The sequence below is a fragment of the Strix aluco genome, chromosome 12, assembly GCF_031877795.1.
Source record: "Strix aluco isolate bStrAlu1 chromosome 12, bStrAlu1.hap1, whole genome shotgun sequence".
NCBI lineage: Eukaryota > Metazoa > Chordata > Aves > Strigiformes > Strigidae > Strix > Strix aluco.
The window spans coordinates 5925625-6061450 of NC_133942.1; the positions used below are offsets into that span (position 1 = coordinate 5925625).

The window sequence follows — 135826 nt, forward strand, 5'->3', positions numbered from 1 at the left end:
CGGCCCCCAGCCCAGCACCTCCGCTCTGCAGGGGGCTCGCCCGGACCCGCAGCAGCCCCCGCTGCCCGAAGCTCCCGGCGTGCTGGGAGAGGAGAGCGTCTCTCTGCCCGGGCCGTTTGAGGTCCCCGGCCCGCAGACCTCCGCCGGCCAGTATTTCACCACCCTGCACTCCTGGCTCTGCGATGTTATTTCCTGCTCGGTGTCCAGGTCCTCCCCAGAGCTCCTGCAGGAGTGGTTGAAGAAGGCAGAGCCGGCGGAGGAGCTCGGAGAGATGCCCAAATCCCCGCCCAAGCCCAAGAATGGCTCCAGGATCCCCGAACCTCAGAAGCCCACCAAAGGCAAGGAGATCTGGCTGGCTTTCCAGGACGTGGCCGCTCTCCTCACCAACCTGCTCTCTCAGCTGGAGACCTTCATGTTCGCTCGAAAGTGTCCTTTCCCCCACGTTGTCCGGGCAGGGGCCGTCTTCATCCCCATCCACGTGGTGAAGGAGAAGCTCTTTCCCAAGCTCCCTGGGGTCTCCGTTGACCAAGTGCTGCAGGAGCACAAGGTGGAGCTGCGCCCCACCACGCTCTCAGAGGAGAGGCACTTGAGGGACCTGGAGCTGAAGAGCTGCAGCTCACGCATGCTGAAGCTCCTGGCGCTCAAGCAGCTCCCTGACATCTACCCAGACCTGCTGAACCTCCACTGGCACAACTCCATCAAGCAGCAGCTCGGTAGGTAGCCCGGCATCTCCCATGGAAGGACTGGTGACACCAGTGGGTCCCTGGGACACTTCCAGGGAAGCTCCAGCTGCATCTGCTTCCCAGATCCTGCTCTTTGGTGGCAGCATCCATCGCTGGCATGGTCCCTCAGCATCCTTGTCCTACCAAGAGTTCTGCACAGCAGAATATTTGGCTTTTCTCCGTCAGTTGTGGTGGGAGAAAACTTGAGCTGGAGGGTGGTGGTGGAGCCAGGGGGTTGTCCCTGCCTGCCTGGGTGAGAAGAGTCGTCCCGGGGATATGGAGACTGTCACCTCCAGGCCACCTCTCCCCCTCCAAGGGCGGCGGGGCCGGGTGGCTCAGGAATACGCTGGCAGTGGGGCAACGTTCATGCCACATGCCAGACCTGCCACCCACGGCTGTCCCATCCCACCGGTGACAGTCCCACCGCCCCTCCCTGTCCGGACACCCTTTTGCTGCTGCTTGAGGCCATTGCCAACAACTTTATTTCTTACAGGTTCAAGCTCGCAGGCTGACCAGCATCCCTCCAAGTAGGTGACTCTTCTTGTATGTGGTTTATATGTATTTATAGGATTTGTATGTATTTTTGTGAAGGTGTATTTGTGTGTATTTGCCATGATGACGGGGAGCTTGGGCTGGCTGGGGAGGAGCACACAAGTGGATCTGTTGCCAGGGCTGGGCTGGAGGGGATATCTGTGGCTGGGGGGGATTATTCAGGGTGGGGAGGTGAAGACCCTGCTGTCCCTAACCACTCTTTCCTCTCCCAGGTAGCCCTGGCGTGGAGACACTGAAAGCTGATGGCAAAGCGATAGCCATGGATAGCACGAAGAAAAAGGAGGCACTGAGGAATGTGTCAAGGGCAACAGCCGAACCACCCACCTGCAAGGATGGGAAAGGGAAGGTCCCCCTCATCCCCCGAGCGGGGTCCCCTCCCAGCAGCAGCGCAGTCACCAGCAGACCTGCAGGGAGATGCTGGGCTCCCACCGGCGGGACAGCTGCACCCGAGGATGGGGATGGGTCCTCCTGGGATGCCTGGAGGCCACCGGCACCGCAGGGATCCTCCGAGGATGATGCTCAGGGTGGGGGGAGAACAGCAGCAGGGACACACGGATGCTCCAGGGCTACGAGCAGGGACGGCTGGTGTACCCACAGGCATGGCTCGAGCCCCCCGCGGCAGCTGGAGCTGCATCTCTCTTAATTCATCATCTTTTAGTGCATCTCCTACCTCCATCCGTGACTGGCCAGGCTGCAGCCAGCAAACTGGGAGGGAATGGCTGGAGTTCCAGTGGAGCTGGAGGGCTGGAGCAGTGTCTGTACCTGCAAGAGGAGCATGGAAACGGCCACACCACCGTCCCCAGCCTTGGAGAAAGGCCAGCTACTGCAGGGATGATTTACCACGTCCCCTCCTCTCTCCTCTAACTCGCCTCTCCTGCTTTATACACACTGTTCCCATCGGTGTACCTTCCTCCTAGTTTTTAATCTTTAAAGTGCTACAGAGACTTAACACAACATTAAGAGTCAAGGGAATCGCAACTTGTGCAGTTACAGGACTGATTTTTTTTGTTGTTGTTTGAAATGAAGACATTTTAAAAATGTTACGAATTTACCTTTATAAGGAGCTGCTGCCTTCAGATTATTTTTTTTTTTTAAATACAGTAATTTATACCTGTTTTTTTTATTTAAACTGACGGCTTCACCTGTTTACTGTGCCGGACCAAGGCAGTGGGAGCGATGCTGTTCGGGCTGAGAGTTTCATCCCGATCATAGCTGAAAAAGCCTGCAAGAAAGATTTAAAGAGCGTTAAAGCAAACCAAACCACTTTACAACACAGATCCCAGCCATCCCAAAGGAGAACGTGGGAGATGCACATTTAGGGACAACCTTGACAGAGGTGTGGTGACCCTGGTGTGACCAGAGGGGCAGGAGAGGGGAGTGATGCTGCGAGACCTTGGAAGGAGAGATCCTTTCCATTCTGCAGGTGCTGAGGGGTTGGTGGGCATCCCAGGGGGGATCTCAGCAGCCAAGGACAGACGGACTCCCCCTCGCCCGGTTCGCAGCGGCGGTGCACAGCAGAGGCCTTACAAACTCGACACTCAGGTGTTTTTCCAGCTGATGCAGGGCATGGAGGAACAAAATGAGGATTATTATTATTATTTTTTATTTCACTACAGGAAATATTTATTTTAAACTAAGAAAACAGAGAAAAAAAAAAAAAAAACAACCCTACCCAAACCGTACCACAGACTTTTTTTTAGCTGAAAGGTGTGTTTCCCAGCGTGGGGAGGCAGCACTGCTGCTGCCATGTTTTCTGTGGGTGCCTTTCTGGTTTTCCACTGGGATGTACTGGCCGTGTGGGGAACGGGGAAGGGGGGATGCTGCTGTTCTCGCTCTTCCTTGCCATACCAGTGCATAGCATTGTAAAGCGATTCAGAAAGCAGTGTTTGTTAATATTGTAATTTTTATATATATATATATATATATATATAAGGTTGCAGGGAAGAAAGTTCCTTCACTTTTATTTAAGATTTTGTAAGAATATGAATTTTAAGAAGTGCCTCGCCTGATTAAAAGGGTTTGGCTCGTTTCCAAACACGCCGTGCTTTAGTCTCTACTTGCCAATGTGGGCACGATGGGACCTTTCTGGGGACAGGGGGGGTCCCACATCAGCACCCAGCATCGCCTGGCTGGCTGAGCAGACCAAACCACAGGTCTGGGCCCCCCCATCCAACGCACTTGCCTGCTTCTCCCTGCAACAAGCCATGAGTGATGTGCCCAGTCCCTCTGTCCCAGCATCGGAGGGCTGAATGCAGCGTCCGACCTGCTGTGGGTGCCCCGGAGTGCAGGGAGCCCCATGGGTCACCCCGTTGGTAAGGGAGCACATCCCAACAGCCGTGAGGAGTATGTCCTGAACCCCCACAGATGACAGCCTGGGAGGAGGGTGCTGTGCATCAGAACTGGGTGGGACAGCTGTGGGGTGCAGCAGGGAGGGGTGGCACCGGTCCCCCAGTGCTCTTCTGCCTGCTGCTGGGGTGATGCACCCCAGGTTGATTCAACAGGGACCCCCAAGACACCCTACACCTCAGAAACACAAAATCTGCCAGGTCCCAAGAGCCCCAAACCACGTTTTCCAGCCTAAATTACTTGAGCCCAGCAGAGGAACAGCACTGCCACGACCCCCTCCCCGCAAAGAGGGCATTCTGAGGAGCATCTGTGGTGTTTGAGGAACAACCTGCCTGGAGGATTAATGAGGAGCAGAGGAAAGCTAGGCCCCCTCCAGCAGGGAAAGAGCTTCACCTGGGGGAGTGCAAATGAGTATGGGTGTTAATTGGGAGCAGCTGGAATGGAGCCACTCCCCCCTCCCTGGGAAATGAGATAAAAGTGCAGGGCTGGGGTAGGGGCTTGGTGTTTTCTTCTTCTTGGGTGCTGCCAGGTAAGGGGTGCTGGTGGGTTGGGAGGTTTTGTTGTCACTGGTGAGGCTTTCTGGGATAGGGTGGCTGTTTTGGGCAGGTCATGTCTGAGCCTAAGGCTGGTTATGACCCTGCTCTGCACCAGGACCCTCCCTGGCTCCTCCTGGGAGATGCTGAGGCTTGGCACAAACTTTACTGAGCTGGAGAAGCTCCTCAGTGCTGCTGGAGATGTTTTGACAAAGGGCCCCTTGGCCCTAGCTCTGGTGTGTGGGATGCTCTGGGGATGGGCTGGCAGGGGGAGCTTGGAGGGACCCAGCCTAAAGCTCCTGCTCTATCTCTCTCCAGCTGGGCTCTCCCCATGGCCTCTCCTGAGCAGAGTCAGGGTGCAGGACCACCGGACCCCATGGACACTGCTGTACTACAGCCAAAAATGATGCTCCATGGTGAGAGGGAAGGGGCTGTGGCCACGGCCCTGCGTCCTGCTGCCTGTGTGGCTGCTGGCAGGCTGCGGTGCAAAGCTGTGCTGGTGCTGGCTATCTGCCTGTCTGCCACCACCCTCCTGTACAGCCTGGGGTCTCCGGCTGCTCTGCCCCAGCCTGCCCTGGGCTCCCAGGCTTGGCCAGGCTTGCCAGCCTCCCAGCGAGGGACAGGTGATGATCTAGGGGCAACAGATGGAGACCTGCTTGAGGAACCAGTAACGCAGCAGCGTGGGACGGTGCTGATGGAACCTGTGGACACCCTAGGCTGCTTCCCAGGGGTCGAAGGAGATGTGACCTGTGGTACAGATGTTGAGGGATGGAGCCTGGGGACACCAGCTGCAGCCACTGCCTCTCCCTTGGCAGCTCAGACCTCACCCCAGTGGCAGCCTGGATCTGGGCACAGGGAAGGGCTCAGGTTGGGCACAGCAGTGGCTGTGACACTGTCCCCTGCACCGTGGCTTGACACAGGGGTGCCTGCTCCCTCAGCTCAGCTCCCCCAGACCATGGGTGACCACAGTCCTGGGTCCTGGCATCACCTGGCTCTGGGAAGCCTCCACAGCACAGGACCAGGCTTGCATGATGCAGTGCGGACGCCTGCAGTGACCTCAGCCCGTGGCCTTGGGCAGCCAGAGGGCACGACAGAGCCCCACAGCCCCATGGGGATGTCTGAGGGCACACCCCGTGCTCAGGGTAAGCCAGCTGCCTGGGTCCCTGCTGCCTCCCCAGCACGGCTGCAGCCTCCCTCCCTGCCCAGGGCTGCCTCCAGCCCCTCCGCAGCCACTGTGTTGCTGGAGGTGGCGCCCACCCAGCTGGTCTCACCTGAAGGGGCTGCTGGGGGGGCTCACGTCCCATCTGATGCCCCAGCACGTGCAGGGTCAGCATGGACACCGATGGGTACTCCCTCCCAGAGCCACAGTGCAGCAGACCAGTCTGGAGGTGACCAGATGCTGGCCCTTGGGGCATCCCCTGACCATCGGACCGTGCCCTGCAGAGCAGATCTCAGCCTGGCTGCGAGCTCTAAGCCTCCTGCTCTGGTCACAGCCGGTGATTTGTCTTCTCAGGCCAGAGCTGTGACAGCAGTGCAGGCTCCCAACAGCATGCCTGCATCTGGTCAGTCCACACTGAGTAGCTTCTCTGATGTCCAGCATGGAGCTTCTATTGATGGAGCCACAATGAAGAGCTGCAATGGGCAGAAGGAAGAGGCAAGACCAAGCCCTGGTCTGCCTGACCTTGGTATGGGTGAAGACCACACCACTGCTCCTCCCCTGGTGCCCCTTCCAGGGGTGCCCTCAGCTCTGCCAACAGAAACGACAGCCAGCTTGACCAAAATGCATCCTGGCGCTGTGTGGGTACGTTCTGCTGTCACACCCGAGGTGCTCTGGGACACGGAGTCTGCTGGCACCTTACTGCATGGTGAAGCTGCTCTGCTGGTGGACACCGACTTGGACAACATCGCAGGAAATGGGTCTGGACTCCCAGCCACTGTCTTGGCATCACTTCCCAGTGCTGCATTGGCTCATGATGTCAACCACCTGCAAGTGCTGGCTCCCTTCCTTCCTACTGCGGAGTCTGGGGGACCTGCTGTCACCTCGGGAAAACAAAGTGATCCGTCTTCCTCCCCTGCACAGCAGACTCTGACACCCACCAAAGCCCACCCTTCCCCTGCCCAGACCAGGGCCCCCAGCGCTGCAGGTCCAGCTGTGCCTGGGGTGCACTCCGCAGCCCCCGATGCCATCCCAGAGCCTGGAGTGACCAAAGTCCCCTGCAAAGATGGAGATGCTATGGTGGATTCCCCCTCTCCAGGAGCTGCTGGTGTGACACGTGGCTCCCAGCTGGGCTCACCTACCCAGAGGCCATCTCTGTATCCAGATCTCTTCCTCACAACAGCATCTGTGGATGGACCCACAGGAGGGCACCGCCAGGCCATGAAGGTGGCAGAGATGAGTATGCTGCCTGGACGAGTGGTTGTGGCAGAAGAAGCTGGGCACAGTGAGCCCAGGACAGCATCGGTAGGACCCACTGCTGCTCCAGCAGGACCTTCAGGGCCCACCCGTGCCAGCCCAGGCTCTGCACCTTCTCCCTGCTCCAAGAGCCCTGCTCCACAGCACTGCTCTGAGGCTGTGCACCACACCGGCGCCACAAGCTTGCCATCTCCATCCTACCTGCTGACTTCCACTGGAGCTGGGCATGCAGTCAGCTCCCCACCCAGCTCCTGGATGCCAGCAGGCGTGACCCTTGATGCTCAGTCCATGTCCAGTCACTCTGTCACCTCCCAGCACCCCTCCACAGCCACAGAGCATCTCCCTGCAGCTGCAGGAGAGGCCTTCACCCCGACTGAGCTGATGACGATGGGCAAACCTGGCTCCCCAGGGGTGAAGCCCCCTGCATCCCACCCCCCTGGGCTCCCCTCTCCTGCACAGCCTCTGCCTGTGCATGTGCTGCCCTTGCAGTTTCGGCTGTCGGGTATCACTTACACCGAGATGCTGAGCAGCAGGACTTCAGAGAGCTACAGGGAGCTGGAGGAAGAAGTGAGGCTGATGGTGAGTGCAGGAGCTGGTCGGTGGAGATATGGGTGCTTTGGGGTGCATCTGAGGAGCTACTGCAGCAAACTGTGCTGGGGTGAGGAGCCTGCAGGCTGCATCAGCCCTGGTTTGGTGTATCACCCACCTGGGCATGGTGGAGACACTGCTCCACCAGAGCTGGACTGGGATGCGTGATTTGAGGTGAGGCTGAACTCCCCTCACCTCTGGCAGCTGACAGGGTTATTGTACACTGTGTTGGTGCTGGGGTATTCCCTCCTGGGTGCTCTTTCTAGGCTGATGGGAGCCCTGGTTATGTCAGCTTCTCAGTTGACAGGTGCTTCTTTCTTCCAGCTCAACCAAATGCTGTCCACCTATGAGACCTTCCTGCAGGCAAATGTCCTTGAGTTTATGTGAGTATGCAGCTCTGCCCTGGGGCAACAGATGGAGAGGTGGGTTTGGCTTGGAGGGAAGGGTTTGCCCAGCAAAATGCTCCAGGCAGGTCTTGAGGGGCTGTGCTCCTTCACCAGGGTCATCATCCCAAGGGATCCCTGGTTGAAAATTCCAGATAAAGCCACCTGAGACTGCTCTTTAGGTGGGGTGTTAATGTGATGATGATGGGGCTCTAAAGCTGCTCCCAGAGGGGAGGTGGGCTGCCCATCATCTCATCTCCCTCCCAGGAATGGCTCGGTGGTTGTGCGAGGAGAGGCTCTGTTCTGGGGGGAAGCTCCTGCTCCCACCAACTCCCACCTCATCCGGACGGTTGTCACAGAGGCAAGCAGGGGAAGGAGCATCTTTGGCTGGCAACTGGAGCCACAGTCTGTCCAGTCCAGTGGTAAGCTGTAGAGATCTTCCCATAGCAGAGCTGTGGCTATCAAGTGTCCTCCCTATACCTTTAGCAAAGCCAAAACCTGCCCAGTTTAGACTTCAGGCTTCACCTTCACTTAACATCCCTTCTGACCCGTGCAAAACCCTTAGTGTTAAGGATGCTTGAGACCCTATCTGCAGCAGCTGGACCTGTGTGGTCTAGTGCTTCTGCTAAACTCTGGCTTCCCCTCCTTGACCTGATTCTCCTGTCCTTGGAGGTGGCACATCCCAAGCCCTTCCCCACCACAGAAGGTCTTCATCTTCACTCAGCTGCCCTGCGGGCTTCTGCTTTCAGTGTGTGGCAGAGGATGAGCTCAAGGCTGGCTGTTATCTCCCAAGGAAGGTGATGGAATACATATGGGCATAACTGTCTTCTGAACTCTTTTAGGCTTCAGCCTGGAGAACCTGGACCCAGAGCAGCTGTCCATCTCTCTCACTGTCTTCCAACATGGGAGGAGCAGGACAGACTCCCTGAAGAGGCTGACCAGCAAGGTATAGCAAGTCTTGGTGGCCCTTCCAAAGGATGATGCTGGGAAAACAGGTGCAGGCTGGCTGCTAGTGGGGTAATATGTGCCAAAGCAGGGGTGGGGTGTGAGCGGTTGTCTTCTCTTTGTCTAGGTGACTTCATCTCTCAGTGCTCTCTACAATGTGAGGAACTTCACTATCACCCAGCTCAGGTATGGGACACAACTACCCCTCTTCAAAGCTCTTCACTAAATTACCCTTACTACCACTTGTGTGCTCTGCAGCTAATTAGCCATGCTGCAAAGATGGAGAGGATGAGTTTTGCTGCACTAGGAAACCAGGGAGGGTGATGTGCAGCTGGTGGCAAATGCTGCAACTGAGCACCTTCCCTGGGCTGAGCAGTCATGAGCTGCTGACAAAAGACCAGCAAGGGTGTGCTTGGCGAGCCTGGTCCCAGCTCTCCTGCCTTAGAGCCCTTCTCTCCCCTTAGAAACCCCAGTGGGGTCCTGGAGATCACTGGAGACCTCTACCTTGACACGATTGTCCACGCTGATGTTGGAAAGATTCTGCAAGCCTTGACAGCTCTCGCAACCTCCTCCGTGGACCTGACCTCCCTCTCAGTGGAGGGTAAGGACAGTCCCTGTGTGTGGTAGGGCTCGCTACCAGCTCTGCTCACCTAGCACTCATGTCTTGCCTCTTCAGGAGCCAGGCTTCACCTGCAGGTTTACCCAGTCTCCTTCCTCATCACTAACAGACACTTCAGTGAGGACCTTCTGGATCCACTTGCTATAGAGCCCCAGGAGCTCACCAGAGACCTTGGTGATGTGGTAGGCATGGCTGGTGGGAGGGGGCCAGCATCCTCCCAGGAGGCTGAGGACCACTGGGGGAAGAGGGACTGCTTTGGGGTTGTCCAAACCAGACCCTCAACTCCAGTGCTGTGGCTGATACCCACTGAAGGCAGGCACCGAGGCTTTAGTGGCAGGATGTTTTCTCTCTGGTGCTTCAGTGGTTCAGGCCACCACAACGTAGCCAGGGACCTAGAGGTGCTGCGGGACTGCAGCTGCCCTGTGTCCCTGCTGTAGTGACTGTCCCAGCTCCATCATGGCTGTGGAAGTGGTGGTCTGGCTGGGTGGAACACCCCAAAGGCTGGTGGGGAGCTGAACAAAACCTCTCTTCCAGGTGGCGAGAGCCCTGAGGGACCACAGGAGCTTCCTGCAAGTGGTGATAAGAGGATTCCTGTGAGTGGGAGCAGAGGGTCTGCTGGGGCGGCAGGGAGGGGCAGGGGTGTACAGAGCTGGGGAGGTCTCCCTACAGACATCAGCCAACAGGTCATGGCTATCAGGTGTATAGTCCCAACCACAGAAGGGTTTGCGGCAGGCAGCTGAGGTCAAGCATTTACCTGCTGTCTCAAGAGTGGGTGGACCCCCAGGGATGCCCCTTCCATCCCAAAGAGCAGATGCAAAACCAATGCCTCCCTGAGTGCAGAGACATCCTCCTGGGGCCCCTCTGAGCAAAACCAGCCAGGAGTCTGGCTATGCCTGCAGCCACAGCCCAGCATGTGGCTGTGGGGTCACAGCGGGACTGGCAGTTGCCGGAGCTCTTCCCAACCCCATCTGCAGGCCCGGTTCCTTGATCTGCCATGGGGATGTGGTCTTCCGGCACCCTGCTCCGACCAGCCTGGAAGTTTTGGAGACACTTGTGCTCTCGCTTGGGCCAAACAAGGCTTTGGCTGGTTCAGACTTCCAGGTGGACCCATACTCTCTTGCTGTGGGAGGTAAGCTTCCCTTTGGGGTGCGGGTACCTAAGCTTCACCAGCTTGTGGCTCCATGTGTGAGCAGAGTAGATCTACAACAAACAAGATCCAGATTGCCTAAGCAAAGGGAGGCTGAGATGTCTTGGCTGGTGAGATGATCAGCTTGCAGTGGTTGATCTGCAAGTACAATTCTAGCAACCACCACGCCCTATCCCTCTGCACAGTGTGGAGACATAATCTGCTCTGCTGCAGGCTGGCATAGGCCAGGAGGGAAGGGTTATCTGGAAAGGGTGGAGAGGGTGTCAAATAGATGTTATTGGCATCCTATATTTGCCTCCTGGGTCCTGAGGGAGAGTGGGTGGCTGCCACCTCACAGGGTAGAGCCCCTGTGTCATGCAGGCTGTGCTAACTGCTGTGCTCTGCCACAGAGGACACCCTGGAGCCCCCCCCGCCCATACCGGGCCTTCCCGACTACGCTGTGGCCATCATGGTTGTGTGCGGCCTCTGCATCATTACTGCTCCCATCGTCTTGCTGGTGGTGAGTGTCTGTCACCTGCTGGGGCAGGCATAGACAAGCAGGGGCAAAGCAGCCCTGGTCCGTGTGTGAGGTGAGCACGGAGCAGAGGGACTGGTGTGGGCCCAGGCGTGGCTGCAGCTGATGTGCTCTCCTCCCTAGTGTCTGAGGACCCAGAGGCTTGGCTGGTGGGATGTGGCAGTCCTCTGGGACAGAAGAGACCTTGAAGCAGGGACCCAGACCTTTGAAATGGATAACCGAGGGTTCTGGTCACCCTCTGAACAGGCAAGTGGCCTTTATGGTCCCTTGAATTAGCTTCTGTGCTTTGGAGCTGGAGCCTCGAAGCACAGCTGGTGTTTCTGCAGGTCACAGGACCCTGTTGTACCTGGTGATAGTCCTGGCCAATGCCAGGAGTTGGAGAAACCCCTGGGGGGCTGGAGGGAAGGAAACCTCACCCCCTGCCCTTGCTGGAGGTGGGCACAGTGACTTTCCCCTTCTCACCCACAGGGCACTGAGGATGCTCCTACACGCTGGCAAACTGACTCTGCCTGATGAGAGAAGATGCAGCTGATGGGGCAGAGCTGCTCAGAAGATGCTTATCAGGCTGCAGCTGCCAAATCCTCCAGGAGAAAGATGCAGGCTCAGGTGTATAAAGGAATAATTTTGTATGTTGAACTTGATTAAACTATTTATAGAATGTCAAACCCAGCTGTGGATGGTATCTCCTTCTGCTGTATGTTGAACCCCCCTGCCCAGGAGGGCAGCTGTGGCCTGAGCTTCCATCCACCAGAGTACAGCTCCTGGGGCTGGCAGCTGGAATGGGCAGCTGCTAGCCCATCTGTGGCTTATGCTTTAACCCGGGCTTGCTTAAGAGCCACAAGCTCTTCCTGGCCAGACCTGGCTTTGAGCACCTCAAGCTCTGTGCTGCTGGTCTAACTGACGTGAATAAGCTGAGCTTGGTCTTGTCCAGCTCTTGACTAACTACTCAGTAGTGCTAAGGAAATGCATCCTTCTTTAGGCTGGCTTGGGGGAATCAAGTGCTGGGCTGCTCCCTGGGTAAAGCAGCCCTTCTCCCTCTTCACTGGGTGCTCTTAGGCGAAAGCACGCTATGAGGGGGGCTCTTATTGCTGCCTACTTAACTACCAGGCAAAGTTTTTTTTTTTTCCTTCTTGCTGTGTGTTTTTCTACATGGAGGCAGAAAGCAGGCTCCACATACTCTCACTTCAAAAAGAACTTCCAGTTGCTTTTTGATTCTATAATCAAAGGTCATCCAGTCCCATGGTTTTCCAAAGCAGGTGTGCTGGGTTTGTGTGCTGGGGGGGTTTTGGTTAGTGGGGGAGGGGGCTTGTCATGACCTGGACTGGAAACCCAGAGAATTTCAACGGTTCTGTGACGCCCTCAGGTTAAATTAAGGTGAAACGACACCAAAGGGCAGCTTAAAATGTTTTACTTTTGGTAGAGAACAATTTAAACTTGGGAAAGGATAATGAGCAATGTGGGCCCCTATAAATCCATAAGAAGGAAAGGAAAGGAGAGTCAAATCTGGATCACCACCCCTGGATCCAGTGTTGTCTCAGGTCTGGTAATCTTGGGTGGTGGGTGCACACACAGTGAAGTTTTTGGTTGGCTTTTAAGTTCATTGTATTAACTGATTAGCATACTAGATGAGGAGGGACCAGGCATTCCACAAATTCATTTCCATGAGAAATGAGGAAAAAGGTGGAGCATAGGTTCTGATGGAGTCAGTTGTACTGTCCCTGCCCAGCTTTGGTTTTTCCTCTGTTAGCAAAAATCTCTGGGGACTTCATGCTTCATACTGGTCATCCCAGAAATGATCACCTCTTATCAGTTCTTGTTACCACTTCAGTGGCGAAGGTGTGAAGTCATTAGCAAGGCAAGCAAGGTGTCTGGCTTGCACAATAGAGCCGCAAAATACCAGGTTTAGTGGTATTTGTGCTCGAGGGGAAGTACCTGGTGTCGCTCAGTCCATGTCTCCCCCTCTGAGGCTTATCTAAGGTGTTTGTCAATGCAACTGCAAGGGAGTGGGGTGTGCATCATTTGTTACACTCCTGCTTCCTTGGGTGACATTCCTTAGACCAATCCAAAGGTTGTCCTTGAGGCGTTCTGTGAGAATGAATATTTGAGGCATTTCTTCCTTCAGTTCCTTACAGGGCTACAGCAGGGGCCACTTGAGAAGCTTCTTAAAGCTCCCTCAGCTCCGAGCTGGACCCACCTCTGGGCAAGACCAAGCCAATTAGTGATGGTGGCCATGCCACTGCAATAATGTATTTAAGAAGGGGAACTGGGGTGGGGCAGTGGGAGTTGAGAGAGACACCTCTGCAAACACTGAGGCCAGAGCAGAGACCCTCTCAGCCTGTGGGGAGAGGGCTGGCTGTGCCCTGTGCCCATGGAGGTCACTGGGGGAGCAGATGCCCTCCTGCAGCCCGTGGAGGACCCCACGCTGGAGCAGGTTGGGAAGAGCTGCAGTCCGTGGGAAGGACTCATGTCTGAGAAGTTTGTGGAGGACTGTCTCCTGTGAGAGGGACCCCGCGCTGGAGAAAGGGAAGAGTGTGAGGACTCCTCCCCCTGAGAAGTGAAAGGGCTCAAACAAATGAATTTCTAACAATCCTTGATTATGAAAGCTTTCCTGGGGTTTTTTGTTTCCTGAGGACTCCTTAACTGTTTCCCTAGACCTCTTTGTCTGTTTAGATCTCCCTGTGTAAATCACTGATAGCCGCCTCAAAGCCTTCAATGGACACTTGGGCAACTCCTAGAATGGGCAAACTAAGATAAGGGGGACCTGAACAAAAGGATGCAGAGATCCTATCTAGGGAGGATGATTTTGCTAATTTAGGCAGAAGGTACCTAGACTTCACTTCACAGCCATGCTCTGGAAAGAAGGTCAACTAGCGAACACAGTGAGGAAGACTACTTCTTCCCTTGACCACTGAAGACGCTCGCTCTATTTTTACTACGCAAGCTTGGACTATGTAAATGAATTCTGGGAACTCATTATCATAAGACACTTCTTTCCAGGGAATCTAATGAATATGTATGATTTGTGTGTATGTAAACTGATGTCCCTCACTAGTTCCTGGGAACCCTTATGGTGGCGAATCCTCAGAGCAACGCCAGCACTGCTAATAAAGAACACCTGCTTAGCAGCTATATTGGACTCTGACTGTTGAATTAATTTCTTTGTTTCAGAAGGTAGGAGCAGCAGATATAACAGGTGATGGACTGACCACAACCCCCATCCCCTGCCCCACTGGAGGGGAGAAGGGAGAGAAATCGGGAGCAAAGCTGAGCCTGGGAAGAAGGAGGCGGGGGGGGGAGGTGGTTTTGAGATGTAGTTATACTTCTCACTGTCCTACTGTCTAAGTGGTGGTGGCATTTGAATTAAATTGATGTTCTTTTCCTTCCCCTAACGAGTTTGTCTTTTGCCTGTGACCATAATGGGTGAATCATCCCTCCCTGTTCTTATCTCGATTCCTGAGCCTTTTTCTTTATTTTCTGCTTCCTGTTCCTGAGGGTGAGGGAATGAGCACGCAGCTCTGTGGTGCTCAGTTGCCCTCTGGGCTCAAACCACGACAGCAGGCAGGAAGATCCTCTCTGCAGTGAGTGGCAGAGATGACCCCATCCTGCTCTTGGTGTGCTTGTCCCTGCTTTCACCCCTTGAGGGCTGGTCCTGTGGGAGCAGGGAGCCTGGATGCTGCCAGTAGGGATGGCTGAGATTCCTCTGTTCCTTTCCAGGGAGGAGAGGGGCTAAAACCAGCCCTTCCCTGTGCTCCTTCTGCAAGACAAGGGACCACTTAGTGCTCCTCAACTCCCATTCTCCCCTGCCAGCTCCTGCCCGGAAATGATCTACAAGCAACGAGCTCCTCAGGGGGAAAAACCTGCTGCACCCCCAAACCTTGAGAAAATCAGAGCTCAGGCAGCTGAAGGCATGAAGCAGATGTCACTGCTGTTTGTCAACTCAAATCTGTAGGCTTTGCAAATCAACGGCCACAAACTTCCTCAGAACTGACTCACCTCCTCTCTTGGCTGTCATCCACCCCCAGCACGAGAGCAAAGAGTAGTAAAGTAACTCACAGCATGACCAGGCCAGTTCTGCTACACTTAGGAGGAAAAAAAGGAAGTGATTCTATAGAAATCTCTTTAAATGCTGGTTTTCTAGAAGTGACACTTACTTGAAGGCACAGGCAGGAAACACCCGACCTGCAGCGATGAAAACAAGCATGTCAAAAAAAGGGGGAACCCCAACAAATGGGCTGAGTGAGCATGAGAGTCAGCCTGGAAAAGAAAAAAAACTGTAATGAAGAAAAACAAGGCAGGGAAAAAAAATACCCTGGGCCATCTAGAAATGACATAACGGGGCTGTTTAGCAGTGGGAGGTTGCTGTGGTGAACGATGGGGACCTGGCAGCTGCCTTGCTCTGTGGTGGCTGCTGGGTCCCAGCTTGATGCCCTTGAACCCCACAATGTCCCCGAGGTGCCACCAGCAGCGTCCTGATTGCCAGGTCTCTGACACGGCCCCATGCTGGGCACCAAGGGCTGAGGGTCAGTACCTCGGATGCCACCGCTGTGTCACCGTGCTCCTGGGTGAGCCAGCTGGCACCAGGCCCCTGCTCAGGGCCAGTCCCTGCAAAGCCCTGGCGATGCCACAGGCTCTTTGCTCCTTCCTGTGCCTCCCTCCTTCTCCTCCTCTGTCCCCCCAGCCCCAAAAGCTGGCACAGACTTTAACACGGTGTGGGGATACAACATAAGATGGATGAGGAGGACTGCAAACTTGCGGCTGGGGTGGCAAAAACCACATATACCATGCTGATTGTTGTTTAGCTTTGTGTGCTTGACAGGTAGAATGTCTGTGTTTAGATAACATAAGCCTGTGAGAGACTCGGAGAGGCTCCAGCCTCACGGTCGTCGTTTCCTCTCCAGCCCTATGGTCAGTTTTTCAGTCCCAGCCCCTACCCCAGGGTCTTTATTTCCCCTCCAGCCCCACGGTCTTATTTCAAGGCCAACTCTGGATCATGTCAGCTCCAGCTCCACACTATGTATTTCAGATCTAGCCCTACGTTTTTATTTCAACCCCAGCCCTATGGGTTTTTATTTCAGCTCCTGTCCCACAGACTTTATTTCAGCTCCACCATCTCAGTTGGTATTTCAGCTCCAGCTCTGCACCATGTCAGCTCCAGCCCCATGGTTGCTATTTCAGCCCCAGCTCTACAGTATTAACAAGCAATAGGACAAGAGGAAATGGCCTCAAGTTGCAGCAGGGGAGGTTTAGATTGGATATTAGGAAAAATTTCCTCACCAAAAGGGTTGTCAAGCCCTGGAACAGGCTGCCCAGGGAGGCAGCAGAGTCACCATCCCTGGGGGTGTTTAAAAGACGTGTAGAGGTGGCACTTAGGGACATGGTTAATGGAGGACTTGGCAGAGTTCAGTCAACAGTTGGACTCGATCTCAAAGGTTTTCTCCAGCCTAAATGATTAGGTGAGGCTGTGCTGCTGGGGGCCGGGGCTGGCTCCCCAAGGGGGCTGTGGTGGGGGTTGGGTGGGGTGCTGGGACTTAAATAATAAGATATTTAAGGATATTAAAACAAATATTTTTACTATTATTATTATTTTATTATAATAACTTTATTATTATAATAAACATAATATATAATAGTAACTTTAAAATAATAAATTGTAACAAAGTGCAGCAGAGCTTTCCCAGACAGGCAGGGGCTGCCCCCAGCACCCCAGGATTCCTCCCCACCAGAGGTGCCCCCTTGGCCGAGTGCTCCCTGCCTGGTGCCAAGGGCTTCCCCTTCCCCTTCCCCTTCCCCTTCCCCTTCCCCTTCCCCTTCCCCTTCCCCTTCCCCACCAGAGCCTGGGAGTTCCAGCCCCTAAAACGAAGCCAAGTGCTGCATTTGGGGCTGAAAACAAGCCGGGGATGGGCTGGGCTCAGGCTGGTGTTTGTGGGGCTCAGACCCAGCCCAAGTGCCGCCTTTGGGGATGGGGAACCAGAGGCTGAGCAGCTGTTCCCAGCCCCCAAACACCATCTTGGGGGGCTGTGGGCAGGTGGGGGGGTGTTGGGCAGGGCCATGGGACCCTCCCCTGAGGTTGCATTTGCCCCCAAAGCACGGGAGGCCAGCAGGTACCAGGCTGAACTCGGTGGGTGAGCTACAGGCTGGGGGCTGATGTGATAATTAAGCCACTACTGGGACAGTTAGGACAGCTCATACTGGTATTTGAGTGGTGATGGTGACTGATTTATGACCTTGTCAACAGCCCCAGTGCTGCCCTGAGAACCTGAAGCAGCTCTCAGGGGGAAGGGTACTGTGGTGGTGCAATTCTTACCCCTCCCCGCCCCTCCTTTTGGGCTGCTTGGTGCTAGGTGTGATTCCACCCACATCCCCCCGAGCTATACACCAATCTGTGGAGATAAGGACTGATAACGTTAAGGAGCCTGGCTCCTGCCCCTCCTGATTGCTCGGAAATGGTTAAAATGGCCCATCATCTCCTAAGGGCCTGGCACACCTATGCCTGGGATGTGGTCAAATGGGAACAATAACAGAGTTGCACATTCATCAAATTCTTGTGCAACTGCTGGAAGGCACCAGATGGTATCTGACCAAAGTCAATTATCTTGGGCTGTATAAAGAGTGACCCTAAGTGAGACCCTTTGAGCTCTCCTGGATTGCAGCGGGGCTGTGACCAGCATCTCCCCTGAGCTGGGATGTCTCTCAGGTACCAAACCCTTAAGGTGTCGTCTGCTGCCAGAGCTGACGGAAGGCCAGGGCGAAGTCCACCCGCTCGAGTCTCAATTATCACCCGTCGAGGAATGCCAATGCATTGGGAGTATTTACTCTAAACTTGAGAGGGAAATTTGCTTCTCTTTCACCCGTTCTTTCTCTGCTTATTGGTGTGTGGGTACGTACTTCATTCTACTGGATGCAGATACTTTTGTTTCTGTGCGTGTGTTTGTACGCTTTGTGTTCATTCTACTGGATCCAAATACTTTTGTCTCTCTGTGTGTGTTTGTACGTTTTGTGTATGCGCATGTACATATGTATAAATTAAGGTACCGTTAAGTAAGTTAGTGTGAATCTTGTCATTTTAGAATCTGTGAATAAGTCGCTTTCCTTTCTTTCAGCATTTCTGAATTATTTTGTAATAATAATAAATTGCTGTTAGCTATTAATAAATCTAGATTTCTTACTAAATCATTACCGTGTCAATACTTTCATCCGCGACAGGTACAGGGCTGGAGCTGAAATAAAATCTGTTAAGGGTGGAGCTAGACCTGAAATAACGACTATGGGGCTGGGGCTGAAATAAAGGTTGTAGGGCTAGAGACAAAAGAAACACAGCAGGGCTGGAGCTGAAATACCAACTGTGGGGCTGGAGCTGAAATGATGCAGAGCTGGGGCTGAACTAAAAAACATGGGGCTGGAATTGGAATAAATACTGCAGGCTGAGATCTGAAATAAAAACTGTAGGGCTGGGGCTGGGCTGAAATACAGACCACAGGGCTGGAGTTGGGATAGAAATACTGCCTGTGGGGCTGGAGCTGAAATAAAGACTGTAGGGCCAGGGTTAGAGCTGAAATAAACACTGCCTGGAGCTGAAATAAATAATGTAGGGCTAGATCTGAAACACATAGTGTGGGGCTGGAGCTGACGTGATCCAGAGCTGGAGCAGAAATAAAAAAGCCCTGGAGCTGGAGGGGAAATAAAGACCCTGGGGCAGAGGCTGGGGCTGAAATAAATAATCATACAATCATTTAGGCTGGAAAAGACCTTTAAGATCATTGAGTCCAACCGTTAGCTGAACTCTGCCAAGTCCTCCACTGACCATGTCCCTAAGTGCCACCTCTACACGTCTTTTAAACACCCCCAGGGATGGTGACTCCACCACTTCCCTGGGCAGCCTGTTCCAGGGCTTGTCAACACTTTTGGCGAAGAAATTTTTCCTAATATCCAGTCTAAACGTCCCCTGCTGCAACTTGAGGCCCTTTCCTCTCATCCTGTTGCTTGTTAGTAATGTTGGGCTGGGGCTGAAACGCTGAAGGAATTAATGCCTCAAACATTCATCGACACAAACACCTCAAGGACAAGCTGTGGCCTTTGTGATGAGTCTAAGGAATGTCACCCAAGGAAGCGGAGTGTATGGAAGGATGCACCCCCACTCCCTTGTGGTTGTGTTGACAAACTCCTTAGATAAGCCTCAAAGGGGGGAAACGTGGACTGAGTGAAACCAAATGTTTCTGTGCAGGCCGTGCTAACGGCTTCGCCATTGGAGAGGTGATAAGGATTGATAAGAGGGGAGCATTTCTGCCCCAGAAGCCGGATGACTGCTCAAGGAGCAGGAAGTCAGCAAAAATCTGTGGGAACCTGGGGGAGAAGTGAAGGCGGCTGGGGGAGATCATGCCCCAGGTGGATGAAGGGATTGGTGCGCCCCACTCCCCCTCAATGCATACTCTTGGCAGTGAGTTCGTGGGATACCTGCCTCTCTTGGACTAGTGTGCTCAGCACCTGGTAAAATGAAATTAAAGGTGACAGAAAACTTTGCTGGGTGTACACCCAGCACCCAAGATTACCAGACCTGAGACAACGCTGGAACCTAGGGGTGGTGAACCGGATTTGGCTCTTTTCTTTTCTCCTTTCCTTCTCCTTTCCTTCTCCTTTCCTTCTCCTCTCCTCTCCTCTCCTCTCCTCTCCTCTCCTCTCCTCTCCTCTCCTCTCCTCTCTTTCTTTTCTTTTCTTTTCTTTTCTTTTCTTTTCTTTTCTTTTCTTTTCTTTTCTTTTCTTTTCTTTTCTTTTCTTTTCTTTTCTTTTCTTTTCTTTTCTTTTCTTTTCTTTTCTTTTCTTTTCCCCACATTGCTTATTATCCTTTTCCAAGTTCAAGCTGTTTCTCCCGCAAAGTAAAACATTTTAACTGGTCGTCAGGTGTCGTTTCACGTTACTTTAACGCGAGGGGATCACAGACCCTTCGCGACTCCCTGGGCTCCCAGTGTGGCGCTGGGGCTGGGGCTGAGCCACGGCGCCCGTCAGCGGAGCCGGGACAGCCGGGGCTGCGGCCACGGAGCCGGGAGCTGTAAGGAGCGTCCCGCCGCGGGGGGGTCCCGGGCCGGGACCGCAGCTCCCCGCGGTGCTGGGCCCGGGGAGCCCCCGGGGAGCCCCCGCGGAGCCCGCAGCCGCCCCCCGCCCAGCCCCGCTGCAGCCGGGCCCGGCCCGGGACCCCCCCCCGCGGCCCCGCCGGGCTCCCCGGGGCGGGGAGGGGCGGGACGGGCGGGGCGGCCGCCGTTCCTCCCGCCCGCCCAGGGCTCCCCGCCCGGGAGCGGTTCCGGGTCGCGGAGGCGGGATCTGCGGCGGCACCGGGCACCGGCGGCGACATGGTGGGGCGGGGGACGGCGGCGGGGGGCGCGGGGGGGGGCGCGGTGGGTCCGCGGCGGGCTCTGACCGCGCCTTCCCCCGGCAGCGGTTCCGCTTCTGCGGGGACCTGGACTGCCCCGACTGGGTCCTGGCCGAGATCAGCACCCTGGCCAAAATCGTTAAGTGCCCGCGCCCCCCGCCCCGGCCCCCTGCCCGGCCCCCTGCCCGGCCCTGCCCGCCCCGGCGCGGTGGTCACCCTCCTTGTCCCCCCCCGCAGTCCTCGGTGAAGCTGAAGCTGATCTGCGCCCAGGTGCTGCGGGACCTGCTGGGGGAGGCCATCGAGGTGAGCGGGACCCCCCTCCCCGGGGTCACCGTGGTGGAGGAGAAGTGTTACAACGCTGGAATTGCCTAATTACAAAAAATTGTTGGGCGTTGGAATGGGCTGCCCAGGGCAGGGGGGGAGTCCCCATCCCTGGAGGGGTTGAAGAGTTGGGTTGACCCAGCGCTGAGGGATCTGGTGGAGTTGGGAACGGTCAGGGTGAGGTTCATGGTTGGACTGGAGGAGCTTCAAGGGCTTTTCCAACCCAGATGATTCTGTGATTCTGTGTGGTTCTGTAATAGCACAGACTTTCATATTCTTAATGCAAGCCTCAGGGTAAAGAACGCTACCAGGGTAGCGCTAATATAGATGTTAAGTAGTTTTAATACAAAGGTAAGAATTGTGAGCGTGAATGTTGGTAGCGGATGCATTACGCGGCTGTGCAGTACCTGGTGCTTACCCTGACGGCCCGTGCTCTGCTCTCCGCAGTATGAGAAGATCCTGAAGCTGACCTCCGACGCCAAGTTAGGTGAGCGCTGATGCCCCAGCCCCGCGCAGGGTCCCCCCCAGGGAGCCGTGCTGCGGGGACGGGCAGTGATCTGGCAGGGGACACCTTCCCGAGGCGGCGGAGCTAACGATCCATCCCGCCCGCAGAGTCGGGGGACGTGAAGGCGACCATCGCCGTCCTGGGCTTCATCCTCTCCAGCGCCGCCAAGCACAACGTGGACAGCGAGTCCCTGTCGAGCGAGCTGCAGCAGCTGGGGCTGCCCAAAGGTAGAGGGGACCCTCGGGGTGTCACCACGGGCTGGGCCTGGTGAGGTGTGCCAGGGCTGAGCTGGCAGCCCCCGGCACTGCCCCCTTCACGCCCAGATCCGGTGAGGGATGGCGGCCACGTTGTCCCCATCACCCCCATCCCCAAGAGCCCCTCCAGGTACTTTACCAGGTTTTGGCCACAGCGGGGCTGGCACGAGGGGGTGGTTTTCTTCTCTTGTCTCTCCCCACCGGGGCAGAGCACGCCAGCGGGTTGTGCCGATCCTACGAGGAGAAGCAGAGCTCCCTCCAGGACAGCCTGAGGGCCTGCAGCCTGAGACGTGAGTGCGCGTTGGGAGGTTTGGGGCTCAGGGGTGGGCACCCTGCCCAAACACACCGGGGTGCTGACGCTGCCTGCCCGCTGCAGTGAGCCAGCTGGGCTCGGTGTGCTGGCGGGTGGATTACACCCTCAGCTCCAGCGAGCTGCGGGAGGTCAACGAGCCCCTCGTGCACCTGACCTTCAACGTGCGGGATGGGGAGCACGGAAGGATGGCGGCCGTCCCCATGGCCCTCTCAGCTGACAAGTTCCGGGTGCTGCTGGCAGGTGAGGCCAGAGGAGGGGTGACAGCAGGGACCCCTGGCCCTGGGGGGATGCTGCAGGGGAGGATGCTGGGGGGGGACGCTGGGGATGCTGGAGGGGGGGATGCTGGAGGGAGGATGCTGGGGGGGGGGCGATGCTGGAGGGAGGATCCTGGAGGGAGGATGCTGTGGCACCAGTGTCTTCCCCAGCATCTCCTCCCTCTCTCCTCAGAGCTGAAGCAGGCCCAGGCCCTGATGAACACCCTCCTCTGAGGAGCCGGGAGAAGAGGCGATGGCTGGAGCCAGGACAGGACCCAGTGCTGCCCCAGGGAGCGGGAAAGCCGGGGGCAGCTTTCCCTGCCCTCCTCCCCGTGCCTGCCGGGCCCCCGGCAGCGATCGAGGCTGCCGAGGGCCCGCCCGTGGTGCGGCTGTGCCCCGGGGGAAGCTCCAATAAAGGTCACGGTGGCAAAGCCCAGCCGGGTCCGTCTGTCCCCGCGGTGGAGGCCTGGGCGGGCCCAGGCGCCTTTTGGCGGCGTGGCGGGACTACAACTCCCGGCATGCCCCGCTCGCGGCGCAGCCAATGGGAGGGGCGGGGCGGGGCCTGGGCGGGCCCAGGGGCCTATTGGCAGCGGGGCGGTACTACAACTCCCGGCATGCCCCGCTGGCCGAGCAGCCAATGGGCGGGCCGGGGCGGGGCGTGTGTCCCCGGCAAGGGGCGGCCCGGCAGGGTGGCGGCGGGGCGGCCCGGGATCTCCGGTGCCCCCGGTGTCCCCGGTCCCGTCGCGGCGATGCCCGAGTGCCCGGAGCTGCACCTGGCCGGGCGCTACATCAACGAGGCATGCGGCGGCGTGGTGTTCTCGGGCGGCGTGGAGCGCTCGGCGGTGGGCAGGGGCCCGGAGGTGCCCTTCCGCAGCGAGGCCTACCGCATCTCAGCCGCCTCCCGGGGCAAGGAGCTGCGGCTGACGCTGGCCCCGCTGGGCCCCGGCGCGCCCCAGGACCTCGTCTTTCTCTTCGGCATGTCGGGGTCGTTCCGGCTGTGCCCCGCCGCCCAGCTGCCCCGCCACGCCCACCTCCGCTTCCTCACACGCGAGAGTCCCCCGCGCGCCCTCTGCTTCGTCGACGTCCGCCGCTTCGGCTCGTGGCGGCTGGGGGACGCCTGGCAGCCGGGCCGCGGGCCCTGCGTCCTCACCGAGTACCAGGCCTTCAGGTGAGCGTCCCGCCGCCCCGCCGGCCGCGGCCCGGCCCGAGGGAAGGCCCCTGCTTTGTCTTGGCTGCTTTTACTGCACGGCAGTCCAGCAGCCGTGCCCGGGTGACCCTTGCCTCATGTGCTGTTGCAGGGAGAACGTGCTGAAGAACCTGGATGACAAGGCTTTTGACAAGCCCATCTGCGAGGCCCTCTTAAACCAGAAGTTTTTCAATGGAATTGGGAATTACCTCCGTGCTGAGATCCTGTACAGGTAAGGTGGGTTGAGCACCCATTCACCTGCCATGGAGGTTTGGTCTCCAGGAGTTTGCCAGAGCTTGGCAGCTCCTAGGCTAAACGGCTTGGGCCTCCTCGCCTTGTAGACACGGGCAAGTGCCAGAACAAAGAGTTCAGGCTTGTGTGTAACAGATGGACTCTCTCAGGTTGAAGATCCCTCCCTTTGAAAAGGCTCGGACTGTGCTGGAGGCCCTGAAGGATCAGGAGCAGCAGAGGAGGAAGAAGGTGGGGAATACCTGGTGCTTTTGCAGGCTCAAAAAGGGGCAGGTTTCCAGACAGACACCATAGGGGGTTTATTTGTCCGTGGCCCTGCGGGACATCTCAGCAGCTCCCTGGCGTCCCATGAGCCTCTTGCCTTCCGTGCAGGGAGCTGGACTGAGCTGAGAGGTGTTCCTGAGTCAAGTTTGGGCTCAGCAGCAGTGGAGGTGGTTCAGTTTGCTTCCAGCCCCCCATCTGGGCTCAGCAAGCTGCCCTGCCCTAGCTCTGCTCTGGGCTTAGCTGGGCACGAAGCTCTGGTTCAAGTCTGCTGTTTCGGGCTTGTTCCAGCCCAGGGTTCGGGGCCAGTTTCAGTTCATGTTTGGTTCCTCGCTCTGATGGGGCAGAACATCGTCACAAGGCTTTTGCAGAGCTCGCACAGCCTCTGCCCGCACTGCTGTTGGGAGGTATTTGCGTCTCTTGAGTCTTTCCCAACCCAACAGCAGGCATTTTCCCTTCACAACTATAACGCTTGCTGCGTGGGATCCTTCTCCTCAAGCATTTTACTGTCCTTTGCCATAAACACCTGTGCCCGAGCACATCTGCCCCTCCAGTGGAGCGGCAGTCGGGGTGCAGCGGTTCTGTAACCTCACACGTGCGGTGCTCGTTCATGCGTGGCCGCGCTGATGGGCTGTGACAGCTCCACGGGCACATGCCTGCGTGCTGCACCCACCTTCTGCCCTCAGGGAGTCTCTGGGTGTATTTGGGGAGGGTGAAGAGGAAGGGGCGAGGGAAACGAACACCTTGCAAGCTTAAAATCTTTGGGGAAGGTTGCAGTAGAGCCCACGGTGGATCTCATGGCCCTGGGGGAGAGGAGGTGGCTATTTTAAAGGAGGCTGAAAACAAAACATGCAGCTTGAGGGCTGTTTTTTACAAACTGCTGGTGTTCCTGTGTGCTAGCTCTCTCTCGTCTTTGCGCAGTTCGACAGCGGGGTGAGCTCAGGGCTGGGATGTGGTGGGGAGTGTGGCAGCTCATCCTCAGGAGGGCAAGAGGAGATGGGGAGTCTGGCTGCTGTTGAGGTGGTGCTTTGCCAATTGACAGGGTCAACAGGAAGGACACAGACACCAAGTTAGACTAGCTTATTTTACTTTAGTTTAAAGTGGCAGAAAGAACAAGCAAGGTAACGCACCTGATCATTACCACATAAAGTTAGCTGTAGTGATTAAGACAGACACATCACAGCGAAGGGTCAGAGAACCTCTCCTGGCACTTGGGAAGTCCTGCGCAGTGCGTCCACTCGTAGGTGAGGTCTCCATCTTCGCTGTGAGAGGGTCCTGCTTTTATACAGTTTTAACAAATAAATCATATAAAAAAAGGTGTACGGAACCATCTGGTAGATTGGCTTCACTTCACTCAGGTGCATCCCGGAGCTGGCCAGGATCCCGGGCGTGTCCCAGGAGTTCCTGTCTTCTAGGAAAGAGCTGGCTTAGGGTCCAAAAATATATTTTCTTTATCTGTAGCTTTCAGAGGATATTACCATGGTCATATTTCATGCTGATACGATGCTGGTTGGGAGGTTCACTCAGAAGTCAACTCTGGTTCAAGGCCTATGGTTCAGACTTTGGCTCGAGGCCTGTGGTTCAGGCTTTTCTATGTCAGGAGGAGGGACCCCAGCGACACTGGGGTGGCTGGTAGGTGACTTTGCTCCCCCTCTCCACCCCTGCAGAATCCAGCCCTGACGCTGAGCAAGAAGCTGAAGCTGATGCGGGAGAACCCAGATCTCCTGGAGCTGTGCCACACCGTGCCCATGGAGGTCATCACGGCGGGTGAGGCAACAGGACAGGGACGGGGACAGCTGGGGGTGGCGGGGAGGCCTGGGCTTTGCGTTCCCAGGAGCAGGAGGCTTGGGAGGGCACCCTGACACCACGGTCGCTGCTTCCTCTCTACTTCTGTCCTTTCCCTCTCTCCCTTCCCAGAGAAAAAGCTCTTTGAGCCAGATCATTCAGATAACTACACTGCTTTCAAGAACTGGCTGCAGTGTTACCTGGTGCCTGGCATGAGCACCCTGCGCGACCGCAGCGGCAGGACCGTGTGGTTCCAGGTAGGAGCCTGGGGTCACTGTCTGGGGCTGGGTGGCCACCAGCCACTCCTCCAAGGTGACACCAACCCCTTGTCTGCTTCCCGAGACCCCCCAGCGTTACGCTGCGTCGCTGGGGGTTTCCCTCTCTGACAGACCGCTGTGACTGCTGGACGTGGAGGTGACAGGGACCCTCCGTGCGGTGGCCAGCTGGCCAGGGGATGGCTGGCAGTCTGGAGCAGAGGGGCTGATAGCAGGAACAGGGGACTCGGGTAGTCTGGCAGCCCTGTTTGTCCCTCCTGTGCCCTGTGTCTGGGTGAGGCACCATGGTGGGGTCTTGCAGAAGGACAGGGGCTGACAGGAGAGTCCCTGAGGCACAGGGCAGGCAGAGCAAGCCTGACTCCCCCAGATTCCTGTCACTGTCTTGCTGCGGGGTGAAGAAGGGACACATTCTGCTGGCGCTACCTGCACAATGACTGTGCCCCAGTCAACGCTCTGTCACCTTCCTTGCAGGGAGAGCCTGGCCCCATGGCTCCCAAAGGTGAGTGTCCGCTCCTCCCGGCACGGCCCGCTCTTGCTCCGGGAGGGCAGGAGCCTGGGAAGCCTCGTGCTTGCAAAAGCAGGAGCAAAGCCCCAGTCCCTGGGTGCTGAGGGGCCTGGGACGGTCACTGGAGCTGGGGGATGGAGCCCGCTGTGCCCAAGGCTTCCTACCAGCACAGCCTGCCTGGGCAGAGGTGTTGTGCCTCGCAGGGTGCTTTTTCAGGCCAGCACCCACACCCCCTCCCTCGCCTGCCAGGCTGGGAGCGGAGGCTGTGCTCTCCCCGGGGCTGCGAGCCTGAATCCAGTGATGTTTTGGCAAGGGAGGGAATCTGGTGGGGGAGGAGAGGATCCCCCTCAAGCCACTCCTCCCCCCCAGTGCCAATTTCTCAGTGCTCAGCTCACGCATCGCCTGGATGGCGTCACTGAAAGGTCACTGTGCCGTAGCCCGAGGTGCGGGCACTCTGCCCCATCTCACAGAATCATCAAAGTTGGAAAAGCCCTTGAAGCTTCTCCAGTCCAACCATGAACCTCACCCTGACCGTTCCCAACTCCACCAGATCCCTCAGCGCTGGGTCAACCCGACTCTTCAACCCCTCCAGGGATGGGGACTCCCCCCCTGCCCTGGGCAGCCCATTCCAACGCACAACAGCCCCTTCTGCAAAGAAATCCTTCCTAAGTATAAGGTCTAAACCTTCCCTGGAGCAGCTTGAGGACATTCCTTCTTGTCCTATCACTTGTTACTTGGCTCAAGAGACTCATCCCCCCTCTCTGCACCCTCCTTTCAGGTAGCTGTAGAGGGCCATGAGGTCTCCCCTCAGCCTCCTCCAGACTAAACCCCCCCAGTTCCCTCAGCCGCTCCCCATCAGACCTGTGCTCCAGACCCTGCACCGGCTCCGTTGCCCTTCTCTGGACACGCTCGAGTCATTCAATGGCCTTTTTGGACTGAGGGGCCCAAAGCTGAACCCAGTCATCGAGGTGTGGCCTCCTCACCCCGCCTAACCTGGCACGTCTTTCTCACGCAGGGCAGACGCCCCGCAAGAAGCGCGCTCGGCTGAAGGCAGATCCCGAGGCTTCGACCTCCAAGGTAAGAAGCTTTGGGGCTGTGGCTCCTGCGGGGTCTGGAGGCTGTGTCCTGTTCCCTGTGCCTTGCTCAGGCTGCTCCCGAAGTTACAGTGACGCTCCTGCCTGGAGTTTCTCGGCATCTGCTGGTCCAAGCACGCTTGGTGCTGTTAAGCTCTGACTGATGTCCACCCAGGTCAGCATGCGTGCCTCAAAACGGCGCCCCAGGGCTGCAGCAAAACCCCCGAAGGCTGAGGAGGAGGAGGCTGACAGGCCGAGGAAGGGACGTGCTCGCAGGAGGAGGAACGCGACCGCTGCTCCGGCCTTGTCCGAGCCGGAGGCACCGCTCAAAGCCCAAGGAAGCCGCCGGACGTCTGCGCGCAGGGGCAGAGGTGAGGCTGGTAGTCCCTGCGGCTATCAAAAGCCCAGGCGGGGGCTCCCTCGTGCCAAGGGGACTGAGGGGGTGCCAAAAGGCAGGAGAGGAGCCAGCGGGGCTTCAACGGGGCTGAACCAGGCACCCCCCCACCCTCTGACTTCTCTCCATCTGTCAGGTGCAGCCCCTGCCGTGTGAGTGTCGCCCCCTGCCCTCCTCCCAACAGGCTGCAGGGCTGGGAACCCCGTGGCCTGGGTTGGTGCTGGGGAGAAGGGGGGCTGCTCTCTACCTGTGCTCACACCCGCTCGCTACCGCTGCATCCTGCCCGCCCTGCTGTCCCCAGGCATTTGAGGGGGATAAGGGCCACGGACCACACATTGTGTTGGACTCTGACCTTTCCTCTGCCTAAAAGTGGATTCCCTCTTCCTTCCCCTCTTCCCTTTCTGGATCACTGCTGCCTGGATCACTGTTTTTAGCTGACTAATAAAGTATTTTGTGTAGAAATCACCGTGCACACCTTTTTGTGCTAAGGATAACCCCTCTGTGCCCAGCCTCTTCCCCAGGTGGGCTGGAGCAGGCTTCCCCTCCCTCACCGCCCCCAAATAAAGGTAAGTTCTGCCTCCCCAGGCCCATGAGTGAGATCCTGCTGAGGGAGCAGCAGCTACACCAAAGCCCCTGGTGGGAGGCAGATCAGTGGTGTTATCTGGCAATAAGAAAACAGGTTGGAGCTTGTTTTCACGTAATTCTCGTTTACTTGTGTTCCCCTTCTGCAAGAGCAGTGCAAGAGGCAGGCGAAGGGAGAGGGGAGTGACTGTAGTGTGTCTACACTCGTTGCTAGGGTCTGGATGAGACACAGGAGCCACGGTGGAAAGCTGCTGCTCCCCAAACCCCCCGGCGCTGGAGCAGAGCTCACGTGGGGCCAGCCAGCCTGTCCCACAACCTTCCCCACGCTTCAGCTAGCTAGGAACTCACCGGGCCCTCCTGCCCTGGCCAGGCAGGGGGAACTCTGCTCCTTTCCTGAAGAATGTGGTTTTTTTCAAGTGCCGCTCTGATGGCTGGGTGGGGGGAAAAGGGGGAGACTGCCCTTCCCTGGAACCGCCGTGTCCTTGCACAGCTCTGGGGACGGGGGAAGCCTCAGGCTGCGATTTGAGCTCACGGTATTGGGTCCAGGTTGCTGCGGCATCAGCAACGGCAGCGGACGGTGTCACTGCCTCAAGACCAAGAGGACGGAGAGCACGCGGAAGGGCGTGAAGGAAAGCCTCAGGCCCCGCTGCTCCAGCGGCAGGCGGCCCTGGGCAGCCGGCCGCTCCAGGAGGTCGCAGCTGGGGAAGAAAGCAGCAGCTGAGGCCGAAGCGGCCGATCTCCGGCCCCACGGATGCCCACAGCCCTCCAGCGTGGACTTACAGCATCGCCTCCTGAACGGGGAGGGAGGTCTGGAGCCAGGCGACAAGCGTGCTGCCGTGCGCCTCGTACAGCCGAACCACCACGGCTTCAGGTCTGTCCTCGGCCTTTGGGGAATGGGATTTCAGGCAAGAGACAGGCACATCCTATCCTACACCTCGGGGTACGGCCTGACCCGAGCGACCGCAGCCGAGCGGCTCTGTCGGGGTGCACACGAGTTCCCGCCCTGCCGCGGTGCAGCGCTGACGACCAGGGCCGCAGCACCCACGTAGGGATGCGGATACGACCACGATCCCTTGTCCTCGCCTAGCAGGATGTGCACACCAGAGGGATGGCGGTTGCGCTGAGCTGAGCCTACCCTCCCTACTTCTGCCCCGGGGACTTGCCTGCTTGACAGTCTCCAGCACGACCGCAGGGGAGCTGACGGAGAACGCGCTCCAGGCCGGGCACTGCGCAGAGCTGGCTGGGACCGCATGGAGGGGGAAATTCAAGTTGTAGGCATGCTGGATCACACTGGCATCCTGGAAAGAACCTGCAACACGAGAACCTCTAGCCAGCCTCTACCCATGCACAGCCAGAGGCGTGCTCACCCCAAGGCTCACTGGAGCGTCCTCCGCCCTCTGTGTCCCCACAGGGCCCAGCTCTGCCCCCCACTCACCCAGGTGAGGCATCACGGCGTAGGTGAACTGGTGGTGCGTGATGTCTGCCGTGGCATCAGGGGACTTGGGTGCTCTCAGCCTAAGGCAACACAAGGTAGGTGAGACTGGCAGCACCCTCTGTCACCCAGTGCAGGACTGGAGGAGCACTGTGACAAGACAGCTGCCACCTCCTGCTACCTTGAGGCTGGGACCTGAGGTGGAAGCCAACATGCTGCTGGTTTCTGGCAACAGCAGAGCCCCAGAAGCAAAAAAAAATTTGAAGGTGTTTTCCTGTGAAACTTGTGGCTGATGGAGTCAAACTGAAATGGCTGAGTTTCTCTTAGCTTTAAAGGTATGCATCCATAACATTGCTGTTCCTTCTCTCTCCTACCCTCCTGGGGTATGTTTTGGCCAGCAACAGAAAAATTACTTAGTGCAAATGTAGATCTGATCTCTCCTGAATTATCTATGAGCATAACTCATAGGAATTACACTATTTTAGTCAACTGTAATTAAGTCAGCCAAAAATTCTCAGACGACAGTCAGCCACTGAGACTAATACCAGACTATTTCCTTATTAACTAGGATCATTTAGGACCAGGCATTGCCTTGACTTCCAAGAGACACCTCAGAAGGCGAAGTGACTGCTGCAGCTCCACGCTCGCCCCTGCCCTAACTCACAGCGAGAGGCTGAGGACGTTCCCGTGGGCTGACGCCCCGTATTTGCAGTCGTTCAGCAGTGCCACCCCAAAGCCGTGCTCGGAGAGATCCAGCCACTTGTGAGCCCACACCTGCAGGAGGTACCGAGGGACGTATTCACCACACAGAGCTACTGCCTGGCAGCAAAAGCAGCCCCTGCACAGGAGGAGCAGCTGGGCCCCGGGACCAGGCTGCCTTTCCTCTCACCTCAAATCGAGCCCAGTCCCAGGACGTGTTCCAGTGCGTTGGCCGCTGCAGGTGTCCAAACTGGATCTCGTAGGTGGCGTTTGTGCTCCGGACCTGCACAGGGAACTCCACCTTCAGGAACTTGTGAGCCTCCTTCCACTCAACCTAAATGCAGAAGGACATCACCATGGGGGGCTGCACTTATCCTTCCCCGGTGCGCAGCAGCCAGCTCGCGCCCAGGCCAGAGCAGGTACAATAAAACTGCACTAGAGTCTGAACACAGATGAACTGGGTGGGTTTCTCTTCCACCCTTGTCCCTCAGGATGCCCACCCTCAGGCTGCCTTCCCCTAAGGCAGAGGACAGGCAGCGGGGGGCTCCAGGGAAGGAAGCAGGAGGGGGCACATAATTCAGAAACGAGGTTCAGCTCCCCAGGGCCCTGCCTGCACAGCACAGATGTTCGCATTGCGTGGCAGCCGCTGGCCAAACCTGGGTCAGGAAGCGGAGGTACGGGCACGTGGCATCCAGGATGATCTCCTGGGTTAAGGTGCTGCTTTCCCCGATCTGCAGAGAGAAGCTTGCGCTTCCCCGCAGGCCCCCAGCCAGGGTGATTTCCAGAGGCTTCAGCAGCGTTGTTACTGGCTTCCTAGAGAAAGGGATCAAGGCAGAACTGGTCTCAGCCTAGTAGATCCTGGTTCCCAAATCCCAACCCAGCCTCCCACACAGCAGGCACTCATTTCTCCAAAGCAAACGCTCTGTTGCAGCTTTTTGTTACAGCTGGGACTGGCAGGGAGGCACAAACCTCAGAGCAAAGTCAAAATCCAAGTGCTGCATGCACTGCTCCTCTACCTGGTTTCCAGGTGATAATCCATCACATCCCAGGCATCCCAGTACAGGGGAACATCATCAAAGAGCGCAAACTGGTTGGCACAGCAGGCATCTGGGACTGACTCTCTGGAACAGAGTGGAACAGAGAAACAGCAGCATAAGAAGAACCAGCAGTGGAGAAGGGCGTACAGTGAGAGGTTTGAGGAGCCCGGTTCCAGTGACTGGGTGACAGCCATACCTCTCGGAGTCCACCAGCTGAAGCGAGGTCAGGCGCCCCATCATGTCCAGGCAGACTGCAATCACCCCGTTCTCCATGGCAATGGAGCCGTCCTCCTTGGGGAAAAGACAGAAACAGATTTCACAGACCCACACCTGTGGGAGTGGAGTGCTCCGGTTGCAGATCTAGTGTGCAGCCTTGCTGCGTGCTGGATTCTGTAGATTTTTTCCCAATCAACCTTTGATGCAGGGTACACCGATCCGAGGACAACTGCCGTTGTGCTTACCTGCCTCCTCACTGTTACAGGCTGAGGGGGCAGCAATGGCTCCCTCACTACAGCGTAGCCCATGCTGGGGACTGTCACCAGAGCTGGAAAGCAAAGAGGTTCTGTTCCAACATCTGCCCCAGACCTAACCCTGAGTCACACTGTGTTGCTCTCACGTCAGACCTACCATCTCTTTCAAACTCTCCTCTTCCTCAGCCATAATTCAGGGACAACTTGAAGTGGGATAAAGTCCCAAGGAGTGATTTGACAAGTCAGTAAACCCTCCCCAGGGCAGAGAGAGGCAGAGTATTTCTTTGTTAGTTGTCTCTGCCCCTGTAAGAAATTCTGATACGTGAGTTACCCCCAAGTTAGACATACCTAAAGTCTCTGTTCCGGCTGGCCCAGTCCTGGAGATCACCTCGGTCCGTTCCCAAGGCAAAGTGTTCAACACGAGGGTGCTGTCGGTGCTCCCTGCCTTGGGCTGCAGCAGTTCCCTGCATAAGGACTGCACAGCTTCCTCCTGCAGCCGAGCGCCAGCCCTGCGGATCTCTGAGCAACAAAAAGGCCTCAGCTGGATCCAGCCAGGCTGTTTCTCACATCTGAGAGAGTTTCTGGCACTCCCATGCGATGTACACACACTTTAGCTACTTCCAAGCTACAATTACTCATTAATATTAATTATTATTATCTATTAGTAAGTAATTAAAGTTTTATAATTATTGTTAACTTTGTTATTACAAGATTACAATGAGCTATGCCAGCTCAACTGAAAAACTGCGGTGCTATAGTAAAGCTACTGCAAGTGCCTGTGGGCAGGCAGGAGCAAACCTTTGCTGGGGTCTATGCTGGCATGCCAGCTGCAAGCAGAGAAGTCAGTAACTTGGGATGGTTTTTAATCCCTTGGCTCCTCTGCTAATTCCCTGTTGAGTGAGCACTGTTACAGACACATGCCTGCACAGGTTCGACCCACAGCACCTGGCAGCCCAGGACTGAAACCTCTGCAGCCCCACCAAGCAGGTCCCAGAGTGCTCCAAAGGGTGAGTGCCCTCCCAGCCAAACGTCCTGCTCACCTGCGTAGTATTGCAGGGCGTCCTCAACCACCAGCTGGATACAGCTGCCTGGCAAAACATCATGGAATTGGTTGAGCAGCAATAACCTGAAACAGAACAGAAACCAGGTGAGAGCACTGGACTTGTTCTGGCTTACCGAGCCCTGTCTGCAAGATGGACAAACTTAGTAACTGTTCCTTATCCTCCCGTTGGCAAACACTGAGAGAAAAGGCTTTTTTCTTCCATAGCATCCTTTAAATCCCTTTATGTTAGGACTTGTCAACTGTCATCTTAGTAAACCATAACCGTGGGGAGTAAGAGCTGGGTTTTTTTGTCCCTTGGGGCTACCAGATAAATTGTTGCACAAGTTCAGACAAGGCAAAACTGGCGAGGAATAAGCTTAGGTCAGAAACAAAGCTTCCAGCCAGCAGAGCAGTGAGGCTTTGGAGCTGTCTTCTAACAGGAGAATCAGGCAAAGCACTGAAACGCTTTCCAGGTGGAGGCCTGATCAGTTTATGGAAGGGGTTGTGCACACACACCCCTGCAGTACTACATCTGCAAAGGTCCCTACACCCTAACCACGCACCGCTCTCCCGCTCACTCGAGGCAGTTCAGATGCAGACAGGCTGTGGCCAGTCACCCTTCTGGCTCCAGCTGAACGGGGCTGAGAGATCAGTGACCATCTCCCACCATCAGCCCACTGAGCCGCCCAGTAACTGCCCACACCAGCGTGGTCCAACTGGTCCAGGCTAATTTTGGTGCACTGACAGCAAGGATTTCTACCCAGAGTCAGGCAGGGACAAAGAGCTGTAGGGGATGGGCAGTGGTACCCCAAGAGCAGCCAGCTCTCACGTTGAAGTCCCCAGCCTCACCACATCCTCCCCTGATACCATCAGTGCTGCTGTACCTCACCTCCAGAGCCGTTGCAGCTGGCTGGCAGGATACTGGAACGTGCCGCCCCGCGCCACAGCCAAGGTGCTGAGTACTTCGACGTCATGGAGTATTCGCTCGCACTCCCGATTCCCTTTCTTTATCTGGTGTCAAAACAGGGAGAGAACGAAGATGCTTAGGAAATTGGTAGCTAAGAGTGGATCTCTCACACGAGCAGCAAAAGCCCAGCTCCAGTGCAGGAAGCTTGTTATTTGTAGGTGTCATAATTTTGCCATTACCAGTGAGTTATTATTTGCCACATTTCAAACTGAATCTCCTAGCACAGGACAGAACTTCCCCTGTCTCTGTTCTCACCTTCCTCCCCTTCTTCTGATTCCTCACCCAAGCTCTGCAACTATCTGCTAAACTGAAGGACGTGGCAGCCGTTGACTAAGGGGGCCCTGCTGTGTCAGGCTTCCTTCTCACCCCCTGAAGAAAGTCTGACAATAAATCTGCCTTTTGGAGTCCTGGCTACAAGGTGGCTCCCACTGTTGGGACCTAAAGGGCCCTGCCCGAAGCCTGGAGCCACCTGGGCAGTAGTGAAGAGAACTGAGAATGGCCACCTTTGCTGGGGGGAAGGGAGACCGTGGCCCCAGCCCGTGTGCAGTCACCTGGGCCTGGGTGGTGTATGTGCCGTTGTGCAGCTCGAGGAAGAGCTCTCCCACCCAGGTGCACAGCTGCGATGACTCCTTCTCCAGGGCAGAAAAGAGTCGGTCGGGAGTGGAGATCTGAACCCTGTGGGAGAGACACATAAACAGGGGAGAAACCTGTGTCACGGCTAACAGGGCATCCCAGCCAGGAAGGTGACAGCCTCGGAGCCAAGGCTTCAGAAACCCCAACTCAACCACACACTGTTCCCCTCAACCTCCTCCTACCCCTCTGCCACTCCACGCTGCTCTTGCTGCCTGCCACAGAGACCTGCACAGTCCCCAGGCAGGGACTGATTGCCCGGCACCACTGCTGGGCTGGTCACTCACCCCACGGCTCAGCTGAGGGCTCGCAAGCAGTCCAGGGCCGTCCCATGTACCTGTTCTTACAGCCCTTGATGATGGGGAGACTCTGTCTCCCTAACAATCCTTCCTAGCCCTCTGCTTGCCCTGCTTGCTCCCTGCCCTCCTCTGCACACCGTTTCTTTTCAGAGAATCACAGGATGGTTTAGGTTGGAAGGGACCTTGAAAATCTTCCAGTTCCACCCCCCTGCCATGGGCAGGGACACCTTCCACTAGCCCAGGTTGCCCAAAGCCCCGTCCATGCCCCAGGGGGCACCCACAGCTCCTCTGGGCATCCTGTGCCAGTGTCTCACCACCCTCACAGTAAAGAATTTCTTCCTTATATCTAATCTAAATCAACCCTCTGTCAGTTTAAAACCATTACCCCTCGTCCTATCCCTACACTCCCCGATCAAGAGTCCCTCCCCAGCTTTCCTGTAGCCCCTTTAAGTACTGGAAGGCCACTAGAAGGTCTCCCTGGAGCCTTCTCTTCTCCAGCTGAACACCCCCAACTCTCTCAGCCTGTCCCCATAAGGGAGGTGCTCCAGCCCCCTGAGCATCTTCGTGGCCTCCTCTGGACCCACAAGCAGGTCCATGTTCTTATTTGGTGCCCCCAGAGCTGGACCCAGCACTCCAGGGGGGTCTCATGAGGGCGGAGTAGAGGGGGAGAATCCCCTCCCTGTACCTGCTGGCCACACTTCTCTGGATGCAGCCCAGGGTACTGTTGGCTTTCTGGGCTGTGAGCGCACGTTGCTGGCTCATGGTCAGTTTTCCACCGACTAACCCCCCCAAGTCCTTCTCCTTGGGGCTGCTCTCAATCTACTCATGGCCCAGCCTGGATTTGTGCTTGGGGTTGCCCCGACCCATGGGCAGGACCTTGCCCTTGGCCTTGCTGAACTCCATGAGGTTTGCACGTCCCACCTCTCCAGCCTGTCCAGGTCCCTCTGGATGGATCCCTTCCCTCCAGCGTGTGACCGCACCACACAGCTCGGTGTCGTTGTTGAACTTGCTGAGGGTGCACTCGATCCCACTGTCCATGTCACCACAAAGGTGTTAAAGAGCACCCGCCCCGGTACTAATCCCTGAGGACGTCACTTGGCACTGCTGAAAGCTAGGCCTGGCTCAAAACAAGTGCTCCTGCAAGGAAAGAGGAAAGGAGCTCTCCTCTCACCTTGGCAGCCCGTCTGTGTCAGTCATTCTCTTCATCCTGTCCAGCATTTTCTGTGTGGGGCCCCCTCCTCCATCTCCAAAGCCAAAGAGGAAAGCGCTGTGGTTCACACGTCCTTTGTCCTTGTTGTTCTTCACTGTTTTCAGCATCTAGAGGGATTTTTGGACAGCTTCAATCCCCTGGCGTCCAGCCCCAGCTCCCACAGCTCCACAGAAGAAAGCCAGGTCAGTCTTTAGGGTGCAAAGCCCAGTCCTGCCCCTCTTCCACAGCCCAAACTACCAAAATCAGGCACGGACACATCTCAGAGGCAGGCAGTTGACTGCCAGGCACCCAAACAGCCTTCGTCCAGCAATGCTGCCAGCTCCCTTCCCAGGCAGGGCCCTCTCCTAGGAGCCTCAGGTCTGGCCCCAAGGGGCTGGCACTGCACTTCACGTGTGGGACTGGCAACCTCACTCACCTCTTCCACTCGCCCGTGCATCCCATAGGAGTCACCAGGGGGGAAATGGGTCAGCACTCGGGAACCATCAATGCCTTCCCAGAAAAAGGTGTGATGCTGGAAGGGAGCCAAAGGAAATCGTGGTGTCTCGTACAGCCCCCCTACCACACAGTGCCAAAATGCTAAAACACAGCCCCATTGTTTCCAGGAATTCCCAAAAGGAAATCTCTGGTCATGCCCTTAGCTCAGTGTTTCAAGGCTCCCAAACTCATGTCCCACACAAATGTGTGCATGGAGGGCACACTTCAACCACATCAGCACAAAACTCATGCAGTAAAAGCCCAAGCTTCCTCACAAGCCCTGTCAAACACACAAAGCCCAGCACCTCTGTCACCAGGGAAGTGCACAGGGGACAGGCACTTCAGAGCCCCTTGAGGATTCAAACTGGGCCTTCACTTTCTCTCCACAGGGTTGCAGGATGCCCTGACGGATCAGTGCAAGGAGAAGTTGCACAAGGATGGGGAATGCCACAAGGGCAGGAGGCAGCAGAGGAGAGGCTGGGTTTGATGTCTGTTAGACCTGCACGCAAGTCACAGCTTCTCATCTGGAAGCAGAAGGAATCTGTAGGCCAGGGGCCCAGCTGGGATCTCTAACCATGTCCTTCCTCTCCCCCAAAGCCTGACAGGACATCGCTACCACCACAAACTGGCGGATTCTGGAAGAAAAGCCTGTGTCAGCTGAACTGAAGGACTGGCTCGACCTGTGGAACCAACAGGTCCAGCCCTGCAGACAGACTCCAGCAACCACAAGTCCATCCCCTGGGAAGAAGGGAAGCACAGCTCACCGGGAAGGTGTTCACCAGGTTCCAGCTGAGCTTCTGCGTGAGGAACCGCCCGATCCCACAGCCACGCATCAGCTGGGGCAGCTGGGCTGAGTATCCAAATGTATCCGGCAGCCAGAACTGGGAGCAGAGGTGACAGCAGCAGAGGGAGAGAGACACATGTGAGTCACACCAGCCACAAGTCACAGCCTGAGCTCGTGGAGGGTTTCTTGGTAGTCAGGCTCTCAGTCTTTCTTGCAGAGAGGACAGAAGATGTGCTAGACAAGGAGCAATTCTAGAGACCTGCCAGGAACCTACAAAGCAATATTACCAAGGCCCGGGGCTGTGCTACGATACATGGGGGAGTAGATATTTACTCATCGTGGCTTTAGCTACAAAAAGGCCAACATGAGGCACCTGAACACTGTATCTGGAGAACCTGAGGGAAACCCTCACGCGTAGCAAGAGGTGGAAGGAGTTGGTGTGCAAGGAAGGTGTGCTGGAAAAGAGAAAGTACCTCCGAGCAGATCCGTCCAAACTGCTCCTGGAAGAACCGCTGTCCCTGGAGGAACTGCCGCACCATGGACTCCCCGCTGGGCAGGTTCCCGTCCTGGGGGGAAAGGGAACAACAGGAAGTCTTGTGAGCACCCCATTCCCACCCGCTGTCATCCTGACCTGGCAGACCACGGGGAAGATCTAAGCAGAGCTTGGCAGAGGGTGAAAGGCAGAACAGGGCTCAGGCAGTCCAGAGCAAGGCTCCTTTCTCAGGGAATGAAATGATTTAGGAGAGGGATGGTAGTTTTGCCAGGCTAGACACTGCAGGCAGCTGCTGTTTTCCGGGCCCTGCGACCATCACCAACCAGACAGGCTCAGCAAAGGCTCTGCTCTCCCCCTCCAGTACCAGGACTGGTCCCAGAAGGATGGTGCAGGGAGGGTGTGGCGAGCCAGGCTCACCACGCTTCTCACCATTTCCACCCAGGTGCCTCCAACAGGAAGGAACTGCCCCTTCGCCACGAAGTCCTGAATCTGTGCGTAGAGCCCGGGGTACCAGCTCCGCACCCACTCGAACTGCTGCGCCTGCCAGAGCACAGAGACCAGCCTCAGCTCCCACCCTATCGCACCACACTGATGTCCCTCCTCTCTGCAACTGTCCAGGACACTCCTGGTCACCCCCCGCCCCATCTCGTTTTGAGTCATGCTGGAGAAGCAACATGCCACGAGCAGAAAGAGAGGTCCCCAGAGGGAGCTCACTCACCTGGGAGCAGGCAAAGGTGAGCTCTGGATTGCACTCCATCAGACGGACCACCGTGACCCAGCTCCGAGCGCACTTACGGATGGTCTCCTCGTAGGGCCACAGCCAGGCTGCGGGGACAGGCACGGCCCCACCGCGGTTATTACTCAGCACAAGCTCTTTTGGGAATGGGGCTGTGCTGCCTTTCACAGATCAGTCGGGGAAAATGCTAGTGCAAAATGCTGTCTTTTGGCTAAGTACCCGACAGCAACATAGCCTGGAGCCTCCAGCTCCTGCTTCTCCCACTGCCTTTCTGTTGAGACTGACAGTCTTCCAGGGACTGGAAATTGAGGGGTGAAGTCCAACAGGTGGAAGACAGTGGTCTGTAATTCATCCCTCATTGCCAGCCCCATCAGTGCTCCAAACGGCACAGTCAGCCACACGTTCCCCTGCCTCGGTGACAGACCAGCTGTATGGCAGCACAGAGGTCCCTTTCCCTTCCCTTGGGGGACAGTACCCAGTGCCTGGAGCCCCAGGGCAGCCAGCTCTCCCCTTGGGCAGCACACCCTGGCCTCCAGGTCAGCAAAGAGGGAGTGCTGTGCTGCTCTCACCAGAGTCAATGTGGCAGTGACCCACGGCATGGATGGTGTGCTGGCTCTCGCCGTTCCTCTGGCTGAAGATGGCTGCAGCCAGGTCACGGGCAGCAGGGAAGGTGGAGGGGTCCGTAACGTCACACATGTTGACCATCTGGTTGGCAGTGTACAGTGCCTGGAAACTCCTCTGGTTTTCCTCCCCAAGGAGCTGGGATTGGGAGTGATAACAGCTTGGCTCTGAGCTCAGCACATCCTCTGGCACACAGCAGTTCTCTGCACCAGCTTGATGCCACCTGCCTCAGGGAGAACCTGCTACCTCCTTCCAACATCTGACTCTGCCAGCAGTGCCAAGTAAACACCGTGTCCCTGCTTCACAGACACAACCTTAAGTCTTTGCTCATGTGCTTTCTAAATCCAGGTTACATACACACCCATTCTGGGGGGCTCTGGTCTAACGGATCCTGCCTTGGATCAGAAAGTGGATGAAAAAAAACACCTGTGGCTCCTCTCTGTTCAGTTTTCTCCTACTCTAGGAGAAATTGTGCTAAAGCAGCAGCAGCAAACATTTGCTCCTCCAGGGCCTCCTGGTGTGAGGAGACAAATTGTGGAATGGCAGGAGAAGGAGATAAAATGAAGTTGTGGAAGGAGGTGGAAAGGGTGAGAGAAGGGAAGAGCAGGAGCTCACAGACCTGGGCCATGTCCAGCAGTATTTCCAGATCCATCAGCAGTTCGTAGACGTCTCTGTTGAAGACGACCAGCTCAGCCTTGCTCAGGGTGAACCTCCTGTCAGGGTCTGGAGGGGCGATCATACTGCCCTTGCCAGCCCCAAAGAGACCGTTGCAGGCCAGCTCCACGTACAGCGTCAGACTGTGAAGACCAAAAGGAAACCATCGGGGAGCAGATCACAAGCAGTCAGCCAGGAAAGTGCTTGATTCAGGCAGGACTGGCCCCACCTGAACGACAGACAGAGCCCCTGCACGCCGGATACTTCTCAGAGCACCAGGACTCACAAGGATCTCACCTTGCCCGGCCTAGGCTGACTACCCACCTGTGGGGCTCCAGCTCTTTCATGCTGCACGTCAGGATGTAGCTGGTCTTCTCACCTTCCTTAGTCAAACCCTGCAGGGGAAGATGGCACATTTAACACGCGTTTTCTTCGCAGGTCCCTGACAGAGGGCTGGACGGGGAGGACAAGACACATCCAGCTGGATGGCGGGGCCTGGTCCCACGTCTGGTGGGACAATGCTTCCCACAAGAACAACCGGCATGGAAACTGCTGCTGTCCCAGCAGTAACACAAATGCTGCAGACACCACCACAGAGCAGGGCAGGGCTGCAAAAGGCCACCTGAGCCATTCCAGCACCCTAAAGCAGGATTGAAGTTGACATATGTGACCAGAGTCTGTCCCACTGTTCTCGATGGCAGTGGAGATTCACATCTCAGGCCCAATGCTTGTCTACCTTTCCTCCAAGACAGATTTGCTAAAGTCTAAGCAAGGGATTTTTAGCTGTTACTGGTTTGCAGACCAGAATTTTAATTCCTGGCGGGGGCAACCCCTAGAAAACACTCAAAACCTACCACCAGCAGACCTGCCTTTCTGGGCCTAACTTTGGAAATAGCCCACAGACCCTCTGCGGTCTGACAGCACAGCATGCAAACCACGAGAGTAGTCCTCTCTCCCACCCCACGCATCAGACTCTGCACAAACACTGCCCTTCCCTGCACGGCAGCTCTTCCCGTATTTAAAGACAGCTCTCCTATTGCCTCAGAGATTGCCACTTGAGGCTAAACAACTCTACAACTACATATCCTCCTTCTGTTTTTCTGCGTGACCACTCTGTCTAGACCTCCAATTGTTCTTGGTTCTTTCCTGTTGGTCTACGTGTTATTTTACACCCCCCAACACAGGTAGGCATTTCTCTGAAGAGCAAATAACAGATGGGAGGGAGGGTTCTTCTACCGCCCCAGTGCAGAGGGCTAAGGCAGATAACCACTCTGTATGTAGCAGAGCACCTGGCAGAGCTGGCACACCCCTGATCCATGCCTCCTTACCTGGACAGGCTGGGCGTCTCGCCACACCATGCCCTCCCCATCGCTCTCCCAGACGAAGTGCACTTCCCGCCCTGCCCATGCTGGGGGGATGCTCAGCTCCACCTTAAACCAGCACGTCTCCCACCTGGAAGAGAGCAGGTAGCACCTCAGCCCACGGGGAGACCTTCTCCCAAGGGAAACCACACTTCCCCAGAGCCTCCATGGAAAAAGCAGAATGGGGACAGCACTCAAGTTTGATGGGATTCAATTGTAACGATGCTACCTGTCCGTACAGACCTGCTTTACCCTGTGCCCCCAGACACGGCGTAGTCGGGAGGTGGCTCCCTGTGCGGCTGGCTGTGACACACCTTCAGTTTAAGCAGCACACAGTGCCTGCACGTGCCAGCCTTGTTCTGGGCCTTTTAAATGCACTGGGCTTTCCCTTCGCCGGGAGCTGCTGACCTGACCTGTCGGTCTTTCACCAAGCGAAACTTGTAACTCATGGCACCCACTATTGTCAGTTGTTGTTGAGGATTAGGGATTTGACAGTGAGTTAAAAGCCAAGCTGAGCGGGGTGATGCGCTCTTTCAAGCTGATGGGGACTGGAAAACTGTTCCTCTAGCACCCACAGCCACCCCAAAGACAGTGAAACCAGGGGGTACTAGGAATTGAATTATGCCTGGGACAGGGCCCGACCTGTGACCCTTCTAATCGTGCCCTTAACTCCCAGGGCAGGCTAGTGCCCAGGCTGCAAGGAGGCACGGCAGCCCCAGCGGGCGAGGAAGCTCAGAAGGCAGCACACAAACCCTGTGGTGCTGGCCCAGTCCAGTCTCTTCTGGGACCCCAGAGAAACAGAAAGTAGCATCGTGTCTCTGACCACTGCTGGGAAAAAAGGCCAATCTTCTCCCAGCCCTGACAAAGCGCACAGGCAGAAGCATCAGGGTCATAACCATGAACACAAACTCTCAGCACAAGGGATCAATGAATCCAGCTCTACATTCTCCTTGGAAACGAGACACATCTCGGTCTGTTTCTTCATGAAATCTCCCTAAGGGCTTCTAGGCAGACACCTTCTACCTAAAGCACACAACAGGGAAGAGGATTATCATCTCATTTCTTCACCACTGAGAGCTTGTGAGGCTTCACACACACACACGTAACTTTGAGACGCAAGCTCCAGCCCCGCTGCAGTCACGGCACCACAGGAATCTGGTACTCACGTGGGCCCAAAGGAGTCTCCCACTTTAGCTGGTCTGAATTCCTGCCCGACGGCCTCATCGTAGGGGATGCGCCGCGGAGTCTGGAAGCAGGAGAGCGATACCGGTGGACAGCGATCCCCAAAAAGCCTGCGGTCAGAGGTGGCCAGGACACGATTAATAAGGCCAGCCCTGCGGAGAGCAGCCCGGGGAATGGGGATAGGGAGCACCCTGCTTCCCCAGCATGGCTGTACCATCCAGCTATCACTTAATACCCTCAGAGTATTAACTGAACAACAGAGTAATAATTTGGCACGTTGAAGGGGCCTGTCGGAGCTGGGCCACCAGTAGCATTGCCCAGCAGGCAGCCCCACTGAGGAGGGCTGGGGGGCAAAGATCAGGGTGCCAGCGGCACCTAGAGCTCCAGGCTGGCCAGGGGGTGTGTGTGTGTGGCTTTGTTCACTGAGCCCCACCGAGCCCCTGCAGCACTGTCTGGCAGCAGTCCGAGGGGAGCAGAGTCCCCTAAGGGACTGGAGACGGAGTTGAGGGACACACAGACAGACAGACACGCGCACAGACAGACAGAGACACACAGAATCAGAAAATCATCAAAGTTGGAAAAGCCCTTGAAGATCCTCCAGTCCAACCATGAACCTCACACCGACTGTTCTCAACTCCACCAGATCCCTCAGCGCTGGGTCAACCCGACTCTTCAACCCCTCCAGGGATGGGGACTCCCCCCCTGCCCTGGGCAGCCCATTCCAACGCCCAACAACCCCTTCTGCAAAGAAATACTTCCTAAGAGCCAGTCTGACCCTGCCCTGCCGCAGCTTGAGGCCATTCCCTCTTGTCCTGGTGCTTGTTCCTTGGCTCAAGAGACTCATCCCCCCTCTCTGCACCCTCCTTTCAGGGAGTTGGAGAGGGCCATGAGGTCTCCCCTCAGCCTCCTCTTCTCCAGACTAAACCCCCCCAGTTCCCTCAGCCGCTCCCCATCAGACCTGTGCTCCAGACCCTGCACCAGCTCCGTTGCCCTTCTCTGGACACGCTCGAGTCATTCAATGGCCTTTTTGGAGTGAGGGGCCCAAAACTGAACCCACTCATCGAGGTGTGGCCTCACCAGTGCTGAGCACAGGGGTAAGATCCCTTCCCTGTCCCTGCTGGCCACACTAGTTCTGACTTGCTGAAAACCTGGCAAATACCCAATCTGCTCGTTGTGAACCTGGGCGGGCATCTTCAGAACTATGTCAGGTTTCCTCTTTACAAGGGATGGTCCAGCACATCTGGCTTAGTTTTACTGCTTAGGCTTGTTCCTGAGGCACCTGCCCTCCCAGCAATGCGTCCCTTTTCCCAACACACACACAGACACGCCTGCTGCCAGCACCCCGGGAAGAGCGCCAAGAGAGCGGCGCCGCCGCCCACCTGCCCCGCAGGTTGCAGTCGGTGAAGTAGGTCTCGGAGAGGAACTTCTCGACCCGCTCCAGCGCCGTGCGCCGGTGCTTCAGGGCGGCCATGATGGCTGGGCCCTTGTGCTCTGCGCATGCGCCAAACCACCAGCGCGCACCCGCCCCCCTCTCCCGCGCATGCGCAGGGGGCGGCGCGGCCCTGAGGCGGCGCGGGGCGGGCGGGCGCGGCCTGCGGATCCCGGCAGCTCCGCGTCCAGCGGCCACCCGCGGTAGGGCCTTCCCGCCCGGCCCGGGGGGGTGCCCCGGTGGTTTGGGACGCTGCGCTGGGCCTGGGAGAGAGCCGGGCCTGCCTGGCTGCACCGCAGTTTCCCCGGTGAGAGGCCCTGGCCCGGCCCCGCTCACTCCGTCCTCCCGTGGGTCTGGAAACGCGCTCCCGAGGGCGGCGTTCCTCGCTCTGCTGACTCCCCTCCCTCCCAGCTTCGGGAAAAAAACTGCTAATTATTGCCTCCAGCCAGTGCAAAACACTGCGTGTTTTAGTTCATTAATGGGAAACCAGAGGCAGAACCCAAGCAAGAGTCTCGTCTCTCCATCCCTCGGCCTAAGCAGTTCTGCACCCACCTCTCCTCCTTCCTTCTCCCTTTTCCCCGCAGAAGCGCCCCAGAATTTCATTGTGTATGATCAGGAAGGAAGAATCTGTACACAATGATTAGCCCTGATATTTTAATGGAAATACTGCACTACAGTCAAGTTTACAACAGTTGTATAGAAATCACATGGATTGTGGGCTGAGGATCACATTACAGAATACAAAAAGCAAGTTGAAATAAAAAGAAGGAAAAACCAAACCTCTGCTATTGTACAGGCTGGGAGCAGAGCTGGGATGTCAGACGGAGGGAGGGCGGCCGGCCGCTGAAGGCAGAGGTCTCCCCGCGGCGTGTCCCGGGGATCCGTGCCAGCCCCCCTTGCGCTCAATGACATGCAGGCACCGACTCCTGGGACAAGACACCCACCGAGCAGCAGCAGCAGCAGCTGTTAGCTTCCAAGCTGGTCAAAAGTCTAAATCACCCAAGATTTTCACTTCCAGATCACCTTGAGTATATAACAGGAAAAAAAAGGGGGAAATAGAGAGCGGGGGAGTGCGCGTGAAACCTCTGAAATGGAAGAGGACACGCAAGAGCCCGTTCCTGCCCGGTTACAGCAAAGGAGGAGAAACGAGACGGGTAAGTTATTGCTGGCAAACTGTGAATATTCCCCGCTGGGCTCTTCCCTCTCTTTCCCTCTCTCCATAGGAGGCTCCCGTTCAAGATCTGCCTGCTGCACATTGGCTGCCAATGAATAGTGGCCTCTCAGGGCCGCGCGCTTCCACCCCGGCTCTCCTGGCGCAGCTGGCGAGGCACGTGTCCCTCTCGGGACCCACTCCCCAGCTTCTCCCCGTGGAAGGGAGGGCAGTTCCAGTGCCGGGAGGAGACTACCTGCTGTCTTGGAAAAAAAATAAATCCCTGGGAGAGGTTTAAGCAGCGGCAAAGCCTTGCTCACGGCTCCCTAGCCAGGGATGACGGAAGCCGTTTTGGGTGCTTAAGACTGGCAGCATGGGTTTGTGCAAGGAAAGCTGCCTCCTTTGAGGAGGAGAGACAGTGCAGTTGTGTCTGTCGTGGCTTACGAAGTCCATGCCGACTTCTTTTTTTAAAATCAGAATCTTCCCCCGTGTTTTAAATATCTGCCAGCGCTAAACTTCTATACTTAAAAAAATATATATCCCATATGCAGATTTCACTAGTGAAATGCACCGAGACCCGCCCCAGCCCCTTGCCCTTCTCTTGCACGCACGCACACACACAAACACACACGCAGAGCAGCTCTATCAAATACTGGTTTGGTACTTCAGATGATGTTCTCTCCAATACTGAGAGGGAAAAATACATCAGCACAATCAACCCCAGCTAAGTAGCTCAGCAACACTTCCCAAAAGCGAAGGTCCTTGGAGCTGGAAGACTAGGTGGATAAAAATTACCCACCAGGAAAAACAAAAATTAAAAAAAAATTAAAATTATATACTATATATTTATATATCTTAACAGGCTGCTTATACCTCGGTTGTGTTAACCACAAAACACACACACTGCCTCTGCTTTTTCCTCTCAGATTGTGAAGCCAAATCATTTAAAATGGTCGGATGTGCCCCCCCCTCCCCTTCCCCACCCAAAAACTGCATGCTGCACGGTGCCTTTCAGACCAGGAACAGGGCTGTGGGTGAGCGAGTGTCTTCCTCCAGTTAAGAACAAAGACATTGTTTTTATTTACAAAAAAAGGAGAAAAAAGTTTCCACACAAAAGCACTACAATGATAACTCCCTTTGGTAAAAAGTGTAATAAATGTCTCCGTCGGTCTGTCTGTCGGTACTAATTCTCAAGCCACCTGGTACTATGGTACACAAGAAGCTAGTACAGTTATGCTAGCACATCAAGCATACTTCCTTTAATTAAAAAAAAAAAAAAAAACCAACCAAAAAAAACCAAAAAAAATTGACAATTTGTACATTTATTTACAAAAAAGGAGGGGAACATGTTAAAATCGTGTTGTTCTCTGTTGTGTGTGTGTACGTACATGTGTGTGAAAAGCTGGTGCATGGCACTAGGAGAGACTAGTAAACAAGCAGGTACAAAAAAAAAAAAAAAAAAACAAAACAAAACAGTTCCACTGGCACTAGAAAGGACAGACCGATCTGCACGGGGTGAGTCCAGCCTGGGAGGGAGGAGAGGGAGGCGAGAGGAACCCAGGGTCCGCTCCATGAGGTGGCTGGCGTGGGGCTGCCCCATGGCCCCGCGCAGGAGCCCGGCCGGCCGGCGGCAGCGTAAAGAGAGGAGAATCCGGTCGCGACAGGCACCTGGGGATTTCGGGACACATCCAAGCGGTCTGGTCGTGGAGAGCCTCCGGTTCTCTTCCCTCGCCGCTCAGGGCCTCTGGGGAGTCAAAGCCTCAACACTGCTGGTGTGTACGAGCTCGTTGTGTTTCTCTGGGATGGCTCAGTTCAGAGCAGGGTCCTTCCCGCCCTCCGGGGACGCGTGCCGAAGTCAAAGGGCCGGTGGCCCACGGTCCCAGCGGGCGCCAGCGGAGACCCACGTCCCTACAGGGAATCCCGCTGGTGACAGGTTGTACCAGCCACGCACTAGTCAAGTGGCCATGTTACGGAGATACACAGTGAGGGGAGAAAGGCATCTTCCTCCTTTCCTTGATGCGCGCACACACACACACATCTCCGGGGCTCTTCCCTTGCCCCGGGGGAGTTTTATGGTGTCTTGAATATCGTGCCGTATTTGACGCGGTACTTGTTAATGCTCACAAAGTGCAGGGTCTCTGTGTCACAGGTGGTGGTGCAGGGCACCAAGCCCTCCAACCCTTCGCCCATTAGCCACTTGTTTGTCTCGGCTGCCATTTCGCGGGGCACGTGCTCCTTGGTCCATTTGTCCACCCAGGCCTGGAACCGCTGGTGCAGGCGCTTGCTCACTCTTTCGTGGGACTACAGAAATAGGAAGAGGGGTTAGAAAAAGGTGGTTTTAGCCCCCAGACCGCAGCGTTACACAAAGCTCGGCTGCAGGTTGACACAACCAAGGGGATCAACAGCCAGAGGGAATTTGTAACGCAGACACCGGCCCTTGCTAACAACTTAGGAAAAGCTCTGATAAAGACCCCCACGTCTCCTCTCCAAAGCAATTACAGTAGCAAAATGAAGTCAGAAATACCAAAAGGTTTATGCTCTTTGTTTAATACAGCAGCTCTCAGGTTGGGGACACAGCACACATCCCGCGGGAGCCCAAGAGCTGCATGCCCAGCAGGGAATCCCTTCTGCACTGCCCAAAAGACGCTGCCACCGCCTCCTTAAGCAGCCAGGAGCCAAGGTAGACCCCGGAGCAGGTAAGCCCTGCTCTCCCCAGCCCTCGGGGTCTGCCTCCAGCCCCCCACGGAGGGGCACGGTCCCAGCAGAGAGCAAGCTCAACATGCATGTCATGTCACGGGACCCAACTGCTATGGAAAATTAAGAACTGGGTCAGGTCTAAAAGGTTTGAGAACCACTGGCTTAACAGAAGCATCAGGAGAGGAAAAACTGTGCACATTTTTGAGTAGGAGCATCTGCTTAAGGAATGTAAAATCCAGGACAGATGGTTTAAAGCCATGGCTTGAAAGCCATGAGTACAGGCATAATTGAAAACAGCAAATATAATTAAACCTCAAGATTAAAACAATGTCTTTTATTATTTGTTTTGTTCTTCTCCTGAAGACTGACTGCTTCTCAGTGTTAACTGTTAAATCCAATAGATTTGTAGTTCCATGTAGCTTCTGCAGCTCATTCAGTGTACTTTGGTAACCAAGGGGCTATGCTGTATGCTATATATTTAACAGTTCAATAATTTGACTTATGTTCGGGTTCTCTGTGAAAAGCAGCAGCACATAGTATGTGTATGAGCTTACTTTTCCTTGAGGTTTGTGCCGGTTGAATGGGATAGATGGAATCCAATCAAAATCCTTAGTATGAATGCAAGTTTAACTAAATTACTTTACAACTAATGAAATAAAAACTATTATTTGTATTTCATCAGCAAGAAACAGATGGTAAGTAGTTGTTTTGAAAGTCTAATATATGACTAAACCAGAGCTGTGAAGGATGAGCCTCTTGGGTACCTCTGCTTTTAGTTGCTTAAGTCAGTAACTTTCGCCTGAATCTGGCAGGCTTCACTTTCTTTTACATTCTAAGCAATGGCATTCTGCTTAACATTGTGTTTTAAACAGATGATAATAAAATTATAGTGAAGTATTTCAAACCTCGAGTCTTAAGTAGCCAGACTAGAACTGGAGTTTGCTGTTAAACTCCCTCCTTTTCTCTGTTGGCTGGAAATACTCCCATGGGAGGAGGAAAGTAACCGAGTGTCAAAGTGTTCAGAAGACCAGATCAGCTTTCTCCAACTGAATTCTCCTGAATTTGGCCAATCTGGAGTCACAGGCTGTTTTCAGCTTGAATAAACCTCAACCTTTACAGCTCAAGAACAGCCGGAGAGCCAACACTTCCTTCCCCTCCTTCATCTCCGCTCCCCTGCCTCCCCACCCATCCCACTCACCTCCTCCTTCCCTTGTCCCAACAGTTGCTTTTTGGCACAGAGAACCAAAAGCAAATTTGAGTAACTTCAAAAAAGTCGAATTCCAATTTAAATCAGCAATCATAAGCATTGACTGCTAGATGTGAGATGTCACTGACCCTTGGGTCCAGGACTTCCAAGTCCCAGAAAAATACCCACGGGGACTTTTCTGTACGGGTGACCTCACCGCTCCCATCCTTGTCACAAAACCAGCTTTTCTGGAGCTGCTGCCACATGCTGGCTGTGCTCTGCCATGTGGGAGCGACCGAAGGACTCCCGCTCTCTTGTGACTCTGGGGATGGGAAACGATGAGGGGATGGTACCCAGAGGGATCCATGGGGACAGAGGGCATTTGATGCTCTGCATTCTGATTCCTCTTTGGGGAAGCACTGGAAGAACAGGCACTCTCAGACATCACCACAAGAACATGCAGAAGACAGGTCTTCCCTAAAACAGGGGGACCACCACCCATGGGAAGCACCTCTTGGAAGAGATTTGAGCGCTTACGCTTGACACCACTGTCCTACCATAATAAAACACTCTGGAAAGAAGGGAGGAGAGGTGGGAGGACGATGAAAGTCAGAGGTGGAAGACAAAAGATTACGCCTTAGGAACATCCAGATGTTTAGTGCCTTGGGAGGACAAAATAGAGTACCATCCTCCTGGCAACACAAAGACAGCTAAATGTTACTGATCAGGATCCCCAAGGACGTTTCATCTCGAGACTCCCCACCTGACCTTTGGGAGCAGGGGATCCCAGGAAACACCAGCTGCCCACTCGCTCCTACCTGCTGAGCTCGCAGCAGAGCGGTCCTCCTGTACATGTAATCCTCCGATTTGATCACGTACACCATCTTATAGGAGTTCAGTTTGAATTTACACTCCAGCTTGTCCAAGCTCTCCACGTTCTCCATGGACTTCTTACTGTTTCCCTCCTTCCCTTCCTTCTCCTGCTGCTCCCGACCACGCTGACACTTACGGATCCTCCTCAGATTCCTGCAAACCAGAGAACCCCTCTTGGAATTAGTGCTCACCCTCCAGCAGGACCAGGCTGGAGGGAGCTGGTGGATCTGTGCTGGCCACTCAAGAGCCCGGCAAACAGCTTGGAGCACAACAGTCTGTTGCAGTCATTCAGGCTCAGACCCCTGTAACAAGTCAGCCCACTGGGCTTATCTCATTTCTGAGATATTCTGAGGCTACTGTGCAACCAACTCCCTGCTCATGAAGAGCTCTGATGTGACACCCACTGTTTTCAGGTAGAGGGTTACCATAAGCCAAAGCAGGACTGCCAAAAAAAACCCCAACATGGCGAGTGGCCAGCCCCAGCCCTCTCTGCTAGCCATGGACCATGCTGTCTCTCAGTCAAGGGAGAGCAGGAGCCTGGGGTGGACCCACAGGCTTTCAGGATGGACAGCAGCACGGCACCTCTACACCGCACCGGCAGCTTCTGCCGTGGCGTTCAAATACAGCACTGCGGTGGAGCGCAGTCGCTGCACCCGCCACGGCCCAGATACAGCCCGTCGGGTAGGGCTCACAGCACAGCCGGGACACTCACCTCGGCAGGAAGACCGGTTTCTGGGCCAGGTGCTCCCGGAGCTCAGGGGAGGTAGAATCGGAGTTGACGTACCGCTCCACGTAGTCTGACCAGCGCTGGAAGCGAGCACAGAGCACAGATCAGCCACTGCCTTCCCACCCAGCGACACGGGGTGGTTGAACACAAGGTTGCTTTTGAACGCTCCGTGCATCTTATCCCCAAAAAGGCAGGTTCAACATTTCTCTATATGGTTTTGAGGGTTTTCTAATACAAAATAAGCCAAGAAGGATTTGCCTACTCACATCACGGAAAGTTTTATGGCATGTTCTTGATGTTTCTTTATCTTGCGCTAACAGACCACAACAACAGTCGACTGGACGCCCTCGTCCAGCGCACCCCTGACCATCACAGTCAGCTCCCTGGACAAGCTGCTCTTACCTCTGCTTCTACAGGGTCATCGGAGTTCTCCTCTTCCGTGTCCAGCAATTCAATGGTTAACTGAACTTGACCTCTGCTCTGAATGAACATCAGCTATAAAGAAAAGGCAGAAAGGACTTCAGTAAGAGATTTCAAATAGAAAAAACAATCTCACTGGGGTAAAGGGAGAATGAAGCAAGTTGGCATAGTTTTAAGGGGAAAAAAAAAACGGCTTCCCACATGCCTGACAGCAAAGGGAAAACACTAGCCAGATTGCACAACTTTGAGGAACAGAAAAATTGTAAAGGTTTTTGAAAACCTCTCTTGTTGTTTTTGGAGCAGTGTGGGTCCTTCTTGAGCCCCCAAAATAAGTTTGAGGGTAAGGGAAGAGACTATACACGCAGGCTTTTATCCAAAGTACTTTACTTGCTCAGAAAGGGCCTGACCACTTCCTGCATCTTAGGCGAAGGAAGTATGGATTTGATTAGCACAGTGCACCAGGTTTATTTAGCAATGTATGCGGTCAGCAATGATTTAATGCCCAGTCAGTATTAGCAGATGTCCCCACAGTTAACAAAGATTGAGACACAAGAGAAATGGGAGAGTTTGAGCTGACAAATTAAAACGGGTGACAGCAAAGCAGTCAGTATGATACAACCCAAAGATGTTGTGAAGCACAAGGGATATTCCTTGCTATTCCAGGAAATCCATTTCTCCCTGAAATCCTGTTTCTGAGGGGCCTTTACAGAAGCATAACCTATCCCCCAGCTATGTGCCAAAAGCTGGGGGACATGCCACCAAAACTTTCCTTTCAACTTTCAGAGCTATGGAAAGTCCTCAGCGCTCTTGGGTGCCTAAACAAGGCTCATTTTTTAAAGGACTGGTACTTCTCCCTTCCTAAAAGGCATCTCCCTCACTGCTTGCTGCTTTTACACCACAGTTCTCAGCCTGGCTTTACCTTGAAACAGTTCTCCTCTGACATGAGCTGCTCAGCTTTGCGCTGGTACGCGGCCTCCAGAAGAGTACGAGAAGACTGGGAAGCGAGAAGACCTCCTGTGGCTCCGTTGTTGTTCTCTGACAGGTAGAGGTCTGTTACCTGCACGCAGATCTCATCGCTCACTATGTGCTGGAGCTGCAAAAAGGAAGATCACAGGGAAGGTGTTTGTCAGGGAGTGTGCTACATGCCCATCAGCACAGAAAGAAAAAAAAGATGTAACCATGGGTTTAAGCCCAAGGAAAAAAAAAAAAAAAAAGACTGAAAAAGCACGAGTTTAAGGCTACATTTTTAGTAACAACTTCTAGTTGCAGATGATCTCTGCTGCTATGTAAAAAAAGACAGTATCTTTAAAAAAATTAGCAGGTGGCAAAGTACAGCTACTCAGAAAAACTACAGGCAGGGAACATCCTGATCAGCAGCAGGGGAGGAAGGGCTAGAGCACTGTGACATAGTGTATCCCCTCCACAGCAAGGAGCTGCTCCTGTGTCTGAGGAGAAGGGTGGGAGATTTAGTATCAAATCCTTACTTTGTACAAGTTTAAGAATCAAAAGTCTCTCAACTGTCTTTTGAATTCAGTTAATCTCTGGACTGAAGTGAAGGAGTTCTGAAAAGCAGCTCTACCCTTCTGAAAGACGAAAGGCCTTTCAAGCCATTTCACTTCCAGCCCCTTGTGTCTGTTTTTGTTCTTTATGCTACAAAAAGGCACATGAAGAATTTTTCCCTTGGTCACACATTCTTCCTACCAGCCCAATAAAAGGACTAAACAGCCAAAATGAGCTACTTAAACAGCCAGATAAAGGAGACAAAGGTTTTTAGAAAAGGCATGCACTGTTCCTACAGCACTGGTGAAAAGGAAAGAAATTATTTAAATGTCATTTAATTATTTTTCAAAGCTAAAGCAAGATTAATTAGCTCTGGAGACACTTTGAAGTTGAATACTTGTATCCTGAGACTTCTGGAAAACAAAGGGAGAACCCTATATGCACAGAGGGGATATTCTCAATAGTTTAAATACATCAGAAATTACCTTTTATCACGTCTCTTTACATGAGTGTTTGAGCTGGGTTAAAAAACACCCAGAATTTACCTGCTTAGCCTTGAAATTAGGCATACAACACTCCCCCTACAATGTGGGCCTGGGCTCTCACCGCAGCAAACAACCTGGCTGCTTTCTCTAGCCCGAACCATCCACCCTCCATCAGCCTCTGCTGGCAGTCACCTGTCGAACAATGCTCTGGATCAGCTTGTCCATGGTAAAGGCAATGTAGGCGTGAATGGTGAACATTTCGCGCAAGGAGTCCTCGTACTGCGACGAGTCCATGTTCCCATCCAGGAGGTTGCGCACCATGTCCAGGAAGGCCGGGTAATAATCCTCAACGTCGATGTCCACTGCAACAAGAGAGAATGGGAGATGAACACATTGCCCCAGAAAGGGTTGCTCTGAGTTTTGGTCCTCCGACCACCCATTCAAGCTGAAGTGTTACTGGAATAGGCTTCAATTTGCCTTTTATAGACATTTGAATGTGTCCTCTTAAGACCAAGAGTACTTTTATAATCTCGTGCTTCCTAGCTCTGGCCTCCTATATGAGGTTTTTATTTCTGAAAGACTACTTAAAAAGTTTTAGTTAGGGAACTCAAAGATAAGTGTAAAATGAAATCTCTTAAGAAGAAACTGCTCCATATTACCGTTCTGCACTTTGAGTCCCACATACCCCACACCTTCCCATCTCCTCCCTCAATTCAGTGCTGCCCAGTGATAACGAAAGCGAGATCCCCCCATCTTAAAGGGTCATCGCTCTAACATGCCTGAAGACACCAAACAAGCTCTGTCAACGTGCTACGAACAGAAGCATCTTTCTTCCCCAGCCTCCCACCAGAAGTCACTCACTAGGCTCCTTCAGTCGCAGCTGGATGGCAGGACTGTCGCTCTTGTCTCGCTTTATGCCCAGCACTTCCCTTTCCCACTCCCTTTCCCGTGTCTCCTCTTCGATCTGCCGCTCGGCCTGGGTGCAGATCCTCAGCAGCCGCAAGCACAGGATCTGATGCAGCCGCATGAATATGTACCAGTTGCTGTTCACGTAGAAGAGATTGTAGACCTCATCCATGCCCCGCAGCTTCTGGGCCGTCGTGTTGTTGAACATCAGCTTGGTTTTGGGAGGACTGCCCCCAACACCATTGTGCTTTTTTGCAGCCCCAGTAGCTTCGTCCACATCCATTTCCTCTTCTTCCTCCTCTTCCACATCTGAGAGTTCGCCTCGCTGAGCAAACAGCAGGTCTGGAATGAAGTGATACATGATCTGCTTGATTTTGTACTTGTCCTCTTTCTGGATTCCCGTCTGCCGCTTCACATGGTGGATGATGAGAGAGGCGGCATCTTCCAGGATCTGCTTGTCTTCATAGGCTAGTGATAGGTGTGGGCCTGTGGGGACCCCTGCATTGTCTTCTGAAGCCTGCTCTTGCCTCTACAAATGAGAAACAGCACAAAAATTAGTCCCAAGCACCTCTCTCCACCCAAGACCTTTCAGAAACCTCTGCCGGTGGCGCAGACTTCCCCTCTCATTGAGTGGTGAGGAACAGGAACTGAAACTGCACTTGCAAAGTACATAAGCTTGAGGGACAAAAACTATTGGTGACCATCTTACCTCATCATAGATGCTTTCAATCTCATTGAGGAGACTCTTTGACCTCAGGACCTTGGTATCATTCTGCTTGAAGTTGATGCCCTGGTGGTCCAAGGATTTCAGGTAATACTTCTCATTCTGCTCTCGCCAGACTTTATTAAACCCTCTCTGGGCTTCTCGCCACTCTTCCTCTTTCATCTTTAACCTTGGATCAAGAAAACAAGGGTGAGCCAAGAGGTGTACTCTGAGCATGTAAGGAGAACCTAGGCCTGTGGTTCCTGGCCAGTGTTGAGAAGAGCTGAACTCCTTAAGAAATAGGCATAAAGGAAAGCCGTCCCACAGAACGGAGCTTCACAGGAGGAGCACCCTGCACATGCTCTTCTGAGGAAACCCTCCTGGGTTTCTTTCATGTCTAAGTAACACCACTCAGGAACAAAGTAGCTTCAAGGCTTGTGCTTCCCCTCGCACATGCCAGAATAGCTAGAGGGCTTAGTGTCTCTCTAGCCCCACTGTCCGCAGCAGCGACAGGGGCTGAAGGGATGGGAGAGCCACAGGAGCTGGCCCAGGTCTCTCAGAAATCCCAAGGTTGTGTAGCTCCAGCTGCTGAAAAGGGGCAGCTTAGTTTGGATGATTAACAAAGTTATCACCTTGCAGTATGGACACCTGAGCTTCCTGGGAACAGACTCCTGAACCTCGACTCAGTATCTCAAGCAAAGCACCCCTGATGCAGCTCAAGACCCAGCTCACAGGAAGAGTGTCCTCGCAGCAGGGTGGGGAAACTGTGGCCTTGCAGCAAGGTGTCCTGGGCAAGGCTGTTACCCCCAGCCCTGAGAGCCCTGAGACACAGGACCAACAGTCCCACAGAGATGAGAAGTAGCTGGGGAAGAGTATCTCCTGCTTACACATCTCCTCGAGCTTCCCCAAGGAGTTGCAGCATCCACTCCCTTTTCTTGACCAAGGAAGGGGAGGTTGACAACAGAAACCAGACTGGGAATCTGCAGGTAGCACAGCCACCGCAATCTGAGCCCACAGTCACGTACAGCCGCGGGATTTGGAAAGTGATCAAATTGAGTCCATGAACAATCCACACAGTACAGCCAGTTTCCTCATCTTACACACAATGCTGACACTGGAGGAGAAACAAGGATTAAGAGGAGACAACAAAAGCTCTACTTCCCTCCAGCTGAGCTGTAAGGTTTTTGTTTCAGAAGAGTAATTCCCTCTTTCTAGGTGATCATTATGTAACACAGCAACTGACCAGAACATAAAATGTACTTCTTAATTTACAGCCTTGTGGTGGTCACACCCTTTAGGGGCAGAAATTAGCTACTTTTACATAAACCTGGATCAGTGCGTTACCCTTTGGTAGAGTCCCCGGGGCAGGGTGCTAGAGCAGTCAGTACCTTTTCAGTACAATGGGAACAGCCACGGATGGGTTCTTCCGAAGTCCATCAATGATGTCAGCTGCTTTGTCAGCATATATCCTCTGGAGAGCCTTGCGGTGGATCACCTCCGAAGTGCCACCCAGAGTGTTGTCCAGCCGGAATTTGGCCTGTTCCTCCGCAGACAAGCGCGAGAGTTTCTTTTGGATTGCCTCAAGGACGCGGATCGTTGCCAGGTTGGTCTCCAAGACAACATCCAGCTGAAGCAAACAGTGCGTTACCATCGTTGAATAGACAAAACACGATACTTAACAGAGGCTACATTTAAGTGACATGAAACAAGAAGCCCTGCATGTTTAACAAGGTGTACTCGAGCATCAGTTTCCATGTTCGGCTGCTCTAAAATAACCCAATTATATTTTATCTGCTACCTAGATAATACTGCATAAGAATTTAAAGGCTACCAGAATGATACTGTTCAGAAATTACATCTTCCACCTGGGAATAGAACACAATTGACAGTTACTCTACAAAAGGACATGCTGAATCTGAGCGTATTCAGGTAATTGCCAAGCTAACTTCCATTTCAAGTCAAGACGTCAATCATTTAACATCCTGAACGTATTGCTTTTCAGATTATTACAGGGGAATGCATGTTCTCGTGCACTACGTGGGCAGTAAGAACAGAAAAGATGCATCGATTATATGCTGGCCATTGAACGGTTTCATCTGGACCTCTGCACAAAAAGTGAGGGGCAGGCAGGGGCGTAGTTTGGAGCAGGAGGTGGTTATACAGCTGCTGCTTCTTGCATTAAGAGAACACAAGCTTTTATGCAAAAAACAGGTGACAGGCACACAATAAAAACAGATTCTAAGCAGTAGTATTAAAGGTATAATTATATCAAGATTGTTAACTATTCACAGAAGCCCAAGCTTTCCAAGACATGAATCAAGGAAAAACTATTTACCTCAAAACGTTCATCCTCACACCTGTAGATGTGCTCTTCGTATTGCGTCTTCTTGGAGCTCACAAACGTCGAGTCTTCGGACCACGACGGGAAGGAGACCCAGGTGTCATTCAAAACCTTGAGGGAGACGGGGGGAGACAAGAGTCACAGTCAGTCTTTGAGGGGGTCACACTCATCTGACTCTGAGCCCAGTCTTCTGACAGAAGGATATAATTCCCCAGCTGGAAAAAACTCTGTGCCCCTTCCAAAGCCCAGCATTCAGGGCACAACCCCAAACAGCCAGAACCAAATTGTTCAGGCAGTCTGCAAAATTCATTAGCTGGACTTGTCAGAAAAAACTTGCAAGGGAAGAGAAAAAGAAAGGTGAAAGAAGCTTTTCCGTTACTTCGGATTAGTCGACTGCAACCAGCTGGTTCCTCGTGATTCACCTTCAACAACACTGGGTGGTCATCACATCAGACATGACTGTTAGACAGTACGTGGTTTCTACCTCCAAATAAGGCTAATTGGGAATATAAATCCATACCCCAGCAACACCTTTCCTGACAAAGCAGCTGAGCACCTGCAGCTTTCACCACCTCCAAAACAGGAACAGAACATTCAAAAAAACCTCAAAGAGGCCAAAGGCAAAGAAACAAGGATTTTGGCAGGCAGCCTTGGAAGTCAGGCTCAATCTTCATAAACGTGAAGCCTGAACAACTGAGTCATTAGATTCTCACAGCAAGAAAAGTTCATAACTGCATCACACAAGACACTTTTGAGAGACATGTCAGGATTTAAGATTAAAAACTTGCAATTGCCTTTTGCCCAGGTGGTTTTCACTATTTTGCCACCACTGCTAACTGCATGACTTGATCGCCTACATTCGTCCTCCTCATCTCTCAAGGAGCAGAAGTACATAAAACCCATGATGTTCCCAAATGGCAATCTCCTTGCTATTTGTTGCGTGTGCCACTGCTGACTGGAGTCACCCAGGGAAGGGATTTCTGGGGCTCTCTCCTCCTCCAGTGAGTGCTCTTAAGTGGCGTGCTTATTAACTGGCCTTCAGCAAGAGTCCTGCTCACTCATCTCCAAAACATTACCTTCAACACCAGTGAAGGAACAGGATCAGCCAGTACCATTCCCACTTTGATCAAAAGGTCATTACAACACATTAAAGGACTCCATGAGTACATCTGAACCCGCAGGACTTCGTTGAGAGACCAACTCTGACTCTTAACCAAGGAGGCCGGTTCCCTGTAGGGACCCGATTTCCCAAAGCAACGCACCATTTCTCAAGACAAGAGGTCGTCTTAGCGTTTCAGGTAGAAAGAAAGAAGTGTGTGAGGGATATGTAGGAGAATCTGTCTACAGAAGATGTGATTTTCTTTTAAAGTTGGAGAGATAACTCTGAAAGCAGACTAAGCAGGAATTTGGGTAAAAAGGTAGTAATAATCTTGAATTACATAATACCTTGTAAAAGATGCCAGAGATCACATTAAGACCATACAGAAAACTAGTTCTGTCATTTCCTACTTGGGAGTGTTTAAGTTTGTAATCTTAATGTTCTTTTCACAGGTTATACTATGTAAAACATGTAACTAATGCCCTTACATTTTATTTAAGTAGTTAAACGTCACAACTATTTGGTGGTTTGTTTCTTTTTCCAGCTGCTCCCCAACACGTCATGCAACCCCTTCACGAGCACCACTGGAGAAGAGCTGATGTCAGCCATCAAAGCCACGTGGGTATCGTAACTCCCAGCCAGCTTCCAGCATAACCCATTCCTAGACTGATGCCTCACCCCATGCAATAGTTTCTGGACACCATCCAGGTGTTTGCAGGAGTGCCAAGCGCTCACTCGCCACTAGAACACCTCGGGGTGTGCTCACCTCGGGCTGCGACACGTCCCGTGATGGTCCCGAGCCAGGATGGCATGCCCGCGCACGCCTGGGTGCCGGAGCAGCACGGCTCAGTGCTGGATCAGTGCTAACCAGGCAGCTGCCCAGCCCCAGCTCCATGCCCAGCGCCAGTTCTGGGGTGCAGGCAGCAGCACAACTCTGCTGCGTGAGAGCAGACGTGCCCTGACATCCCTGGGAACCTTTTCAGCATAGCGCAGGGATGCAAAATAAATTCTGTCCTGTTCTTTCATTCTGCTTGTCTTTGCTCCATCCCTCCGAGAAGGCTGAGAATAGCCTTCCCCTGTCACACAACTCCCATCTGACAGCACCTTACCTCTTTACACAGCGGAGTCCGCCCCGTGCACTTGGGTTGCTGGTAGCTCTTGGGCAAGGCTCGGTAGCTGGAGCCCAGTCTTTTACAGGAGGCATAATCTATCTCCATGGCAATCCCCTCGGTAGCACGTTCCTTCGGATACGTCTCCATGTGAACAGACTCTTTATACCCCAGAAAGTTTTTAAACCAAGTGAACAATTCTGGGAATTTCCTAAAAATAAAATTAATGAAGTGAAAAACCAGCTAAGGAGAAATCAAACAGTGCTCAGCTGTGATGCTGAGGCTAGAACTGATTGCTACAGACTGTGTCCAAGAAGACCCTCTGAATTATCTGTCTGGTGAGAGAGGACCTTTCCGCTCAGTCCCACTTCCACAGAGCCTGATCACCACGAGTACCTGTTTGTTGGTCAGGTGGTGGATTGGTCTTTCGGTGCAACTAAGGTGCTTTCAGATTACCCCCTCATATTGCCAGGGATACACAGACAAGCACTGGTACATCCTCCACACGCCTTGTGGGTCCAGTCCCCACAAGACAAGGGGCAAGCAAGGAAGAGCAGCCAAAGCCTTCCCTGCAGGGAAGCAGTCGTTTCAGGGTCTCCCAAACTACCCCAGTAGTGAACCCGGGCCAGATTCCTAGTTGTTTGTCAACGTTCTTAACTTTAAAACAGACCTTTCCTTTCCAAAAGCAGCAAGAAGAAACGGAAAAGTGATTCTGTAACTACATGGCAAAAGGTTTCAGTGCTGAGCAATTGTTTCAACCCATGCTGCCTCCCCAGACTACACAGACCAGCACAAATTGTGAAGAAGCCTTTGCCAGCAAGGCCCAAGTTTGCCTGCTTGTAAAGTTTTCTGAAGAATTTATTAGTCTAAAGCACTGCATCTGTTCATCTCCTCTTATCTCATGAAAAGCTCCAACAATACAAGGAATTGAACCTGTTCCTGAAGCTAACTGAATCAGTTCTCATTTATTGCTTTTTCATTACATGACAGAAGATAATGCCTAACTCCAGAGTAAGAACACTGTATTATACCTTTCCCAATACAGACATTCACTCTTATAGCTAGGAGCACAGACAGTAGATGGGAGAAATCCAGAATTTTTTGTCGAATATTTCACCTTTCCTAGCTAAAGGTAGCATCCTGCTGATGCCTGAGTAATTCCAGTGGAGCCACAGAGAGAGTGGAAGCTCCTTGGGGCAGTTTCTTTGCACAGTAGCTAGTGTAATGGGGTCCTGAACCCAATTTACGTTGCTATTGCCTTCTCCCTTGGAACCAGGAACTCAATTCGCAGAAAGAAGGAACATTAATCTTGCTGCCCACAGTCGATGAGAAGATATTGGTTGGTTTTAGCTGATTAATACAGAGTTGTTCTGTACACTACTGGCAATTATGGAAGTCATAACTCCTATTTAAACTATAGTATTCCTTATCATTTTTGGCTTCACAACAGAATTCAGCTGCTTTCTGAGTTTTAGAAATTTTAGTGAGTTTTTATCAGCACTCTTTTTTTTAGGGGACATTTCCTATGTAATTAGACAGTCAGTCTTTTCTCAAACGAAATAATCTGTGATTCCAGAACAAGAGACTGCAATAACAGGCTAAATAATTCTGTTTGCTCTTCTGAAAAAGGAAGAAACACAACAAGCAGCACTGCTCTTGAATGCTGCCTGCCTGCCAATACACAGCTAGGAATCCCTCTCACCTCCTCTTGGATAAGGAATAGAAGAGGGCAGCGCAGAGGAGCATGAAGTTGGAAAGAAAACTGAAGCAGGGCCCTTATTGTCCTGCTCCAATAATGGAAAAGTCTGAAAGCCTGAAGCACATGGTACTTGCACAGTACCAGCCACTGAAGGACTTCCAAGAACTGCCAGTATCTTCCTGCCCATAGAGCAGCACGTGGCACCTCACCACGTACATTCCCGACACTCGGGCTGAGCGGGAGGGAACAGGAGATCAGAGAACGCACTGCTACAGAAGCAACTCGTGCAATCATTTAATGGACAGACAATTAAGCAGTGGCAGGCTACCCAGATAAAAGCTGAGCCAACCAACAGCAGAGGAAGCGGGCAGCGCAGGGGCACTCCATCTCAGATGTACTTTGTGGCCCAAGAAACCACCGCCCTGCTCCCAGAGCAGCATTCCTCCTCCCCTGTGCCACGCAGCCACCCGAGAGGCACTCCCCTGAACAACCAAAGAGGTTAGCGTTTCTCTCCTGGCTTCCCAACAGAAACAGACCAAGCGGATTAAACTTCTCACCTCGTGTAAGGAAACTGGCTCCACTTACCCCAGGAATGGAGAAACTAGCTGCACGAGCTCAGCCCGGGAGATCACCTCCTGGTTGAAAATAACCAGGCAGCGAAGGAAGTTTTCATACGCTTCTGTGCTACGCAGAGCTTTGCGGACCTTACAGAGAGAAGAAAAGAGGAAAACAGCTGCTGTCAGGGTGAGATCAAGCTGTGTATGCTATCGCTGTCCAGGAGACCTCGATTCAGCACTGTGCTTCCCACCGATGCACAGAGATTACACGTGGAATGAGAATGCAGATCCTCGAGTTGAACAGAGGGTCACCTGCCCCATACACAGGGCCAAGCAGATACCGACGTGAGCCACCTCGGCGCTGGGTATGCCCTGCAACACCAGCACCTGGTGCATTACTCAGAACAAAGGAGTTGCAAGTGAAGAATGAAATCCCTCAAAGAACCCCCTAACAGCCGGATTACAAGATGCTGGAATTGCAGACAACGTCAGTCATAACTCCAGCACCACAAACCCACTCAAGCTGCCTTTAAACACCAGAGAATATTGCAAGTAGGGAGCAGGGGTAAGAGACCTTGTGCCGTGGGTGATACCACTCCAGCCTCTGCTTGCATTACAGCTTGGGTTATCACAGATAAACCAGCTTATGTAACCCTTATCTTCACAGTACGAGGAAACCAAACGATTCATGCCAACACCATTACCTTTCCCACGAGAACAGTTAGCATCTACGCATCAGACGAAGATCTATCATCATTAAGATATTCGTCATTACGGTTATAATTCTACAGCAGGGATTTCTAGGTTTATTCATGTTAACACCTACACGTCCTCCGAGCAATAGATTGGTTCCCAGTTACCGTTAGCTGGTCTACAGCATGCTGAAAAATGCACTGCATCATCAGGGAGCAACCAAGACTTTCATCGACACATGAATATTACTTAAAAGGCTTGTTTACGTTCACTATATACTCCCCTCTGAGCCATAAGGAAATGTATGGACATCTTAGGGAAGACACCAAGGTACCACTTGGAAACATCTCGCATATCCTTCATTTGTTCTGTGTGGTAAACCAGCAACAGGTAACAACTGTACAATTAATTAGATTCATCTCTCAGGGAAAAAAAAAAAAAAAACCCAACGTCGACATGAATCAGCTGCTTTGTAAACTGAGCTCCCACACTGCAGGCAGCTGGTTGTGGATGGGTACAGCAAGCTGTGCCAACACAGCAAGACACGCCACGCACATCATCGGCTGTACAGGGATTTCAGAAAGGTGAAAAAAAATTTGGAGTGTGCGTTACAGGAAAAAATTCCCATTCCCGCAAATAAGCTGCATTAGCAGCGGGTAAAAAGCTGAAGCACGGGGAAAAGACACAAATATCCACGTAAAAAAGATCACCAGTCTTTTAAAAAAATTCAGTGGACCTGACTGAGAGGTCGCATGATACAGCTGAGGTCAAGCTGACAAATGTTATCAGGGTGGTGTATATATATATATCACATACTTCACTGTGATAAAAATCCAGATGTACACACGCCAAGAACACAAATCAATGACACCAGACGGCTTTCTTCGAATTTCACTTCTCACCTTCTCAAAGAAGAGAGATTCTGTCCCCACACCATGTTTGCTGGCTTCCGCCAAAGACTGGTCTTTTAAGCCAAGCAGCTTCGGTTTCTTCTGTTAACAAAAAAAAGAGAAAGGCAAGAGAAAAAAGGGCTGTTCAGTGGAGCAAGTTGCCATATTTTGATTAGCTATCACATGTGGATTTCAGCTTCCTGACCCCACTGTTTGCTTTCAAATAAAAGAAAGGTGGCTTTTTTGGAAGGAAACTTTCATGAAAGCGTGTGTCATAAGTTAAGCTATTAAAGGTTAATCAGCAGCACAGAACTCCAAATATTTTTAATAGACTGTTGCAATCTTTTCTGTAACTCGTTGACTGAAACAGTCACACTATAGCATATCTCATTTTTCTAACTAGTTTGCAAAATTACCAGAATAAATCTGTTTTTTCCCCTATCACTCACCCAGTTCTTTAAGTCTTACACCTCCCTAGAATTATCCTATTTCCTTCTCTCTTGCATTGCACTGCAAGATCCATTATTTTCCCCGTACCAGCACTGCACTCTACATCCTCAGAAAGGCCAAAAGCTGCCTCCAAAACATGTTTTATTTTGCTGCCCTTTATTTGAAGAGGAGGAGAAAGGGCAGAAGCGGAAGTAAATCACTGGATTTAAATGATACAATGATGTCTGCTAATGTTTTTCATCACAAAGCAAGATTCACCACCTTCAAATAAAGCAGGCAAACTTATCCTTAATGCACAAACTCTAAGCCACCTGGCCACAGGACAGTTTTTATTACACTACAAAGCCTTGCTCTCTCAAAACATGCGTCATTTGGAAAGGGCAAACTCTGCTAAGAGAATAATCATCCACCATTGTATCATAAGGTTTATCGTAGGAAAGAGGAGCAAACATGGATTCCACTGCATCTGCTCCAAGTTCTACCACAACAAAGCTTTCAGGCACACCTTCGTCCTTCCCTCAGCTTATCTTCCCACGTGCCTTAGAAACATCGCTATAAATTTTGGACAAATATATTTACCGAGACTTTTGCCTCCACACCCCACATCTCCCCCTCATCACCAAACACTGTTTTATTCACCAATAAAACTACGCCCACGCATTGTGCAGCCTCCTAATAAAGTGGGGAAAGCCCTCTTTTTCCCAAGCCAGTGAAGTAGCTATTACTGCTCTCAGGTACAGATAACACCACCAGTTTGTGAAAACTGGAGACAAAGCCTCGCGCTTAGAAACAAGGATTTCAAAAAGTTTCCTTTAAAGGCAAGTGTTAGTTTCCATGTTCTCAAGCTGCAGCCTGTGCTGCAAAAATTGCACAGACTCCTAAAATGCATCCCGCTCTGCCACAGCCTCCTGGGAAAAACAGGGCTGCTGAACGAGCAGCACACGCTATCTTACCTTCACCGGAGGGGTTGCTCCAGTTCCCGAGTGCCGTCGGATCTGACAGCCATTCTGGTTGGGTCTTTGCTGTTTGTTGTTGAGCTGTGGCTTCTTCACCGTGCCACCGTGATCATTTCTTACCGATTCCACTTTCTCTGCAGTTGTCTTACTTAACAGCTTTTTTAGAGACAAACCCATAAGACCATTAGAGCCGAGTTCCACATATCCAGGCAAAAAAATATGCCTGCTCCTCCTAGCTCTAGATGACCAATGTATTCTACTGCAGTTATTCCAGTCTTAGAACAACCCTTTTAGGCAAAGGGATTGTATTTAGAAGACAAGTTATGGCCAGAAAACACAGTCTATCACCCTGACCCCATTCCCACATTCAGTAAAAGATCACTCCAAAAAAAACCCAAGAAACAAACAGCAAAAGCACATTTTTCTGAACTCTGGCTACATACAGAACAGTTTTCTGCTAGGTATTTCAGTTCCAGCCTATCTCCAAGGCGACTCACCACAGAGCTGTTGGCATCAGGCAGGAACTGCCCGAACTCCGAGAGCAGATCCTCCTGGTTCTTGAAGAGACGAGCCACCTGCGCGTACACCTCCTGCTCCGTCAAAGCCGGCGTGTAGTTACCTCCTGCCTCCTTGGCATTACGCTGCTCTTTCTGTCATAGGAAAGAGGAGAAGCGTCAGAAGAAAGGATGCACAAACTATTTAAGTGTCAAAAAACCCCAAACAAAACCCCTCAGTGATATAAAGAATGAAACAGCAAAGGCCTCAGCATCTTATGTAAAGAAGTATGATTCTTATATATACTAAAAATATATACTTCCATATACTATAAATATATACTAAATGCTCAACTGGCCCTGCACTGGGACACTGATCAAGGAAGTGCTTTCTTTACTTTTAGCACAGTGCTACGGCCATGTTGTCTCTTCCTGACTCACGCTCATGAAAAAAGGGCAAATATGATTTTTAAAAAGGCATTTCAGACACTTGCAAACAAAGATGATGGATTAAAATCTATTACTTCATGCTGCTACGTAATCTTCTCATTTGCAAGAATTCTGCTTCGCTTGCTGGTCAATGCTAATCCAGCAGAAAACCCAAATGCAAGTCTTGGACAGACACAGTTATCTCCCCATGGCAAAGAAAGAGAAATAACCATACGTATACTCAAATCTGCATTGTTATCACTCGCCTGATATGTATGGAGGATCTCCAGGAAGGCTTTGTAGATGTCTGGCTGTCCCTGGAAGCGATTCTTGATCTTGTTGACATAGTTGATGGCATGATTAAACTCAACGGGCTGATTGTTCTGCAGGGATGGTGTGGTTCCCAGGGAGATTGTCACAGGCGTATGAGGTTGGACTGGTGGCGAGCGTGGTGATGCATATGGTGGAATCGGGGGAGTTTGCTGGTTGGCAGGAGTATGTGCCTGCAACTGTGATGGCTAAGAAAAGAAGCCACGTTAGAAATTAGCAGATTCCTTTATATTTGGAATAAAGGCACTTTCATTCCACTTACAGACCACAGCCAGAGGAAACAACCCATCGTATAAACTGTATCCTGATGCCAACGGTGGAACAACGTGGATTCAACAGAGATACCTCTGAGCTGCAATATATTAAGTGGACAGAACCTCCTGCTACCACGTCCAGTCAAACAACCTCTTCCCATATACTGGCCCTGGATGACTTCTGCTGCACTTCCTTAAACAAATGATCTTTTTAAACTGCTACTAAACAATTACAGCCTTTGCAGGTCTAGAGAATTTGAACAGTATCTTCCATAAACTGAGTATTTCCTAGTGGCAGTCTAGGCAGAAACTGCTGTTAAGAGTCAAAATTAAGAAGTACCATTTCACAGTCAGAGTTTTTAAAGATTAACAGAAGCACAAATACAAATAGACTAAGCAGAAGAAAACTATTATCCAAAGCAAATAAACAGATAAATATTTAGTGGGCCAGTAGAGACTACACTTCATCGGGAAGACAAAACACCTGGACCATTCAAGCTGTTGTTATTAACAGTTTATTTTCTTGCCAATTGCTTTTGACTGAAATCTGACAAGAGACACATACTATCTCAAAAATTTAACAGAGCCAAAAGGCATAGGTATGGCTTGCTCCAACACTGCAAGTTATTTTGCCCCTAGTGAAGAATTTGGGGATGCATAAAGACAACAGCAAGGGAAAACGGGAATTTCTTTCAGTATTGAGACAAAGAATAGACACCTAACAGCCACAGGAAAATTTCGTGGCAGTTTTGAGGTGACAATTTTAAATGGAAATAGAAGTACTCATTCCTCTCACCTTCCAAACTTCAAAACTTCTATTACACAGAGTTTTTATGACTGACAGCGTAGATAACTGTCTTAGGATGGCCAGAAGCATCCTATTACAAGATCCTGCTTTGCTTACCTACAACTTTACCTGTTTGGTAAGGAAAGCTCACCTCATTATCTAGGATGTCCCTCAGGTTCATTTTAAAGTTTCAGCAAAAATAGTTCAATTTTTTGCAGGTCGATGGGGAGAAAACCACTTAGCCCACGGTGATGAGAAAGAGACTTCTTTACTGAGAGCACGTACTACTACTTTGGAAAAAAGCCTTGAAATCTGGCACAGGTAAGTTAATTCGAGAATGCCTTAGCTTTGCAGTTTTCAGCTTTGCAAATCTTTTAACATGTTTTTGTTTGCCATTTCTGAACAGGAGGTTGCAAGTCCCACCAATGTTTGTCTAGAGATCATCTAATTGCCACATTTTAAATCCTGCTGCTTTCTAACTATATATTACCTTTCTTTTTTTTTTTTTTCTTTTCCAGTCAATTGTTAGCTAATTGTACAGTTTAGAGATTAACCCTTGAAACTTTGGGGATTCTTTCCCACCCTAAGGCTCCCCCTTTGTTATTGAAAGGTCTCAGTTCTGGGTGCACAAATCGATACCTAAAGGCAACATCATGGTCATCTGGCCTGAACTCTTGCACTTTAGATTTTGCCAATAACTCCTGCACTCATCCAGCTATAGCTGAACTAGATTCCTTTACAAAAAACGTCCAATCTGAAAAGAAGACTTCAAGCAATGCAGAATTTACCAAATAACTAATCAAACTCTTCTAAAGGCTTAATTGCCCCGAGCACTTGAAACCACACACACACTTTCACACCAACAGCAACATCTTTATCGTGGCCTCGTTTTATGGGGAATTTCTTGGGACTTCAGTTATTCTGAGGCAATATACACAAAAGCAGGCAGTTCAACATGTGCCCAGTGCTTTAACTAGGAAGCCCTTCTTGCAAAGTCAAATGTACTTCAGGGACCTTTTTCCTGGGGCTGTTGGATCACTCCCTGAATAACGTGTGTACATTTTACCAGATGCTCTGAGCATCTTTCAGATCCCCACTGAAAGCAACAAGGCTCTTCCAAACCCTTAAGGTGGCTTATTTGAATTATTGTCAAGTCAACTAGGATGCATCTTGAAGTCTGAAAAGGAGAAACTAATCCAACAGCAGAAGCACAACACACGCAGGTTCACAAATACTACAAAAAGGCAGCGCGGAAGCTCCTTTTTTGCTCTCCAGCTCCATCCCCGTTTCAGCTGGAGGCAGCAGGACCCCCGTGTTACCAGTGCATGTCACTCAAAGTCTCTCACCTTGCTGATTTTGGCAGGTGGTGGCTGCGGCGCTGGCTGTGCTGGTGTCGGGGTTGATTGCGCTGAAGGCTGCGATGGATGCTGCGGCTGGGGCTGCGGCTGGGGCTGCAGGCCGTGAGTGGGGATCTGGTGAACCTGCCCTGGTGTTGTCACGTTCACCATGTCATTCGTCTGCACTTCAATCTTGTAACCAGGCGGCAAGAAGGTGTTGAAACCCATGATCAAGTCCGGGTGGCCCTTGAAGAGCTGTGATACGCGGCTGATCACTCCTGGAGTGTCAATACTGAAGAAGGAATAAGATCAAAATGTCACGATCCTCTAAGACCCTTTCAGTGGTACACCAAGTTCTCCACACAAGAATTTTCCATTAGAATTTTTACCTTCTCATCTCTAACGTATGAAACGAAGCAAAACTGATTCCTATAAATGCATTACTGAACTTAAGATCGACATTAGAATTATTTTATTAGCCCAGACAGCATTTTATATCTATGAGATCTAGTCCCAAGTCTGACCATTATTAATGGGCAGACAACCAGACAGCCAGATGAATCAGCTATCAAGGCTGAACTTGTGAACTCCCACTCTAAGCAGAGGTTTAGCAGAAATGAAGGGATGCATTCAGAAGAGAAAGCACGCAACTGCTTTTACACTACTGCTAGAGGTGTGTTACTCTGCACGTGGAAGGACAGAATTTAGCTCCTGCTCTGTGCTCCCATGCCTTGCATACACTCTTTCTAACCTGGAAGGAAGAAGCAAAGTGCAGCTGGTTACCTCTGAGATTTAAATTCCTTCATAATATCCAAGAAGTCATTGTAGACCTGTGGCTGGCTACCAAACTGCAGCTTCACCTGGTCAAGGTAAGACAGTGCATCCTCCACCTGGAGACAGAACAGACAGGTTATATTAGCAGAGGAGATTTTATTTCACCTCCATTGTTCTGCAAAACACGCATTATTTGAAAACACAGCTGTTAGCCCTGAGCCTGGGCAAGGAATTAAAGAGCAAAAGATCGTGAGCCTGGTTAGTGCACTACCAGCACCATGTGAATAAGAGATACTCACTCCCCACTCCTGGCTCATAAGATAAAACTGTACCAAAAAGAAACAAAAAGAAAAAAAAAAAGCAACACGGATCAGCAGAATTACTCAGAGGAAAAAAACATACTCCAAATTTACCATCACTGAAGTGACTGCTAGGATAAACAGAACTAGACTGAGTATTTTTCCTGCATTCATATGTGGAAATTATTATGGAAGTCTAAGAATAAGCAGAAAGTGGAAATGACATATTCAGTGTAGTAGATGTCTGCCAGGTACACACTTGCACTTTTTTCAAAAAGCCAGACATTTCAGTTCGACATATAAGGATTTTGAAAATGGCAACTGTGGGCGGTAAATTGTTTTACACCTCAAACAGCAAGAAGTTTATGAACCGTTCGTGTACCAACATCCAATTTCAGATGTACTGAACGAACAACCACAGCCTAAAGCAAGAGCTCTGGGTCCCTATCGCCTCTGACAGCCAGGCCACACGGCCAAGAGCGACACACAGGACCTCTTTCATCCAAAACTGAATGACAGCAAAGGAAGAAAGACTATCACGTAGAGCCCCAATCTTGCATCAGTGGAGGATTTGCCATCAATTTCACTGGGAGAAAGAACCACACATTTTGAAACCATTTCCAGAGGTCTCTAGAAATGAAGTGTCCCACATTCAGCAAAAGGAAAGGGCCTCTCACCCAACAAGGCAGTGGGTTCCACCAAAACTGGAAGAGACTTGCACCGTATTTGGAAGACACTAAGAAACAGGCATCAATTCATACATACGTGCCTTCTCGCTAAAGCTGAACCAAATGTAGCTACTTAAAGAGGTTATTTTTGGTGGAGTTTTCTCTTTTTTTTTTAAGGATTTTACAGCACATAATCCAAGAATAGAGCCTTCCTTACTCCCAAATTACTCCCACACAACCACCCACATGTGCCATGTGTTCAGAAAAGCACCAAATGTTTTGGTAATTTAACCCATTCATACAATTACTCTGGGCAACACCTTCTTCCTTTTCCTTCCTGCCCCCAACCTTTTCCTAGCAAGTCCATTTTTTATTTCGGTATTTGAAACAACAGGGTTTCAGCAGAAGGAGAAGTCCCTTTCTGCATTCAAGTCTTCCAAACAGGAGAAGCATCTAGGCCTTGTCAAGAAAGCTTTTAGGAGGTCACCAGCTGGCTTTGCAGGGACACACCGGATAGAAAAAGGCCCCCGGCTGCCCAAGGATTTAGGCAGAGGCTGGTTTACTGGAGGCAGCGATGCTCAGCGTTACCTTGAGCCTCTGGAACTGCTGCTGCCCCTGCACGGGCACGGCTGGCGGGGTGGGGTGCGTGTGGCTCTGCACCACCTGGCTCCCGTGGGGCTGCACCGGCGCGGTGTGGTGGTGGCCGCTGTGGACGGCTGCGATGGCTGGCCCATGGCTGCCCGAGCTCTGCGGCACGGCCGACACCTGGCAAGGCAAAGGCGACGTCACGGGCGGCTACGGCTTCGCAGCCGCCACCGCTCACTGCACGGACAGAGGGCGAGATCAGTCCTCCCGCACCCAGCTACACCACTAAAATTGTAAAGAAGCAGAACAGAGACAGTTTGACCTTTAACCGTGACTGCTAACAGCCTTACTCAAAAAATATCTTTTGTTTTCTTCAACAATGACCCAGAGACCTAAAAACAAAACAAGACAACTCTCATACTCTAAACATAGGACAGTCCTCTCTGCAAACATGTTACCAACACGGGTTCTCTCCAGCCTGCAGACTCACCGGCTGTCTAGTCACTAACACTAACAAAGAGACCTGCAAAAGGGGCATTAAAATGGGATTTTTAGTCTGACAGAGTCAAAGTTCTCTCTTTTCTCTATGACACTTATGTGTCACAAGAAATAATCTGAATGAATGAATCTTTACGAGCTCCTACACTCTTGCCATTCAGTTTGGGTACTGGAAGTCAAAGTGTGGCTCTCTGGCACTAGCAGACTCGGGGGAAAACTCAGCTTGGTACCTCCCCTAGAGAAACAGGGAAAGGAATAGAATGCACTTTTCAGGTCTCCTTCATACATCAAACCAGAAAAGTTTCAATTTGGAAAATCCATTAGAAGAGCTTTTAAAAAAATGTTTAAGTAGTAAATTACTTTTCATTTTACACAAACTTAGCTTTCCATTCAAGCCTCTTTTAGATGGGAAATACTTTTTTTAATCCTTCTCATGAACAAGAAACAATTTGCTTGCTGGTCCATCCAAGTTCTTTTTAGGAAGGACTGCCAGCATAAACACACCCTCTTCCAGTCCCTGCAAGTGTCTGCCTGCAGGCTCTTCAGCTCTGCGGCTGCTACTATCAGCATGAACATCCCTTCTGCAGAAGTAAGTAAGAAGCTGTGTGTAAAATTAGGCACTAAACAGGGAGGGCAGCTCACCAGCAACACAACTGTGGAAGATGCAACATGCCAGAAACAAGTAACACAGGAACAGCCTTTTCCCTCGTCTTTCACTGGGAGGTATCTCCAGTGCACTCTTAAAAGTACATTTTTTTTTTCTCTCCCCAGCTGACAGCTCCTTGCAAAGGAGGCAAGAGAGGGAAGAGTTCCACCTAATGACCCCGGGGTAATGTCTTCTGAAACGTTTCAATTTTCTTGAAAGTCTCCAATCTAAATGCTGATCCAAGCCAGTCTGTTAAGCTTAAGATCACCCAAGGTATCACACACCTGTGACAGAGCAACCGTAAGAACAAACCTTTCCCCAGTGAAGAAAAGAAAAATGGAGAAAAATCCCTGCCCACACTTGCCTCTAGGATTCAGAGACCATGATCTCAGAGAATCATTAACAGAATTGTGTGCAAAAAAAGCCAAGTCACACCACGTTTGTTCAGGTGGCTCTGAACATGAATGAAGCCGATAGTATTAAAGCAAGTGCTTAAAATGAGATGTACAATAAGCACGTTGTACAATCTTGTTTTTTCTTTAGGAAGCCCTGGTTACTAAAATAAACCTTGTCTCAAATAGAGAACTCTACCGTGAAATGACACGGTGCTGGCTGGTCACGCAGCAGGACTGCAGCTGAGATGGGGCTAAGGGACGAGCGCACGCACCTGGTAGCTGGGAGTTACCGAGTACTGAATCCCCGTGGCAGACTGCATGGTCTCCGAAACCGCCTCATATACCGGAGGGGCCGGGGCAAGCACGCGGTGCTGGTGTTGAAAAGCTTCGGTGCTGCTGGTGATACGTCTCTGCTGCGACGCATACACGGGTGACTCCTGCTCATCCAATCGCCGCTTCATTCTGAACTCATGCTCGGGAAGCACTACAAAACCTGTTAAAAACAGACCAATTAACAAACGCAATTGATTCATCGCTCCCTGCCAGCGCCGTGGACGCTAAGTTCACCAAGAGCAGGTAGGGCAAGTTTCTCTCTATTCATTTAGGTTACTGGTATCTCGAGATAGGGAAGTGGAATTAAGATTCAGCTTTCTGCCTGAGACAAGCAATCGTGTTTTAGCACAAAAAATACAGCTGCCTTGTTGGAAATCAAATACTCTGCTTAAAAGTTAATGATTTCTTCAGTCTCACTTAAAGGACGTTGCTAGCATGGGCATCTTAAGCACACGCAGAGAGCTCACTGAACACACTATTTGAACACAACAGACAGAAAGAGAGTGTGTTACCTACACACAGCCTGGACAAAGTTGTCTACACTGAAAGCAAAAAAAGACTCCTGGAGAGTCCAGGCAGGATGACAGTCAGCCATGAGAGATGCTTTAAAAATGTGAAAGGGGGAAGAAGAATAGTCAGATTTTGAAATCACTTACAAAGCCCCAAAAGGAAGCGTTCTCTGTTTAACACAACACATAAGACACGTGCAACCTCAGTGAAACCCGCAGAGCCACTACCAGGAGTGTTTTGGATACTGTCTGCCACACAGCCCTGACCCTCCCAGCACCACGGCCCCGCTCAGCGGCCCCCGCCGAGGAGCACCGAGGGCGCCGCGCCAGCAGGCACCGCGGCTGGCACCCTGCGCCTGCCAGGGAAGCCGGCGAGCGCTCGGCAGCAGCTCTCCCACTTACTCTCTGGTACTTTTTCCTTCTCCAACACGCAGGCACGTTCCTGCCCTACTCTAAGTTGTCTTTACGCAACTTCATTTCACTTCAAATCTGACAGGTCATTTTGGCACTCTCCGACTCCTAAAAGTGCCATGAATTCTTTGCTCTGTTTGATTGAACTACTCACCTGCTCTTTTGCAAGCAAATTCCAGTGCTGTTTTCTACGCATCAGTAGTATTTGCCATCTTTGAGATGTTATCTGCTGTTCATAAAACCACTGGGTGCTCAAAAGCACATGCAGCCTATTAAAGTGTTTGATGGACAGAGAACGGAGTGAAATCCACCCTCTTCAGCCTCTAATTCATCAGGACCTCTCCAAAGCAAGTCCTTTTCAGTTCCGGTGCAGTTAAACACACTCATTGCTAATGTGGACACACAGATAAATGAGAGGGAACAAAGTTCCCCCGGAATAATGGTACAACAGCCAACTAAGCCAATTCTCATCTACCAAGTCAGGACAGCTCCTCACAGTCTAAATCTGTCATTAACCAAATAACCCAAAGATCACCAATAACCAATATCATGGTGCACTTCAAATATATAAACAGGAAGCAGCAGGACAGAGGTTCAGAATAGATCAAGGTGGGCTTGAAAACATGGGCTTTGTGCAACAAAGCGGTTTCCCCTCCACGTCCCTCTCTCCTAGTCTCTCACTTGGAGGGGGTAGGACAAGAAGGAAGATTACTTCATTTCTTTTTGAAGTTGCTCTTCAAGTTTAACCTCTCAGAACAGTCCCTTATCAGGTCCCCAAAGCACCTGGCAGGTAGAAGACAGCTGGCAGAAGCAGAGGAGGACTCCTCACCCCAAGTAAAGGAGAAAGTTTGCTAACTGGATCTTATTTACAAGTTACAAATCCTAAGTAGGTCTGACCTCCAGCACACACTCAGAAAGCAGAGGAGCACGCTCCAGGAGCTCATTTTGCTAATGGTGCCTGCATTGGTTGTCTTTTCATTCAGCTGGTCTCTGCTGACAAATAAAGAGCGAGGCAGGTTAACTTGGAGCTACTCCCCTCAAGCACAGCCCACATTTAGCTTTGTAAAAACGTACAGTTTTATGCTAATAGGGCTGGGACTAAACTGAGCAACGCCGGCAAATCTGGCCATGCACCATCATCCCGTGAGCAGAGCTAGCCAGGATTTTGCATGACAATGGCTGACTGCATGAGTAAAGTCTGGGCAAAGCTTCGGTGGCATCTATTTATAACCCACTCACCAACTTGGATACCCTTCTGCTCTAAACACCGGTACCCCAGCCAGTCCTTCCACTTTCTTTTGATATGCCAGGCCGGTTTGCCCCTTACCCTTTCAATGGTGCAACAGCTTTCCTTCCCTATAGAAGCCACCAAGAGCTGCTGGTTTGCCGACACGTACAAGCAATATCCACAACGCGGGAACATTCTCAAAAAAAGTTACATGTGATTTGTTCTAAAGAAGTGAAACAGCTCTAGCAGGCTTAACACACTGTCTGCGATAAGGGGTGTGTGTGTGTCTACATGTATACATGGTGTATATATGGTGTGGTGGCCGTTAAGTGTCCTTGTGTCTCACTTCCCGAAGCAACACTCCACACTTGTCGCTCTGGATGGACTAACCAACGTTTAAAGCAGATGCTTTTGAGGACAGAAGATGGCTGGCACACTCCATATGTGCCCTTATGAGGATTAAAATGTCACCTCAGGCTGACCGTGAAGCCTCTTCCCCGTGGAGCCACCGAACACCTCAGCCCTGCAAGGCCATGGCAATCATGGTAGCACTGAGGATACATTACCACACACACACCAGCAGCATGAACATCAGTTTCTGACGCTCCCGATTCTCACAGATCAAGTGAGCAATCTTTCAGAAACCTAGTTTGCTGCATTAAAACTTCTGTTAAGTGAAAATTAAAGCTCCCGTAGGTTCTTCTTCCCTCTGAATTCCCCTCACCTTCGCTAACTCAGCTTTTATCCAAGCACTGTACCTGCTTCAACTTTAAAATTTTATATTATAGTCTAGAGAGAGAGTCAATATTATGGACAACAGGCAACAGCATTAGTCAAATCTTCACAGATAACACCTTGCTAAACTCCTACTTAGGGTCTGCATCCGCTGTGTAAGAGTGGCTCACAGCAGACCACCACTTAACAAAGATTACTAATTCACAGACTTTTTTAATCCTAGCGCAGAGATGATCTTGATACTCTGCTGTACCTAGACAAAGACTAGTGACATTAACTCTGTACATCCACCACCACTGAGACCCTACAGAGAGGGAAAGCACTGAGGGGCGAGCAAACCAACACCAGAGCAGAAACCAGTCTGCATCCTGCAGAAGAAAATATAATGCTGAATGCTCCCAAAGGGCATTCATTTAATCACTGAGGTCCTGCTGATCTTGACCTGGCATCTCCCAAGGATCTCCCCCGTTCAAAAGCTGTAGAGATCTGTCGTACAGCAAGTCCTACCCTTCCTACAGCACGCCAGAGGGCTGATAAGGAAGAAAGGCTGTGATGAAACCCAAGACTAGACATGTCATTTTAAACTGATTTAGCTGAAGCCTGCTGCTCAAAGGGGCAGTTCCACCCACTTCCACCCTCAGTGACAACTGATTTCTCCCAGCATTCTTGCTGATGGCAAAGCCTGGCTAATGTGGAAAGGTGTTTCGAGGATAAACATACAACCACACTCAGTAGTGTCAAAGACTTGTAACAGCTATTTGCCCTCCACTGTGGCAATATTACAAACAGTACTACACTTAATTTTATGTTGTCTTCTCAGAAACGTAGCACACAGCTCTGGCATCCCCTTATGGACTTTGACTCTAAGATTTAGAAAGCCCCAATTCAAACTGCATCATCTGTAATGTTAATCTGGGGCTGAAAAAAAAAAAAAAACAACCCACAAAAATACAGCAAGGACTGCACAAGACTGAAAGCAAGTCACAAACTTCAGGTACTTTCCTTTGTTAAAAGCTTTAACCTGAGGCACGTAGGAGAGCTTAGCAATAACCAAACAGACCTAGTCCCACTCCGTGCATTCCACAGAGAATCCCATCCTCTTTCCCCAGCATCATTTCTACCCAAACTGTCTTTTACCTTCAGAGTACACTACATTCTGCCTACAGGAGGATGAAAACCACATTTTTTTTTCTTTTCTGAGGTTTTTAGTGTTCCCCCTTCGCAGGGAAAGGGCACTGTGTAGGAACACACCTCTGATCTTCCCACCCATGCCACCTCCCAGCTCACCAGCTTTGCTTAGTGCTATAGGTAGGGTGTATCAGGCAGACGTACCACAAACGCACACAGGATCCTCAGCTGGTAAAGCAAGACAAAAAATTTGAAAAAAGGTACATTGCATCTCAGTAACACCACCAGAATTATGCAATTCTACCCCGCCAACTTCATCAGAGGATTTCCCCATCCATCTGCCTCGCATAAGCCAGTGGGACCGATAAACGTAAGTGGAGCGCATCCTTCCCCTCTGGTACCGCGGAGAGGAGAGGAGCAGCGGCGCTGACACAGAAAGAGAAGGAACAAAGCGGGGACAAGGCTGGATTCACCGCACGGCTTCCTCCTCACGCCTGGCTCCCCTCCTGCCTGCTCACTCCTCCACGGGGGCAACGGAGGCAGGAGAGGCCGAGTACTCTCCTTCACAAAGCTGCCTCTCCCGTGGCAGCTCCGCTCCCCAGCTTTTTACCAAATAAAATCTCAAAAATCTGCATAACTAGAAACCAATATTGATTTTTTATTTCAGGTTTTCCAATCAGATAAGCAGGGTCTTCTGGCACTAGCGAGCAGCTGTTAAATAGGTGTCAGAATCAAAAGCAAAATGCAAATAGAGAATAGGAAGAAAGCAAATTGGGAAGGTCTGCTGCCTTGGCACCTGTTGGAACCACAACATGCCTGTGGATAAACACTGTCGTCACGAACAAGTTATGAAAGTGCCACTAGAGAGGATTTCAGTCCCTGCAGAGCGAGGACCCTTCTGAAAAAGGGCAGGGAAATCGCATAGCTGCAGACGTGAGGTGGGGGGAAGGGGGTTAACAGGTTTGAGGAAGGACTCAAAACTCAGGAGCAGCAAGTGTAAGCCTCAGCTACAGCTCCGGACCCTGGAGGGGCTCCTCTGACCCCGGAGCCATCACAGATGTCCTGCGGGACAAGTCCTCCACAGGATTGCGATGCCGTGTATCACGGCGCCTGCTAGAAAGCAGCCGGCTCAGGTTCTGGCAGCGCTGCTGTCTGTGCACTAACCCAGCCGCACGACTTCCAGAACATGACCCAGCTTGTTCAGCAATCGCTGGTATATTTTTTTGTGCGGTGCCACAGATCCCTCGCCTGTAACATGGGAATAAGCCCCCAGCCCTGCTATAAAGGGGTGCTGTGCAGAGGTGACCAGAGCTATTCCAAAACGATACGAGAAGTATCCCAAAGAAAAAAGGTGCTGGAAAAGCATTACGCAAAGCTTTCGGAGCAGTTAGGAGAGTTTTCTGCAAGGTGACACGGTGACAGCCTGCGGACTGTGTGCCAGCACCCACCACGAGGCAGACAGGACATGAATAAACCCCACTTGTCTCCATCCAGATGGGTAACAAGTTGGTAAGGCACCGATCCGCGCTTTGCCAAAGCAGCAAACGGCCTGGGTGCTAAACCCCACCACAGAGAGGAGATCCACACCGAGCTCCACACTCAATACAGAGGTTAGCAGCGTTTCGCTCAGCTTCTTAAGTACACTTTCCCCACGCACAGAGAGAATTATCAGCATACTTTTATTTATTTATTATTTTTAAACAAAAAGAGACAAGACCCCACAGGAGTTGGAAAAAAGCATCATGTCCCCAAAAGCGCACCCCCTGCCCACCAGGCTAAAATGACAGCTATTACGGGACTCTCTTTTCTGTTCCAGCTTTAACAGCCATAAAAGCTTTCCAACGCTGGAGAAGACCAGAACAGCAATCTGGACAGAAAACGATTCATAAATCCTGGAAATGTAAATGATCCGCCTGCCAATTCCGACGCAATGCTCCCGGCTCCAAGACCCACACGTGCCAGGAGCCTGCGCGGAGTGCTCCCCCAGCAATCCGGGCTGGGGAAGGGGGGAAAGCATCCCCCTTCCCCACCCTGCTTGCAAAAGCAGTCTAAACCACCCCAAGTTTCCCCAAACTTTAGCAAATTACTGCCATTTTATTGGCGAACGATCACGTTGAAGGTTTTCAAACAAATTTCTGCTGAGACCGTGTATCTTAACCAGAAGCGGTGCGTGGGAGGGACAAGGACAAGATACTTTGGGGTGAGAAAGCACAGCTTCCTTTTGCAAAGAGAGCACCGGCCTGAAAAACTGCCAACTTCCACCCGGGCAGGGAAGAAAAGAGCCTAAAAAGTGGTTTTCTGTTCCTGGAGATCCAGCACAGGCTGACACTAGGCTGCCAAAGCACTTCTATGTGATGAAGGAATTTTACGGGTGCTTCAAAATAACTGTATTAACATAAGGTGCCATTTTATTATATAGTATTAACAGCACGGTATTTCAGAACAATGTATACTTCTTTGAAACTCTGTTTTTTAAAAAAAAAATTACAGGTTAGGACTGGAAGACCGAAGTGCAGATGGAGCTGTACTGAAAGAAGTTGGGTATTTCCCACTTGTTTACTGACCCCACACCTTTTAGCAGGACTGATGAATATAAAAGTGACAAGTTAGAAGAGAACCGTAAGGTGTTAGATCATCCTTAAGCTACACTTTAGCACATGAACCAGGTTTTGATTCCTCTGGACAGCGCAGGAGATTAAAAATCCACACGCAGCTCAAGATGCCTTTGATCACTTGTTCCAGCGCTATTTCAAACAAATTATTTTTCAGTTTTTCACCATTTTAGCCGTCCAAATAAATGCATTTTCTTCTGGGACATACCCGTTCCATCAGTACACTGATTACACGTGTTATTTGCCCAAATAACAGCTATTAAAACCCATTCTGAACCTGGGCCGGGAAAATGCAGAAAATGCAGAATTTGGGCAAGCAGACACCAAGCACGCTCCTATTTTTAAAACTATCTGAAGCCCACAGCCTGCAAGCCCAAGAGAAAACCTGAAGTAGTTTCTATGGATGCACAACAGTCCCAAGAATTAAAAAAACAAGGCTGAAATATCAAGTGCAAGTGTCTGACAAGTTCAAGGCACAGCGAGGACGTGTAAAAAAGGATACCTGATTGCTATTAAAAACGCTTAAAAATTACTGCAAGAGGAGCTCGCCGGGTTCCACAGCTCTGTATGTCGCTCCAACAGGTCCTTACGGAGCGCTGCGGTATTGAGCTGAAAAACTGCAATCGGGGCTCCCCGAAAAGCGACGGGGGAACCCTCAGCCACCCCGGGTGCCGCTTGGGCGGGGGCACGGGCAGCGCGGACCGGCCCGGGCGAGGCGGGAGGCGCCGGCCGGGGTACGGGCCGGCGGGGCGAGACCCCGCCGGGCGGTTATGGAGCGGCAAAAGGCTCGTAACGGCAACTTCTCCGGGAAGTTGGGGCGGGCGGGCAGGCGGACACCGGAGCCGGGGCAGCCCCGCGCCCCCGCCCTCCAGGCGGCTCCCGGGACCCCCCCCTCACCCCCCGCTCCCCGCCCCAGGCCTGGCGGCGTGGGGAGGAGCTCCGGGGGGAAGCCCCGGAGGAGGATCCAGCGCGCAATGCGGCCGGTACCGGGGGCGTGCAATGCGGGAGAGAGCTGGCGGGGGGCGGTCCCGCCGCAGCCCGGGAGCGGCACCGGGCGGAGGGCGGGAGGAGGGGCGGAGGGAGGCGCCCGCCTCGCAGCGCGCCCAGCGGCCGCCGCACGCTCCGCCCGCCGCTCCCGCCATGCCGGGGCCGGGACACCCCCTCGCGCCCGGCGGGGCGGGGCGGGGCGGGAGGACGCGCGACCGCCCGCGCGGCCCGGAGCTCCCCGGGGAGCCGCGCCGCGGGCACCGGCCCCCCCTCTCCTCCTCCCAACCTCCGCCGCCCCCCTCCTCCTCCTCCTCCCGCCCCCCGCCAGCGCGCGCGGCACCGGCGCCAGGCCCCGCCCCCTACGGATCGCCGGAGGGGGCCGGCACCGGGCCTGGAGACCCCCCTTCCCCTCCGCCCCCCTCCCCCCCTTACCTCGAAGCGGGCCCTGGCAGCGGCCGAGTCTCCCTCGGGGTCAGGGGGCGGCGGGGCCGCTGCGGGCTCCTCCCGGGCGGGCGGCGGGGGCGGGCTGTCCCCGGCGCGGTGAGGTGTGGGGGGGTCCCCGCGCCCCTCCTCCCGGAGGGGGGGGGCGGGCGGGGGCGGCGCCGGGGCCCCGCGCGGGGGAAGGGGGTCTCAACGGGGGAGGGGGGGGTAAGATGGAGTAACCGTCTCTCGGCCGCCGCGGCGGAGCGCTGCCCGCTTCTCTGTTCCCCGGGAAATCCCGCCCCTCCCCGGGCAGGGGGGGAGCCCCGAACGACTATTGGACGCGCTGCACGCCCGTCAGCTCCGCGGCCAGTCGCCGCCTTGATCCCGCCCACCTCGCCCTCCCCTATTGGCCGCAACCCCCAGGAAGGGGATGTGGAGAGGAAGGGAGGGAAAGGGGGGGGGGGGGGGGGAGCGACCGCCGAAGAAAAATGTCCGTATAAGCAGCGCACCCCGCCCCCGTCCCGCCTCCTCCGCCACCCCATTGGCTGCGAACGAAAAGCTCCAGCCAATCGAAAGGCGGGTAACGCCAACCGTCAGCGGCGGGGAGCCCGCCCACGCGGCGGGACTGGCCCCGCCTCCGGCCGACGAGGCCCCGCCCCCTCTCTGGGGAGCCCTTTTGTGGAATGTTTACATCGGCCTCGGCCCGCGCGCGCGCGCGCGCGCGCGCGGACACCCCCCCCCCCCCCCTCACTGCGCGCGCGCACGTGCTTGGCCCCTCCACTCCCGGGACCCGCCGCCGATCCAACACACCGCCCCCCTCCCCCCCGCCGCCGTTGGCGGGGGGGGGGGCGGTGGGTTGGGTCGGCGGCGGGTCCCGGGAGTGGAGGGGGGGGGCGAGGCGCTGCCTTTTGTCCCCGACCCCTTCACTTCCGGGATGGCAGTTACACGTGGGGGGGGGAACGGGACACACACACACACACACACACACACACACACACATATACACACACTGAAGGGGGGGGAACAGGCCCGCGCGCCGCGGGGGCGTGGCCACCGCCCTGCGGCCAATGGGGGCGGGGGGCGTGGCCGGTGCAGCGACCGCTCCCCCCCCCACTTCACACACACTCACTCCCCCCCCCCCCCCCCCGCGCGCGCTTCCCGCCGCGCGCTTCCCGCCGGCGGGCGTTGGAGCGCGCGGGTCGCTCCTTCCCTCAGCCCGCCGCTGGCGCCGGGCCTCCACCTCCCGCCGCCGGGGAAGCAAATCCCGGTGTGCCGTGAGGGGTGAGAGGGGGGGGAAGCAGCTGTTACATACCCTCAACGCGCAGGCGAGGAGCCCTGAATGGAGGGGAACTCCCCCCGGGGCGGATTGGCCCCGCGATGCCGATCGTCACGGCCGCACCGCCCACCGGCGGAGGTTTTGGGGTGGGGGGGCTGTTGAGGGAGAGGCCTCACCGTGGAGGGCGGGAGGGAGCTGACCCCCGGCCCTGCAGCAAACCCTGCCCCCGCGGGGGTGGGCGAGCGCTACCCAGTCCTCTCTGCCGTTGCTAAAACACGAGCTGGAGATGGGGCAGCGGCTGCGTGTTGGGTTTTTTATTTTTTAATTTTTTTTTTTTTCCTCCCGGGGTTTACAAAGTTGTGGAGTGAGTTGCTGGCTTCTCCTCTGGTGCAGGCACAGGCCCCCTGCCTGCCTGAAATCGAGACCGGAGGAGCCAGGCCTGGCCTCGGATTAGCTGTCACCAGGCCTGCTGTTCATCTGGTCATCCAGAGCAGTCGGGAGGGCAAAAAATAAAAACGCACGTGCTCTAAACTTCTAGTAAAATACATATTTCAAGCATCTTCACTCAAACAAGGTCTAAACATCTTGCGTTTTTTTTTTTTTCTTTCCAGCTGCTTTTCCCATTCTCAGCTCTAAGCGCAGCCAGGGCAGGGAGCAGGTGGACCCCGGGTACTGCCAGGAGGCCAGGACACGCAGATACAGCGGAGGAGGATGGCTCTTGCCTGTTTGGCTGGCAGCTGCAGCTCAGTTTAACTGCTGAAAGGTCTCTGGCCAGGGGTTTTTGAACCTGCACAGGCTGCTGTGCTGCTGGGGATCGAGCCTGAGCCTAGGAATCTGGTGGCAAGGAAGCAGGAGTGCTGAGAAATGAAGCACTCTGGAGCCAGGCTGTTTCCAAACTCCCAGGGCTCAACACGTGCTGGGCAAATTACAAGCACTAAAGTAATCGTAATTAGCGAGGCGGCGTGCACGCAGCCAAGAAACCCAGAAAGCCAAATGAGACAGGTAGGCACAGGGATGGCATCTCCCCTTTGGAGTTTCCCTGCAATGGCTTTAAATCCCGTTTCCAGCCTCGACCAGCACTTTGGATTTCATTCATGGGCTTGTTCCGGTTTAGGATGTCCCTGCTGTGACTTTTGCCCGTGGTGATTGATCCCCCTCCCTGGGGCACTCTGGGGAAGGAGAGATGCTTCAGGCAGCGCAAGGCAAAGCTGCTGCCTGCACTCAGTGGCCCATTCCTTCCACTGCTCTCCAAACACAAAGTTCTACTTTCCAGTAACACTTGGCTCTCTGTGTGAAGTGTCCCTTTCCACAGAAATCTGTATTTCTGCTGCTGAGTGGGACCTGCTGGCACAGGGAAAAGTGGATGGAACAAAACCTTGCGTTGTGTTGTGCAAGAGGACTGAAAACGCTGGCTTTGACAAGAAACGCAGCCCTGGAAATAGTCAGGGTGGGAGAGCGTTTGGGTTGTTTTCCCATGGAAAATGCTTACAACCCTTTTCTCCGCCTCCCGCACAGATGGGATCTTCATCCCTCCTTGAAGGGAGATGCTGAGGTCTACGACAGCGGCGTATCCAAGTGGTTCCCAGTTTTCTCCCTGCTTACCAACTGTGAGCCTGAGGGCTGGAAGCAGCTGAAGAAATCCTCTGCCTCGTCTTCTGCTGTTATTTGTCTGTCGAAGGCCACCAGGCTGGTTAAAAATCCTCAAACCTCAAGTTTAAAGTCCAAAACCACTGATGGGCTGATCTCATCAGAAGAGTTGAAAGGGGAAACATTTTAAAAGTCAAAAAACTAAGCATAAAAAGAAATAAATATTAACGTCAGCCTGAAGTGCCTTTTCATTAAACACCCTCCAGCACCACGCTGCCTGGTATTGCTGCTGAGACACTGACAGACCAGGACCTGGGTCTCCTCGGAAATGTTTCGGTTCTCTGCGCCCACATCGTATGGAATTAAGCTAAAAGGTGTGACCGCCTTTCCCCGCGCCCACAGCGCAGGCTCGGTTGGGATTTTGCAGCCTGTGAAAGGGGGACAGGGGCCAGGCACACCCATGGGGTCACGCAGGACGCTTGCCACCACCTGCAGCTTTTGGGTCCGGACCCGACACCTCGCTGCAAGCCCCGCTGAGCCGGGGAGAGCCAGGGCCCACAACACAGGCAAAAACAAGCCACAACCCCCCTTTTCTGCAGGTGTGCCAACAAGAGAGCCCAGCTGGGGTGCAGAATGTGTTTGGCAGCGAGGAAGGAGGATCCTGGGCTCCTTCCTCCCCGAGGATGAGGGGCTCCCTTGGATGCTGGAGCCACCCTGCAGCAGGTGCCGGGAGGGAAGCTGGAGGCCAGCGTGAGCCAGAGGAGCCGCACTGCAGGTCCAACTGCGTGGGCTGATGCTGCTCGAGGAGCACAGCGGGGCAGAAAATGGTACCTAGAAGAACGGGACACTCCAGCTGAAACAAAAGTGCTCCCCAGGCAGGACACGCACAGCTCCGGGGACGCTCAGAACGCCCATTCTCACACAGCCATGGGTGCCGGGGCACGCATCCCTTGAAGACACATGCCCTGCTGCCTCCCATTCTTTTCCAGCCATTCAGCCCATGTGTTTGGCCCGGCCAAGCCTGCCCACACCTCGAGCGCCGGGGAAAGCTTCCGCCGCTGCCAGTCCCAGAAAGACACTGACCTGCTTGGCTTTTTCAAACTCCAGCTGAGCAAACACAGGTGCTGCTCTTCCCACTCGCCCGTGTTTCCTCTCACCTGGGAACCTCGCTGGGGCCGGCTGCTCTGCTCTGGGGCACATGCTCTCCCGCTGGCTCTAGGGCTTGATTCGCACCAGCCGCCTCTTTTCTGTCCTCACCCCGAAGCCTCAGGCTGCGGCTGCCGCTCCAGGACTGGCATCGCTTGCACCCGAAGGCGCCGGGGCTGGCTGTCAAGCCCAGGGGAAGCCCAGCTGTGTTCCCCCCAGCCGTGCCCGTGTGTTTTTCTGCCCTACACGCCTGCTCAGAGCAGGTCCGGCAGCACAGAAGCACTGCCCTCACCCCCAAATCCCGCAGCAAAAGGCCTTTCCCCAACGCTGCCGCCATTCATCGTTTTACAACATTTATTGCAGAATGCTCCCAAACGTGGGAAGACGGCAGACGCTCCCCAAACCACAGCTGTAGGTGCTGAGGAAATAACACCAGAGGCGCCCAGCAACTCCATTCCTTTAATCTCCGCTTCCATCCCTCGAGCGTTACAGGTAGCAGCGACAGGATCAGGTACGCCTTGTTCAGATCAGCAGCCGCCCAGCCTTTCGCTGTTGACAGCGTCTGCGTTAGAGGCAAACCCTCCCAGCCCCCCCAAATCACTGTGCCTTGCGAGGTGCAGGTAGCAGCAGGCAGATCCCCTGGCCAGCCCTGCCTGTCCCGCCTCCCCATCCAGGCACGGCGCTGCCCCTCCAGCCCTGACCGGGGGGCTCCTTGCAGACAGAGGTTTGGTTTCCCGGGCTGCTCATCAGGGTGGCCAACACACCCTGGGCACTTCCTAAATAATTATTCATAAAAATAGATAAAGGAGGGAGGTGACAGCTGGAGAAAGGGTCCATGCCACGAAGAAGAGACTCCGAAGCGCTCGGTGCTTAAAGCAGATTGATGCTCTGGGGCTCAGCCAGGCCCTGGGAAAAGAGGCAGGAGCTCAGAGTGGGGCAGCTTGTCCCCCTCACGTCCAGCACGGGCACCTCGCTGCCTTCCCTCCTGCCGGCATCCTGTATCCTGCCCGCCCAGGGAAGCTGCCTGCAGCCTGATTCCCTCTCATGGGGCCTCACCCAGGTCAGGAGTGGGCTGCCGGGCTCTGAAGGTGGCTGCCCTGACCCCCCCCCAGCCCTCTGCTCCCCGGCATGGCCCTGAATGCAGTCCTGTGCCCCCCCAGTGCTGGGGGGCCATGGCAGGTCCACGTGTCCCCAGGGATGAGGCCAACTCGCTTTTGAGGACCATGGGGTGTGCAAAGCCCTGAACTCCCTCCCTCTCCTCTCCTGCCCCTGACCAACTGCACCGCGAGAGCTGAGAGGACTGGTCACTGGTAGTATATTTATATGTCGGTACAAATAAAAACAAAACAAAACCCAAAAAGTAACCACGAAAATGTTTCTCTGAACGAGAGCAAAATAGGAACATTTACAAATACTTCTGGCTCTGGCTTGGATCAAGTTAATGTTAAATACAAAAAAAAAACCAAAACAAAACCCAAAACAAAAAACCCCAACCCCCCAAGATTATAAAAAAATAAGAATATACACATTCAAAGAGCTTATTACAGTATAAAGTTACCGAGGCGCAGGCGCTGCCGGTCCCGGTGCCCCGGGCAGGCGCTGCTGCCCCGGAGGTCAGGTCAGCTCGTGGCCTCTCCAGCGTTTTGGCGTTTTTTGCTCAGCGCTTTTCCAGCCCGTGACTCACCGCAGGGCTGGGCCCGCGGATTCCCACTGCCGGCTTGGAAAAGCCGGGCAACCTGGAGAGCCGGTCGGTCCCCTCCGTGTCCCCATCCCCTCGTACCTAGTGACTCCGGCGGCTGCGCCCCAAGGGGCAGGGGACACTGGTGAGCTCCTCGCCCCCCCGTCTGACCCACCCACCGCGGCCAAAATCCTCCAGATCCTCCTCCCGGGAGCAGAGCTGCCGTCTCCCGGCAGGAGACGAGGATGGGGAAGATGAGACAAGGAAAAGGGGGGGGAGGATGCCGCTGAGCACCCCCAGAGCAGGAACCAGGTCCAGCACTGCCTGCGAGGAGCGGGAGGGGCAGGAAACGGAAAAAGGAGCTGGGGGTCGGGGGTGGGAAAACAAGACAGAGCCAGGACCAAACTCACCGCTCCGGGGATCACAGCAGTGAGACAGCAGGACAGCGGGGACCCGCAGCAGCTGCTCAAACGGGTGCTTGTATATATGTATCTATATAATAGCCAGGGGCGGGCACAGCGAGGATATATTATATACACACATACATACAGACACACACACTTAGTGGCAGGTAAGACTGAAGTAGGCGCCTCTTCCTAAACCCCAGGGCACGACTGGAAATACATTTCCTAGGGCTCCGCAGAGCCCCTCTCTAGATACATTTTAGATGGTCCCAACAAAAAAAATACTAATTAAAAAAACCCAAAAAACCACAACAAGAAGAAAAACCACCTCCCCAACCAACCAACCCCCTCGACAGAAATACCGCGGAGAGGAGCGAGAGCCTCTTCCCGCGCCGTCCTCCGCCGCCGGGCGAGCGGCAGCCACCGTTGGTGTGAATAAGGCACAGTTCGACAGCAGTGCTGAGAGCCGAGTCCCGGCGGGCACGGAGGCGGCTCCAGCAGCCCCGGCGGGACGGGAAAGGGGGTTCTGTGGGGAGGCGGCAGGTCTCAGTGTCCCGGCGAGCTCTTCTCCTGGCCGGCCCGGCTGTGGTTGGCGAGCAGCAGGCCCTCGCGCTGGGCGTGCTCGAGGACGGCGGTGTAACAGAAGTAATACTGCTCGGGGGTCTGGATGCTGAAGGCGCGCTGGGTCCGCATGCGCAGCACCGTCTGGGAGATGTTGAGCGTGCCCACGTCCTGCAGCTGCGACAGGCAGATGTCCAGCGCGCAGAAGGTACCTGGGGACAACGACAGGGATGGCGTCGGCCACCAAAGAGCCTTCAGAGAACCGGAGCGGGGCAGCCCTCAGCACCGCCGTAAAACCTCCCGCAGCGGCAGAGGCAGAGACTGCGATGGAGTCCGACGGCTGCGGGAAGCCCTGGGCACACGCACCCCAGAACCACCAGCTCGCACCCACACCATGGTGGAAACGCCCCGGGGAGGCTGGACGTGCCCCACCGCCGGGGTTACCCCGTTACCTGTCCTGCCGATGCCGGCGCTGCAGTGCACCACGATCGGGGGTCCCCCGGGGTGACCCTTGAAGCGAGGTCCCAGGGCGCTGACCGCCACCCTCTGCTGCTGCTTCACGGCCCCCAGAAAGTCGATGAGGGTGGCCGCTGAGGAGGGGACGCCGTAGTCTGGCCAGCTCAGGTACTGGAAATGGGACACCAGCCGCCGCTCCCTGGTCTGGGGGAAAACTGGGGGGTTAGACCCTCCCCTCTCCTCTGCCCCTGGACACAGAGGACCTCCTGCACCCCCGTGCCGTCCCCCGCCAGGCGGCTGCAGCCACGCACCTCCGAGCTGTGGATCTCCAGGACGGTTTTTTTGTAATGGCTGAGGTTCTCCACGCCCAGGTTGGTGATGGTCAGGGCCCCAAAGCACACTCGGAAATCCTTCTCCAGGGGCCAGTACTGGCCGCACTTTCTCCTGCCTCCCTCCTCCAGCCTGGGAGCAGAAAGACAAGCTGGTGATGTCCTCCTTGCCCTGACAGGGCCATGTCCCACTCCACCCGACCGTGATCCCCTGAGGACCCCACATCCACCCCTGATGTGATGTCCCTGCCCTGCAGGGCTCTGGCTGGCACCACAGCTGCAGGGTCACTGCAGAGAGCAGAGCACTGCTCATCCAACAGCAAAAATGATCATTTTGCAGAGAAGAACGGGGCTGGGCCCCCACCATGAGCACTCACCTGGTTGTCATCACGATCACCAGGACGTTTTGCTCCCATACCATGCGCCAGAAGTCACCGTAGGTGTTTTCCAGAGGCCCTGCGGGGACAGCCCACACGTCAGACAAAAACCTGAGGGATCTGGGCAAGCCCCTTCACCCAGCTGCCCCTTCCCGTGGGGACTGACCCCGGCGTGGATCCACCAGCCCTGCCTGGAGCTGTCACCGACTGACCCCTGCCCCAGCACTGATTCCCCCTCTCTGCTGCTTCACCCCCGGGCAGATGGGGCAAAGCCAGGGCTGGGTTAGGGGCAGGAGAAGGAGGCTGTCACTGCCGCTGCTAGTGGGAGTCTGCTCAGCCCACGACTCGTTTTGTGAGCTGAGGGAGGATGGACCCACTCACTCTCTCCCAGGAGAAACTCTATTCCCTTCTGGCTGGGGACCGGGAGGGGAGTAAATACACCCAGAGAGGAGGAGGACTTGCTTGGCAGCACCCTGCTCCTGGGATGGCCCCCACCGTGGCCGCTGCCTGAGGCTGGATAGGGAAGTGAAGCCCACACACACATCAGGAGCAAAATAACCCCTCGGTGGCTTGGGCCATACCCTGCGTCCCGATGTAAGCGTTCCTCTGCTTGTAGCCGTCCATGAAGCTCGCGTTGATGTAATCGGTCAGCTGGGGAGAGAAAAGCAGGCACAGCGTGAGCCCTCCAGAGCCCTGTGGCCAGGACGGCTGTGTCAGCTTCACACAGGAGCCCGAGTTTCCATCCCGGGCTGGCTCACCTCTGGGCGGCTGTACGGCTTCGCCAGCTTGACGCGGGTTTGGTCCAGGCAGGGCACGTCCCCGTACCGGTTCTTCTCCTGGTTGTAGGGTGCCCTGGGAGGCAGGGAAGAGGGAAGCAGGGATGTTTTCCAGGCAGGGAAGGAAAAGGCACCATCCCTCCCTCTGCGCAAGCCTCCAGCGCCCGTAGCCTGGGCTCTGCTGCCATCACCTGGCCAAAGCCTCGGGAAGCGGAGTCCCGGCCAGGTCCTGGTCCCCGCTGTCCCCTGCGCGGCTCCCTCCGACCCCCGGCGGCTGTGGGAGCCGTAGAGGGGGCTCACAGCATCACTAGGCCGGGGGTCTCCATCGCCAACCCAAAGCACCGCACCCCAAAGAGGCAGATGGGCCACCGCTGAGCAGCAGAAGCACGGGGAGGGGGGAAACCAGCTTTTTTGGAGCAAGGGAGGGGGCCCCCATGCTGGCCCACACCTGGCTCCTTCCCCCCCGACTCACAAAGAGCAGGCAAAGGTGCCAGCCGGGCTCCTGCGCCGAATATCTTCGTACTCTTCATAGATGCCTCGTTTCTGCTTGTGGCTGACATGATCCAGCAGTTCCTGGAGGGTGACGGACTTGGGCCCGGGGACGTGGACGGAGCCGTTATCTTTGGGGGCCACCAGCGGCACCAGGATGAGCTCATCCAGGGGGTCGGGGTGCCCGTTCTGCTGGGGCAGGAACCGGCAGTTCCAGCTCAGAGGGTCCAGTTTGAGGGACCCCCCGAGGTACTCGGGGAGGCATTCCCGGGGCAGGTGCTCCTTCAGCTCCGACATCTTCACCATCTGCACCTGCAGGAGGAAGAAGAGGGGCAGGGGTGACACCAAGAAGGATGGAGAGGCTTCGCTGGGGACAGGGACAACGGTCTGGCGCAGTTCCGATGGAGCCCAGATATTTACCCATACAACACTGGGGTCTTCCCCCTTCCTCACCCGCCCCGGGAGGGCACCCAAGGGGAACGCCAGTGGAGGGGCAGGGGCTGGCTCTCAGGGTACGAGTCCACATCGACACCCAACTCCAAATTTGCAAGGGGCTCCAAACTCCTACCAAAAGCAGAGGGGTAAAGTCCAGCCCAGGGAGGCACTGGGCTGGAAAAGGGCCCTACCAGCAGCACTGCTGATGCTGAGGATACTTGTTTACGTATTTTTGACTTTGTCAGATAGGGCCTGAGCGCATTTCTCCTGCGTGCTCAGCAGATGTTTCCTTTCCCTTTAATCATTTACCATTCCCTCCACTTGCTGCTGCTGGCAGCCTCACCACAGAGGAAGAAATCGAAGGCGATTTCAAAAGAGGTTCAAGATATTTGCTGAAAATACTGAAACAGGTTGAGCCCTACGAAATAGGCTGAGAAAGCCTCCATTTCCCATGGATTTGGGCTCAGCAGCTTCCAGCGGACGGGGCTGAGGGGCACAAGCTGCTTAGACCATCCTGTCCCAAAGGGAAAACCGCCTCAGCCCTCCCCACCGAGGGTCCCGTGCCGGGGCAGGGGGGCTGCGCTCACCCGCTCCCGCAGCTTCTCCTTCAGCAGCAGGCTGATGATGGAGTAGGGCACACGAAACCACATGGGCGCTCCCACGATGAAAACCTTCTTAAGCCGAGCCGGGAAGGCACCCTGTGGGCAGGAGGGGTCAGATCCACGTCACCGGGGAGGAACCAGCCCCTCTCCGTGCTCTGCCAGGAGGGACAACATGCGTCCCAGCAGAGGTGACGACCAGCAAAAGGACCCTGAGGTGGCAACGCCACGCTTATTTTTATGCTCTGATTTGGAAACAAATTATTTCCTTTGAATTAGGTAGGCAGAGGGTTTGGCTCCATGGGGGAGAGGTGAAGCCTGGGAGCCAGGATTTGTGAGAACACACCCCGGACAATATTTACTGTTATTTCTTTTTTCCGGAGAAGGGAGGAGGCACGAAATGCCAGCATGATTAAAGAATAATTTGCATCTGTTTTCCCAAAAGCGCTGCCAGCAGCTGTGAGAGGAATCCGGCATGGGGACAGCTGATCCCCTCCCACCCACGGGACACCGCAGCCCCGGCCGGGTCCCGCCTGGCAGGCTCCCAACGCCCTCCCGAGGTCCTGTGGGGCGGGAGCTGGTGCTCCTCAGCCGAGACGTGGTCAGCACGGTCTGGTGGGAAAACGTACGCCAAAACCACAGGACCTCACACACTCGATGAGCGAGTGGCCTGCGCACCATTCCCGGACACGGGGTCACCCCCGGCCGTTACCTTCAGCAGGTTGAGGATCTTCTTGCTGAGGTCCAGCTCGAAGTTGGTGTACTGTGAGCCTGCCATGTCATAGATGAACACCAGCCCGTTCCTCTGGGTTTCGAAGCTGAGAGAGGGGAAAAAGCAACATCAACCTCACAACATCCAACTGCTTGGCTCCTGCATGAGCAGACCTGCCCCATGCTAACCTCATCTTCAGCTTGTTGACCCCAAAAAATCCCCCAGAAGGACCCACTGACCCAAAGCTCGCTTCCACATTTCCCAGCTGCTTCACCACCTCTTCCTACAACCCTTATTTAAGCCTGGCTCATGTCTTAAGCCTGTCTCAGCTGCATCGCCCGTGACGGGTAAGTTCAAAAACAGAACAGCCCAGCAGGAATAAATGGGACATCCCGGCTTTATATTTTTGGCAGGGCTCGCATTACGACTCGCCAGTGCGGGAGCTGCCTCCTCCCTGGCCGAAGCCTGCAGGAATCAGGGGCTTTGCTAAACTGAAACCTGGACACAGGCAGGGAAAGGCTGTGAAGAACCTGGCTCAGGGCTTGGGGAATTCTGTTCCGCTGCTGAACACCTCCATGGGGATGACTGGCTTGAGGTCAAACCAGGGGAAGACAGGGAATTTGAAGCCACAGGGAGCTGTGACCTCTTCTCTCCCCTAATTAGAGATGGGACTCCCAGAGGCACGCAGACAGACTCGGCCACAAATTCACCTTCAGGAATTCACGTTCCCGTTTGAGACAGGCACATCTTTTCCCTGCAAAGCTTTTTGGAAGGATTTCATCAAAACCTCAGTGAGCAGCAGCATCTCCCCTCACCCTTGGGAGGGAAAGGGCTCCCCAGGACCGCGTCGTGGTAAGACTCGGTAGCTCGGCGGAGGCAGGCTCACCTCTCCACCGCTCGGTCCAGCAGGTAGAAGAGCGCCTGGAGCACCACGTGCTGCACACTCTTGCTGGGGTGGTGCAGCTTGGCCGTGAAGAGGGCGATGGAGGCTCCTGAGGGGTCCCGCACGCTCTGGCAAGGAAACACCATCAGGCTCCTGTGACACCCGAGGGCGCCTGCACGGAGCAGAGCTGGGACGAGCTGCCCGGCTGGGGTAACTCGGGGAGCAGGGGATGCCCCCACCTACCAGAATGGTGAACTTGCCGCTGAGCAGCTCCGAGCGCAGCGGCTCCTCGTGTGGCTTCAGCTTCACGATGCCTTCCTTCAGCCGTGTCTCCTGCGGGCAGGAAGCTGGCGTGACGGCCGGCACAGGCACCCCAGCCCTCCCCACACCCTCACCTCCCCGTGGGGCACCCAGCCCTCCGAGGGAAACTTCTGCTCCATGGCCCTATTTTCCAGCAGAGGATAGCAGCTGGCTGCAGCACCACAGTCCCCAGTGCAGGGAGAAGCAGCTTTACAAAACCAGGATGGGAAAAGTGTATATGCATATATATCCTTTATATATGGTGAGATGCTCTGCGGGCAGGAGGGCACCCTGCGAGCACACACACTGCTCTCAGCGGAGGGGAAGGGACCCGGGTCGGCGAGATCTCCATGGCGACTCGCCTTGGCTGAAAAAGGATTTTCCAGCCAGATAAAACTCATAAGGGAGTGAGAAAAAGAAAAAAAACAGCAGGGGGAGGGTCGTCCTTGGGACTAGAGATCTCTCACAGAGACCCAGCCTCGCTCGCTTACCCGGTAGGAGTGAAAGAGCTCGATGGCCCGCAGGACGTCGAACTTGCGGGCCATGAGGAACTTGACAGCCACATTCCAGGAGAGCGGGGACACATTGTACTGGCCTGTCCACTTGTTGATCTCCTCCAGGAACTGCTTGGTTGCCTGTGGGAGAGAGGAGGGGTGTGCAGTGAGATGGGGTAGGAGGAAAAGGAGTGCCCGAGGAACATCCCTGGTTGCAGTGGGAGTTACACGGCCCATGGTGCAGAGGCAGGGGCTGAGCATGGCTCAGCAAACCCAGCAGCTCCTCGGGGTGAAGCAGGGAGCTCTGCGGCAGGTACTGGCAAAGGGGGTGAGGGCAAGGGGCATGGAGACGGAGGCAACGCCAGTGCCGGGAAAGCAGCAAGTGCGGGGAGTGCTGGCATTGGAAAAAACGGCCTCGGGGCTGGGAGACACTTGCGGAAAGGAGAGAGGGAGCACAAGGAGGATTTCACGGCAGTAAACTCCTGGTCAGACACAGCAGCCCCGGCGCAGCAGGAACCCATCAGCTGGCAGCAGCTCCTGGGGCTGCAGCTCCACCGTGGAGCAGCGAACCCAACCGTGTGAACACAGGTAACGAGCAAGATCGGCATCGAGGGCTGATGCTTCAATGTGCTACAGGATATGGACCGGCTCACCCAGTAAGGCCAGTTTCACACAGCCACAGAAGACCAGATGAGAGTGGTTCGGTCCAGGAGGGTCCCAGGATGCTCCCACTGCTCCCCAGAGCCCATGGTCCCGAAACACACCAGGGCCATCCTGAATGAACACGCTCCCCTCCCAAAGCACCGGCACTGTGCGCACCCGAAACCACAAGAAACCGAGAAAGAAACTTCTCTGACTATATCACTGACAGAACAGAGTCGCAAACCTCAACCTGCAACCTCCCAGCAGGCTTAAAGACCTGAAGGCGAGCAAAAAAAACCCCAAAATGTGTTTTTACAGCTGTGTTTGCAAGGTGGGCTTGGGATTCCTGAACGCCCGTGCTAATGGAAGCAGCTTTGCTTTCTGCTGCGTACTGACCCCGGTCCCATACAGGAGCCCCGAGGGAGACGGGGCAGCACGGCCCAGCCTTCCACCACATACTGCTCAAAGGATGTGGACAGGATGGAGGGAGCCCCTGAAATGCTTCGCTCCCACCCAGGCACACCCCAAAACAGAGGAGTTTCCATCCTCACAAGAGTGGAGGATGGCGATGACAGTGCAAGGAGGAGGAGGAGGGACAGCGAGCACTGAAGGCTGGCTCCTGGAGCAGGGAGCACGGGCAGGCGGCGGTGTTGGATGTCAGGCGGCGGCACGGAGTTACTGGGAGCTATTCAGCCAGAAAAGCTCGTCGGCGTTAATGACTTCCGATGGGAGGAAGCGAAGGGCCGGGGTTTATCGGTGGCATGAGGCTCGGCAGGGCCAGTGAGACCCTCTCATGGGATGAGCCGAAGGAGCCCGGCTCCTCTGAGGGGTCTCTCCACAGCCTGCCTGGCATCGCAGCAGGCATTTTTGGAAGGGATATGAGCTCGCCCGGCTGCTGGAAGCCGCTAAGGGCCAGCCCAGACCCCCAGCACATCGCAGCCAGATGCTCCCTAACTCAGTATCGGACTCTGGCAGAGCGGCTGGGTGAGCACCAACCAGGAGGGAACTCACAGAATTGGGCTGGATCTGCCTCTGACAGCGCCAGGAGGAATCTGAACGCAGATTTCAACAGCTCAGCTCCAAGCCCTCACAAAAATCCCCTTTAGGCACCGCGAGCCCTCCCGGCACAGCAGCGTGCCATGGTCAACTGGCTGTGCCCCCCCCATCTCTGCAATTGCTGGGGGCAAGGGACTGGGCAGGGGGAGAGTGGGCGAAGGGGGAGCAAAGGAGACAGGGCGTTATACACCCCCCCCCGCCTCGCATTCCCACCTCCCAGCCAGCAGCCGGCAGGAGCTTTTCCTGGGAGTTGTACTTACAGGATGCCTTCATTCCCAAGGCTTCATCTCCAACAGCCTCCACTTTGCCAAAACAAAAGGAACTCTTTTGTGGCCCAAATTTCTAATGATTTCTCCTCTGTTGAAGAGGGATGGGAAAATAAACGGGGCAATACAGAAACCATCTTCAGCTTTAACACAACACACGCATCCACGTGTATGTATATAGAAATCCATCCTATCCATAAGCCAAGATGAGGAACCTCACCGCCCGTATCCCTGCTTCCCCAGGGAGTCCCTTGGGGCCCCCAGTTGCCCAAAAGCCAGGGCTGGGCCTGAGATGCCAACCCAAAATAACAGCAGAGATGCTCCTTCCCCAGCATGTGCAGGAGGGCCTGGGGATGGGGGTGAGCGCCAGGCACGCTCCCACTGCCCTTGGGACCAAAGAGACACTGAAGCCTGAGATGGGGACAGTGCCCTGAGGTGATGGGAAGGATGCCAAGGCAACCGGAGGTGATGGGAAGGGTGCCCCTCGGAAGATGCAATGTGTGACTCAGGTCTCCTTCCTCAACATTTAACCCATCACGCTTCACGCAATCCCATTTCCAGCACCCATCACGAGGGACGCTGGCTTTTTTTGCAAGGGGCAAGACCCACGAGAACAAGTGCTGGCTTTGCAGGGCGGCTCAGCCGTGACTTCCAGCTTTCCCTCGCTTTCTGCAGGAGCAAAACGGAATCCAAAACTTACCAGTGCTGACATTCAACAGCAGGCGAGCCAGGAGTTACTGAGCTGAGCATCAATACCGGCCATAGCTCTGCCCCCCTTGCACGCTCCACCGCGTCTCATCATCGTTTCTGGCCCTGATCCCATACGGATTTATACAGGTGTGGAGCCGAGCGCAGCAGGGATCACTCCACGGGCTGGAAACGAAGCCCGTGACCCAGAGCTGCAGCAAGAAGCCCCGTTTCTGTGAGCAACGGCAGCGCTGTGAGTGAAATCGTCCGCGGCCAGGCGTTTTGAACAATGCTGGTCTTTGGAGCGCTGGCGTCATCGAAGTCCCCGCTTCGCTGCGCCAGGGCAGGGTGGTGACAAAGCCACTGCCGCAGGAACACGGAGGACAAGCCCTCCTCCTCCGGGCTGCGCTGGCAGCAAACCCACCCGCCTTCTTCAGCCTGGGTGGGGGAGGAATAAGTCCTGTGAAAACTGCAGCTGGGCTGAAAACCCCTGAGGAAAATCGGTTTGGCTCCTCTGGTCCCTCCGGGATGGGCTGGGGAGGGAGCTGCAGACATCCTACAGAGCGGAGCGGGAGATGTCCCAAGGCTGGCAGGGAGAGGAGAGGGGTGAATTCCCCGCTGGCTTGATGGCGGATCGAGCGGAAGAAATCCTATGGTCCCGAGGGGGACGAAAGGGTGGCAGGAAGGGGATGTCCCAGCCCCAACCAGCACTTACCCATGAAAAAGAGACAGAAACTTCCACTATGTTCATCAAGGACAGCACCAAGGGCAGCCTTCCCCCGCCCCACTCTGATGATCCAAACCTGGAGCCATTATTGCAAATATCCCTTCATCTTCCCCATCCGACATCCCCGCACAAACCAAACATCTCCGATCCCTCTCCCGGGACGCTGGCTGGGCGAGCCCAGCCTCGTCTCTCGCTGCAAACCAAGCCTCCCCGCCAGAGCAGGGTCAACTAACACCCCAGCTGCTGGAAGCTTTGCCCCCTCTGCAGCACAGGAGTAAGACAAATCACAAGGCACCTGTGGGGACCCGGGGCATAAACGCCCCTTGCTCCTGGAGCCCTCCTGACCCTGGAGATAGCAGCCCTGCTCCCGGGGTGTGCTGGAGGAGAAAGCCTGGGAGCGCTGCGTTTCCCGAGCGCCAGCGCGGGCTGCGCGATGGACTCAGCTCCGGGCGAGCACTCCCTGCGGGGGCACGGGCGTTCTGGGAACCCCAGGGCTCCCAACCACCCCTCCTCAACCTCCCTGGAGAAACGAGAGATGTTTTAAAAAACAGAAAACCAACCAACCAACCAGAACACTGACCCTCCGGTCGCTTTCGCCTCCACGCTGTAGCCCCCGAGGCCAGCGAGGTGGCCGATGTCACGCCGTGCCCTGGGCCAGTCCCGGCTCCCGGGCTCCGCGTCCCGGGGGTCGGGGGAGGGTGGGGACGGACACCCCGGCGGCCGCGGCTCGGGGTGCGGCTGCAGAGGCGGGTGGGCACCCCCGGGGTGGGGGGTGGGGGTGGAGGAGGGGAGAGCCAGAGGCTGCTCATCGGCCCCGCTCCCCGAGCCCGGCAACATCCTCCCGCGGTGACGCAAGGGCCGGCGGAGGAAGCCGGGACGTCACGGGAGGCCCGGGGCGTGGGAAGCGCGTGCACACGCATCCCCACGGCAGCCTGCCCACGGGGGGAGGCCTGCGAGGACAGGGGGGGGGGGACGGGGGGGGCCGGGACACACGTCGCTTTGGGGGTGCGTGACCCCCAACCCCACGCTGCAGCACCCCGGCGCGCCCAGGGCACAGGCCCCGCCAAGGCCTTTGGGGTGCGCGCTGGGCGGGGAACGGGGGGCTGCGGGGATGGGGGGGGGCTGCACAGATTGGGGGGGGCAAGGGGGTTGCAGATGGGGCTTTCCTTGCGGAGAAGCGCCCCACTGGGGAAAAAACAGCGCTGCAGATGGGGGTAGCCAAAAATAAAAACCGGGGAGGGGGGGGGGGGGCAGCGCACGGGGTCCGGTCCTGCCCGGCCCGGGGAAGGGGAGCCCGGCGGGGACCTACCTGCTCCTCCTCGGCGCTGAGCTCCGCGGCCATGCTGCGCGGCCCCGCTGCCCGCGGGGGGCCGGGCCGGGCCGAGCCGAGCCGGGCTAGGCGTTGGGCGCCCCGCCGGAGCCCATCCCCGGGGGCCGGCGGCGCTGCGGGCACCGGCCCCTCCCGGCCGCCGCAGGCTCTCGGCGAGGGCGGTTCCGCCCCGGGGTCCCCGCCGAAAGTGCCGAAAAATTTAAAATAAATTAAAAAAAAAAAACCCAAACCACAAACCCCAAATTTGAAATCTCTCCGGCAGCCCCCCGGGAAGTTTCGCTCGCCCCGGGGAAGCGCCGCTCGGTTGGGCTGGGCCGGGCTGAGCTCCCCGCCCCGCTCCGCTCCGCTCTGCCCCGGCGGGGGCGGCGGCAGGAAGCGCCCGCAGCCCCCTCCCCTCCCCGCGGCTCGGCCGGCCCCGGCGGGCAGGCGGCCAGGGGAAGGCGGGGGACAGGAAGCCCTCCCCGGCGGGGGGGCGGGGGGCGCCGCCGCCTCCCGGGCCGGCAGCAGCGAGGGCAGCGGCCCCGGCAGCCGCCGGGATGGGGATGGAGGAGCCGGCGCAGCCCCGCCGCTCCCCGCCCCGCCCCGGGCCGGCTCGGCTCTGCCGGCAAAGCGCCGCGTCCCCCGGTCCCCCCCCCCCCCCCCCCCCGCCCCCAGCAGCTTCGGTTACCGCCTCGGCAGGCGGTAGCACCGCTGCCGCCGCTAAAATGGTGGCAGGCGGCCCTGCCTGACACCCACCGGCGCTGCCTGCACAGGAGAGACGGGCAGGGCGGGGGCAGCGCTGGACGAGGGCGCCTGCAGCCCCCCGGGGCTCTGCCTCCCAGCCGGGGGCACCTCGGCAGCCGCGCTCACCAGGGGCCTTCGAGGAAACCCCAAGGCTGTGCATTTGTGCGAGCCCACCGCCAACGCGAGCTCCCCGGGGCCCAAAATCAGTCTTTGTTTTTTTTTCTCTTTATTCTCGCTGTGTGCTGTACCCCCAAACCATGCGGGCAGTGACCCCAGGGCAGGACACGGGCTCCCCACTGCGGCGCGCAGCCTCGCCTCTCCCACCCGCCCTTCCCGGCACCAGCACCCTCCCTTGCCGGGACTTCAGCCTCTGCCTCGCAGCTTTCCCCCCCGGGCAGGCGTGTGCCTTCCCAGCGCGCAAACCGGCGTCCAGGATTTCCAGCCCTTCGCTCTCCCTCTCCACAATCGCCAGGCTGCGTTCCCCAGCTGGGCACAGGTGTCTGTGCTGCTGGGAAGGAGTGGGGACACCCCGGGGGGTGCAGGGCCCCTGCTGTGCTGCACAGCCTCGGCCCGACCTAAAAACCAGGCCCCAGGACAGGGGGACATTTTGTTCAGCCGAGGAGGACTGCGTTGGCAATGTGCCCGCAGCCAGAGCCTTTGCACCTAACTCGGAGAAAATGGAAGAAAGTGCAGAGGGAAGGGGCTGAGCCCTCGAGCCACATCCAGCATGCGGCTGTCTGTCTGTCTGTCCTCCAGAGCCTCCACGGCTACAGGTTGAGCTGCCCGCTCAGCTCTCCTGCCCCAGACTAAATTTAAGCCCCTGGGGGGGGTGACCCCTCCTTGGTCCCTGCCGAAGCTGCCGCCTGTCCCAGTTGGGAGCAGGGCAGGGAACAGCTGGGAGCGGGATCGCACCCAGCAAATAAAACAGTCACAGCAACAAACTGCATTGGCCCCGGTGACTTCCGTTTAACACCCTCTCTCCAAACACAGCCTTTCGTTTCCAGCAGGAATTGCAACACAAATATTTATTTCTCCAGCCCAGCTCATGCTTTTAAAAGGGAAACTATGCGGCATCATCCGGAGCCGGCGGAAAGCTACAGTTGCTTCCCTCTTGCTCTCCTCCATCGATCGGAGCAAGCAGCTGAAAGCAGCCCCCCTTCAGCTGTATTTTCTCCCCTGCCCACTCCCCTCCCTCGGCTAGAGGACCTTGAAAGGTTGCTGTAGGGCAGCAGGGAGGCGGTAACCTGAGCTGCAGCTTTCTCTGCCCTAAGGGATGCACAAATCTTGCAGCCAGATACCCACCTCCGGGTTTAATTGCCTGACGGAAGGAAAGCTATGCTGATAGGAGGCTGGATGTGGTCTCCCGGCCGGGGCTCTCCCTGCGGTCCTCTGCCAGCTGGTGAGGCTGAAGCGTAGGGGGAACCCACAGCCGGAGCAGCCCAGAGCCTTCGAGGGACGGGGAGGACAAGGCAGCCCAGGTGTTTGTCCTTTTCCCCGGGGCCAGTTGCGTCACATGCTAAAAAAACCAAAATGTAGTAACAAAAATAACAAAATAAGCAACCGTTTGAAAGAGACTGCAGCACGCTCAGCTGCATCCGAAAGCTGCAGAGCCGGGGTGCTGTTTCCTCCCCTCCTGAAGCCAGCTCTGGCCGCAGTTGGGACAGTTCCTGCTGCCCGCTGGTATAATCAATAGCGGCTGCACAGTCAGATGATCGCACGCAGCCCACACGCTTGGCACAGAAACAAGCGTTTTTCTGGGAAAAACGGGGGGTGCGAGTGCAGGATACAAGTGCCCCCGCTATCTGCAGGCAGCCATCCCCGCTCTCGATATCTCCTCCTGGATACGGGCCCTCCTCCGGGGGCATTCTCATAGACTGCTGGGAGGAGACGCCCCAGCGCCACGTTTACCCTGATAGTTCATCTCCCCCTCTGTCACAAGAGCCGTCCTGCTCTGGCCTTTTAATCTCCCTCTGGAAAACAACCTGGGGATGGTGAGTACAATCGTCTCATCCCCGCTAAAGCCGGGGAAAGGCAGCAGCCGGTGCTCGCAAAGCGGGCTTGGGCTGGGGTAAGAGGGGCAGCGGCGGGGAGGGAGGGGCTGAAGCACCTCGGTGTGCAGAGAATCAAACCCGCACAAGCATTTCCTCCGCTCCAGTTAGCGCTGCAAGCGGTTTTTCAATCCCTATTTGGGAGGCACAGCACGCATCCACCCTTAGGTAGCAGGAAGACGCTCAAGAATTTGTCTTTCTGAGAAACCTTTTATTTGGCACAATCAATGCTAGCGTTTTTCAGAGCGAAACCATTCCTTCCTCCCCCTACTGAGAAAAGCCTCGAGTACAGGCTTCTGCCGTGCTCACGCCGCACAAAGCTGTGCTGGGAGGCAGGGCCTGCTGCGATGCAAGGAAATTTAGCTTTTCCTAGTAACATGTGGGTGTGGAAAGCCCAGCCTTTGGCTTTAGAGCAGCCTGCTGCAAACTTTTTGTTACTAGAAGCAGACTGACCACAAAACTTTCATTGAGAAGGCCTTGGTAAACAGCTGGATCAAAGGCTGAAACGCCCCGATTTCCAGGGCTGGGGAGGTGGGGCTGCTGTCGGGGCTGGGGTTACGAGCAGCAGCTGCACCTCGGAGGTCTGAGCACTGTTCCTATGCTGGAGCTTTGCCAGAGGCTTTACCAGAAGCAGGGTCAGGAGCTGAACCAGGAACCCTGCAGTGTGGGGACAGATCATTCCATTTCCCAACACACAACTGCCTTAGCAAAGAACCTGACAATCCTGTTAAGGCCTCACAGAAGCCCTGGCAAGAAAAAAAAAAAAAAAAAAAAAAAAAAGAGAGAGAGAGAGAAATCCAGCAGCACTTGGAGCAAGATATTCCACTTTTGTTGCCCTTTGAACAAAACCATCCTATTTTATAACCTTTGCCCCCCTCTCAGGGAGCGTGAGTGAGTGAGAAGCAGGGAACCTTCTGCTTTCTCCTTACCCAACCGGTCTGTCCCAGCAGCCTAATTCTCCATCTGGCTCACTGCTTCATCCTGGTCCTCCAGAGAGTTTGCTGGCTGAGGGGTAGACAAGTGTTCCAGCTCGTAATGTCCGTTCCTCGCAGCCGCCGCGCTGCTCGAGTGACCCTTTTCTGCTGCCAGCTTTTTACTCTTCTTGCTCTCAATGATCTGCTGGAGCTGACGCCCAGCGTAGTCTGGTTTGGCAGTGAGCACGGTCGCGGGCACGTCGAGCCCGAGGATTTCGGGTACCATGTAAGGCCGGAGCCAGCCCACCAGCGGGGTGCTGCCAGGGGTATAGTGGGTTTGCTTGTGATAGAAGAGAAGTCCGTCGACCTGTGAAGAGGAGAGAGTGAATGAAAGGCCAGAGCTGGAGGCTTTTGCAGGTGGATGACAGAGCGCCAGACAATAGCACCGCTCTCCATTCACAGGCCAAAACTACCAGCTGGATCATTTTTCCTCAAGCAGTGCAATAAATAGCGGAAGGGAAAGGAGAAACCTGCAGAGCTCCTGCCCTGAAGGATCAGCGCAAGCCCAGCGACGGCCCGATGGCTTTAAATCGTCAAAGGCAAACAATTTCAGCCTGATGTCGGCACGGACCGGCGCTTTTCCTCCGGTTGCTATGATCCCATTCTGCAGAAAAGCCATCAGGTTTCTGAATAAGGCAGCACACAAAAAGCCCACTTTACTGGATTAAGGTTATTTTAAATAATACATTTGGAGAGTAATTAGTCAGAGCGCATGACGCCAAGGAGCCCTGATTCGCAACGCTGCTACAGCTCTTTCAGCTGGCTTATGAAAAATAAATTCTTCATGTTTCCCAAGAGAGAACTTCTCCAGCAATCAATGACGGTTAAGGGCACTCAGGACTCTTGAAGGTTTAGGACCTAACTCTTGTGCTACTATTTCCACACTCTGCAACGCTGCAGCTGGCTGACGTTTTCCCCGCTTCCCCACCATGCTCGGGGATTTTCATCCCCCTCTTCCTGCGCTTCCCAGGGGTGCACTCTGCAAGGTTAGATCCTGCTGTCAGGCTGACTAATGCTGGAGGTGGTGCTCCTCTTAGCTCAGCCTTGCAAGCTTTTAAAAGGCCATTTGGCCACGAGTAAGAGTGGCTGAGTGGGCAGAAAAGATGAGAAAAAGAGCCCACCTTGGGCTGAATTGCTCCCAAGCCCCTCCCTAAGCTTACAGCCCCCAGAATATATATGGCAGAACAGCACATATATCAGCAGTGAGCTGAGGCATCGGTGAACCAAGTGGATGGAGGTGATTTCTGCTTCCGTGCTGGACTGTGAGACAGGCTGAGCAAAGAGCACCATATATCCATCCCTGCACCACGGATGCTGACCTCCAGCAGAGCGGGTAGAGCTTCTTGCACTACCCTGTCCATAATTTTCAGTCACTGTTAAGATCTTGCAAAATAATCCCAGAAAAAGGGGGATTCCTGTGCTAGGAAACCATAAAACCAGAACAGTAAACATCACGATGAGCTTGTGTAACCCTCTGGATATCTAAAGTACAAAGCTTTTCCCTCCCCCTGCCTCCTGGGAAGACTTGGGAAGAGCCAGATCCTGCAGCACCCCAGCACCACGCCTGCACATCCAGTCCATTCCTGCGGGTACGCGGCACTTGATGAGTAACGGGGATTCTCCGGTACCCACAGGAATGTTTTGGTAAAGATCAGAGCTTGGAAAGGCTTCTGCCTCCCAGACCGCTCCAAAGATCTTCCCCAAGCTGGAGAATTCAAAGGAGTTCGGCCTGGTGGAGAGTTAGATCATGTTCTTCCTTCCCCTGATTTCTCTTAAGTTACTCCCATATTCCTTCCAGTTTATTTAATTTGTTGGCCAGGTCCCTGCCCTGAGTCACCACACTGACAGCAGCCACATCAGAATAAAGGGCCGACACTGTTCCTAAATGGCTGAACCTGATGAGGAACTGGCCTGGCAGGATTTCATGTTTCACAGCCATGCTTTTCCGATTTTAGGTGCTTACCAGCGCTCCCATTCCTTCACACTGGGGTTTCTCAGGGACTTTGCCTCCCTCTGCCTTCGTGGAAACCCGAATGTTGTTCTACTCAGATCTGTCAGTAGCTCTTAAGATCCAAAAACCACTTCAAATTCAGTGCCAGTCAACTGATCCAAAGTCCACTGAATTTAGTGGAAAAAATTTCCACTGAATGTGGATTGAGTCCTAACTCTAAGGTTACAGATTAACTCTGAAGACCCAGGTCTGAAAGCACCGACCACCTCTGCTGCCACCACACGCACGAGATCCTTGTAAGGATCACAAGATGCTGGGCCCAGGCGTAAGAAGTCCTCTATTATACTGCACTATCTATAGCAAGGCTGCATTTTGCCTTCTGCAAAGTTTATTTCGTTATGTGGCGTTGGTGGCAGCTATTTACGGGGATTTCTTGGGCTCCCTCTTGTGGCACATCACGAAGAGACCCACGGTTCCCGGCATTCCTGGAAGCGGCACCGAAGGTTTCTGTGGGGTTACTGGCTGCTTTGAGCCAAATTACACCACGTTTCACTTGTCGGGGCCGCACCCCGATGTATCGACCAGAGAACCTGGGGGGGAAAATCACAACTGGATTACAAGGGAGAGCCTGATCAACTCCATCTCCCTCCCACGGCGTTTCACAACAGTCCCCTTCGCAGGCTGAAAGTTTTCTGCTCTGACTGCAGTGGGGCAATACTCCTCACAGCCTTTTCTCGTGGGAGCAGATGCCTCAGGAAGGAATGAAGCTTTCTTCAGTAAAGACGGGAACGACTGTTTCTACAGAGGCACTCAGAACATTTGTAATTGAGCAAGCCAGCTGCAGGAAACCTGGGATGGCTTCTCAACACTCCCCGATCTGTGTTCAGAGCACAGTCTGGCAAGACCAGCAAGGGGCTGGGGCTTTCCAAATCTAATTTCCAAATCTCTCTGTCCTGGCTTTGACACGCAGAAGGCCAAGTCAGCCCTCGCAGCCAAATTAGTGTCCCTTAAATTTAAACCTGCACTTACGTTAATCGCTAACTTGGGCCGGGAGAGCACAAGAGACACGGTCAAATCAATGTGGGTTTTGGCTTAGTGGGACAAGCGATCTCTGTAGAGGCTGCTCCCGATCTAGGGCTGAGAGTGGGCACTCCACGAGAACTGCTGCACTGGAGGAGCTTCTGGCTCCCAGATGTTTGTCACCGACACCGTGCTGGAATGCCATCGCCTCCTCCATCCTCTCCTGCTTCAGTGCCAAGTCAGCCAGGGCAGTGGAAAGCAGCCTGAGCTGTTTTCACGAGGGCCTCAACTCGCTGTTCGCAGCCCCGCAGAGCTGAACTGGGTGGCACATGGATTTGCCTGTCCTGCCCTTCTCCCGCAGGTCAGCAGAGGCCTGAACAGCACAACAGCACCCACTCCTAAAGCTGATGGTGCAGGTGCCCTGGCTGGGGGAACGGCTGCCTCAGAGAGTGCCAGGAGCAGCAGGAGCCAAAAGCAGGAAAAGCTGCTGGTTCTGTACCAAAGCAAAAAGCAGAGCTCATGCCATCCCCTCCGCAAGATCCAGGAGTAATATAGCAGGAGGACAGACTCATGTGAGCCGCTCCCAGGCATTCCTGTCGCAGCCATCTGCCCCCAGTACATCCCAGGCAGCCATCACTAACACCCGAACCCCTCAAAACCCAATCAGGAGCTTGCCACCACCCCTTTCTCCCCACAAGACACAAGATAGCTGGGTGCCTTGCACACAGATGGAGGTAGCAAGCCTAAGGAAACACAGCGCCCGTGACAGAGCTCAGGGAAAGGCACCACTCTGCCCACCCCACAGACCTCTCTCGAGAAACACCATCGCGTAAGGCAGCACACCGCAGAGATCCTCGTGCCTGTGCTCATGTGAGCCCCCCCCCGGGCAGCAGGCAGTACCAGCTGGGACCCCAAAAAGGTCAGCTGGCCCTCCTGCTGCCAGAGGAACATGAGCTATGCTGCTTCTGGAGGCAGTCTGGGTGTCTGCACCAACCCCCTCCTCCCCAAGGGCTCTTTCAGACAACAGTCAATGGCAGTAAAGGCAGCCCAAAATGCTGTGGTTTAACTTTTGCTAATTAGTTTGGGTGGATGCAGCCTCCACCTGGCAACAGGGTAACGGATCAGCCACGCGCATAAAAGGCATCCATCCCCCAGTGCAGGGGAACAGCAGTGCAGCTCGGCCGGCTTCCCGCCGGCCTCGGGAGAGCGCCGTTCCCAGGCGGAGGGGCTGTGCCTCTCTCCAAGCGCCGGCAGATACGTGGCCGGGCTGTCCCTAAGGCTCAGGTTCAGGCCCCTCCACCTGCATGTTCTCACCTCGAAGGGGAAGTCCATAGCCAGCACCTTACACAGACTGTCCGAGGAGCAGGGGAAGTTCTGCAGGCCCACAAATTTGAACTGAAAGAGTAAGAGAGGGTTAGAAGAGACAACTGCATGGCCTAAAGCAGAACAAGTCACTGAACCAAGCACTGGTGTGGAGGCAGCTAAGAAGGATTTTCCCCAGTGCAAGATCCAGCATGAGAGGGAAAGGGTGAGGGACAGGTGTCAGATGAAGTAACCAGAGAGGAGACTGCAAGCAGGGACCACATTAAACCTTCCGGCCACAGGGTATCGGGGGCCCAAAAGCACAAATAAGCTCAAAAAAGGATGGGACCAGCTCCTGAAAGGCAGGTTCCCTGGTGCCATTAGGTCCATGATCTGGGTACAACCACTGGCGGATGAAGTCCGAGGGAACAGGACAGCTATCTCCAATTTCTTACTCTTCCCATAGCAACCGGTCTCTCTGCTCACTACAGGTTACTGGGACAGACAAACCTCTGATGCGATTCAGAAGAGCAATTCATAAGCAAAGTCCCCACCTAGAGACCAACCAACAGGACCAAGCTGTCCATCAGTGCCAATCATATCCCGCTAGAGTTACTGGGAGCGCCTGCATGAAAACTTACCAAAAAAAATCACCCCTGGCACCAGCAAGGACAGGGTGGGAATGGTCACGTCACCAGATAACCCCATCATCTCTCCAGCAATGCTGGATAAAGCACGTACATTGCTGCAACTTCACAAATCTCATTCCAGAAACAGAAGATGACCTTTAAAAGACCACCAATGGCTTGCTACCACGATGCCCAGACAGCATGAAATCTAGAGTACCCAGAATGATCTATTTCAGGTATTTTATTTTCTTTTTCCCTCTCTGGCATTAAATGAGAGATGCGGATGGCTCCCACACACTCCCGATACCTTTTTTCCAAGCATCTAAGACTGCAGGAAGGACTTTTCAGGAGTGCTGACCCCGAGATGCTCTTTTAACCAAAATAGAAAATGATGGCCTCTGGGCAGGATGCAAAGCAGACAGACGTCTGCTCCAGGCTGCTGGCTCAGCCAAGCAAATCTTTCCACCCAGGAAATGAAAGCTGAAACGACCCCCACTTCATTAGGTAGCTGTTTTCTGGATATTCCCCTTGGAGTCTGAACAGGATGTTCTCCAATTACAGATACCTTCACCGCTGGCACAGGAGCAGTCATCCCTGTTAGTGACTGATCTGTTCAACCCCCAGGAGCTGCTCTGCTTTGCTGCAGCTGAGCATGCACGGGGGCTGCACAGCCATTGAGTCCTGCTTTGCAAACTGTGCTCCATAAGCCAGGCTCCCAAATCTCTTAGGCCTGTCCCCAAAAACCACTTTCCAAGCTGCTGTGGGTTCTAGGCCTGACCTCTATGTGTAAGCCTTCAAAGGAAAACCTTTTATTCTTGCTCAGCAGAGACTCCGGGTGGCAATCCAGCATCCATCCCGACAACTTCAAGGATTAGTTTAAGCAGGAGGGAAGGCTAAAACTTTACGAGCCTTTTCCCTTGCCTTGCGAGTTCCACAAGACTACGCAGGAATAAATCCCATTGTAGTCAGGCTGCCGACCAACACTGCCCCTGTAGAAACCACACTGGCTTTCCATTCCATTTCAAGGGAAATCTAAAAACGGCATGGAAGTTAGCTGATACCCTGCAGCCTGATCTCCCTCAGCACTTTGGCTGGGGAAAAAAAACCACATTCATTTACAATATTCAGTGGTTCTATTTACATCCTGAACGTGGCATCCCATTTCGTCAGTACGCTTTGAAGCCTGATCTGTGAGAGGGAAAAAAAAAAAAAAAAAAGCAAAAAGCTTCCACTTTGACAAAAAACTTCTGAAGCCTGCTGAACAGGAGAGCTTACCCCTCCATCCTCCTCCTCTTCCCCTCAGTACAAAAGAACTTACTGGATTAATCCTGCTTTTCTCTCCCAGCCCTTCCTCCTCTTGGATCTTTGAGTAAAGCCAGAAGAATCTGAAGTCTGTCTGTGAAAGGAGACAGAGACTTAATGACTATCCACCACACATCACCAATCAGCTGAGTGTCTCCATTCCTCTGCATTTGCCCAGGAGATTTACAAACTCAGCTTCACCTGCAGAACCAGCCAGCACCCCGAACTCTGCTACTTGTCCCGATACCCCCAAAAGATGTACACAATTATTTCAGTAGCTGGCAGCCCATAAGCTGTGAAGATGCTGGTGCTTAGATGAAATACCCATCCTACTGCATGGATGGGTATGTCACAGAGCAGGGAAAAAAAGGGAGGGCAGGGCAGGGCAGGGCGGGGGAGACTCAGTACCTGGCAGTCATAAACAGGGTGTCCTCTCCAGCACATCACATCGAGGATATAGTACGTCTGCTTTGCCTCGTTGTAGATGCAGTCCAAGATGCAGTACACTGCACACACAAACACAGGGAGGTCCAGAAATGCTCTGGAGACTGCCTAACCCAACAGGCAAACACCTGATCAAGTCTCTCCTGCATTAAGCCTGCCCTGATGTAAGGCTGCGAGGTGCAGAGGGATCCCCTTCTGCTAATAGAAGCTGTGACCACAAATGGGGAGTCCAACAAGGCTACAGAGGCAGCAGCCAGAGGCACAGCAAGCAAAGGCACATTTCAGAAAATGGCATTTATCAATCCCTCCTCAGGGCAAGAAAGCAACTACAAGAGGTATTAAGAAAGACCACACCATACACAGCTCTCTGTCGGAAGACAGAGAGGATGCTGAGGTTTAAGAGTGTCAGTTAACCAGGCAGATGCTCTTACCTAGCATAAAGGTATCTGATATTGTCCCCATCTAGTTATCTCCAGAGATACACGAACAGGCCTGACGCTGACTACCCCCGGCACCAGAAAAGGACACAGCTCTGGGGAGCTGGAGGAGCAGCACCCAGCCTGCCAGCGCACACGCTCACAGGGAGAAGCGGGCATTCCCCCCTCTCTATCCCAAATGCCTCCTCACACCGTTACCTTTCTCACTTGTTGAATTGTGCCGGTTCCCCCCTGGCAGCAGGGATGGGAACCTGTTGACACAGAAGCCGCTCTTGGTGTAAGCTGCTGTTGTGCCCTGTGAGGAAACGGGGAGGGGAAGAAAAAAAAAAAGTCAAGCCAGACATGCAGGTCAGTCTTATGTTGAGTGGGAAACAGGTACAGGTCCTTATCCAGACAGTGAAACATCACCACTGCTCTCACTTACCCTGGACGCCACAACTAGCGCCCTTTTCCCGACGGGACACACCACTACAACCCACTCCTGCTCCAGATCCAAGGGGACATCAACCAGCCATTCTGACAGCATCAGCTACAGAGAAATCCAGAAAAAAAAACAATCAGTTAGTAACAACTCTCCTGAAGTTATGGAAAGCTCACAGCTCAAGGATAAAGCAAGAAGGTTTTGACTTGGCTTCAACAGCTACACTGGGTGCTTCAGAAGGAACTTGCATTGCTCATCACCCTGCATTACAGCACCAAAGGGGCTCCCTCCCTCTCTCTAACCAACCTGCGTAACAGAGTCACCCCCAAGTCCTTCTCTTGCTTCCCAGCTGCTGCCTAAGCTTCAGGCCACAGTACAGGCTCACAGTCCTCACTTGGGCACCCTGTACCTTGGTCCCCATTCCAGCACTTTAAATTTATTTATAAATACACGTCAGAGCTTAGAGATTCCTAAATACCGGGAGCAAAGAGCACAGACAAGTTGACCTCTTCAGAGCCTGTCTCACTGTGATCACCTGAAAGGCAGTAGGTCTTTTTGGACCAATATGGCAGCCAAGGCTGATAAAACCCATCAGCTGAGGGTTCCCTCCTTTCCTGGTGTCCCAGACATGCGGAAGAGATGGAAGCCTTTAACTGACTGTTGCACAACAGAAGAGAGACGCTGCTAGCTGAGCTGAACTCTCCCAAAGCACACAGGCAACCCATCTCCGCCTGTCCTCCATTTGAATGCAGCATGTCTCAGAGGCAGAACTGAGGCACGGTTCCCCTCTGAGCACCAAGCCAGGCAGGACACGTTATTCTCAGCCCTGACGCAGCCGCTCACCATGCCCTGTGTCCACACTCACACCCCATCGCAGGGAGGCAGGCAGGGGCAGGCAGCTCCTCACCTGGTTGGCGTAGCGCTTGGGCAACTTCTTGCCAGCATCCACGTCCATCTCCTCTTCCTCTTCATCTTCCCCCTCCTTGTCCTTGTCCTCGCCCTCGCTCTCCACCCCTGCCCAGTCGTCCTCTGCCAGCCTCCTGGCATGGTTCACGTAGTCCAGCCGCCTCCTGGGGAGGGAGGCAGCAGCCCGGCTTACCCCCCGCGGGAGACAGGCCACCCCCCGCCCGCGCTCCCCACACCCCCGGGCCCTGGGCCGCCTCTGCACAGCCCAGGCCGCCCGGCGGGCCCAGCACGGGCCTGCCCGCCCCCAGCAGCACTCACTCTCTCTGGAGGCGGAGGAGGCGCTGGCGGCGCTCGGCCTGTCCCGGGCCGCCGCGGGCCTTGTAGGCGGCCAGGCGGGGGTGCGGGGCCGCCGGGCTGTTGGGCGCCGCCAGGGCCACGCCGGCCGCCAGCGCCGCGCTCAGCTCCTCCATGGCAACGCCCGCCCGACGGCCGCGCGTCATGACGCACTTCCGCCCGGCGGGGGAGGGGGGGGGCCGTGCCGCAGCCGCGCCGCAGCGCCCCCCGGCGGCGCGGAGGCTCCGCGCCCCCCCCCCCCCCCCCCCCCCCCCCTTCCCGGCCGGCGGCAGCCACACACCCCAACCCCCCGGGACTCAGTTTCCCCTCCCGCCGGGAGAGCGGCGGGCACCGGGAGGCGGGCAGGGACACTCGGGGCCGTGACCGGGCACGGGCGTGGGGGACATCCCGGGCGGGGACGGGGGGGACACCGCGGGCAGGGACGGGACACCGCGGGCAGGGATGGGGGCGACACCGCGGGCAGGGATGGGGGGGACACCGCGGGCAGGGACGGGGGGGACACCGCGGGCAGGGACGGAGGGGACACCGCGGGCAGGGATGCCCGGGACCATTCCCGGCCAGGGCCGCGGGAGCCGCCGGTGCCGGGAGCCGTGCCCCCGCGGGCCGGGCCGTGGCCGTGGGCGGGATCCGCGCCGCGGGGCCGGCTGCCTGCAGAGGGCAGCGTGCGACCCGCCGCGCCGCTCCCCGCCGCTCCGGAGCTGCGAACCGGCGAGCTCGGCGCTGCCGTGCGTCACGGGAGGCTGGCGGCCAGCCCCGCCACCGGCACCGGCACCGGCACAGCCACCGCCACCGCCACCGGGCAGCAGCACCGACATCGCGCAGCGGCAGCGGGCGCCGGCACCGGAACCGGGCGGCGGTACCGAGAGCGGCCCCGGGGCTCCGAGCCCGGGCGGCGGCAGCGAGCGGCGGCCCCCCCGGCCCCCTGCCCGGCCATGCGGTGAGGGCGGCCCGCCGGATCCCCGGAGGGACGGGCGGGAGGCGCGGCCGGGCCGCGGCTGCGCTCGGCTCCCCGGCCCCGGTCGCGGCGGCGCGGCGGGCCGGGCTCCCCTTCCCTCCGCCACCGGCACCGGCAGCGGCGGGGGCTGTCCCCGGTACCGGCCCCGGTGCTGCCCTGCCCGCGGGGCCCTCCGTCCAGCGTGAGATTTGCGGATTTCAGGGAAAAAAAAAAAAAAAAAAAAAACAACAAAACCAACAACAAAAAAATCCACCAAACCCCGGGAAAGGAATTGCAAAATCCCCGGGCCGGGATCACGGGAGGTTGGGCTGGGTTTGGGGTCGGTTCTCGGCGCTTTCCCGGCACCCACCAGCTGGCAGCCGCTGGACGGAGGAAATCGGGGTGTTTTATCCACAGGACCCCCAAGAAAAGTCGCTTTGGATTTATTTCCTCGCTGGCAGCCGGATCTTTTCCTCCTGGAAAGTGAAACCGTGGGATCAGCGTCCCAGCGAGATAAAACCTGCGTGGACATGGCAGAGCCCGGCTCTCGGGCCGGCCGGGGGTTTTATCCTGTCGGAGTGAGGGAAACGCCACTCGCTTGATCGGGGAATGTTGTTTTTAACCGGGGTGCTGGGACTGGGGGGGTCACTTGGACATACGGACCTTGCCGTCGCCTCGTAAGGGATTTCTTCTCCATCTTTTTTTATTTTCCTGAGAAATCAGCCAAGCCTTTTCCCACAGTGCCGGGGCGGCCTGAGCGAGCTTGCGGTATCGCCGGGAGGGGTTTTTTTTGGCTGCGGGGATTGCGTTACGTCGTGTCCCCCCCTCCCAGGACCGGCCATGGCGTTGAAAGCCAGAGCGCTTTACAACTTCCAGAGCGAAAACAAAGAGGAGATCAGCATCCAGGAGAACGAGGAGCTCGTCATCTTCAGCGAGAACTCCCTGGACGGGTGGTTACAAGGCCAAAACAGCCGCGGGGAGACCGGCCTCTTCCCTGCCTCCTACGTCGAAATCCTCCGCTCCCGGTCGGGCTCCAACTACACGGACTATTCCAGCAGCCCGGCCGGCTCCCCCGGGCACGACTCCTCCTTCTACACAGCCCCCCCCAACCCTGGCATCTCCTACCAGGGCAGTTTTGAGGATGACGATGATGATGATTGGGACGACTGGGACGATGCTTGCACGGTGGTGGAGGAGCCCCGGAGCGCGCCGGGCACCAACGGGCACCCTTCGCCCAGCCTGCAGTACCCGGCGGCGTACGGCCACCACCAGCACGCTGGTTACCGGCCCAAGCCGGCGCTGGAGAGGCAGGACAGCATGAGCTCCTCCAAGAGGGGCAGCGTGGTGGGGAGGAACCTCAACCGCTTCTCCTGCTTTGTCCGCTCGGGGGTGGAAGCCTTCATCCTGGGCGACGTGCCCCTCATGTCCAAGATCGCCGAGGTGTACTCCATCGAGATGGGCTCCAAAGGTCCCCAGTGGAGGGCGAACCCCCACCCCTTCATCTGCTCTGTGGAGGACCCAACCAAGCAAACCAAGTTCAAGGGCATCAAGAGCTACATCTCCTACAAGCTGACCCCCAGCAACATCAACTCGCCCGTCTACCGGCGGTACAAGCACTTTGACTGGCTCTACAACCGCCTCCTGCACAAGTTCACGGTCATCTCGGTGCCCCACCTGCCCGAGAAGCAGGCCACTGGGCGCTTTGAGGAGGACTTCATCGAGAAGCGCAAGCGGCGGCTGATCCTCTGGATGGACCATATGACCAGTCACCCCGTCCTCTCCCAGTACGAGGGCTTCCAGCACTTCCTCTGCTGCCGCGACGAGAAGCAGTGGAAGCTGGGCAAACGTCGGGCGGAGAAGGACGAGATGGTGGGTGCCAGCTTCCTCCTCACCATCCAGATCCCCACGGAGCACCAGGACCTGCAGGACGTGGAGGACCGCGTGGATGCCTTCAAGGCCTTCAGCAAGAAGATGGACGACAGCGTCCTGCAGCTGACCAACGTGGCCTCGGAGCTGGTGCGCAAGCACGTGGGGGGCTTCCGGAAGGAGTTCCAGAAGCTGGGCAACGCCTTCCAAGCCATCAGCCACTCTTTCCACATGGACCCCCCCTATAGCTCCGACGCCCTCAACAACGCCATCTCCCACACGGGCAAGACATACGAGACCGTGGGGGAGATGTTCGCCGAGCAGCCCAAGAACGACCTGTTCCTCATGCTGGACACTCTCTCTTTGTACCAAGGGCTCCTCTCCAACTTCCCAGACATCATCCACCTCCAGAAAGGTAAGGGTGGCTTCTTCTCCCCTGGTGATGACCTCTCCTGCATGATGACCCCACACGGGTGGGAGCGGGATAGGAATGCAGCGAGGAAACCCTGTGCTGTGCGGTGATGGGGATGAGGATGGGGATGAGGATGGGGACCATTGCCTGTGGCTTCCAGGGAGACAGCGTGGTCCCTGCTGGCACGGCTGCCCAGTCACCCCAGCCTGGGAGAGGCTGCTGGGGCTGTTGGGTGCAGGATCAGGTTTTGCCTCAAGTGATGCCATGGACTCCATAACTGCTGCCCAGAGCACTGGCCAGGGGGGGTCAGCGCAGGCATCGCCCCCCCCAGGCCGGGAGCAGGAGCCAGCACCATTGCTGTTGGCTCCAGGATGTCCTGCCCAGAGCCTTGTGAGTGAGGGGCTGCGTCGCATCCCCACCCACTACTGCGTGTCCCTCCTCATCCTCCCTCCGTGGGGAGGTCAGGAAGGATGAGAAGGGTGAGAGGTGTCCACTCTGCCCTTTCTGCGGGAGAGCGGCGGGCAGGCAGGGCTCGGTGTCCCTTTGCACCCAGGCAGCGGGGTGTGACGCAGTCGGGGAGCCGGGTGTGGGAGCAGGGCTGAAGTCCACACACTCCTCCCGGCCCCGCTGCCCGCAGTGGGGAGGGGACACCTGCGCCTGTGTCCCTGGATTTTGGGGGACAGGGAGTTTTTCCCAGGGTGAAGCCAGGGCTGTCTGTGTTCGAGCATCCGGGGGTGTCCGTGCATCGCTCTGCATCCCCGGGGGAGGCTGGGAAGGGAAAGGGGGAAGGGGAGGATGCGATCCAGCCCTGGCCGCTTCCTCGCCTTTCCCTCCCCGCGTTGTTTACCGCAGCGGGTGAAGAGGGGCTGGATCCCATCCGGAAGCGAGGCCGCGTGGGCAGAGCGGAAGGCAGGATTTGGCCTCCAACCTTTGCTTCTTCCTCCTCCTCCTCCTCCTCCTCCTCCTCCTCTCCGCTGGGAGCAGAGCTGGCGAGGCTGGAGCACCATAACCCCGGGTCCGGTGCTCCCGTCAAGGGGCAGGGAGAGGGAAATAAAGCCCTGCAGGCCAGATCCTGTTTTCAGGCAAACAGCCTCTGTGCTAATGAGGGGGGAGGAATGCAGGGCTGGAGCCAGGCAGGATTCTTTCGAAACCGAGCTGTAAAAATAAATGGAAGGAGAGGGAAAATCTGGTGTCAGAACATCAGCTGCCTCTGGGAGAGGGAGATGCTTTCCCAGCTGAGTTCCAGCCGGCACTGCACACCCTTCCCGCACCCCGATTTGCTGCCTCCCAATCTGGGGTCTCCCAGGGCTGCTCCTGACCCCCATCCACAGGGTGACATCGAACATTTGCAGGGCTTGGCCAGAGTGCTTGGCTGTGATAACACTTCCCTGCGTTAGCTTTGCACCCTGAGCCTCGAATTGCACCCCTCCAGCAGCCCAGACCCCCAAACCTCCTGCTAAATGTGAGGCTGACTACTCAGGGATGGGGCAGAGGAAGAGTTGGGGAGGCCAGAGTCCAGAGGGAAAAGGCTCCTGGTCTTCCCCTGCCTGGAGGAGAGGGATGGGGATATGGGCGCAGGGAGCACGTAGATCCCTCCCTTATTCACGTGGGGCAGCTCTGCGCCTCTGGCTGTGGGGCCAGGCTGGTGCCCTGGCACAGAGGGTGATGGGACCCACCGGTGCTGGCTGGGGAAGGGGGACGGAGGGTTGCACAGATCCATCAGCCTCTCACCCTTCGCCCTGCCTCGCCAGGCGCCTTCGCGAAGGTGAAGGAGAGCCAGCGGATGAGCGACGAGGGCAGGATGGACCAGGAGGAGGCGGACGGGATCCGCAAGCGCTGCCGCGTGGTGGGCTTCGCCCTGCAAGCCGAGATGAACCACTTCCACGAGCGGCGCGTGGCTGACTTCAAGAGGATGATGCAGTCTTACTTAAAGCAGCAGATCGTCTTCTACCAGCGTGTCAGCCAGCAGCTGGAGAAGACATTACGCATGTACGACAACCTCTAACGCCTCCGCTTGCTGCCCCGCCAAAATCACGCACTTCTCTATCCGCAGCCTTGCAGACCTCCTGTTTGTGATGGGCTGAGAACGAACGGGAACTCATGATGCTAGTGACCAAATACCTTTGGGCTTTCTTCCCCCTTCCTGGGCGGGCAGGCTGTGGTCCTGCAGGGAAGGGCTCGCCCGCGGGCTGGCCGTGCCACCTCTTTCCCTGGGGACCTCCCGCCCTGCCGCGGGTCTGGTGGGGGCACGGGGGGGGTCACAAGAGAGATGGATGTGGAGGTAACGGTGCTGGTATCTCTGCCCAGTGATTTTTAGCTTTCTGAAAACCCATCCTCCTGGAGCAGAGAGGTGGGTGCATCCCAGCCCGCCGCGAGAAGAAATCAAAGCGGTCGACGTTTTGCACACTAGAAGCTTTTCTGATGGAAAAAAAGAGAAGAAAAAAATCTTTATTTGGAAGGGAATGATTTTTTTTGTCACGAGATATTTTCAATATTTTCCATTTTTTGCAAATGTTTCTGCAGCATTTTTACCAATCAATTTTTAAATAGATGCACAGAGGCGAAGGGAAATATCTTTCTCAAGCATGGCTGTTGACTGGGAAAAGGGAGAAAAAAAAAAAAAAAGGGAAAAAAAAAAAAAGCCCCACAGCCTTTTCAATAAAATTGTCAGTAGAAAAAACACCCACCTCCTTCCCAGAGATGTCTGTGGAAAACGGTGCCGCTCCAGGATCCTGGGCAAGGCTCTGCATCCGAGCATCCCCCGGCTTCCAGCCAGCTTCCGCAAACCCCTGTGCCGTGGGTGGCGGGGGGCTGAGCACCGGGCAGGGGGGGCCCCACACCGGCCACCCTTCTGCTCTCCAAACAACCTGCCAAGGGGCAAATCCTGCCCCGCTTTGCCCAGCCCAGAGAGACAGGACCCAGGGCAGTGTGCCGCTGCCTGGGGAGACAGCAGGGCTGGCACGGGGGCCTTGTTTTCGAAGGGAAATGGCTGGGATAAATCACAGCGAGGAAAGTTAGGGCCAGCTTGGCGTGGCTCCAGGGTTAAAATTAGCCCCGGCATGCAGGCCAGCGGGGTATTGTTAAAATAACAGCGGCGCTGGGAATGTGGCGGGCTGCGCTCCGTCCTCCCAGAGCCCTCCCCAGCCCCAGCCCGCGAGGACGAGCACGCCGAAATACAGCCGGCGGCGTCGCGCAGCCTCCGTCCAGGCAGGACATGTTTCCTCCTGCGTCCCCCTTCACCATGGCCCCAGCCCATCCCAACACCATCCTACCATGGCTCCAGCCCACCCCAGCTCCTCCAGCGGCAGCAGCCATGGGAATAGGGTGGCCAAACCCCCTCCTAACCCCGCAGGGGTTAACGCCTCGTCCCGGCCCCGCTGGCCGTGCACTGGATGACCGAGGTTGCCCCACGTTGAGGTCAGATGCTGTGCAGGACGGCGTGTCCCTTCCCCCCCCCAGCCCTGCTGCTGCCTGCGCTCCCTCGGGAGCACAATGGGCACTGGGTTTGAGCCTGCCACCGCCGTTCCCCGGGCGGGCAGCCAGCCTCCGGCACCGCCAGCAGCCTGCGGAGCCCTGCCGGCACCCAGCTGTGGCATCCCGGCTTCCCCGGACCCGGCTTGGCGGGGGGATGCCCTGCCTCCTGGGGTCCCCCATTGCAGCAGTCCCCGGGATGTCCCGGAGACAGATTTTGGAGTGTCTGGATGTGGGGTGAGGGACAAGGACCTGGGAGGGTGGGAGAGCCGATAGCAGTGTCAGGAGAGTGCGTGCAGCCCGGGTGAAGGAGTTAATCCTCCTCAGAGCCACCCTGATAAACGCTTGCAGATTTGGGCCCCAAACCCAGGCTGGTCACACCCTCGGCAAAGGCTGAACGCTGCAGAGAGCCGTCTCTCCTTGCAGGGTGTGCGACCGGAGCGGGGAGATGTCCCAGCTCCCCGGGAGCTCATCCTCTACTCCGGTGTCCTGGCATGGGGACAGGGACAGGACAAGGTTCCTGTGGGCTGGATGCACTCCCTCCGAAGGCTGTGCCTCAGTTTCCCCAAGGGTGGATCTGTGCTCTCTGTGGTCCTTTGGCACCCACAAAGGTCCCTGTGCCCCACCAGCCACCCCACTGCCTACCCCCACGTCTGGACCACGCTCCCAGGGCTGGCTCGGCACAGCAAACCCATCGGCCGGGAGAACCTGCTTCCCATTAACATTCCTGCCTTTTCCCTCCACTGCCTGGCAGTGGGTGGCTGGAGCCCTCCTTGCCCATGGGTGGGCGTTTGGGGTCTGCTTCGGCCAGGTGGGGGGCTTGAACATCCTCCTGCTGCCCTCCATGCCTCTGACAGCATCCTGCAAAAGCGCCTGAGGTTTGGAGGATGGAACCAGCTTCAAGCATCCCCGTGGCTACCCTGGTGCTCATGCTGCTGGGTGGGCACCCCAGGGTGCAGGGTGGTGGTGGGGACGGCGGCTGGGGGTGCTCCCCATGCCCCAGTGGTTTCAGTTGCTGCCCTTATGTGGGACACAGGCTGTTCCCTGCTCCCGCTCAGGGTCATGGCAAGAAAAAAAATCCCCGGGGCACGCAGGGCCGAGAGGAAACACTGGGAACACGGGGCAGGTCCGCTTCCTCCTCCCGCTTCCCAGGGCTGCTCCTGCGTGGGAAAGCCAAGGCCGAGGCATCAACGTGAGCCCCACTGGCACGACAGCCGGGTGGGGAGGTGGCTGCAGTGGTGGTGGCCGGTGCATCCTCCCTGGGGAGCACTGAAGCTGGCACAGGAGAGCCCGTCGCTGCCTCTGCTCTGGTGGGTGGCTTCCAGGAGCTCTTGTCTTGCTTCTTCCCTTTGGGCCTCTTCCCGCTGTGGAAAGAAAATCCGGCATCCTTAGTTTGACCCCTGGGAGACCGGGGTTTATATGCAGGCCAGGCCAGCAGGCAGCAGGGACAAGCTGTATCCAACCCATTCCCCCCAGACCAGCTACTCTCAGCTCGGTGGGATGAGCCGCCTCCACAGCCAGACCAACCCTCTGCCACCTCGTGAAGGTGTGTCCCCCCCAGAGCACCCAGCCCTCAGCCCAGACCCTCCTGGGTCCTCCCGCAGGGACCGGCCAAGCGGCTGGAGGCTGGGGATGTGCTGGGTGCCTCCTGCGCTGGGACAAGCGGAGCTGCTGATCAGAGGCTCGCCAGCCGCACGGATGCCCCCAGTAGCCCCAAGTGCTCAATAATTTGAGGTGAGACACCGAAGCAGCCCAGTGGCCCAACCCAGCTCCTCCCCATGGCAGAGGGGAGCTCGGGGTGCAGCTCCCGGAGGGGTGGATGGGCAGGATCAGGCCTGCCGGGCACACTATGCTGCTGGAGCACTTAGTGAGCATGTTGGAGAGGCACAGCTGCCAGCCGAGAGCAGGGAGCAGAGTCACGCCTTCTCGTCGGGGCTGGCAGCAGCTCCGGGGCTGTGTGTGCAGGGGATGGAGCCGAGTGGGATTTCACTGCCCGAGATGGCTGTGAGGTCCCAGCCAGACCCATCCCCACTGTGCTGGGAGGTGGGTGAGAGTGTGCTTGCATGGAGGAGCAAGACCAGGCAGATGCACATGGGAGGGCACCGGCACGGGGCAGCAGTGAACCAGGGGCAGAGACAGCTCAGACTGCCAGCTCGAATCCTTTAATCACTGCACTTCTCAAATATTTCCAAAGCGTGACCCTGACTCGGCTCCTCCAGGCAAGGCAACAAGCACCAGCTGGTTTCCTTGGCTGCGGCTATAAATGCTTCCTCCTGCTCTCAGCCTGGGGTGATTATGGGGTGGGGGGGGGTCAGCAGTGTCTGTGCTAGGTGAATAAGCTGGAAACCACCTTTAATTGCAGCTGAGGTTTACCAGCCCTCCTTGTTCCCCTGGTGTTCTGCAAAGGGCTGGTCCCCCTCAGCCAGAGCTGGGGCAATGCTCGGGGCAGCCCCTGTCCCAGCTCTCCGTGCCAGGATGGATATTGTCTCTGTTCCTGGGGAGGTAGATTCTGTGCTGCTGGGGAGCTGTATCTCTGGGTGTGTTGTTTTTGCAGGAGGGGTGGAGAGCCCAGGCTCTGGGATGTGGTTGTCCCTCCGTCATTGTCTGTCTGCCTTGGAGTTGCTGGGTGTGGAAATGGAGGATAGGCTCAATCTGGCTTGAATTTAAATCAGCAGCCGGGCTGGAGAGCCACAGCAGGCAGCAGCTGCCTGGGGGATGCTTTCTGGAGTCCAGGTTTTAATCTCTTCATCCTTTCCTCTGCTTGTCAGGGCCTGGGAAGCTCTATCTTGGGTGGGCAAGGTGGTGGGGGGATGCAGACAGCCCTGTCCCTGCATGGGCTCCTTGTCCCCACCTCCTGTGAAGTGCTTCCAGGGTGACTGCCTGCAGCCTGCTCTCCCCCTCCCAGGCTCTACGCTGTCCTGCCGGGCTTGCTGCCAGCTAAGCCTGCTCTGCAGGCTCTGGGCATGGCCTGCCCAAGTCAGGCAGGCACGTAGCAGAGAGGGAGGGCTCCCAGGGCGCTGGGCTTGGCTCAGAGCCGAGCGGAGGTGCTGAGTCTTGTCATATTACTCAGCAGCCAGTCTGAGTTCTAGCTCTGAGTTTCCCATGTGGGACAGCTCCTAGGAGGACCTGGCCACCCCTGGTCAGGTGCCTCACCTGCCCTGGGAGGAATAGGTGTCCTGCCTTCCCCCTCCTCATCGCCTGACATCAGGGAGTGCAACTTGTGCCCCCTGAGGGAACCCCAGCAAGCTCCTCGTGGCTCCCAGTGAAATCCAGAGCATCTCCTGGGGCTGGTGAGAGCTGCCAGGGAGATTTTGGGATGAGGACAGGGTTGTCTGAAAAGCAGATTCGTGCCCAGCGTGCGATAACCCAATCTTAACACGCTCAGGGGAGATGTTGTATTTATTCAGGCCTGGGTGCTCGGGGGACTTTTCCACAAATCAAGCACACCAGCAGCAGGTTTTTGTGCTCCTTTTATACACAAAAATCAGAGGTTAGTGCTTTTCCATAACACGCCTATGAGATACTGATTGGTTAGTGATTAACATACAATTATAATACAGCTTATATAAAGCTTCTACTACTACACACACTCAGGGGTAGGGTCTTAACCTGGGCAGGGGTCTTTTTGACCTGTGGGTGTGTTTTTTAGTATCGCAATGAAGGTAGTCCACTTCCAGGACACTCAGAAGTTAGTTTCATTGCCAAGTTAATTAATCAAATAGTCACTTTGCCAGTTGTCAAATAATTCAATCTCAACACAATCCCAGGCATTCTCTGGATGGTTGAGGATGTTCTGCTTATTTCTAGGGTTTGGGGATCAAAGCTTATTCTTGATAAACTTCTTATTGCTCAAAGTCTTGATTGACCAAGCTTCAAAACCTTGTAGTTGTCCCCATATATGTGGTAACTATAGCTACTAGCACAATTATTAACCATGGGTACTAGCTAATGTGAAGTATATTATATCAGTTCCCCCTTTGAGATTTATGATGTTATAAACAGTGTAAGTCTCATGCCATTCCTTTATAGATTTTTGGTGAGTAAATAAATGCTTTAGCCATTTGACATCAGGAAGCCATGAGAGTAGCCAAGTCTAATCCTCCTCATTCTTTAAATTCAGATGCCAGATCTTTCAGTTGTTGAATTCTCTTTTCTACTGATTGAGAATGGTCTGTTAAATTAAAATAACACATCCCTTTAAATTCCTCACAGCCATGATTGTGTCGAAGAAGTAGGTAATCGATTGCTGCCCTGTTTTCGAGAGTAGCTTCCCTTATTTGTGCCATTTCAGTTCCAAGAGCCGTGAGTGCCTGTGAAGTATAATTTATATCTTTAACTAGGGCACAAGTAATTCTTTTTATTGTACGATAATTCATAGCCGCTCCAACTCCAGGGGCAAGTAAAGTTGCTGCTGACATTTCACTTGAGCTATATAGAGTGACTTGGGAGTCACAGTCCTCAGATATCTGATGTGCTTCTCTTAAATTGTTTATTGTGTTCTAAATCTTCCTTATTTAATAACGATGGAGCTATTCTTCCTATGGAACGTGGTCCTCCAGTCGCATTTGCTGGTCTGTAGTTATACACCAATTGCCCACATAGTTAAAACCAGCCCATAGGTGATCTAGTGTGTGCCCAGGCATAACTTAAATTTTGGGTGGTATTGCAGCTTAGAGGAGGCTTCAAAAGTGTTAAATGCTCACATTTTGAAGTGCGATTTATAAACTCGACACAGTGTATCGCAGGGGGTGTTCCTCACACCTTCAGTCTCAACATTAGTCTTTGATTTTGGTCGATTTTCAACTTGGCATCAAAATTTCAGAGCATAGCATGGTTCGTTAACAACTCTAAAGGAGTTGGTGTCCCTGTAAGACAGGAACTATACATTCCTCCTACTGAGTTCCCTGCAGATATACAGAAGGAAGATGTATTGGTTACTTCTCTGGCTAAGAATTCCAAAATATTTTGATCTCTGTCCCATTTTGGCATTAAGAATAGAAGCTCAATACCCTCTAATGAAAGCACTAATAATAAGACTAGCAAATATGAAGTGTACTATATCAGCAGGAGCCCCGGGACCATGCTTTGCCTCCCCAAAGCAGAAGGGGGGCTGCCTGCGTGAGCTCAGGGGGTTCACGGACTTGCTGTGCCTCTGTCCCCAGCAGCAAGGTGGACAACGTTGTCACAAGGTCCTGCAGCCTGTGGGGGTCCAGCGCAGCGGAGGAGTTTGGAGGCTGGGGACATGATGCTTCCATGGGTCCCAGTCTCATGTGCAGGGCTCGGATGTGCTGGCCTGAAGCCTGACTGGGAGTAAAGTCCCTCAGGTGTGGAAGCCCTGCATTTGCATGCCTAAAGCTTGTGGGGAGGGTTTCAAAGCCAAATGATCCTATCTGCTCTGGGTGGATGCTGAAAGAAACCTGTTTGGCCTATTATTTGCATTTGAATAGGTGCCTGGAAACTGGTTGATGTCACCGGAGCTGTGACAGACTCCCCTCCTGCTCTGTGTCCCTCCCCACCTGGGAGCCCTGGTGTTCCTGGCTCTTGCCGAGTGCTGGCCCTCCCTGAGCTGGTACCACGATGCTGGTATCATTATTAACCCAGGAGAGGGGTCAGATCCAGTCTGCTGCAGATGCAACGCCTGGGAGATGGCCCTGGGGTTACGGTCCCCTTCTCTCTTCCCCAGGCAGTTATGTGTGGCCTGGGGAAGCTTTGCCTTGCCACAGTGCTTGGACCCATGGCCAGCACAGGACAGGGCCAGGCTGCTGGGAGGTGTTGGGTAACTCAAGAGGAGGCTTTCTGGCTGCTTTAAGGGTGCTGTGGGTCCGCCAAGGAAATGGCAGGGGAAAATCACTCTTACTCCCTTCTTGCTGCTCCCAGGCTGGACTCTGCAGCAGGGCAGCATTTAAATGTGCCCTTCGCCACAGCTGGGGACAGCCTGGCCCTGCCATGCCCGCTTGGGGACCCTGCCTTCTCCCTGAGCCGTGCAACAGTGCTGCTCCTCCTGCCCCGCCTGATCTGAGCTCGGATCAGGATGTTAACCCCAGCGCCGGGCTGAAATCCCAGCAGGGCTGCAGAGACTTCCCGGCAGATCCAGCCCAAGCCACATCCTGCCCTGGGATCCAGCTGGGGGGGCTTCCCAGAGGGGGAGGAGAAAATCCCTGCTTCTGGGGCTCACAGAAAGCAAGGGTGACTTCTTAATTAAGAACAAAATAGAAGTGAAACTCGTTGGCATTTTTGCCACTTGCGAGCCCCTGTGTGACTGCCTGGGTAATGTGGTGGTGAGGCACTGAGATTCTTTTACCTGGGTGGTCACCTTGGGCTGTCTGGAGGTGACACAGAGGACAAGGGACACCAGCTGTCAAGTCTTCCTCGCACCTCCTGGGTGACTCTACTTGGTGATGTCCTTGCTTTTGACATGCCTCTTCCTACCATTTAGGAGGCGGTGGCAGGAATAGTCTGTCATCTCCATCCTGTCACACCTCTGTGAGTCACCACAACTTGCTCCCTGTCCCCTGTCTCTGTATCTGGGTGTCTTCTGGCTCCAGCCCTGCTGTCTGCTCCCTGACTTGAGGCTTTGCTTTAGCCTGGCTCTGGGCTGTCTCTCCTCTTGGCCTGCCTTCTATTACCTGACCCAGGTGTTCCCAGAAGCTGCATGTAGATGTGTGGGGGTCTTGATGACCTGTTGATCTGGTTGCCCTCAGCACCTTTGTACAGCCCCTCTTCTGATCTTGCTGGTGCTCCCACACCTGATGTCCCCACTTCACCCCATTTCTCTGCACTCACAGGCTGGGCACAGCAATGCCTCCCTGGCACCAAGAGCAGGGACATCTCCCTCCTGGGCAGCACCCACCTGTGACCCTCCCTCTCCCTTGGCAGGACTGGGGGAGACCTGCACCACACCACAGGTGCAGGTTCCCTGCTTGCAGCTCGGGGGTGGGGTGAGCCAGGGGGCTCGGCTGGTGGTGCTGCAGAAGAAATGGCTCTGGCCATGTCCTAGGGCACGGCTCCCTGCAGACAGCAGTCTCGCTCTGGGTGGCTTTTCTTGCTTTAAGACCATGGGTAGAAGGCAGAGGAGGGATGTGGGTGTGAGAGACACCCAGGGTGTGCCCAGCCTGGGGAAACACCAGGGGCTGTAGGTGCAGGAGGAGTTGGGAAGGTGCTGGGGGGACACCTGGCATCAGCTCCCCAGGAACAGGGCATGTGAGTTCATGGGCACAGCTGGCTCTTGTCAGCCAGCTGTGTACATCTGGGACGCCTTGGGGGGGGGGGGGGGCAGCACATCTGGCAGACCAGCTGTAAGCATCTCCCTCAGAGTTGTGGTCAGTGGCTCGATGTCCAAGTGGAGAGCAGTGCCAAGTGACGTCCTCAGGGGTTAGTACCGGGACCGGCGCTGTTTACCATCTTTGGTGACATGGACAGTGGGATCGAGTGCACCCTCAGCAAGTTCAACAACGACACCGAGCTGTGTGGTGCGGTCACACGCTGGAGGGAAGGGATCCATCCAGAGGGACCTGGACAGGCTGGAGAGGTGGGACGTGCAAACCTCATGGAGTTCAGCAAGGCCAAGGGCAAGGTCCTGCCCGTGGGTCGGGGCAATCCCAAGCACAAATCCAGGCTGGGCCATGAGTGGATTGAGAGCAGCCCCAAGGAGAAGGACTTGGGGCGATTAGTGGATGGAAAACTGACTGTGAGCCAACAACGTGCGCTCATAGCCCGGAAAGCCAACGGTACCCTGGGCTGCATCCAGAGAAGTGTGGCCAGCAGGTATGGGGAGGGGATTCTCCCCCTCTACTCTGCTCTCGTGAGACCCCCCCTGCAGTGCTGTGTCCAGCTCTGGGGGCACCAACATCAGAAGGACACGGACCTGCTTGAGTGGGTCCAGAGGAGGCCACAAAGATGCTCAGGGGGCTGGAGCACCTCCCTTATGGGGACAGGCTGAGAGAGTTGGGGGTGTTCAGCTGGAGAAGAGAAGGCTCCGAGACCTTCTAGTGGCCTCCCAGTACTTAAAGGGGCTACAGGAAAGCTGGGGAGGGACTCTTTATCAGGGGTGTAAGGATAAGATGAGGGGTAATGGTTTTAAACTGAAAGAGGGTAGATTTAGATTAGATATAAGGAAGAAATTCTTGACTGTGAGGGTGGTGAGACACTGGCACAGGATGCCCAGAGAAGCTGTGGCTGCCCCCTCCCTGGAAGGGTTCAAGGCCAGGTTGGACGGGGCTTTGGGCAACCTGGGCTAGTGGAAGGTGTCCCTGCCCATGGCAGGGGGGTGGAACTGGACGATCTTTAAGGTCCCCTCCAACCCAAACTAGTCTGTGATCTTCCCTAAACTTCTGCTAGCTTTATAACCAACTCAGCAAGGAAGGGTGCAGCCCAACTCCTGTCACCCCCAAAACCTCCTGGAGCAGAGTGGTTCTGGCCCAAACTGGGGTGAGGAGGGGAGGGCTGTACCTCTGCATGAGCAGGCAGCTTTGGTGCTGTGCCCTGGCCAGGCGCAGAGCCCGCAGGGCTCCGGGGAAGGCAGAGATGCTGCACCATCTCCTGATGCGGGGAAGCCAAAGGGCCTGGCCAGGAAACTTTTGAGCTTTTTTGAGTTTGCTTGTTCTGTGGCCGGGCAGGAGCCCGCCTGGACCCACACCCCTTCCCCAGGTGGGTGGTGGTGGGCAGGACTAAGCCTGGGCCTGATCCTGCCCCAGCCATCCTGTTGCAAACCCCGAATAACCCAAGCGGAGCCACCAGCTTTGTTCAGGATTTAAACCCTGCCAGCAGAACTCAGCCCCGGAGAACTGCGATCCGCGCTGGCGTTTTCCAGGTTACTGACTGTCCTCCCCTGACCTCAGGAAGTGAATGTTTCCCAGCAGCAGGAATACAACTGCAAGCCTTAAAAATAACCTGCTTCGCTTTCAATGCTCCTTACAAAATAGGCCACGTTCCTTCCATTTAATCCCTGGGCGCGAGGCGAAAATCACTCAAAAGGAAAACACAGCAGATGCTTCCAAGGGGGCCCTTGGTGGATGCCACCGGCTTCCCTGCAAACTTCTATCCCTCGCTGGGGGGATCCGGACTTAGCAAAGATAACAAATGTGCTTGTTTGAACGTGACAGGGAAGGCACACAGCTGCCACCCGGAAGAGGGAGGGAGGCAGTGGCACTCCCTCTGCTCTGCAGGGAGAGGTTGTCCCAGCCTTGCGGCAGCAGCACTGCCCCAGCAAGCTCTGACCTGTGGCATGGGCAGCCCGGTCACACCGTGCCCATTTTACAGAGGGGAGAGGATGCAATTTGCCTCTGAACAGAAGGAAACGTCATTTTTTTCCCCCGCTCCAGCTGGGGCAGGAGGAGGGGTTTGGAGGTGGGGAGGTTGCAGCAGGCAGCAGTGCGCAGGCTTGGCACCCTCAGCACAGGCTGCCTTGGGCCAAGAGGGCTCGGAGGTGCCAGGGCTGCCTCCGCCGTGCCCCGTCTCGCCCGTGCTGTGGGGCAGGTCGGGGCTAGGGGACACGGGGCTGCCTGCCTGCTGCACCCCAAGGGCTGTGGGTGCCCGACGGGACGTGCTGGCACCTGCCAGCTGGAGCGGGGCATGTGTGATTTACCACTTGGCAAACATCTGGCACCATAAACACAGCCAGGAAAACTAAAACTGCTGGCGTGCTCCAAGCAAACATCCCGGCTCTGACACAGCCTTGGAGTGGGATTGCCCCAGGGTGCTGGTCTGGGGAGGGATTGTGGGATGGATTTTACCCTGGGTGAGGGGCGTGCAAATGTAAAACATCCCCCATGGTCCCTGGGTTCTTGCTTCAGCTTCCCATCGGTGTTGTGAGAGTGGGATGTGCCCTGTGATGATCTTCCCAGCTGTAGCAATGCAGGGTATTATTGTTGGGTCCCATCCTGAGCTCAGCGCTCAGTTTTTCCTCTGCTCTTCCTCAGACAATTTCTATTTAAGTTTTTAGGACTCCAGGCTGGGGAAAATTTGAGCAAGAGCCCAGAATTTGGTCCATTACCAGCAAATGTCACTCAGCAGATCGCTGGACTTAAAACAGGCCTGGCAAGGGAGACGGCTTACGAAAACGGTGATGCACCTCGGAAAAGGCACTTTATTCTGTTTACTTCTGCCGTACTGGAGTATACAGTGGAAAACCGCGCTGGCTCCGGTTCTCCGCTCTCCTCTCCGGTTTCACGGTGCCCAGGTGAGCGCCTGCCATCCCTCCCCGCCGAGGGCATCCTACCTGTTGTGCAACCCCCCCGGGGCTCGGTGCAATCTGCTTTATGAAGCGCACGGCAAGCACGCAGAGAAAGAGCGAGGCGGGTTTTTTTCCAAGTGGGTGGGGACTCTTAAATTCCCCTGGCATTGGCCACAGGGTTTTTTTCCGAGCCTCTGCTCCAGTGTCTCAGCCCGCCTAGCCCTGGGGAATTTAGGCAGCTTCATCCCCAGCCTGACTCAGCGCAAGCCGCTCCTCATCCTCCCTCTCATGCCAAGAGCTGTGGCAAACACCCCCGTGGTGGTCGGTGCTGCCCATGGAGGAGCCACCACTGGACCCGCCTGGGTGGCTCAGTGGGGACCGGTGCCATCAGGTCCCCTCCAGCACTATGGCCACCATTGGGTGGCCCAAATGAGCACCCAAAGTCGGTGTTCCCCAGGGATACTCAGGCATTTTGCCTGCCCCCACTTGCTTATGCAGTGCCCCCCTCCCCTGCCCAAAGCCACCTGGAGATTTGGGGCTCCCGGGTGGGCCGGACCGGCTGCCCCTGTATCCCCAGGGCCCTCCTGAATCTGTGGGATGCCAGCTCCCAGGGAGGAGGAGGAGGAGAGCCGGGAGGAGGTGGCTGGTGGTGCTCTGGGAGGGTCCAGACCCCCAGGTGGTCTCATGCCCCCACACCTGAGCCCTTCACACCCAGTACTGGTTGTTTTTCAAGGGGGGGTTGGAAGTCCGGCAGTACTGGAGGAGCTCGGGGTCTGGCGGCGCCCCAGGACCCGTGCGCTGGGGCGGGGGACCCGTGCCCTTGCCTTCCAGGGCATTGACAGTCGTTAGGGGGATGCCTTGGTTGGGGTCCGTCCTCCGGAAGGTCTCCTGGTCCGGCACAGCCCCATTCTTGGCCTTGGAGGAGGGGGTGCCCTGGACGTGGTGCTTCCCCGTCTTGTTGCGCTTGTGCAGGTAGAAGAGCAGGGGTAGGATGAGGGCCAGCAGGAGGAAGATGAGGCAGATGGGGATGATGATGCTGAACATGTTGGCCTCGATGAAGCTGAGGAAGGTGCCCCCCTCCACGGGGCTGGGGCTGGTGGTAGCACTGGCGCCCAGCCAGGCGGTGGGGGGCATGCCCATCTCGCTGGCATTGGGGCTGCTCTGTGCCGTGCCCTGGGTCTGGGGCACTGGGGACGAGGGTGCCAGGGGGGCCGTGAGCAGGGTGATGCTGTATGCTTTCGAGGCATTGTAGGGCTCAATGCTGTACCCCAGGGATGCTAGTGCTGGTGGCGTGCCCGTGGCCACCAGCTCAAAGACGAAGCTGTCATTCTGCAGGGGCCGGTCGATCTCCCCAGCATCCAGCACCTCCAGCCCAACCAGCCCTTGCTCCAGCTCACTCTGGCTGAAGGTCTCAATCAGGGTGGTGGGTTGTCCTGGGTCCCTGGAGACCCTCACAAGACGGCTGGCACGGGGTGCCCTGCGGACCTTGAAGACTGGGATGCTCTTGGTGTGGTTGGCCAGCTCGCTGGCATCAAGGACACTGGTGTCCAGGAGGGCTGTGGTGCCCCTGGGCCACACGCTGCCCGGCTGAGCCTTCACCAGGGCACGGACAGTCACGTTCACCACCCCAGTCCTGTTTGCTGCCCGCGACATGGCGAGGAACTGGAAGTCATCTTCAGGGGAGGTGAGGTCAGTGAAGGTGAATGTCACCTCTCCGCGGTCCAGCTGCTTCTGTGAGAAGCCCCGTGATGGCTTTTGGTTGACCTGCACTTGGCCAAACCTTGGGTCCCTGGTGATCCTGTACAGGGCATTGCCTGCCCCCAGCTGTGCAGCTCCCAGGAGGTGATGGTGGGACATGGAGGCCCTGTTCAGGTCTTGGGGCACCTCTAGCAGCACCGGGCTGGCAGCGGTGCTCACTGCAGGCAGCACCTCGACCTCCAGTGAGGTCAGGGTGGGTGGGTGGTGGCCATCAGAGAGGCTCAGGGCTAAGGACCCTGGGGCACGGCTCCCGGTGGCAACGAACACCACGTGGCCTGAGTTGACATCTGCTTGGGTGAAGCGGTTGATGGGCTCCTGTGGGTTGTGTGCATTAGCCAGGTGGCCGGCAAGAGGTCTCTGGAGAACGCTGTACACCATCTCCTCCAGGGAGCCCGATGGGTCTGCTACATCCAGGTATTCCTGCGACAAGGTCACCATGGAGCCTGGTGGGACCTGCAGCACTTCTCGCCGCCTCACCACCTGCGGTGGCTTGCTGCTGCCGCCGGTCACCGTTATATTGAAATCTTCAGAGATGACCACCCCTTCCTGCGGAGGACGGATGGACTGCTGCGCCCGGGGCTGGAGCCAAGCCTTAAATCTGAAATGGTCTTCAGAGACACCATCTCCACCATGGGCATACGCCAGGCGTCCTGTGGCCAGGTCTGACTGCAGGAAGAATGGCCGTGCCCGCTCCAGGGGAACACCAGCCACCAAAAGCTGCCCATGAGCGGGCAGCCCTGTCACCAGGAAGACAACATCATGTGCAGCCCTCTCAGGGACCGGGATTTGGCTTAGGAGGTTGGAGGCATCCAGCACTGAGGTGCTGATCTCGGCCCGTTGAGCCCTTGCAAGCTGGAGACCTGGGGGTAAAAGGGAAAACCCAAAAGTCTGTCAGCCCTGGGAAGGGCCAGGATCTGCTGGAGAGGAGGCCAGGCCCTGGCGAGAGCAAGACATAGCAGAAAAAGGAGGATTGCAAAGAAATGGAGAGCGATGAGAAGGCAACTGGAATGTATTAGTTTGGTAAGATGATGGAGGAAGGAATTGCCCAGCGAGCCAGCAAAAGGATGGATGCAATTTTAGACGTTACTTGATGTAATATCAAAGCTCGTGCTTGGGTGACCATGGGAAATTGCACCGTGGTGTCTTCAGACAAACAAGCCCTCCTGAAGTTTGCACAATCCCCCTGAAGGGCTTGTTCCCTCATCCCGAATGGGGGGATCATGCAAACTTCCAGGGGGCTTGTTTGTCCCTTGCTTCTCCCTTTCTTCTTTACCTGCATTTCTCCACAGCTGAGTCGAGCGCTGGGGACACCTGGCCTCGAAGGAGATCAGCACGAGGAGGATGAAGGAATCTGAAATGGTTGTGGGAGCGACCACACGGAAGCGGATGGCATCTTGGGCAAGCCAGAAGGGCTTCTCTGGCATCTCATGCTGGTAGAAAATCAACCCACTATCCACCTAAAAATAAAAAACCCCACAATGAGCTCTGCTAAATGGCAAGATAAATACTTAGCATGGGTGACACTGTGTGGGAGATGGGTGCATCTGTCTCATCTCTGGCATGATGGGCACTGTTGCACCAGGGGTGAGCCCTGGTGATGCTGTGCTAGAGCCAATGTGTGCACCCTGGGCTCCTATCTCAGCTCCAGGAAGGAGCAGCCAAGCCCTAATTAGGTAAGAAATAGGGATCATCACCAGCCATGGCATGGTAGCCACCATCGAGAGCTCATGGTGCCTCTCTGCCAGGATGCTTCTGTCCACCAATCGGGGAAACTGAGGCTCAGAGCTTGCTCAGCATCCTTCAAGAGTTGGGCCAGGCTTCCTCCAAGGGTGAGCACAGCACAGGGGAGCTTGCAGGGTGGGAAAACCTGTGTGCTTCTGAGTGATGGTTAGAAATAAGCCCTTAAAAACCTGGTCCTGTGGGAGAAGGGTGGTAGCAAGGCTTTGCTGAGAGCAGGTGTGAAAACATCACACTTGGCTCTTGCCCTAGGCAGCAGCCAGGATGGCTGGGTCTGCAGCAGAGAGGTAGCCTAAGAAGAAGGGATTATAACTCTCTGAGCCTCCCCCAGCACTAAATCCAAGGCTGGTGGCCGTGGTAAAGCCAGCACTGGGCTGGCAGCTCTTAATGCCTTTTAGCAGCCCTTGGTAGAGCTGGGAAAGTCACAGTGTGGCTGCAGCCTTGCTCTGCCTCCTGCCAGGGATCAGGTGCCTCTGCTCGGGGTGGCAGCAGGGCGTCGGGCTGGGACCCCTGAGCTGTAATGGGGGGTGATGGAGGGCTATGCCTCGGGTCCTGGGGGTCTGGGGGAGGCAAAAGCTCACCTGGTCTTGGGTGAAGTTCCTGATTTCCTGCCCCCGGGAGGTGCTCAACCTGCCCAGGCGTGGGGCTTGCTCAATGCTGTAGTACAGAGCAGTGGATCCAGCGGGGCTGTTGCTCACTGCCTGCAGGTTCTGGCTGGTGATGGGCTGCAGGGCACCTGGAAAACATATCCAGTACAGACTTCAACCCATTGCCTGCAGCCTCTGCCATGGGCATCTCTCAGTGGCGCTCGGGCAGAGGGTGATGAAAGGGTCCAGGGACCCCATTTGTCATCAAACTGGGAGGATGGGGAGTATGTCTGTACCCACCTGGGCAGATGGTGAGGCTCTGCTTCTTGGCCAGGCTGATGAGGGGCTCCCTCTGGGCCCTGACAAGGAAGAAATGCCCAGGAGACAGGTTCTCACCATCCCACAGGTCGAAGGCGAAGCCCCCATCCAGGGGCCCTGTAGAAAGCACAGAGCTGAGCATTTCTGGGGGGCAGAGGGGGATGCACCCCCCCATTAACCTGGCACAGTTTGGACCAGGGTGCTGTGTGATGGGGCTAGCAGATCCCACATTGGGGGGGCCCAGTGCTCCCCTCCAGTGGTGTCCCCACCCAGGGTTTCTCCTCCCTTGGGCTGGGGGTGTTGCAGGGGGGCTGGGACACCTCAGCCCTGCCCTACCTTGGTGCACAAAGAGGATGAGGCCGTTGTTTATCTGGGCCTGGGTGAACCGCCGGACCTCAGCACCAGGCGCCGACCTCAGCACAACCTTCCCGTTGGCTGGGGGCTGGATGGAATAAGTCACTTCCTCCGGCGGGGAGTCCTCATCCTCAGCACTCAGGACGTGGGGGCCGATGGCAGCCGTGGTGCCTTCCCGCAGCTAGGGGATAGGGAGAGGCTGTAATCCCCCTGAGATGCCCCCAGCACCTCTCCCCTCTTCCTCAACCTGCTCTGCACCCCATCCCTGCTCAGACCGCTTTGCTGGGTGCCTGAGCATGTCCAAGCCCAACAAGGGCGCCTTGTCCATGTGCTGGGTGATGCCTCCAACATCTGGCCTTTTCCCAGCCCTGCGTCACCCTGCGCTGCTGCCGTGTTTGCCAGCACGTGCTGTGCTGCTGGGTCCGTGCATCTGCGTGGCGTGTGCAGGGCTCACCCCTCCGTTCCTCAGTTTCCCCAAGCACTGGAGATGGAAGAAGGCACAGTGCTGGCACGGCTTGTGGGCCTGTGCCTTTAATGAGTCTCTCCCTATTGCTCCACAGGGGAAGGGTGTTTTGTGGGGTCCCCAAGTCCTGAACTCGGGGTTTGTTGTCATAGGACAAGGGGTAACAGTTTTAAACTAAAAAAGGGTAGATTTAGACTAGATACAAGGAAGAAATTTTTTACAATGAGGGTGGTGAAACACTGGCACAGGTTGCCCAGAGAGGTGGTGGATGCCCCATCCCTGGAAACATTCAAAGCCAGGCTGGTCAGAGCTGAGCAACCAGATCTAGTTGTAGATGTCCCTGCTCATTGCAGGGGGGTTGGACTAGACGACCTTTAAAGGTCCTTTCCAACCTAAACCATTCTATGATTCTATGAACTCACTCCCCGAGCTGCTGCTGTGTACATAATGACCACAGCCCCATCTCTCCTCGGCTGGGTGTTTCTCTTAGCTCGTGCTCCCAGCAAAGCACCCGTCCCACCTCCCCCTCGCAAGGCTGCAGCAAGGCCATGAGCCGCCCCAGCAAACCCGCCAGGAATGACAAGTATGTGGCCAAGCTCAGGGCCACTGTGAAGCTTCCCAGGGCCTGGCTAGTGCTGCCCACCCACCCCTGGGGACGCTGCCACCCCAAAGCCCTGACATCTCCCCTCTCCAGCTGGAGGCAACAATTTTCCCTGCTCCTAATCCTGCGCTGTATCTTGGTCTCAGTGGACCGTGCGGATGAACCCTGCGCTGCCAGACAGGTTCTGCCCATGCACCCCAGAGCTGCCTTTTGCCCTCAGGATGCCCCAGAATTGCGGGGCGCGTGGACCGAGCCTTCCCGCAGCTTGTGCATCCTGATGCTCGTCGCAAGCCTGGCCCGCATCCTGCAAACCCACAAGACAACACCCAGGCGCTGGAGGAGCTGCCCAGCTGGCCGTGTTGGAATCGATGAGCTCTTTTCTGCTGTTTTCAGCTGGCCTAACCCAAAACATTTCTTGAGTGGGTGTGGGTGCCGACAGTGAAATTAAATCCCTCGGCAGTCCCCGCGGGAGGCTGGCTCGAAAACACAGCTTTGGAGAGACGGGATGGGGGAAGCGCTGCTGGACACATGTCTGGTGTGGGAGCTGAAGCCCTTGCAGCAGGAGCTGCTGCTCCACCACATACGTGCACTGTGGTTTTCGGGCTGCTCCCCCTTCCCAGCACCCACAGCCAGGTCATTTCAGCGCCTGGCAAAATTGCAATCACACCCGGGGCTCGCTGCCAAGGAAAACTCCCCATGGTCAAAGCCCAGAGAGGTGTTTGCAGGCAGGGGGGACTGGTGGCCCTGGGCATTGCTGCCCGCTGGGAATGGGCACACACAGCAGTTGGAGCAGCTTTGCTCGCTGCCGAGAGCCCGTGCCACTGCAGCTGACCTGCTTTGCCATAGTCCCCGTCCTCTCTGAATTATTAAAGCCTTCCGCCTTGTTCCTGCTCTCGCTTACTTGTCTTATTATGTTTGCTCAGCCTCCGTGTCGCCTCTGCTCTCCGGGAGAGCATGTGGGGAGGCAGCGAAATAACGCCGGGAGCGTGTCTGTGTATTTTGCAGCAGTGGAAGCCTCTCTCTTGGTGGCATCCAGCCATCCTTTCTCCTGATGCAACCCCAAAACCTGCTTGAGGCAAATCTGCCTGCTCCTTTCCCAGGGGCTCCGCTTCGGGGTCTGGATCCTGCCCGTTGCCTCCCCAGCCCTGTGTGGACTCTGTACCCCAGAGCTGGCAGGCGCAGGCAGCAGAGGAAGGCTTTGTGCAATCTCTCTCCTGGACCCGGCCTGACCTTTAAACGCTGAAGTCATTTCTCGCCAGAGCACAAACAGAGCAGGGCCAGGCCCCTGCTGAGCCCTGGGCTGCTTTAGCATTGCTCCTGCTCCGTGTGAGGAGCCGTTCCCAGCTCCAGAGCCCCTCCTGGGGCAGGCGGGTGGCTGCTGTTACCCCTCCCCAGCCTGGGGGGATCTCAATGGAAAGGCAGATGGACCGCTGTCTTGGAGTTTATTTTGGGAGCTTTTTCTTTCTTTTCACCCTTTTTTTAGCATGGTGGCTGGGAGGGAAGGACGTGCTTCCCTAAGTGCCTTGAAATCACTGGGCTAATGGGCTGGCTAAAAATAAGGAGGGAGGGAGCCTCCTCCTGCCCTCACACAGGGCCAGCTCTGTGTCTGCCCGTGGCCCGAGCAGGAGCGTGTGGCACCGGGCACAGAGCTGCCTGCTCTGCCTGCGTCCCCCGCCAAGGGCCCAGGGCCAGCACGGAGCAGCCCTTTTGGGATGTGCTGGTCCCTGGTGAGCAGAGAGGGGCTTTTGGGCCTCTGGAGTGGGGACGAGGGGCTGCCCAGCAGCCGAGGGGCTGGCGTTTGTCGGGAGTGCAGGATTTTGGCACAGCTGGGGCAGATTGTGGAGGCACCACTTAATGTGCTATCCAAGGGGTTTGCTGTGGCGGGGCTGAGCTTCTTGGGCTGGGGGTGTAACAGGTAGGCACAGAGCCAGGGCTGGCTGGGGATGGGGGCACCCCCCAAACTTTGCTGGCAGCCCTGGCCCCTCTCCCTGCCTCTGGGGCTGCCTGGCCCTGGGCAGGGCAGCCTGTACCCTGCCCTTTGGGCATCTCTTCCCAGACACCTTCCCAAAGCCACTGTGATGAGCCTGGCACGATAGGAGGAGCTGCTTTCTCTGCTGCCAGCCTGGGAAGTCCTGGGATGGGTGAGGATAGCTGGGGGCATGGGGGGAATGGTCCCACTGGGCTGGCACTCCTGCATGTTTTCTAATACTTTTTTTTGCTGCAATTTTGCATTAGTGATCCTGAACGGGGTAGGGAGGTGTCTGAAACAGCAGGTGAGACCTATTTGCTTCTGACTTTACTGAGCTGGGCATAAGGAGAGGTGTGAAAGTTTCCTCAACAATTAAATCTTTCCAATCTATGCTGATGAAACGTGGGCAAGCTGCTCTTCGTGCTCCCAGGGGTTATTCCGGGACCTGGGGAAGGGCGAGCAGGCTGCCCGTCCTCAGAAAAGGGGAGGGGAGGAGCCCCTGCCTGCCTGCCTGCCTGCCTGCCTGCCTGCCTGCCAGCAGGCAGCTGCCTGCCGCCGTGGCAGCGCGGCTCCGCCGAGCCCGTCGTGCGAGAGGGACCGAGCGCTGCTGCGGGGCGATGCTCCCATCTTGCGGCCGGTTTCAGCATCGACGGCGGGGAGGGCGGGGGGGGGGTGGGTGAGGGGGAGGAGAGCCCGGTCTCCTCCTCCTGCAAAGCCTCACCCCGCCGGGAAACCGCCTCCCTTCCCCGGAGCCCATCCCCTGCCTCTGGTCTGCAGCCCGGCTCTGCTGTGCCCGAATTCCCGGAGGTGCGTGAGCAGGCTCGGAGGGGGCCCGTGGGGGGTCTGCCCATCCCCGTGGCATCCCACGCGTACCTGCAGCCCGGCGTTGACCCTCAGCCGGGGCCCCCTGGAGCTGCGGGGCAGGATGGTGATGAAGAGGGTCCTGGGCTGGCTCTGCCGGTCCGTCTCGGAGGCGTTGGCCAGGAGGGTGAAGCTGTCGGCCTGGGCCCGAGGGCCGTCCTGCCTGTACTGGATCTGCTGCTTCTCCACCTGTGGGGCAGGGGCTGGGTGACCCTCCTGGGAGGACAGGGGCCACCAGCCCCGCTGGGGAGGGGACCCGCGCACCAGCCTGGGAGGGGGGAGCGAGGTGGCCACCTGCCACTTGCCCTGGGGCATCCCTGCGGGATGGATCCAACACAAAGATGGGGAGCGGGATACCCATGGGAAGCAGACCTGGAGCCCAGCATGGGTGCTCTGCCTGCATTTCCCCCCCACCTCTGTTTCCCCAGGGACATTTAAACACACCTTGGGGGTTGATGCATGCCCTGTCTGCAGAGCAAACCTGCCACCCCAAACCCCTCCATCCCCAGGGCAAACACCTCAGGAGCCCTGAAGCCCTCCCCAGCCTCCCAGTGCTGTCGAGGGATGGAGCCCCCCCAGGGAAAGCAGTGTGGTGGGCAAGCAGGCACCCTTGGCTGCTATACCTCGCTCCAGGTGAAGCTGTTCAAGCTGCCGTCCTCGGGCCGCTGGCTGCTCAGGAGGGTGCCAAACCGGGGAGGCT

General features: G+C 55.3%; 9 protein-coding genes and 1 long non-coding RNA gene across 20 annotated transcripts in view; 5 read left to right on the plus strand and 5 right to left on the minus strand.

Moving 5' to 3' along the window:
- The window catches only part of C12H15orf39 (chromosome 12 C15orf39 homolog), an 11429-nt gene extending 8120 nt beyond the window's left edge, over positions 1–3309 (plus strand). For both annotated transcript variants that reach the window (XM_074837333.1, XM_074837334.1), the window contains exons 2-4: positions 1–713; positions 1216–1249; positions 1487–3309. The exon at positions 1–713 is cut by the window's left edge and continues 2525 nt beyond it. In XM_074837333.1, the coding sequence (XP_074693434.1) occupies positions 1–713; positions 1216–1249; positions 1487–1490 (751 nt within the window). In that variant the 3' untranslated portion in view covers positions 1491–3309. The remainder of the gene's footprint in view (positions 714–1215; positions 1250–1486) is intronic.
- Positions 3310–19992: 16683 nt separating this feature from the next.
- On the plus strand, positions 19993–22206 carry COMMD4 (COMM domain containing 4). Its single transcript, XM_074838076.1, has 8 exons — positions 19993–20106; positions 20190–20261; positions 20361–20426; positions 20892–20931; positions 21057–21176; positions 21413–21493; positions 21580–21756; positions 21964–22206. The coding sequence occupies exons 1-8, from the start codon at positions 20104–20106 to the stop codon at positions 22002–22004; spliced, it is 600 nt and encodes a 199-aa protein (XP_074694177.1). The 5' UTR covers positions 19993–20103; the 3' UTR covers positions 22005–22206.
- A 202-nt stretch (positions 22207–22408) lies between these two features.
- Positions 22409–27960, plus strand: NEIL1 (nei like DNA glycosylase 1). Its single transcript, XM_074838075.1, has 9 exons — positions 22409–22938; positions 23069–23188; positions 23358–23436; positions 25134–25233; positions 25384–25508; positions 25998–26025; positions 27047–27108; positions 27280–27475; positions 27635–27960. The coding sequence occupies exons 1-9, from the start codon at positions 22520–22522 to the stop codon at positions 27652–27654; spliced, it is 1149 nt and encodes a 382-aa protein (XP_074694176.1). The 5' UTR covers positions 22409–22519; the 3' UTR covers positions 27655–27960.
- Positions 27961–28189: 229 nt separating this feature from the next.
- Positions 28190–43653, minus strand: MAN2C1 (mannosidase alpha class 2C member 1). 2 transcript variants are annotated; one of them, XM_074838074.1, is made up of 26 exons: positions 43551–43653; positions 42156–42281; positions 40957–41080; positions 39953–40023; positions 39594–39771; positions 38923–39112; positions 38336–38442; positions 38047–38157; positions 37598–37690; positions 37105–37221; positions 36282–36377; positions 35828–35973; positions 34279–34402; positions 33650–33771; positions 32759–32844; positions 32067–32237; positions 31710–31792; positions 31445–31539; positions 31228–31332; positions 30868–31024; positions 30402–30545; positions 30177–30286; positions 29516–29595; positions 29244–29389; positions 28861–28964; positions 28190–28778 (listed from the first exon to the last, which is right to left on the minus strand). In XM_074838074.1, exons 1-26 carry the CDS (start codon positions 43640–43642, stop codon positions 28661–28663), a joined length of 3096 nt encoding a protein of 1031 aa, XP_074694175.1. In that variant the 5' UTR covers positions 43643–43653; the 3' UTR covers positions 28190–28660. The 2 variants fall into 2 exon arrangements, with proteins under 2 accessions (XP_074694175.1, XP_074694174.1); XM_074838073.1 differs by lacking the exon at positions 28190–28778 and having other exon boundaries at positions 28876–29389.
- Positions 43654–45807: 2154 nt separating this feature from the next.
- On the minus strand, positions 45808–80129 carry SIN3A (SIN3 transcription regulator family member A). The gene is made up of 21 exons (XM_074836928.1): positions 79913–80129; positions 71810–72030; positions 70002–70178; positions 68456–68562; positions 67682–67964; positions 65231–65482; positions 64539–64691; positions 64039–64197; positions 62648–62737; positions 61081–61199; positions 58797–59007; positions 56583–56699; positions 55636–55874; positions 54254–54437; positions 53500–54073; positions 52831–53000; positions 51573–51746; positions 50636–50728; positions 50219–50313; positions 49452–49659; positions 45808–47051 (listed from the first exon to the last, which is right to left on the minus strand). Exons 2-21 carry the CDS (start codon positions 71996–71998, stop codon positions 46821–46823), a joined length of 3825 nt encoding a protein of 1274 aa, XP_074693029.1. The 5' UTR covers positions 71999–72030; positions 79913–80129; the 3' UTR covers positions 45808–46820.
- A 4224-nt stretch (positions 80130–84353) lies between these two features.
- PTPN9 (protein tyrosine phosphatase non-receptor type 9) lies at positions 84354–99484 on the minus strand. 4 transcript variants are annotated; one of them, XM_074837844.1, is made up of 14 exons: positions 95070–96459; positions 94364–94460; positions 92403–92546; positions 91855–91944; positions 91615–91739; positions 90729–90834; positions 90005–90115; positions 88966–89294; positions 88476–88569; positions 88299–88368; positions 87718–87796; positions 87323–87473; positions 87008–87215; positions 84354–86767 (listed from the first exon to the last, which is right to left on the minus strand). In XM_074837844.1, exons 3-14 carry the CDS (start codon positions 92454–92456, stop codon positions 86541–86543), a joined length of 1644 nt encoding a protein of 547 aa, XP_074693945.1. In that variant the 5' UTR covers positions 92457–92546; positions 94364–94460; positions 95070–96459; the 3' UTR covers positions 84354–86540. The 4 variants fall into 4 exon arrangements, with proteins under 4 accessions (XP_074693945.1, XP_074693944.1, XP_074693941.1 ...); XM_074837843.1 differs by lacking the exons at positions 94364–94460; positions 95070–96459 and adding an exon at positions 99139–99484; XM_074837840.1 differs by lacking the exons at positions 94364–94460; positions 95070–96459 and adding an exon at positions 97093–97507.
- Positions 99485–99599: 115 nt separating this feature from the next.
- Positions 99600–107227, plus strand: LOC141928942 (uncharacterized). The gene is made up of 4 exons (XR_012624916.1): positions 99600–99827; positions 105623–105807; positions 105903–105996; positions 107106–107227. It is a non-coding gene; the product is annotated as an uncharacterized LOC141928942 (long non-coding RNA).
- SNUPN (snurportin 1) lies at positions 100075–109757 on the minus strand. Of its 6 annotated transcripts, XM_074837846.1 has the most exons (9): positions 109589–109757; positions 109272–109434; positions 108368–108472; positions 108142–108238; positions 107471–107568; positions 107079–107156; positions 106902–106948; positions 105144–105224; positions 100075–101165 (listed from the first exon to the last, which is right to left on the minus strand). In XM_074837846.1, the coding sequence occupies exons 1-9, from the start codon at positions 109738–109740 to the stop codon at positions 100853–100855; spliced, it is 1134 nt and encodes a 377-aa protein (XP_074693947.1). In that variant the 5' UTR covers positions 109741–109757; the 3' UTR covers positions 100075–100852. The 6 variants fall into 6 exon arrangements, with proteins under 6 accessions (XP_074693947.1, XP_074693949.1, XP_074693948.1 ...); XM_074837848.1 differs by lacking the exon at positions 106902–106948 and having other exon boundaries at positions 107079–107152; XM_074837847.1 differs by lacking the exon at positions 106902–106948.
- A 1576-nt stretch (positions 109758–111333) lies between these two features.
- SNX33 (sorting nexin 33) lies at positions 111334–115517 on the plus strand. Its single transcript, XM_074837384.1, has 2 exons — positions 111334–112839; positions 114588–115517. Exons 1-2 carry the CDS (start codon positions 111399–111401, stop codon positions 114839–114841), a joined length of 1695 nt encoding a protein of 564 aa, XP_074693485.1. The 5' UTR covers positions 111334–111398; the 3' UTR covers positions 114842–115517.
- Positions 115518–126356: 10839 nt separating this feature from the next.
- CSPG4 (chondroitin sulfate proteoglycan 4) overlaps positions 126357–135826 on the minus strand; it is a 28920-nt gene continuing 19450 nt past the window's right edge. The window contains exons 4-10 of the mRNA XM_074837601.1: positions 135750–135826; positions 135139–135315; positions 131215–131413; positions 130861–130995; positions 130555–130709; positions 129510–129693; positions 126357–129096 (exon numbers count right to left, since the gene is read on the minus strand). The exon at positions 135750–135826 is cut by the window's right edge and continues 403 nt beyond it. Coding sequence (XP_074693702.1) covers positions 127184–129096; positions 129510–129693; positions 130555–130709; positions 130861–130995; positions 131215–131413; positions 135139–135315; positions 135750–135826 — 2840 coding nt within the window. The 3' untranslated portion in view covers positions 126357–127183. The remainder of the gene's footprint in view (positions 129097–129509; positions 129694–130554; positions 130710–130860; positions 130996–131214; positions 131414–135138; positions 135316–135749) is intronic.

Coding starts and splice junctions, on each gene's coding strand:
- SIN3A (XM_074836928.1), bottom strand. CDS start 71,998: ATGAAGCGGCGATTGGATGAGCAGGAGTCACCCGTGTATGCGTCGCAG. Junction 54,438..55,635: donor GTTCCCATTGTACTGAAAAG/GTACTGACTGCT, acceptor TCTTGATCCAAG/GTTAAAGATGAAAGAGGAAG. Junction 50,729..51,572: donor CAGAGGAGAACTGTTTCAAG/GTAAAGCCAGGC, acceptor TTTTCTTTATAG/CTGATGTTCATTCAGAGCAG.
- SNX33 (XM_074837384.1), top strand. CDS start 111,399: ATGGCGTTGAAAGCCAGAGCGCTTTACAACTTCCAGAGCGAAAACAAA. Junction 112,840..114,587: donor CATCATCCACCTCCAGAAAG/GTAAGGGTGGCT, acceptor CTGCCTCGCCAG/GCGCCTTCGCGAAGGTGAAG.
- SNUPN (XM_074837845.1), bottom strand. CDS start 109,740: ATGGAGGAGCTGAGCGCGGCGCTGGCGGCCGGCGTGGCCCTGGCGGCG. Junction 108,473..109,271: donor CCAAGCGCTACGCCAACCAG/GTGAGGAGCTGC, acceptor ATTTCTCTGTAG/CTGATGCTGTCAGAATGGCT. Junction 107,157..107,470: donor ACCCTGTTTATGACTGCCAG/GTACTGAGTCTC, acceptor CTCCTTTCACAG/ACAGACTTCAGATTCTTCTG.
- NEIL1 (XM_074838075.1), top strand. CDS start 22,520: ATGCCCGAGTGCCCGGAGCTGCACCTGGCCGGGCGCTACATCAACGAG. Junction 22,939..23,068: donor ACCGAGTACCAGGCCTTCAG/GTGAGCGTCCCG, acceptor GTGCTGTTGCAG/GGAGAACGTGCTGAAGAACC. Junction 23,189..23,357: donor CGTGCTGAGATCCTGTACAG/GTAAGGTGGGTT, acceptor GGACTCTCTCAG/GTTGAAGATCCCTCCCTTTG.
- MAN2C1 (XM_074838073.1), bottom strand. CDS start 43,642: ATGGCCGCCCTGAAGCACCGGCGCACGGCGCTGGAGCGGGTCGAGAAG. Junction 37,222..37,597: donor TTGGACGGATCTGCTCGGAG/GTACTTTCTCTT, acceptor CTCTGCTCCCAG/TTCTGGCTGCCGGATACATT. Junction 30,546..30,867: donor ACCTCCGCTTCCTGACCCAG/GTTTGGCCAGCG, acceptor TTCTGCATTTAG/GTTGAGTGGAAGGAGGCTCA.
- PTPN9 (XM_074837840.1), bottom strand. CDS start 97,125: ATGGCCGCGGAGCTCAGCGCCGAGGAGGAGCAG. Junction 89,295..90,004: donor AGGAGAAGCTGCGGGAGCGG/GTGAGCGCAGCC, acceptor TTCCTCCTGCAG/GTGCAGATGGTGAAGATGTC. Junction 87,216..87,322: donor TGGAGATCCACAGCTCGGAG/GTGCGTGGCTGC, acceptor GTTTTCCCCCAG/ACCAGGGAGCGGCGGCTGGT.
- COMMD4 (XM_074838076.1), top strand. Junction 20,427..20,891: donor TGCTGGGGGAGGCCATCGAG/GTGAGCGGGACC, acceptor TGCTCTCCGCAG/TATGAGAAGATCCTGAAGCT. Junction 21,757..21,963: donor GTTCCGGGTGCTGCTGGCAG/GTGAGGCCAGAG, acceptor CTCTCTCCTCAG/AGCTGAAGCAGGCCCAGGCC.